Source organism: Bos indicus, chromosome 9, assembly GCF_029378745.1.
Source record: "Bos indicus isolate NIAB-ARS_2022 breed Sahiwal x Tharparkar chromosome 9, NIAB-ARS_B.indTharparkar_mat_pri_1.0, whole genome shotgun sequence".
Taxonomy (NCBI): domain Eukaryota; kingdom Metazoa; phylum Chordata; class Mammalia; order Artiodactyla; family Bovidae; genus Bos; species Bos indicus.
Window position 1 is genome coordinate 54,738,499 of NC_091768.1, and position 144,179 is coordinate 54,882,677.

Consider the following 144,179-nt stretch of genomic DNA (forward strand, 5'->3'; position numbering starts at 1 on the left):
GACCTATGGTCACCTAATCCATGATAAAGAAGGCAAGAATATACAATGGAGAAAAGACAGTCTCTTCAATAAGTGGTGCTAGGAAAACTGGACAGCTGTATGTAAACAAATGAAATCAGAACACTCTCTAATACAATACACAAAAATAAACTAAAAATGGATTAAAGACTTAAGTGTAAGGCCAGAACTATAAAGCTTAGAGGAAAACATAGGCACTACACTTTTTAACATAAATCATGGCAAGATCCTCTTTGACCCACCTACTAGACTAATGGGAAAAATAAGTAAACAAATGGGACCTAATTAAACTTAAAAGCTTTTGCACAGCAAAGGAAACAATAAACAACATAAAAAGACCATACTCAATGGAAGAAAATAATTGTAAAAGAAGCAACTGATAAAACGCTAGTCTCCAAAATATACAAACAGCTCTTGCAGCTCAATATTAAAAAACAAAACAAAACAACCCAGTGAAAAAATAGACAGAAGACCTAAATAGATATCTCTCTAAAGAAGACATACAAATATCAGAAATCACATAAAAAGATGCTTAATGTCACTAGTTATTAGAGAAATGCAATTTAAAACTACAATGAAGTATCACCTCATGCTGCTCAGAATGTGCGTGCATGCTGTCATTTCAGTCATGTCTGACTCTTCGTGACCCTATGGAGCATACACAAACCACTAGGCTTTTCTGTCTATGGGATTCTCCAGGCAAGAATACTGGAGTGGGTTGCCATACCCTTCTCTAAGGTACCTTCCTGACCTGGAGATCAAATCCATGTCTCATGTCTCCTGCACTGGCAGGCTGTTTCTTTACTGTTGCTTAGAATGCTGCTACTGCTAAGTCGCTTCAGTCGTGTCTGACTCTGTGCGACCCCAGAGACAACAGCCCACCAGGCTCCCCCATCCTTGGGGTTGCTTAGAATGGCCACCATCAAAAAGTCTACAAACAGTAAATGCTAGGGAGGATATGGAGAAAAGGGAAACCTCCTCCACTATTGGTGGGAAAGTAATCTGATGTAGCCATTATGGAGAATAGTATGGAGATTCCTTAAAAAAAAAAAAACAACCTAGAAATAAATCTACCATATAACCCAACAGTCCCACTACTGGGCATATATCCAAAGAAAACCATAATTTGAAGAGATTCATGCACCCCAATGTCACTGAAGCACTATTTACAATAGCCAAGACATAGAAGCATACTAACTGTCCATCAGCAAAAGAACGGATAAAGAAGTTGTACACACACATACATACAGACACATATATACATGATGGAATATTACTCAGACATAAAAAGAATGGAATAATGTCATTTGCCACAATATGAATGGACCTAGAGGTTATCATATTAAGTGAACTAAGTCAGACAGAGACAAATATCATGATATCACTTACATATGGAATCTGAAAAATGGTACAAATGAACTTATTTACAAAACAGAATGAGAATTACAGATGTAGAAAACAAACATGGTTAACAAAGGCAAGGGGAGAGGGGTAATTTAGGACATTGGGATTAACATATGCACCTAACATATACACACTGCTACATATATATAATAGATCACTAATAAGGACCTACTGTATAGCAGGCAACTCTACTCAAATCTCTGTAATAACCTATATAGGAAGATCATCTAGAAAAGAATGGATATATGTGTTAATATATTCATTTTGCTGTATATCTGAAACTAACACAGCACTGCAAATCAACTATGCTCCAGTTAAAAAAAGAAGAAAGGAAAATGGGGGAGATGTGGGAAACAGTGAAGTGTTAAATTTAGCTAGAACATGGGCTACAAGTTAGGAAGGATGTGATGACTGATCCAGAGGAAAAGATGTCCAGGTGACATTAAAGAGAATTTAAATAGTATCAGGATATTAAACAATGTTGATTTCTTACTAATTATGTATGAAGTAGTAACTAAATATTCTGAACTGGGGATGACTCTATTGCATTGAAATAGATTATTTCAAATTCAGCTTGCTCCTAAAGTGGTTTTTTAAGTGATGGAAATAACAGTTATAAAATATTTTAAGAACTTGTAGAATGGCTTAAGAATCAGCTGAGTAAGTGTATGTTTTAAATTTTCTTATTTGGTTGAATAAAAGACAGATTTTTTTTTCTATTAGAGCAGAAAGCTATGTGGCATCAAAAAGGCCACATATGGACACAGAAACCTGATGGGCTATAGTCCATGGAGTTGCAAAGAATCAGACACGACTCAGTACATAGCACACATAATATATATAAGCTAAATATAACAATATTTTTATAATAATCACATTTATCCTCTTTTAATTAACATTTTTACTTGGTAATTATTAAATCCTATATTTTGTGATCATTAATTCTGTGTTTTGAAAATTATATATGTTTTCCTCTGGAGTTTATACTTTACAATTCATATTGCCAGCAATCCTACAATTTCTCTCAGAAGAACAAAGGAACTATTACATATTGACACATATAATAGCATAGATGTATCAGTCTGCTTATTAAATTTTGCTTATTAATTTGGTATAATTTTTACTATCTCATACATATAGCATAAGATACCTAAGTAGTAAGATACCTAGTTTATTGTAACATAAATTATCTGAGTACCTATACTTGGAAATACATGGAGTATATAACTCAATGAATTTTTTCCAAAGAGAATACAGTTGTGTAACCACCACTCAGATCAAGATGTAGAAATTACTGAAACCCTAGTTCCTCCTTGTCCTTTCTCTTAGTCGTTAGCCTTTCTTATCCCACAAGTATAACCATTATTCTTACTTTACTGTCATGGATGGTTTTTTTTTTTTTTCTTTTTGTTTTGAACTGTATATATATGGAGAATCAGATGGAATTTAACTTTTTGATATCTCATTCAACACAAAACCCTGTAAGTTTCACCCGAGTTGTTGCATGTAGCACTAGTTCATTTTGTTTCTTTTTTGTTCTTTCTTTTTTCCTGTATGTTATGACACTGCTGGTGGGACAAACTGGGAGATTAGGAGTGACATATATACAGAAAAATGTGTAAAACAGATAGCTGATGGGAACCTTCTATATAGCACAGAGGCTCATCTCAGTATTCTATGATTACCTAGAGGGGTTGGATGGGAAGGGAGTGTGAGGAAGGTCCAAGGGGGAGAAGACATATGTATACATGAAGCTGATTCATTTCACTGTACAGCAGAAAATAACACTGCATAGCAATTAGACTCCAATAAAAAAGAAAACCAAAAGAATAATATATACTAATGTCTACTTAGTTATGATATTTTTGTCTTAAATAATGTTGCCAAATTTTTATTTTTATGCTTAAAGTTGCTAAGAGCAGTCTTGTTTGTGTCACTTCATGTATAGATGTACTCATTTGTGTTTAGTATATCAGGGAATGGAATTATTGCAACATAGGGTATGCATATATTCAGCCTTAGTTTAACTTGAATCTTTTTATCTACCCTGTCCAGGAGTCTATAGCAGATGCATCTGTCATCATTCTGGTAGAAAAAGAAAATGGCTTTTTTGCTGTTGCTCTGGCAACATCACTGGTACTGCTGTATTTAGTAATTACTTTAAGGACACTACAGAAATTTTGTATGTAAATATGGAAGTAGAGCCAGCAAAGTATAAGAATTCAATTAATGTTGTATATAAAGAAAGTAAGATATTTGGAAATTAACTCAGACTATGCAAACCCTCAAGTCATCATAAAATTCTTCTTAAAAACTGAATCAAAAGGTAAAATGTTCTAGTGGAATGAGTGCTGCTTAGGAGTCAGAGGGACTAGCTGGATTCCTAGATTTGCCACTTAGCGTCAAGAACTCCAGAGAGTCTGAGATTTTATCTTATTTGCATGATAACAATTTTGCCTGCCCAAGCAAGCTTCATGGATGCTGGTAGGAGTCAATGACAAAGGACAGTTTACTATTTATAATAATAGGATTGCCAGAGTATAGTCATTCCTAGGCATCTGTGGGGAACTGGTCCCAGGACCCCGTGGATACCAAAATCTGTGGATGCTCAAGTTCCTTATATAAGAGGGCATGTTTGCATATAGCCTATGCACACTTTCCCATTTATTTAAATAATCTTTAGATTAACTATAATACCTAATACAATGTAAATGCTATGTAAATAATCATCAGTGAGTGGCAAATTCAAGTTTGCTTTTTGGGGGCTTTCTGGAATTTTTTTCCAAATATTTTTGATTCATGGTTGGTTGAATCATCAGATGTGGAATCTGGAGATATGGAAGGCTGATTGTGTAAGAATATTTGGATTAATTTCTTCAAGCTTTGATCCCCAGAAAGTGACATGAAGAGGGCAAGATGACACCTGCATTAACAGTTGGTGTCATTTCTCTGAGTTTAAGGAACCCGTCTTTCATAAACAGTAATAAACACATCTGTTCTCAGCTGCAAGGGGACACAATCTATCTTTTCTTTCACAGCTGTAAGAAAACCTGCTTTTTGCTTTAGAGGGAGACACTATATCTTCAAAGACTGTTACCTACACAAATGTCTTAGAAAAGATGATTTGGAAAAAGTATTATCCAGTGCTTTACTCACAAGATAGGCAAAAATTCAAGAGACATAGGGAGAATTATTTTCCAATAATAATGACTATTTTTACACCATCCCAGCTTCTGACAAATGTTCCCACACACACACACATTAGTCTGTCAGCTACTCTGATTCATCTTACTGGCAGGAATTGTGACAATGTGTTAAATTTATTTTCTATTCCTTTTACTTAAGGCTATAATCAATAGGCAGCTCAGTGGTAAAGAATCTGCCTGCCAGTGCAGGAACCGCAGTTTGATCCCTGGGTCGGGAAGATCCCCTGGAGAAGGAGACAGTAACCCACTCCACTCTTGCCAGGATAATCCCATGGAGAGAGAAGCCTGGCAGGCTACAGTACATAGGGTCACAAAGAGTGACTGAGCTCACATGCAGAATCAATAGGATATCAAGCATCAGAATGAAGTCAGCTTATAGAAATTTTGTCCCCAGGATCCTTGAACCAATTCGCTATAAACCAAGCTGGCCTAGAGTGGCCATTAGGAGAAAGAAATAATCATTATGCTCAGAAATAGTCAAGGTAGAATCCCAAAGTTTCATATTAGATCTATATAATCCCCCATCCCTTCTGTCTTAATAACTACTCAGCTGGCCTCCAAGACAAGATAATCTGTTTTTGTGAAAAATCACATTTAATGATCAACTACCTTCCTAATGGTTGTGGACCAAGAAGCGATAAGAAAGATAGAGTCAGAACTATACTGTGTCTACTTTGAGGAAGCTGTCCCAAAGCTCAACAATACTAGAGCCCTGTGATACTAGGGACCATGGAAGGTCCACCGAATTCCTTGATTATCATTCCATTGTTGAATGGAGTTTACAATAAAAGGACATATTTGTTGATTCTTCAGAAGGTTGTAAAAGCTGAAAACAACACAGATAGTTTTACAGACCACAGTGGTATGGCCAGAGTCAATTGTTCCCATTGGAACAGGAGCAATGTAACTTAAGGAAATGTCAACAGTGGCTTGGGTATCACTTGATCTCCCTGTGGGCCAGGAGGTGGTCAAAGGTCCAATGCACGACATTTCCTAGAGTATGGGTGATGCAGCATGTTTAGCCAGACTCTCTCATCACTAGACAAATGGGTAAGTGTTGGCAGTATGCTGCTGCTACTGCTGCTAAGTCGCTTCAGTCGTGTCCGACTCTGTGCGACCCCACAGACAGCGGCCCACCAGGCTTCCCCGTCCCTGGGGTTCTCCAGGCAAGAACACTGGAGTGGGTTGCCATTTCCTTCTCCAAGGCATGAAGGTGAAAAGTGAAAGTGAAGTCGCTCAGTCGTGTCCAACTCTTAGCGACCCCATGGACTGCAGCCTACCAGGCTCCTCTGTCCATGGGATTTTCCAGGCAAGAGTACTGGAGTGGAGTGCCATTGTTGGCAGTATAAAATTGCATAAAAGAAAGGAAGGATGAGTTAATGTGAGCTAGATAGGTTAGAGAATGCTACAAGTGAAAAATGAAGTTGCTGAGTCATGTCTGACTCTTTGCCACCCCATGGACTATAGCCTACCAGGCTTCTCCATCCATGGGATTTTCCAGGCAAATGAAAAGTATTGTGATCTGTGAGGAGAGTAGATTGTCTATAGGAAAGCTGCTGCCATAACACTGGCCTAACTTTTGTACCCATGGGTCAGGGAGAAAATAATAGTTGATTCAGATATGAATTTAGGGAAGATTGTGGAACATATATTTAATAAATATTAAATAAAATTTCTTTATAAAATTTATTTTAGGTATGACAGTAATTATTAGAGATTTAATATTTGCACCTCCTTCCATTAAATAATTTTGCTCTAGGAAGTGATTTGCTGTTTCCCAGCACCGACCACCACACCCTTACCTCTAAATGGGGACTTGTGATTAGTTTCAGTCAATGTAAGGTAATGGGTACTGATGTGTGTTATTTTCAGACCATCAAGAAATGTGTAAGAAGTGAGTATGCTTGTATGCATTTCTCATAATTTCTTTCCATATCTATTAGTCAAACTGAGTATCTCAAAGCCCAAGAAAAAGGCAGAGACACAAGATGGAAATCTGAGTCCCTGAAGGATCATATGAAAGGACAGTGTCATAAAGAAATAAGTACTACTGGCTTAAGTCAAATGAGATTTTGGAGTTTATCTTTACTGCATTTAGTTAATACATCACTATATTTGTCTCAACTTACCAGACAATTACATTTTAAACATAATATAATTAGAGCACAATATCTTTATTCTTCTTTAGAAAGAGAAGAAGCAAAATTTAACTTAACGTGACTCAATATACAGAATTTCTTTTAATATTCCATTCTCTGAAAATCAATCTTCTAAAACAATAGAAATAACTTTTTAGAAATAAATTTATGTAGAGAAGTAAAAACTCCACAAACAAACCAAAACAATAATAAACCATATAGCCTAAGATCACCAAATACCAGCATGAGAATCTAAAGAATGGTGTGCTGGGACTTCTCTGGCTGTTCAGTGGTTAAGACTTTGCCTTCCAATGCAGGGTTGAGGGTTCAATTCCTCATCGGGCAGCTAAGATTCCACATGCCTCATGGCCAAAAAAACAAAGCATAAAACAGAAGCACATGGTCCACATCAAAAAAACAAACAAAAACAAAAAACAAAAAGATGGGGTGTTGAAACTGTATAGGTAGACAATTCAGGCGAACTTAGTAAAACATGTTTATTTCAAACTCTACTGCAAGATGATTTAGGAAGACTTCTCTTTTTATAGCTTCATTTTAGGCAGTGTCCAGCGTCTTTTAGCAGACCATTTAGCTGCTTCAGTAGATTTTACTGCTTCTTTCTAAATTTGTCAAGTTGTCCTTTGCCTATAGCTTCAACTAGAATGAATGGCAAGAAAATTGCCTCCAGTTGTGATTGCTCTGTTTCCTTATGACACCCCAAGTCCTCAGTGCTAAGGCTTTTCCCAAGTGCTGTATCCAAACTCAGATTCAAAGATTGCTCTGTTTTGTTGTTATTTGATGGTATATCACCCTTGAGCTCATCATTTCAGGCAGTTTATCCCTTCTTATATTGTCCTTATTTTCTATACTCTCAGTGCTTTATTTATATTACTAGCAAATAGAAGTGATTTCAAAATGCAGGAGTGCTTTATTTATTCCCTTTCTCTTTTTGCCACTTAACTAGTGATATGTACAACTTTTTAGTATCTGAAAAGACTTGAGTATCTTTACCTTAAACTGGCACATTAGATGGAGACTTGTAAATTTAAAATCTGCAATGTTTTCTTCAATGTGGGAGTGTAATATGTGTTTAAGACTAGATTTATGTTTTCATTAGGTACTAAAAATTAAATACTTTACAAGTGAGTGCATAAGTGTGAAAAGAAGGCCAAAAAGATATGTGACTCTTTATAGGCATCTTGTAAATACTAACCACTTAATGATTAAGAAAAACAATCTAGGCTTTGCTACACCAAATTAATCTTATGGGATCTAAAAAAAAAAAAAAAAAAAAACTGTTGAAAGACACTGTGATCTAATAAAAAACTGTTGAAAGGCCCTGTATCTTTGCTACACATCTTCTTAAATTTTAAACACATGTAGGATTTTACATTTTATTGCTTTATCTGTGTGTATATTATGACCCTTTTAACAATGATATTAAGAAACTTTTAAAAAAGACCTTTTAACAAACTTAACTAAATGGAGGTCCAAAGGGAAATGAAGATCAAAGAAAAGAAGAAAGTATTCTAACTAGGCTAACTTGAAAGTTACAAAGATGAGAGAATAAGTCATGTCTGGACACGACTGAAGCGACTTAGCAGCAGCAGTAGCAGGGCATCTACAAAGCTAAGCCAAACTCCAGCTTTTTATACCAGAAGCACCAGTCTAAGAATTAGCTCAGATTCAAGTACCCATTCTGCAGGATGGCAAGTTTGGGCAAATTATATTACTTCCTCAAGCCTCAGTTTCCTCACATGGAAAATAATGGGTTACACTAGGTCACTTTTTGAGTGTCTTCTATGTAGAAAACTGGTCACTATGTTTACTAACAGAAACTCATAACTTTCTTGGAAATGAATTCATGAGAATGCTCGATTAGAAATTCGCCAGTATTTGTTTTCCTAGCTGTTATGCTAATATCCTTATGATTCCTGCCTCACCCAACCTACCTTCAAAATGTACCAATAAATCTCAGAATATTGAAAGTTATTATGAAAAGGAGTTTTTACTGAATTCTTTTCTATGAATATAGCTTATTTGAGTAAACTTATAAAAAACAGATTTGTTTGAATTGGCAGTGGAGGCAATGAGAAATAACTCTACATCTGGTTTAAGTGAAAACACCAAGATTCTTGTGTACACTGAAGGAAATCTCATTTAATTAGTTCTTCTCCGTCAAAAATAGAGGAACCTTTGAAGCATGACATTTATTTTCCATTGTGTTAACTTTGTAGCACAGTACTCCTTGAACAAAAAAAGTTCACTTTTTAAATACATTTCTTAAAGTATGGATAAAATGCTTTTCAGACACCTTAGAAACTGTTTTTACCTACAAATTATACCAAATACAAATGATACCAGACTTATAAACAGGCTTTTCTTAAAGTACACCTTAAATAGAAACAAAGTAATTGTTTCCATATTCCTAGATATTTCATCAAAATTCTCTTTTACCTCAAATTTTTAAAAAAAGTTACTTTGATAAATTATAGTTTTGACCTTTATGAATATCTAGTCTATGAAGAAAGCTGAGTGCCAAAGAATTGATGCTTTTGAACTGTGGTATTGGAGAAGACTCTTGAGAGTCCCTTGGACTGCAAGGAGATCCAACCAGTCCATTCTGAAGGAGATCAGTCCTGGGTGTTCTTTGGAAGGACTGATGCTAAAGCTGAAACTCCAGTACTTTGGCCACCTCATGTGCGGTGTTGACTCATTGGAAAAGACTCTGATGCTGGGAGGGATTGGGGGCAGGAGGAGAAGGGGATGACAGAGGATGAGATGGCTGGATGGACGTGAGTTTGAGTAAACTCCAGGAGTTGGTGATGGACAGGGAGGCCTGGCGTGCTGCAATTCATGGGGTCGCAAAGAGTCGGACATGACTGAGTGACTGAACTGAACTGAACTGAGTCTATGTTTTCTTTTGTTAAACCATTTTAATAGTGCTGTTAGAATAATGAGAAGAATGATTTCTGTTAAGCATTGGGAGTAACCATGTGAAGCATTTATCTTTCTTGGAAATTAATAATACTCTGACTCCTTTTTTCCCATGATTTTTTTCACTGTGTATTCATTTTTTCCTCATCAAGTTATACTGATTTTCTCCCTTCCCCATGAATGATAGATTTCTCAATTTCTCTCTGAATTCTCCTCTTGATTATTAACTCCTTAGAAATTAGGTTCAAAATCTAATTCCTTGTGTCTAAAAGCAACTTGCTAGTAATATAAAGTCAAGATACTAAGACTTACTAAATTGTATACTCATTTATTCTCTTTAGTGTTTGCATCTCTTGAGAACTATAAATCACTATTTTATCATGCAGTTTGACGGTAAGACAAGACTAAAATACCTCTACTGCTTTACATACAGAGGAAAGATTCAGAACTCCCAGAATTTAAGGTGAAAGGGTGTTCTTCCAGTATTGCATTAATTGCGGGCCTCAAGAAGCATGATTTACAACTGCTGCTCTTCTGGCTTTTAAATTATGGGATACTGTAATTTTCACTTTGTCTCTCTCAACTTAGTTTGAGATTATTTAGTGAATCCTCTAATGTGTAGTGAATATATGAATTTTGACTTAACATTTTCCAATTAATAGACTTTAAGATGTGAGCACTGAAATTCAAAGATGAATTATGCATACTTATATTGAGACTAAAGCAGACATAACATATATTCCCCAATGCATTGACAGCTTCATTGGTTATCTTGTACCTATGCATTTATGTTACTTAAATAGCATACTATTTATGCTATTTAAATATATATTTAATCGTCTTTTGAAATAGTAGTTTGCATCTAACAGATATTTAATTGTGTAAAATAGTTACTATGTTCTCTAAGGACCTGTGAGACAAGGGTTGGTTGCAATAGTGTCTCAAGTGCCTCTGATCATAATAATGTAGAGAAATTTGCAAAAAGAGTTAGCACTTGTGGTCTTTCTGGGCATGAAGAGAAAATGGTTTGGCAATTTTGATTCATTTTCCTGCAGACTAGAGTATTAAGAGCAAGACAGATGGATGTAATTGAATTTTAAGGGGAAATGTTTTCCTTTATACACATATATACACCTAAATCTAATATCTAAATAAGCACCCATTCTCATATTGCCCTAATAATCTCTAATATATGTGTACTGATGTATAAACATATGTATATGCAGATATATGCATTTGTACATATATGTATATATGTACGCAATTCATATTGTCTATGTAATTGTATCACTTAGCTTTGTTCTAGTTGTAGCTTGTAGACTACAGAAAACAAGCAGTTGGTGGCAGCATTTTTTTTCAGGTTCAGACATAGTTCTGAATTGTGCAAAATTTGTATCAGTTGATTCCCCTTTGCTGGTCTGCAGTGTTTTGTTTTCTTTTGGTATTTCCTTTTAAAATATCTGAGACTGACACTTTAAAATACTATCACAGGAGAAAGTAGATTATCACACTTGCTTCCAATGAGTCACAGAGAGAGATTTATGTTATTAAATCAAAGCATAAAGACTAAGATTCTAATGACTGGATTTCAAACATTAGGAAGAAAGTAAAGGGTGAATTCACCAGCCTTCTCAAAACCTACAGTGCCTATAGTTGCTGAATATCTCCATCTACTAATGAGTCTTACTCAAAGGAGAACAGAAGCATCAAGAAAGTCAATTAATGTTTAAAAATAGCCACACTCTAAAATATTTGGGGTAGAAGGTACCTTATATGTTATGAAATTTTAAAAAAAGATGTGAATTTGATAGAATTACTTTAGCAAAACAATCCATATTTCCTCTCACTATCTGTTGTGTTCCTGAGTCTAACATTTGAAATCTGAGCATGAACAGGCAAAGTTTGTGATATGGAGAGCATTATCAGTCCACATAAACTTTACTAGGTTTACCTACCATACTTTAAAATGCAATCTCAGACTCAGAATTTCTAGATTCACTGCAGTTTTTTGATAATGTAGGCAATACATTCATCTCCTAAAGTCTGAAAAAAGCTTGATTATCATTAAGATCATCTGTTTTAGACTCTATTCTAATGGTATTGCATGGTGAATAGCAGTGTCGTGTTATATGAAATGCTTTTGAATATTAAGATGTCTGAGTAACTCTAAGAGGGAACTGCCAAAATATACAAGAATTAGTTTCATTTACACACAGTAAATTCTCAGTGCAAATTATTAAGCATAGATTGCAATTTGGTATTAGGCCATGAATTAGTTATTACTTAACATTTTGGAAAATCACTGTATCTGGATTGCTGTGCTAAAAATACTATAATTGAACTAAATAAAAACAACTTTGTGCATGTGTGTGTGTTTATGTTTGTGTGTTGTGTGTATGTGTAAGTTGTATGTGTATGTGATAAGTTCTTAATTCCTTGGGAAACTTAAATTATTTTAAGAAAACACGTGGTATGTATTTGTTATTATTATACTAGGCTTACTACTTTCAGGGGGCCTAGAGAAGATACATTATTTTTTCCTATTTGTATTTTCCTATTTTAGGCAAGCACCTAAAATTTGCCTAGTAGTCATGTTAACAAATTAATCACCTTTCCCATTTGTATATTTGTCAAATTTCAAAAGTATCTTCTTACTTCCAGTAGAGAGGCAGTTTGTTTCAATTCAGCCAGGGACCACATAATCCTTATTCCCCAAAAGGCACTTGGTTGCTTTCTGACCAAGAAAAAAATAACATTTAAAATTTAAAAAATGAGTAAGTATCAAGTAACTAAGTCTCTTACATGTATCATTTTGCTTTTGACAAATAACTTCCCCTTGACTTCTGTGAAATAAGTGCTTCATGCCTAAAGCTATAAAATCAAAAGTGATGTTACTGACAAGCCTTTCTCCTTTCACAATCTAACCAAGCAAAGCTAAAACATAATAACAATTCCTGGATTTTGCTATCAAGTTGTAAAAGAAGAAAACAAGAAATGCCATGTATCTTTATCTCTGCCCCATGAATAAGATTTCTTTAAATCAGAATGTGAGAAGGAAAAACCTATAGAGACCCTACTTTTCATTTGCAGGTGATTATTTTCCTTACACACTTAATATTTTTATTTATTTTCTTGAGAACAGGTACAGCATTGGAGGCATTCATATTTCTTACTGCAATTAAAAAACAAACAAACAAAAAAAAAACCCTATTTTCTCTTATTGACCAGGACAGTCTTCATCCATTTTATAAACTGGCAGGATCAGCCCTGCTCAGCTCAATTCTGGAGGGAGGCTCTCATTTGAACATTGCAGTAGGAACACAGAAAGGACATTTCCTTGTGTAACAGGGTGAAAGAGAATTAGTCACAGCAGGAAAGCAAAAGGGATTCAATGAAGATGCTGTGGTTCTCTTGAAGCATAATCTGAGGTGATAGCATGAACTAGGAAGCAGGTGCAATTCCTGCTACTGTCTACAATGCATGAATGCGATTGATGCAAATTTACTTTTTGTTCATAGTATCAGTTATTAAAGACACTGACTTAACTACATACACCATTGTTTCCTCTCATAAGCATTTAAAATAGTGCATTTTAAAAACTCTCACTTTTGAAACAGATTTTTAACATTACTAGATTAAGTCTACTTAACATTTAGATCGTGGACTCAATAATGTGATGGTTATTTTCTGTCTCCCTGGGAGATATATCCACATTTTTTCATACAATTTTTCGAGCATTTACTGAATCCATGCAGTATACGGACTTCAGGTTACAGACTGGTGTCTGAAATTACAAAATATGAACTTTAAGCATCAGGCAGTTAAGCTTAAGAAACTCTTATCTTGTGTAGAGTAGAAACAAAACATTTCAATAAGCCAGCGTTTTCAAAGTATGTTCTGCAGATAAATAGTTTTGCTGAATATTAAAATATTTTACACTGAACATATCTCTTGGGCTTCCCTTATGGCTCAGTAGGTAAAGAATTTGCCTGCAATGCAGGAGACACACCAGACATGGGGTAAATCCCTGGGTCAGAAAGATGCCCTGGAGAAGGAAATGGCGATCCACTCCAGTATTCTTGCCTGGGAAGTCCTATGGACAGAGGAGTCTGGGGGGCTACAGTCCATGAAGTTACAAAGAATTGCATGGGACTGAGCACATGGCACTATCTATATCCAAAATAAGCTTTTAAGAAATTCTGAGTTAAACAAAACTTAACAATTATATACAACTCTCTCTTGAACAGGGATTTCTCAAAGTTTTTAATACTCTAATCTATACTTTGATTCTCCAAGAAGGGACATAAACTGAGAGAGTTAGCAGAATATATTTGCATGTTGAACTTTTTTCTTTCATGGAGTGTTTCACTGGAATGATGTTTCCTCAAGAATTTGGGAAACATTGCAATAATCTTTTCCAAATTATTCCACAAATAGTCACTTTAGAGATGTAACTATTTTGGACAGCTCTTTTAAGTTGAATCACATTGGTTCAAGCATATTAAGGCATCTTAAAGTTCTCATAAATGAGTTTCATTGATAATTCAAATTTTAACTGGCACTGACATGCAACTTGATCAGTAGGGTATTTCTCTTATAACTCTGATCACATTGCATTTAGGAACACAAGAACCTAAAATATATGAATGTGAGGCACTTTTGAATACATTCAATAAGTAAATCCATTTAATAAGTGAAATTGGAAATTGATTTCTTAAGAAACAGATCCAATATTATGTTTAGTCTTTTGAGTGGAAAATCCCCTTATTCAGAGGATTCAGAACCAAATTCCAATCACATTCTGATTCTGACACAGAACTTAATAAAAAGCTAACTATTAATATTATTTGTGTCATAATTAGAGTCAATTCTACTTGTTTGGTTTTACTGGAGTTTCATGAACACAGAAAGACATCTAAAAATGCATCACCACTAATTCTATTCAGCATCTAAAACATCAATTGTATATATATAATTGGATCAAGACAAGTGTGTTACACTATAAGCTGATTCAACAATAAATGGACTGAGCCAATTTTGCTTAAGTATATGAGCTTCTTACATGACTTTATTTTTCTGGGCTCCAAAATCACTGCAGATGGTGATTGCAGCCCATGAATTTAAAAGACGCTTACTCCTTGGAAGGAAAGTTATGGCCAACCTAGACAGCATATTGAAAAGCAGAGACATTACTTTGTCAACAAAGGTCCATCTAGTCAAGGCTATGTTTTTTCTAGTGGTCACGTATGGATGTGAGAGTTGGACTATAAAGAAAGCTGAGCGCCAAAGAATTGATGCTTTTGAACTGCGATGTTGGAGAAGACTCTTGAGAGTTCGTTGGACTACAAGGAGATCCAACCAGTCCATCCTAAAAGAGATTAGTCCTGGGTGTTCATTGGAAGAAGTGATGTTGAAGCTGAAACTCTGATACTAAGGCCACCTGATGAGAAAAGCTGACTCATTTGAAAAGACCGTGGTGCTGGGAAAGATTGAGGGCAGGAGGAGAAGGGGACGACAGAGGATGAGATGGTTGGATGGTATCACTGATCCAATGAAAATGGGTTTGGTGGACTCTGGGAGTTGGTGATGGACAGGGAGGCCTGGCATGCTGCAGTTCATGGGGTCACAAAGAGTTGGACACAACTGAGTGACTGAACTGAACTGAACTGGACATGGAATAAGTTGTTCATGAAATAAGCAACTTAATTTATGACATTTAAATTCACCACTTCAATGACCTGATGATTGGAATGACAATTCTAAAGTATATAAACTATCTTCATTTAACAGCTAACCAGGAAAGCTTAAGCTGGAGAATATGTAAGTATTAAGAAATCTTTGAATACAACTTGTTCTTTCTCAGAGAAAGACAAATACCATATGATATCACTTAGATGTGGAATCTAAAATGCGAAACAAATGAACATATCCATGAAACAGAAACAGACTCACAGACATAGAGACAAACTCGTGGTTGCCAGGGGGTTGGAGGGTGGGAGAGGGATGGATTGGGAGTTTGAGATTAGTGGATGTAACAAAGAGAATGGATAAACAAGGTCCTACTGTATGGCACAGGGCACTGTATTCAATATCCTGTGATAAACCATAATTAAAAAGAATATGACAAAGAATGAAAATATATATATATATATATAATAATCACTTTTCTATACAGCAGAAATTAACACAATATTGTAAATCAAATATACTTCATTTTTTTTTAAGCTGCTTTTTCTCCATCCTGGTCTCTACTTCTGCCTCTGTCCCTGCTTTTATCTCTGCCACATCTGCTTCCACATCCATATCTACAGCTACATGTGTATCAGCATATAGTAGCCCTCTCTCTCAGTCAAGATCTTGGGAAATACAGTTATTTTCCTTTTAAAGAGTTTTGTCTTTTTGCAAATAACTCATTCATACTTATAAAACACATTTGTAAACAGAAATTATTTCTAAAGTTTAACTTAAAAATGTGATTTTAATATCTTTGTTTCCTTATTTCCCAAGAGATTACATTCCATCACAGATTAGGCACAAGCATATTCTATCAAGATTCATAATTAGAAATGAAATTGCTCCAGAATAGTTTTGTCTGAGGTGAATCATCTTACCTTTAGTTATGTGCTTGAACGGATGTAGCCTAATTATCAACTCTCAGCTGAAAATGAGTACCCTAAGCTCCTGCTGCTATGGAGCTGCATTTTATTTGTTTTATTTTTTCTAATCAATGAGGCAAGTGTAGCATAAATCTGCGAGACATAAAACTGAGACTGGAGATTCAACACTTTCTATGGCTAAATTAAGCAGAATGTCATAAAAGCAAACACATTGCTGTCTGCAAAGTTAAGGGAGCAGAGTTTATTAAAAAATCCAATATTCTGGTCAAGGGAGAGTCACTGTATCATGCTAGTATAAAATTATACATTTCCAAGGAATTAGAATGCCATGAAAATGACAACTCTAAATATATAACAACAAAAGCTTCTCTTTGATAAATAAATTGAATTCTCTGGGTTTTAGAGTCATTATTAATAACTGCAATCATGATAAGAATAAATACAGAGGTGTTAATAGGCATTCTAATATATTGCAAGAAAAATTAAGGTTCAATATGCTTATTTACAAACCAATACTCTGAAAAACAGTTAACTCACTTAAGGTTCATATTCCAGTATTTAAAGCTTTTCAGAATCTATGAGTTGGCTGGGAAAATATGCATGAATGTTCTCGGTTTCTACTCTCTTTCTTTAATTGGCTGATATGGGAAAGATAAATAAGGATTTATCTGCATTTGTTTGGATTGCTGTACATGGGGTTATGTCATATATTCTCTCAAAGGTTGAGGTTCTAAAATTCTAGATTTGTGAAACTGAATAAGAACTGTGCACTAAGTATTCAGAGAAAAAGGAGTATTGAGCCTAGAAATTGTGATATTTATTCATGTTTTTTCCCTCCTTGCAAGAGTCACCATGGAGTGCTTTGAGTGGGGACAACAGGAAGTCTGCCTAATCCAGCATTGTGGACTGAATTTTTCTTGTAAATGCACTTTATCTACACCAGATAACCACTTAATTTCAGTAATGCTCTGAATTGACTTAATTTGGATAACAAAGCAAGTATTTAGACAATGGTGTAGAGTTTCAGTAATACCAGTTTAATGCTTTCATAGAGCAGAAATCAAACATTAATTTTAGCTGTCTCATTTAATATGTGCTTTTCTTTATTTTTGTATGAATTATTGTAGATCCTCTCTAATAAATTTTCTTTCAGCAAGTTATCGATTAGATTTGTAACCTTTCTGGAACTGGGTTCTTATTTTAACATAATATATCTCACCTGAGCTATTTATTAATGTCATCACTGATCATCTGTAAAGTCTTCCATGGAGAATTTACTTTTATGCTAGATGTGTTGATAATTTATAGGAAAGAAAATCTATAGTATAATTATGAAACAACATGGGTGACCTATTTTTTCTCTATTGATTCCAGCTAAATGTATCATTGGTTGGTTGGTTAAACTTCAAGGTGGCTCTGTATCTGTTTCCATTGAAAATATGATAAAGAATTACCAGCATGAAATAATAAGAGAAAAACACTTCTGAATATATTTTATCCTAGAGGTTGATTTAAGCTTTGGGGTGGAATGGGGATGCTCTAATTACCTCTGTCAAGCAGAGGTAAGCTAGACTTCTGAGGATAACTTTCTTAAAACATTCATTTAGTTTTATAAACTGAACACAATTCCTAATTAAAGAGAGTAATGTTAACATAATTAAAACATAGGTTAAAAGAAAGGTGGCCATGTGTATCCATTCTTTTAATTAAAATGTATAGTGCTAGGAAGTAGGAAAGTCTCAATCACTAGAGCCCTTCATTATTCTCTGAATATTTTTAGACTGGCAGAGCCTAAGATTGCAAGAACCATTTTAAGTCAAAACTCTTTTCTTAGTTTGGATTGTAAATAAACTGGAATGAACTGGAAGCATCACGCTGCTTCAATTCAAATTGCATATTTATTTAGTACCTATAATGTGGAACAACAAATTGCTAGGTGGAAATGTGGAAAGTGAAAATGAAAGTTGCTCAGTCGTATCCGACTCTTTGTGACCCCATCGACTATACAGTCCATAGAATTCTCCAGGCCAGAATACTGGAGTTGGTAGCCTTTCCCTTCTCCAGGGGATCTTCCCAACCCAGGGATCAAACCCAGGTCTTCCGCATTGCAGGCAGATTCTTTACCAGCTGAGACAAAAGGGAAGCCCAGGTGATAGGAAAAATTTTCTTAAATTGACCCTTTTTCCTGTTAGTGAAAATTATGTATATGGATCTTTATGCCATTTTATTTTGGCTATAAAAAATAGCAACTAAAAAATTAACAGAATTGAAGCATTGGTTATAGTAGGTAAATGAGACATTTAAATGAGAGCCATTTCAGAGAACCCTGGGGGGACAGATTGAGCTGGTGGCTAAACTAGGAATGATTCTTTCCCTCAGGGTGTTCTAATTAATTGACTGTGAACTAAAATAATGTGAACAGGAAATGGAAAATGAATGGTAGGGTGTATAGGAAATGAGTAGCTCTGAAATAGGAAGACACTGTCTAGAAACTATTAAAGGAATACAGAGCACTTAGTCTTCTGATTGGCTTACATAGCCCTTAGTACAGGAAGAATGAAAGCCTTAGGTATAAAAATGCCAGGATCCACTAAAGGCTAACAGTGTGTGACAACTAATGTAAAGGACCTAAAGAAACAAACAAAAGAAAAAGTGCACAGAAGAAAAGTATGACTTACAGAGTTTAAAGCCAACTGTCTTCCCAACAGTGTGATGGAGACTGTAGTAGATTCATAGAAGGAGGACTGAAACAGAGTAGCCTCAGATCACAGAACATTCTTCTCAATAAGAGATGGGCAGAGGGAGGGGGTCATGGACCCCAGGGACTAGTAGAGAGGCCATGAAGAGACATGAGTGAGACATCTAAATATTCAGGGCAAAGCACCCTGCAGTGTAGGAATAAATTCAATAGACAGAATATTTTCTATTTAAGAAGATGAGGTAACAAACAAGATAGAAGTCAAGCCCTAAGAAAAGATTGAGAAATTGCTACTGGAAAGGGCTGATGCTCAGGTCAGATTTATTTACTTATTTTTTTTTTAAATTTTTTTATCAGGTCAGATTTAGAAATGAAAATATCTTCTCAGTTAAAGTACAAGCCATCTGATTGTTTTCCTGCTTCCTGTAATGAGCCTTCTGGATGTGAGCTGGTGAGGAAATCAGGTATTCTAGATTAAAAATTAGACCAACAAGAACTTGATAAGACTTCCAGATATACTGTAAATTCCCGACTTCCTTATTTTTGTGGGTCTCCATTTCTTCAGATTGAGGATATTCAAAATACTAAAACCAAAAAGATGGAGATGATTTGGTAGCTGGGAAGGACACTTATATGCTCTTCCCCAAAGTCAATCCATGGAGGAGAGGTATATCCCAAAACTGCAAAGATATAAATGTAAAATGGAAAGAGAAGTAGGCTGACTGCTTCAGAGTCAATATGATGAGAAAGAGGATTTCACAGGATACAAGCTTGCAACTCTCTGGTACTTAGTCTCAGACTGACATTAGTAGAAAATGTGCCCTGTGGTGGTCATTTGTCATTTACCACTGTTTCTCCAGATATCCTGCCCATTTGAGGGGACTTCTAGGGCAGCTGAGGAGAAGGCAATGGCATCCCACTCCAGTACTCTTGCCTGGAAAATCCCATGGACGGAGGAGCCTGGTAGGCTGCAGACCATGGGGTTGCGAAGAGTCGGACACGACTGAGCGATTTCACTTTCACTTTTCCCTTTCATGCATTGGAGAAGGAAATGGCAACCCACTCCAGTGTTCTTGCCTGGAGAATCCCAGGGACGGGGAAGCCTGGTAGGCTGCAGTCCATGGGGTCACGAAGAGTCAGACACGACTGAGCGAATTCACTTTCACTTTTCACCTTCATGCATTGGAGAAGGAAATGACAACCCACTCTAGTGTTCTTGCCTGGAGAATCCCAGGGACAGGGGAGCCTGGTGGGCCACTGTCTATGGGGTCGCACAGAGTCGGACACGACTGAAGCTACTTAGCAGCAGCAGCAGCAGCAGCAGCTAGGGCAGCTGAAAAGTAAGCCCCTGACTGACTCCCACAGCTGCTGGGAGCCAGAGCTTGGGCATAAGCTAAAATGCGTGATACTCCTATCGAGGGCTCTAAGTAAGGGACAAGTGATGTAAAGATGCATGACAGAGCTTAGAGTTCATTCTAGTGAGAGCAGCAGAAGTGGCATCTGGTGCAGTTGATGCTGGGAAGTGGTGTGTTCAGGTCTGGTACCTGCCACTGTGCAAATGTCAGCAGGGGCAGCAAGGCGACCTGCGCCATGTTCCTTTTGGATCCTAGTCCCTTTAGCTGTAGCTCTTGCTCTCTACACAACTTAAGCTCTTTCCAGTTTTCTGTTTCGGTTTTTATCCTTTGTGCTGATTCTGTGGAATAATGCAATCTTTCTAATAACTTCATTTCAACCTAATATTAACTAGCATGGAGTTTCTTATTTGAAACTGTAAATCCTGACTGATAATTAGTTAATCCTGACCATTTTATCAAAGAAGTTATTTGGAGAAATGTCTATTTAGTTCTTTGGCCCATTTTTCGATTGGGTCATTTATTTTTCTGGAATTGAGCTGCAGGAGTTGCCAAAGAAGACATACAGATGGCTAACAAACACATGAAAAGATGCTCAACATCACTCATTATCAGAGAAATGCAAATCAAAACCACTATGAGGTACCATTTCACGCCAATCAGAATGGCTGCGATCCAAAAGTCTACAAGCAATAAATGCTGGAGAGGATGTGGAGAAAAGGGAACCCTCTTACACTGTTGGTGGGAATGCAAACTAGTACAGCCACTATGGAGAACAGTGTGGAGATTCCTTAAAAAACTGGAAATAGAACGTTGCCATACAACCCAGCAATCCCACTGCTGGGCATACACACTGAGGAAACCAGAAGGAAAGAGACACGTGTATCCCAGTGTTCATCGCAGCACTGTTTATAATAGCCAGGACATGGAAGCAACCTAGATGTCCATCAGCAGATGAGTGGATAAGACAGCTATGGTACCTATACACAATGGAGTATTAATCAGCCATTAAAAGAATACATTTGAATCAGTTCTAATTAGGTGGATGAACTGGAGCCTATTATACAGAGTGAAGTAAGCCAGAAAGAAAAAGACCAATACAGTATACTAACGCATATATATGGAATTTAGAAAGATGGTAGCAATAACCCTGTATACGAGACAGCAAAAGAGACACAGATGTATAGAACAGTCTTTTGGACTCTGTGGGAGAGGGAGGGGGGATGATTTGGGAGAATGGCATTAAAACATGTATAATATCATATAAGAAACAAATTGCCAGTCCAGGTTTGATGCAGGATACAGGAAGCTTGGGGCTGGTGCACTGGGATGACCCAGAGGGATGGTATGGGGAGGGAAGTGGGAGGGGAGTTCAGAATGGGGAACACATGTATACCCGTGGCTGATGCATGTTGATGTATGGCAAAACTAATACAATATTGTAAAGTATAAAAATAATAATAATAATAAAATTAAAATAAATAAAATTTTTAAAAAGTTGTTGTTTGTTGCCATAGTAGTGGAGGGAAGACTCACCTCAAGAAGAAAACTATAGAAGTGTTGAGTTATGTATTAGAAATTGGAGATGTCTCAATGTGGATAAGGGTCTGGTGTGAGCTTCAGGCTTCAAATCCTATTTTCACCATTTAGTTGCCATTTGCAAATTAACCTCTTTAGACTTCTTTCTTTATGAGATAATAATACCTACCTTGCATAATCATTAAGAGGATTAATGGAATATAGGTACTGGAACACTGAAACTAGTTATTACTTAATATTTATTAAGGACTTCCCTGGTGGCTCAGATGGTAAAGCATCTGTCTACGATATGGGAGACCTGGGTTTGATCCCTGGGTCGGGAAGATTCCCTGGAGAAGGAAATGGCAACCCACTCCAGTACTCTTGCCTGGAAAATCCTATGGAAGGAGGAGCTTGGTGCATGCTACTGTCCATGGGGTCGCAAAGAGTTGGGCACGACTGAGAGACTTCATTTTCACTAATATTAATAATTATTGTCCTTTATTATTTGAAACTGTTTCATATCTTGTTACTGAATTATAATCATGCCCATGATATGTATCAGCGCTGATTGTGGCACTGCAGATAGAGTGAACATGAGAACTCAAGACCTTCGTGGAACTTACATCGTAATAAGAGCAGAGGATTTCCATACTTAGAGAAGATGAGTGGGGCAGACTCTGGAAGGTATCCAGGATGAGCAAGGAAGCATGGAACCTTCAAGGCCGTTTCATATTTAGGGAATGCAAGGGTCCTGTGTGGCTTCTCCCTCATACAGGTTTTTGGGAGACACAGAAAACTATGATGAGGCACAGAAACCTAGGAATCTGGCTGAAGATCACTGATGCATAAACATGTGGAAATCTTCCCCTCCCACTGCTGAGAGGCCTCTGACACCACACAACTTCTTATCTTCCTTCAGAAATTCTGAGGTACATCCTCCTCAGACAGGGAACAGGTGAGGTAATTTTATGATTAAAAAGTAGAAAGAAAAGTGTGAAGAAAGATTAAAAGTCTCAAATTGGAAGCTGAATTCCATGGATTTGAGATGAACAGGAGCAAAGAGGAAGCAGTAGTTCTATGAGTGTGGTGCTGGTGTATGCCCATACAGTACTGAGAATCTTACGCAACAAAGGCCTGTATTAGATGTGTAGAGTTGACTCAGTATATATGTCATACCAACCATTTGATGTAATTTGCAGTAATGTGCTTTTGGTCAGTAAAATTCGGAAAGAAGTGTTGGGGGTGTCTCCTGGTGATTCTTTCTGCTGCTTGACCCAATCTGGGAAGCTTTACTCAGGGTTTGAGAGAAGTAGCTCTCATGGGAAAACCTGGACATGCTCTGACCCTTGTTTTCTTCTTTAACCATCAATCTATCTTTTCCTGCCAAATAGACCAATAGACCATATTCAGGAAAGAGTTTTTGAGTTGTGTTTTTGTCCTGCCACATTTGAATTATTCTGAAATTACTTTTGGCTGAACAGATTATTTCTGTAGACCACCTGAAAGGCTACTCCAGGTTAAACACAAGGGCTGAGTCCTGAACAAGGTTGTGAAGTGAAGGGAGAGCCTGGTGAAGGAATATGAAATTCATTCTGTAAGAGTTCACTGAGTAAGGTGATACAAGCATGAGATTTGGGATTAGATAAATTTGTGTTCAAATATATTTCTAGCTACAGGATTGCATAAACTGCTTAGAGTCTCTACAAAATAAACACTCAGTTAGGATTAGGATCAAGTGGAATAACATATATGGAGTACACTGTAGCTGAAGAATTGATGCTTTTGAACTGTAGTTTGGAGAAGACTCTTGAGAGTCCCTTGGACTGCGAGGAGTCCAACCAGTAAGTCCTAAAGGAAATCAGTCCTGGATATTCATTGGAAGGATTGATGCTGAAGCTGAAACTCCAATACTTTGGCTACCTGATGCAAAGAACTGACTCATTGGAAAAGACCCCTATTCTAGGAAAGATTGAAAGCAGGAGGAGAAGGGAATAACAAAGGATGAGATGGTTGGACAGCATCACCAAATCAATGGACATGAATTTGAGCAAGCTCTGGGAGTTGGTGATGGACAGGGAAGCTTGGCGTGCTACAGCCCATGGGGATGCGAAGAGTTGGACATGACTGAGCAAATCAACTGAACTGAATGGAGTATGCTGTAATATCTGGCATCCAGGTGTAGTATTTATTGAGATTGGAATGTGGATCTAGAAGTGAGGAAGAAGAATTCAGAACTACAGATAAATACTTGAAGAAATGATGGTTAAATCTATGAACTAACACAGGGATCAGCCAACAGCAATAGTTCATCTCTTGTTTTTATAAATAAAATTTTGTTGGAACACAGTGACCCCCATTCCTTTAAGTATTGTTAAGGCTCTAAAATGACAGAGTTGAGTAGTGGTGACAAAGTCCATATGGCTCAGAAAATCTATAATATTCATTATTTGACCCTTTACATAAAAGGTGTTTTTTACCTCTGGACTGGAGAATAGATTGACTGAATAAGAAAACATGAAGAGAACACTGAAGAGTCCTGAGCCTGTGCATAAGGATATTATGCTTTCATTTTGAAGACATCACTATTACTACCACATTTATAGGGAGAATATAAAAGAGTCAACAAAATAGTCTATTAAAAGGATAGTAGAGATAGTGTATTAAAAAGTAAAGACATCATCTTGCCAACAAAGGTTCGTATGGTCAAAGCTATGGTCTTTTCAGTAGTCATGTATGGATATGAGAGTTAGATCATAAAGAAGGCTGAGCACTGAATTGTGGTGCTTTAGAAGACTCTTGAGAGTCCCTTGGACAGCAAGAAAATCAAACCAGTCAATCCTAAAGGAAATCAACTCTAAATACTCAATGGAAGGACTGATGGTGAAGCTCTAGTACTTTGGCCACCTTATGCGAACAGCTGATTCATTGGAAGAGACCTTGATGCTAGGAAGAGTTAAAGCATGAGGAGAAGAGAGAGACAGTTGGATAGTATCACTGATTCAATGGATATGAACTTGGGCAAACTCCAGGAGATGAGGGACAGGGAGGCCTGGCATGCTGATTCCATAGGGTCACAAAGAGTTGGACATGATTTGTGACTGAACATCAACAACAACAAGAGATAGATGAAAATGTATCCTTTTATCAAGCCTTGTTCCTTTCATATCAAGGAAATACAAGTGGGGCAGGATGCTTTTAGCATTGGCCTTTCTAAGGAAGCTGAATGTTCTCTAGGTATAGGAAGAAATTCACGTAGGCAAAATTCCCGAGATTTCCTGAAACTGAGGCTATAGCTAAATCAGTAAAGGTTTTATTTGTCAAATATCTATTTTCTTAATAAAAATATATATAAAGGGATAGGTGATACATAGTTTAACACTGTGGTATGTATCTTAAGCATCATTTACAAAGTGAAATGACAAACATCATTTTGGGTGATAATGTTTTCAATCTACTTCTTTATTTTACCCAGTTTAAACTGGGATTCAGCTTAATCATATTATCTCCAACCTGGAAGACAGAAGCTTAAACTGTGAAATAAAATTTGCAAAATTTCAAGCCATTGAACTAACTGTTCTACACATGGATGATGGATGGTCCCTCAATGACTCTATATCTAATACTGTCCTTATAACATTCCAACTAAATTAATGTGTTTGTTCTCCAGGGGACACTTTTGATGTTGGCATTTTGCCTTCAGGAGCCCACAGATTTAATGCTTGTGAACCAACTTTAGATCTCATTGGCATATCCTGACTGAGAATGTTGTCCCTGAATAATGCTTATTTATTTGGACATCTGCTCCTACACAATAGTTACTATCATTTAAGAAAATTACCAGAGCATACTTAATAAAAATTATTTTAGAGTCTAAGTGCCACATAGGAAAGTCAGTTTAAAAAAACAAAATTGCTATATGTTTGGTGATTTTTTTTACTCAGTTTGTTTCATTTCCATTTCATATTTAGTTTTTAACTGTTTTCATTTGAAAGACTTTTATTTGAAAGTCTATTGTATTTGAAAGGAAACAAGTTAATAATACTTTATACCTTTTATTGATATGGAAAATGTTGACATGACTTGAACAAGTGATTTTTTAAAATTTTCCTAAAATCTTTTGATCATAAAATCTTTAAATCATTTTCCCTAAATATTCAAGTATTATGCTTTTATATATGGGTTTCCTTGGTGGCTCAGTGATAAAGAACACACCTGCCCATACAGGAGACATAGGCTTGATCCCTGGGTTGAGAAGGTCCACTCACTCCAGTATTCTTGCCTGGGAAATCCAATGGACAGGGAAGCCTGATGGGCTATAGTCCACGGGGTCACAAGGAGTTGGACACGACTTAGTGACTGAATATACACACACCCATGCTTTTATCTATCCATTTGGATTTGTTCAACATGAATGTTTGTTTTGGTTTTTGACTACTTGCTTAAGACCACAGTTGAAAGTGAAAAAATATTATGTGTCTCTGAGAGATTTATAAGAATAAGTAAATGAAGATTTTCCTTGCAGTGCATTCTTGATTTTTTTTGAAGTCCACAGTAGATGAGTTTTCAGATGAAATTCTAGTTGAAGTTATAAAAGATATGAAAATAAAAAAACTCAATAAATCTTGTTTAAGTAGTCCAGGAAGAACATTCATCATGCCGTTCACACTCTCTAATCATCACATTCAGAATCCTTAAGCAATAATGTGAACTAACCATCTTTATTTGATTAAACAAAGATTACCTATTAACATGTCAAGACCAACTAAATGAAAGTCACATTCTCCAAAATGACTCTGTCCTAGTAATGAGTTGTATGGATTCTAAACAAAATTGATTCTGTTACATTTATAGGGGAGAATTGCTACCAATTTGAATACAAAGTGGAAACACTGGCCTCATTTCACATCTTAAACAGTGGGGAAAGCAGAATATATGAAAATATTTAAAAAACAAACAGATAGTTTCAAAAATTTATAAAGCATCTAGTTTCATAGGACACTTGCTCAGTAGTCCTCCTGCTGTTCTTCCTTTATTTATTAAAAATGGCCACAACTCTTGAATATGAAGTGCCTGAACACATAGTTGGTAAGCTAAATACACCATTTTGTGTAGTAGCAATATGATAGGAATATATTTCAGACCTTATATAAGTAGTTTAGTTTATCCTATTTTTATTTGCCTATGTACACCAGCTTCTGAAGCTTAGATTTCTCTAAGGAGAGCATGAAGTGAAAAATTTAATTTAAAAGTATAAGCTGTGAGCAGTTGAGGTTTAATTCAGGAATTTATAGACTCACCACTGGCAATAAGCTCTGAAAAGTACATCTAATATAGTGCATTATGGCAGCATCATTCAATGTACTGTAGTTAAGGGCTTGTCAGCATTTCTATTTTAAACTCCTATTTTCTGGTGTTTATGATTTGACCATTAAGAATTGCTGGGGCTTGAAAAAACAGTTTGTGAAGATTGAGTTCGGCAGCAAATTGTATCATTTTTTTTGACCAGTAGAATGAACAGCAAAGTGGTATAAAAGAGTCAAATCAGGTCAACCAATTTAGGACTTCACCTTGTAAAAAGGAGAAGAAGGAGAAATCTCCAGCTTAGGTTCTGATGTGTATTGTAAACTAGGTGCTTCAAATATGTAGTCAGAAATGAGATAATTTAACAAGAAAATGACTTTGAGATTAAGAGGAAAACAAATTGAAAATGAAGAAAATCATTTTTTTTTCAGCCTTGTTATTATATATGACACACACTTAACAAGGTATCATTTAACAGGAGAATGCTATCATGTGAAATCCAGTGTTAAGCTTTTGGAAAATGGGTTATACAAAAATGACATATTAATATCTGACATATCTAGGAATATCCTTTGTGGTGTTTGTATATAAGCTACCATCACAGTTTACACGCCCCCTGAGAGTGCTGACTCTGAACTTACGTAATTCCAGCATTAAACCAGAGAAAAACAGAGACAAAAACCTTTGTATGCCTTTACTTTCATGACTAGAGCAACAAGAGAGAAAAGTTATGTGGTGGGAGCAGAAGTGAGAGCCAACAACTAGATATCACAGTATAGAAAGAGAAAAGCAATCCCCCAGCAGTGTAACTGTACGGTTCATGATTCCCATAGTAGACTGTTCTTATCTGATTGTAGTCAGTTGGATTAACTTTCCCCCTTTTATGGAAAGTGCCAGGACATCAACTCCTTAAATATGCAGTGTATATTCAAAAACTGTCATTCTATGATCAAGCAGGACCCTATGGAGCCTTTCTGGAATAGATACCACCCCCATCTCTCCACTCGCCACTCCCACCCTCAGCTACCATATCCTTCGCCTGCCTCTTGTCTGTAGAAAAACTTTAGTCTCCCAGGCTTCTCCAAGCTTCAAAGAATAAATTTAATCAGAGAAATGAGAAAGGAAAACTGTCAAGTAAGACAAAAATAGTAATAAAATAGTAATAATACTTTAACCATTAAACTAAGTCAGGACCTTGAGATCCTCCTCAAAGACTGTAGATAATATTCCTAGCTGTATCTTTTGAGCTACTTTGCAGATACTAAAGCCCTAACTAGGTGGGAAAATTTAACTCTATGCTGCCCACAAGTAAGTAGACCCTAAGACCAGTTAAATTCAGAAGGCTGATGATTCTGACTCCCGATTATCTCACTACCAAGTAATCAGGAGAATGTCCATAGCTTGATCACAAACCCCATAATCCCCCTCCCTCACTGTGCCTTTAAAAAACTGTCCCTGAAAGCCTTTGGGGGAGTTCAGGCCTTTTAAACAGTAGCTACCTGGACTTGGGCACTCTGTAATAAGTGCTGTACTTTCCTTCACAAAACCCACTGTCAATAGATTGACTTTACTAAGCATGGGCAAGTGGACCCATGGTTTGGTAACAATTTCACTTCCCTTGGGGCTCAGATGGTAAGGAGTCTGCCTGCAATTTGGGAGACCTGTGTTTGATCCCTGGGTTGGGACGATCCCCTGGAGAAGGATATGGCAATCCATTCCAGTATTCTTGCCTGGGAAATCCCATGGATAGAGGAGCCTGGCAGGCTCCGGTCCATGGGGTCACAAAAAGTCGGACACAACTGAGCGATTTCACTTTCTTTCTTTTCACTTCATGTCATTAGTTAATTGATTCAGATTGAGCCTCAAGATTGAACTGAGTCAACTAGAATCACCTTCCCAAGGGCTTAGAATTAGGAAGAAAGCAGTCAGCATGGAGAAAAGAGAGGAATGAAGCAGACATACAGAAAGATCTAAAGCTAATAGAACAGAATCCTAATAGGTTCTTGGTTCTGGTTTGTTCCTGTGGTCCAGCTGCATATGTGCTCCTAAATTCTCTTGATGCTACAGTTACTATTAAATTAATCCTCTTCTTGTGTTAAACTTCTTAGCACCTATTATTAATACTTAAAATAGGATCCTAATGCACAAGTTAACAAAACCATATCAATATGGTAGCAGTTATTATTCCCATTCATACAATTGTAAGGCTTGATTCATTTCTCTGACTTCTCATATATTAAGCTTTTCTACTAGAGATCAAATTAATGAACCGTTCTTGATATTAAAATCTCACTCAAATAGACTCTAGATTTACTGAAGCCTATTTTTATTACAAAATTTCTCATTTTCCTCCTCTGATTTCTGATTCAGTTCAGTTCATTTCAGTCGCTCAGTCGTGTCTGACTCTTTGTGACCCCATGAATCGCAGCACGCCAGGCCTCCCTGTCCATCACCATCTTCCGGAGTTCACTCAGACTCACGTCCATCGAGTCAGTGATGCCATCCAGCCATCTCATCCTCTGTCATCCCCTTCTCCTCCTGCCCTCAATCCCTCCCAGCATCAGAGTCTTTTCCAATGCGTCAACTCTTCGCATGAGGTGGCCAAAGTACTGGAGTTTCAGCTTTAGCATCATTCCTTCCAAAGAAATCCCAGGGCTGATCTCCTTCAGAATGGACTGGTTGGATCTCCTTGCAGTCCAAGGGACTCTCAAGAGTCTTCTCCAACACCAGAGTTCAAAAGCATCAATTCTTCGGTGTTCAGCCTTCTTCACAGTCCAACTGTCATATCCATACATGACCACTGGAAAAACCATAGCCTTGACTAGACAGACCTTTGTTGGCAAAGTAATGTCTCTGCTTTTGAATATGCTGTCTATGTTGGTCATAACTTTCCTTCCAAGGAGTAAGCATCTTTTAATTTCATGGCTGCAGTCACCATCTGCAGTGATTTTGGAGCCCCCCAAAAATAAAGTCTGACACTGTTTCCACTGTTCCCCCATCTATTTCCCATGAAGTGATGGGACCAGATTCCATAATCTTAATTTTCTGAATGTTGAGCTTTAAGCCAACTTTTTCACTCTCCTCTTTCACTTTCATCAAGAGGCTTCTTAGTTCCTCTTCACTTTCTGCCATAAGGGTGGTGTCATCTGCATATCTGAGGTTATTGATATTTCTCCCGGCAATCTTGATTCCAGCTTGTGTTTCTTCCAGTCCAGCATTTCTCATGATGTACTCTGCATATAAGTTAAATAAGCAGGGTGACAATATACAGCCTTGACGAACTCCTTTTCCTATTTGGAACCGGTCTGTTGTTTCATGTCCAATTCTAACTGTTGCTTCCTGACCTGCATACAGCTTTCTCAAGAGGGAGGCCAGGTGGTCTGGTATTCCCATCTCTTTCAGAATTTTCCACAGTTTATTGTGATCCACACAGTCAAAGGCTTTGGCATAGTCAATAAAGAAGAAATAGATGTTTTTCTGGAACTCTCTTGCTTTTCCCATGATCCAGTGGATGTTGGCAATTTGATTTCTGGTTCCTGATTACTATATTATTTTTTCCTCTAAGATCTGAACCCTAGAGACTTATTATTTACCTGAGATATAAAAGCTCCAGATGATCCAAGTCCTTGGTTTTGGATTGTTTTCGTGATAAAAGACTAAAGTTAATACAAAAATAATAAACACTTCAAGTAAGATTAAATTATAAGGTATTTTTTTTTTCAAACTCAGGTGAACAATAGGTCTTATTTCTAAGAAAATGAGATCTAGTTACCTTTTTAGGGCCCCCTCTTTGGTAGTCCCTCAAAGCTCTAGTGTTTTTGAATGAGGTTGCAAAGTGACTACAATTCCACCCTTTTTACAACACATTATACCATCTCAAGAAAAACAGAGAATCTTTCCCAGTGGCTCCTCTCAAATGCATGAGATTTCTTTTAATACATTTCTCCTTACTAGATCAGGTTACCCTATGGGTGAAAGGGAATGAGATGGGCAAAGTTGGCATATACCAGTAAAGGCCCACTCTTCAGTTTTGTCAAGAGAATGCACTAGTCATAGCAAACATGGTTTTTCCAGGAGTCATGTATGGATGTGAGAAATGGACTATAAAGAAAGCTGAGCACTGAAGAACTGATGCTTTTGAACCATGGTGTTGGAGAAGATGCTTGAGAGTCTCTCGGACTGCAAGAAGATCCAACCAGTCAATCCTAAAGGAAATCAGTCCTAAATATTCATTGGAAGGACTGATGGTGTAGCTGAAACTCCAATACTTTTGCCACCTGATGCGAAGAACTGACTTATTGGAAAAGACCCTGATGCTGGGAAAGATTGAAAGTGGGAGGAGAAGGGGACAGCGAACCTTTCCTGATTTGGAACCAGTCTGTTGTTCCATGTACAGTTCTAACTGTTGCTTCTTGACCTTCATACAGATTTCTCAGGAGGCAGATCAGGTGGTCTGGTATTCTCATCTATAAGAACTTTCCACAGTTTGTTGTCATCCACATGGTCAAAGGCTTTGGTGTAGTCAGTGAAAGAATCATATAGTCAAAAACAGAAGTAGATGTTTTTCTGAAACTGTGTCACTTTTTTTATGATCCAGTGGATGTTGGCAATTTGATCTCTGGTTTCTCTGCCTTTTCTAAATCCAGCTTGAACATCTGCAAGTTCATGGTTCACATACTATTGAAGCCTGGCTTGGAGAATTTTGAACATTGCTTTGCTAGAGTATGAGATGACTGCAATTGTGCAATAGTTTGAGCATTCTTTGGCATTGTCTTTCTTTGGGATTGGAATGAAAACTGACCTTTTCCAGTCCTGTGGCCACTGCTGAGTTTTCCAAATTTGCTGGCATCTTGAGTGCATCACTTTCATAGCATCATCTTTTAGGATATGAAATACCTCAATTGGAATTCCATTGCCTCCACTAGCTTTGTTTGTAGTGATGCTTCCTAAGGCCCAGTTAACTTCACATTCCAGGATGTCTGACTCTAGGTGAGTGATCACACCATCGTGATTATCTGGGTCATGAAGATCTTTTTTGTATAGTTCTTCTGTGTATTCTTGCCACCTCTTCTTAATATCTTCTGCTTCTGTTAGGTCCATACCATTTCTGTCCTTTATTGTGCCCATCTTTGCATGAAATATTCCCTTGGTATCTCTAATTTTCTTGAAGAGATCTCTAGTCTTTCCCATTCTATTATTTTCCTCTATTTCTTTGCACTAATCATTGAGGAAGGCTTTCTTATCTCTCCTTGCTATTCTTTGGAAACCTGCATTGAAATGGGTATATCTTACCTTTTCTCTTGGCCTTTAGCTTGTCTTCTTTTCTCAGCGATTTGTAAGGCCTCCTCAGACAGCATTTTGCTTTTCTTTTTCTTGGGGATGGTCTTTATCACTGCCTCTTGTACAATGTCATGAACCTCCATCCATAGTTCTTCAGGCACTCTATCAGATCTAATCCTTTGAATCTATTTGTCACTTCCACAGTATAATTGTAAGGAATTTGATTTAGGTCATACCTGAATGGTCTAGTGGTTTTCCCCACTTTCTTCAATTTAAGTCTGAATTTGGTAATAAGGAGCTCATGATCTGAGCCACAGTCAACTACCAGTCTTGTTTTTGTTGACTGTATAGAGCCTCACCATCTTTGGCTGCAAAGAATATAATCAATCTGATTTTGGTATAGACCATATGGTGATGTCCATGTGTAGAGTCTTCTCTTGTGTTGTTGGAAGAGGTGGTTTAATATGACCAGTGCATTCTCTTCACAAAATTCTGTTAGCAAAACTCTGTCCACTCTTAAAGTCAGAGAAAAGGAGAATCCCACCCAAAATGCCCTTCTGATAATGGGAGAGAGAGAACTTCTCAGATAATAACCATAATATGACTGGTGATATAAGGAGGGAAATGATACTGGGAAGACAATCAGAATATACCTGTAGTACCACATATCTGCCTCCTTTCCCAAAAGTGAGATTGTAGATTAGATGGTATGAAATCTCCATTTGTGTGAGAATAAGTATGAATGGGGCACAGAAGAAGAAAGATGCAGTGTATGGGAGCTCCAGTGGCAACACAGGTGCTATTTATACAGGCAGATAATGGTCGAGACAGTGCAGAACCCTATAATCAAGGCAGGAGGGGCACAGAACTGGTAAAGCAGAACACAGCAGCAGCAATAAATCTGGAAGAAAGTGAGCATCCCAAATCTGGATCTGAGCTCAGATCAGATCAGGGGTACCTCAGGGTATGAAAAAAAATTGCCAAAAGAGGAGAGACTCTGAAAAGCCTTTGTTAATATATAGAATATTATAATTTACTAATAGAGAAAAGCACTATTATATACTTAAGAATGCAAGTTAAATTATACCAGATGAGTGGTGTCTTTACTCAGCTCTTCATTGACTCATTTCCCAAGTTCTTATTGTGAAATAATTTACTGTTTACCTGTCTCATTAATAGGGACAGTGGGGATGCTGAGCAAACTCTTAAGAAATTAGTAACAGGAGTTATGCATGGAGAGCTGGCCAAAGTGTTCTAGAGAGAGGGAGTAATTTTGTACACATTATGACATAAAAAAGAAAAAAAAAACAGGTCAATCATCTTCCTATTTCTCTTGCCAGGGACAGAAAAAAACAAAACAAAACTGTGCATTCAGAGCATTTTAGAAAATAAATAGATATGATCTTCCTGAGCTGGGTCTGAGAATTCATAAATATTCCACAAAGATCCTTAAGGCATCTGTGAACTACTCCTAAATGGTATCCAAAAAATGTATTTGCATAAAGGAATCTTTATTTAAACAAAAACTTTAACTCATTGATCATGTCTGCAAAGGGATTTATGACACAAAAGGAAGTTTACAATAATAGAAAACATCAAAAGAGCGGAGAATCTCTAATAGGTTTACCAGAGAAAAACAAGAGAGGATGATTAGAGATTCTAAAGAAGCCCTCTGTATCTAAAGGCCCTCCTGGAAGTTACTAGTGTGACTCACTAAGTGGTCTCCACTGTAGCTCCTTAGATGTTATCTCTTTCTTCATACTCTTTAAAAGCTTCAATTCTGCCCTTAGAACACAGCTTTCTGTAAACTGCCTGCAGGCTCCTCATCTAATTCCACAGATTGTATTATCTCTTTGGGGCTAGATTCTCCAGTGTTTTTTTTGATAGAGCGAGAAAATTACCAACATCTTTTCTTGGTTGACTTTAATTGCCATTGTAGTTCATTTTGCTCGGTCATGAAATGGAGATGGCTCCAATGTGCTGCACCGATGAGTGACTTGTTTCCCATGCAAATCTCCCAGGAGCCCTGACCAGACCAGCTACCTCTCCCCGCTGAACTCCGTGCACTGTCCTCACAATACCTCCTATGATATCTATATCTCCTTGTTTGCCCTGCAGTGTAGTCTTGGCATTTCATTTTTTCTGTCCTCTCTGGAGACATGATGGACTCACATTTCACTGGGAGCTGGGAATTTAAGAGTGAGGTCTTGATTCTCTTTCCATCTGGCAGTTTCCCATCAGACCAACTGATTCCAGTTTTCTTTTATTCTGTACTATGTGTGACACAGAAAATTTAGCAACTCTGCTGTCTAAGCAGACATCCCAATAGGGAATAAGATTCTCTGCCCTTCCCTCTTGAAGAAAATTCCAGTATCTATGATCGTTTTTTCTTCAAGTCATATTCCAATTTCTCTTTGAATAGAAAGGGACTATTTTTCTCCTGCTCCTCATCGATTAAAAAGAAACTAGTCTTTGTCCACAAACAATGGTCCGCTCACAGGGATAGAGTGGAATTGGGTGGACCTCAATTCTGGCATCTCTCAGTAGGCCCAGTGGCAGTTGCTGGGTTCAATTGCTGGTGACTCCTTTAGAGTGTGGAAAGCTTTGCTACTTTCAGTCTACTCTTCAACCTACCTTGTCTTCTCCAGTTCTCACAGCTGGACCCACTGTTTATCTTACCTGCAGATTTGGCCTCAGTCAAATTTGCTAGACAATTCAGAAGGAGAAACAAAATAGCACCTTCAGGCATGATGGAGTGGAGCATTTAATAACTAAGTCTTTCTATCATTTTGAAAGTAGATATAAATCCTTACTGTAGACCCATGTGCCTTCATTTCTGAGATGCAGATGCTTCCTGCTTGTGATAAATAAGGCTCTAAAGCAGTGGAGAAATGAAATATGATGATAGCCATATAGTACCTTGTGACATATGGGCTACAAAATCCTTATGAGCTGAGAGTGAGGGGTAGTTGGGTAGGGAACATATTACTGTGCCAAAGGATGGGAGACAAGATAGAAAACATTGAGTCTCTACTTAGCTGGCACAGTGAATTGCATGAACCACAGATCCCACAGGTCCTGGTCTATTTTCCTACTTACCTGAGGAGATTGCAAGATTTCAGGAAGCAAGCATCCTATTCAGCAACTACTTTGAGTGTAACCACCAGGTTTGTAAAACTTATGCTACTGGGTTTTTGCTTTATCCTTTCAGATATTGAAACCTTGGCTTACTCTCCGTAGTCACTCCCTGAGAGGTGATGATTTGATGGGAAATTACAGACTGCAGTTTGTAAAATAGCTTCTAAAATAGCTGTCCAGTTAATCTGTACATGACCATATTTTAAATTCTAGTGGAAAACTACCATATAGTATCTGTTCTCTATGGTCTACTCCCCATTTATCATTTCTATTGTAAGATAAATCACTTTATCACTTGGTAAATAGCAGAACTTGCAACCCATACTCAAGGCTAAAAATGATGCAGGCTCACTTTTCCCACTGTCCCTCTGAAGCCAGAGCACAATCACCCAAACTTGGCTTGGCTATTCCAATGCACCTGTCCTGAACTTTGATGGAGAAAAGCAAGGTGGTGGTGAGTGATGGTGATGGTGGTGGGTGGTGGGTGAAATTAGTGCAAAAACTGAATCCCCAGGTCTAACAGTTTCAGATTTTCCAATGGGCTTGAAATGTCTGGAGGCAATACTGGTGGGTGACCAGACATGCTCAGCATCACCCAGTCTTGAGGAGCAGTAACATCTTGTCCTCACCAGGTGAGGTACATTTTTGGTACATTTTTTTCAGTGGGCTTGGCCCCTGTTCAGTCTCCCTGGCTCCAGACCAATTTCTGAACCTGGTTCTCCAGCATTTCAGGTGATTCTGAGAACTATCCAAAATCCTGTTCTGCTTAAATCAGTCAAAGACAATTTCTGACACTTGTAACTAAGAAGATAAATTGAAATTGTTCTCTACTTAGCTTAAGAGGAAAATCATATTCTGGCTGGTGGGTGAATTTATGCTATCAACTCATACAGTTGACTTCATCTTTCAGTGATTTTCATATTTGGAGCTCTATTCTTCCAGCCTGTTTTGTTGGGGAGAAACTAAACTCAAGAAATGAGAGGAATATAAGAAATAAAATCAATATGGTGAGATTTATTAGCTGGATACTTCTTTTAAGGAAATATTTTAAAAATATGATTATACTTATGGAGATGAAGGATGTATTTTTTGTGGAGATAATCTCATAGGTATATACACATGTCAAATGTACACAAGTGGTATGTTTAATATGTGCAACCTATTATATGCCAATCATACATAAATAAAGCTGTTAATATTTTATAGCATGCAAATACTTATTTACTAGTATAATTAAAGACTAATGTTTATAAATTTTTATACTATGTAAATCACTCAAATAAAATTCTTACAAGAGTCTGAAAAGCATACCAGATAATTGAAAGTTGTTAAGTGATAATTGTGACAACATTTTTAATTGCTCAAACATATCACTTGGAGTATTAAAGAGTCTTTTTGATGAAGCAATTTTTTCTGAGAAAGAAAAAAGCAGACCTTGCCAGAAGGGACTCTTTCTGGCACTTAGAGCTGGGCTGTGATGTTTTCTTATTTAACATTAACAATTTCACAAAGAAGGTCATCATATTACCATGCTGGATCATGGTAAACACATGATCAATGTGCAACACACACACACACACACACACACACAACTCATATACCATCCAAATCATAAAAATGATGGAAGATCTCTAAGTAATGGCGAATATGAATAACTTTTGCCTCTTTTCCAGTCACAGTAAAAGCCTATTTCTTTTCTTCTCCACTCCTTCCTGACAGTATCCATTCCAGACCAAAGCCCCATTACTACCTGAACCCTCTCCCAAAGCACCTTACATGAATCCCAATACTATACCAAGTCCTACTAACACGTTTTTACTGAAATACCCCACAGCTCCCATTGTGTTTTTTCTCTGTCATTGTGAAGAGTCAATCCATACAAATTTGTTCAATTACAGGTATGTTTCTTGTGGTCTTTGGTTCAAGGTCATTAGCAGTTCTAATGTAAATTGTGCTTAGTATTAAAGTACACATTAGCTCAAAAGCATTTATCATTAATGTTTACTTTCTAGGGACTTTTTTTTTCTGCAAAGGTATTATTTCTAATGAATAACATTCTTCATAAAATTTTCTCAAAATTAGAAAACTTAATGTTATAAAAATAAATAATTATTTTTTGTTGGTCCATTAGAAATTAAGATTTAAGAAATTCCCACATTTTTCAAAGGGTTTCTTGTAATAGGCACATTTTTCTTGGCTGCCTTCTTGTTTCCCTATTAATTTCAGAACCGTAAAAGGCAATTATGCTTGTCAAGAGCCACCTGCTATCCTGTTGCTTGAATGGCATATTGCTGTTTAGATTTAACTTTAAGTGTAATTTTCAAGTTGCAAAGAAAATCCAGACTATTTTTCTTTTCTATCTAGAACTTGCCAGATGAATCTTTAGGTCTAAAGAGAATATTATTTACGGAAAAGATAAGCTCTTATTTCTATCATAGGGAATCCAAAGAAAAGAACTCTGCCAGCCTAACAAAACTGAATTTGCTAAAGATAACAATGATGTTAATATCATTTTTAGATCCTTCTGGCCCAGAATGCAAAAATATAGCAATTATTTTCTTTGATAATCTTTAAAAACAAATATTCAGGTGGGAATATATATTTTCCATTGAAGGTAAATTTTAAGCTGAAGAACTGTGCTTTCATCAATCATCTTGCCAGCAGCTATCAGCTTTGTATGAATCCTAATAAATTTTACAGGACTACAGAGTGGAAAGATTTTAACTGAAAGCAAGAAGATGGGGGTGTTGCTAGTCATTCCTCAAATAGAGTAACTTATGATGCTCAACAGGAAAAAGGACAGACCTTAGGTTATGGTTCAAAAGGAGTAAAGAGCATAATAAAGATCTGAATAATAATCCGAATTTATATTCAGGTGGCTGCCATTATTATATCAGAGTCATGAGGTCTACAGATTGATTTTCTTGGGGATGATTTTCACTCCTTTTGAACCATAACCTGAGGAATGAGTTAATAAAGGAGAAAAGATAAATAAAAATGCAAGCAATTTAATGTTTATTTTCCTTTCCACAGATATTCTTCAAGAATAGTGCCTACCACAAAGTAAAGGGTCAATAAATAGTTCTTGAATGATTAACAAATGTTAAAAAAATAAATGGTTTATCTGATTTATACTCTCATTTTTTTATATTAAATGACATTTACTGGTTAAGTATAAACAGACATGTGATATTTAAGTAACATGTAAATACTACATTGAAAAATAAAGTTCCTAGGAACCCTTCTATCCTCCCAAAAAAAGAATAGAGAGAGAGCCTTAGAATGAAGTATATCAGTTTTGCCATCTGTAACTCAACTGGTAACTACAATAGGACCAGGCTTCTCTGGTGTCTCAGAAGGTAAAGAATCTGCCTATATGCAGGAGACTCATGTTTGATCCTTGAGTTGGGAGGATGCCTTGGAGAAGAGAATAGCTACCCACTCCAGTATTCTTGCCTGGAGAATTTCATGGACAGAGGAACCTTGTGGACTACAGTCTATAATAGGACTAGAGGACTTTATTGTTAGCTCTGTGTTTCTCTTTATATCCTTGAAAAGGAATATATTATTTTAGGTATGTACTGATTTTTTTAAAAATACAAGTAATTTGTTTGTGTAAAAAGTCCCTTTAAATCTTTTAGATCTTTTCTTGAGAGTACTGCTACACTGGGTGATTGAATCAATTCTAGTGAGTCACTTTCATTTTATTTTTATCCATATCTTTTGAGAAAGAGACCTCTAATCATCACCATAAAGACTGCTAGTAAAAAGAAAAAATGTATTTTGTATTGATGAAATCATCATGAAATTTATACAGAATAATATTTTGAGCAATTATAGTTAATCAACGTAATCAGGATCAGTTTGTGTAGTCTGCTTCTAGTAAGAGAAGCTAGTAGTAATTGATTTTAAAGACTCTTGACAGTAATACATAACCAATGATCTTATCTAATTTATTCTGAAACATCTATCATTTATTAATTTGGGGGTACAGATACATTTCACTCAGAGTTTCATCAAAAACAGGTTCATTTGTGGACTGTTCAAAGCCGCTTAGGATATTATTTCATTGTTCATTGTGTTCATGTTGCTTCAGTTAATCAAAAATAATGATTATGATAAATCATACTCAATTATTTTTAAACTACTACAGCTTAATCACAGACTTTTTTTGTCTGTCTTCTCTCTCTTGTACCTTTTAGATTGACCTACAACTTGACCACTTTCTCAATTTACTAGTCTTATCTCAAGATTAAAAAGGGCAAAAACAACAGCAAGAACAGCAAAAATTTTCTGTACTTGGTGAAAACTTAGGCACTCCATCTTTTCCAATATATTAGGCACCTGAATATATGTAATACTCTGAACGAATTTATACTATGAACAAAAATGTGTTGGTGTGCCAGACTGTTTTCCTCTTATACTTCTGATGCAGTTCTTCTGATGTATCAACATTTCTGTTAAATTTCTGATATATTTCATAGCCTTACCATGAATAACAAAAATTAACTTTTTTTACATCTTGCAAAATTCCTCAAATAAAAGTTTATACATTATTTTTAAAGAATGACTAGCCTATTCATGTAGCTTATGGAAGACTGACATATCTTTTATTTATACTTTTTATGTTTCAGTGAGTAATTATTAAACTATTATAAAAGATATATGATCAAACTGTTACAATAAGAGAATCTATTCATATGTATCCAAAATGGCTAATTTCACTTACAAAAATGGAACAAAAATCTAAAAAGAGTAACAATGCTGGGTAGCATACTAATTATATCAGTAATCATCATATTGATATTGATGTTTAGTTGCTTAGTTGTGTCCAACTCTTTGAGACCCCATGCATGGTAGCCCACCAGGCTTCTCTGTCCATGGGGATTCTCCAGGCAAGAATACTGGAGTGGGTTGCCATGCCCTCCTCCGGGGGATCTTCCCAACCCAGGGATCAAACCCAGGTCTCCCACATTGCAGGTGGATTCTTTACCATATGAGCCACCAGGGAAGCCCAAAGAAAGTCACTCAGTCATGTCCAACTCTTTGTGATCTCATGGACTATACAGTCCACAGAATTCTCCAGGCCAGAATACTGGAGTGGGTAGCCATTCCCTTCTCCAGGGGATCTTTCCAACCTATGATTATCATGAAATTATCATGAAAATACAAATTTAATTCCTTTAAAAAAAAAACTATTATCAGGTATTTTATCAATGAATAGGCAGAAGTGGTCATCAGTTCAGTTCAGTTCAGTCGCTCAGTCATGTCTGACTGTTTGTGACCCCATGAATCGCAGCATACCAGGCCTCCCTATCCATCACCAACTCCCGGAGTTTACCCAAACTCATGTACATCAACTTGGTGATGCCATCCAGCCATCTCATCCTCTGTCGTCCCTTTATCCTCCTGCCCCCAATCCCTCCCAGCATCAGGGTCTTTTCCAATGAGTCAACTCTTTGCATGAGGTGGCCAAAGTATTGGAGTTTTGGCCTCAGCATCAGTCCTTCCAATGAACACCCAGGACTGGTCTAGACAATGTTAAATTTGGGGAAATAGAAGCCTGAGTCATTCTGTTTAGTTCAGCACTGGGGTTAAGCCTCATTTGGGGTAGGGATGAACCCCAGCACAGTTTTTCTCTGGTACCTACATTTGAGAATCCTCAGGTCAGATGAAAAAAGCAGGATTTTCTAGGAAATCATTAAATGTCATATGCGTCCATGTGTGCTCAGTTGTGTCCGACTCTGTAACCCCATGGATTGTAGCCTGCCAGGCTCATCTGTCCACAGGATTTTCCAGGCAAAAATACTGGAGTGGGTTGCCATGCCCTCCTCCAAGGGATCTTCCCAATTCAGAGATCAAACTTGTGTCTCCTGCATTGGCAGCCATGTATTCTTTACTACTGAGTCACCTTAAATGTCACAAAATACTTAAATTGTAAGATACATTTAAATGTTTCTTACACTGTTTGGGGATAATTATGGTAATTGAATATTTGTTTTAAAATATAATTTTCTATAGAAGCCCACTTGAGTTCTGGACACCCCCTCAAACAGATAAATTTCACACACATCACAGAGCAAGAGGAATTTGTAATGTTTACCAGTTCTGAGAAAAATTTCTTTAAAATTGGTCTTTGAAATTTAACATTACAACTAAACAAGAGTTTGGCCAGGTTTGCATTAAACCTGGCCAAACTACATTAATCATGACTGTAAATCATTATTGTCAATCATACGTCCTTCATAGAGTAATAAAAGGGCCAAGAGCACCTCCTTCCCTTGAAATGACATATGATTAAAGACAAAACAGTTGGCATTTATTTATTTATTTCCATGCTTAGGCTAGAGAAGGAAGTCATCACTAACATTTGACAAGTAATAAATACAACTGTTTTGTTATAGAAATATAAGGTTATTTTAGTAAGGTTTTAGCTTATGAAGAAAAGACCAAATTTTATAAAAGCTTCAAGAAAATTGTGATTTTATATAAAGTATTGTAATATTGTCTTTAGTAGGGAATGTAATTAAGAAGAATACCACTTGGGTTAGATTCTAGACCACATTTTGACCTGGTATATTTGCCTCATTTCTTGTTTGAAAACAAGTGATTCCTGTGCTTGGGCTAGAGAAGGAAGTCATTACTAACATTTGGCAAGTAATAAATAGAAGAGGTTGTGGGTGCCTGCTGTCAAATTAAGAGGGAACATTATAATGTATAGAATTTAATCACAGTAGGAAGGAAAGCAAGAAGGATAAGCCTGGGTATCCAAAAAAGAGATGAGGGGAAAAAAGGAGGGCAAAGAAATGTTAAGTACGATATATGGACTGGAAGTTTGGAATAGAATATTGGAAACAAGATCAAAATGCTTTTCTCATTGGACTAAAATTTGACCATTCCCTCAAGTTAGCAATCCTATATTGCATAAAAAATTGGCTGAAACACATTTCTCTTACTATCACAATAGTACACATTCAAGATTTGATGAAGCACTTGGTTATTTCAAAAGATTATAAAACTCAAATACCTAACTTCACAGTAAAATATAGCTGCTATCAATGAAAAGCTATCCCCCTGGTGAATCAGTTTTATGTATTTGTTTAGAACCTAATCTCATGAATAGAAAGAGTTTTATCTGAAATTTCTTTTATTTGTGAGTTAGCAGTCTTTCTTGAGCAACTGTGGAAGCTTATGGCCAATATTTTCATGAAGTCTAGTGGCTAAAGTGATCTCCAAGGCACATGAATGTAGACTAGAGGCATTGCATTTAGAATATAGTCTTGCTTTGCTTAGAGATGGTGCAGGGAGGAAGTTTGAATCTTGAAGCAGACTTAATTTTATTCTGGGCAGAAAGCTTGCAGACGTGTGTCTGGGAAATTAAGTACGTACTGATACTAATCAATGACATTGTTATGATGTAAACTGTTTCCCCTCTAATTCATATGATGAAGCCCTAACCATCAATGTAACTGTATTTGGATACAGAACATTAAAAGGATAATTAAGGTAAAATAATGTCAGAAGGGCAGAGGTCTAATCCAATAGGGCTATGTTCTTATAAAAATAGGATTCAGTTCAGTTCAGTTCAGTCACTCAGTCGTGTCTGACTCTTTGCGACCCAATGAACTGCACCACGCCAGGCCTCCCTGTTCATTACCAATTCCTGGAGTCCACCCAAACCCATGTCCATTGAGTTGGTGATGCCATCTAACCATCCCGTCCTCTGCCCTTCCCTTCTCCTTCTGCCCTCAATCTTTCCCAGCATCAGGGTATTTTCAAGTGAGTCAGCTCTTCACATCAGGTGGCCAAAGTATTGGAGTTTCAGCTTCAACATCAGTCCTTCCAATGAACACTCAGGATGGATCTCCTTTAGGATGGAGTAGTTTGATCTTGAAGTCCAAGGGACTCTCAAGAGTCTTCTCCAACACCACAGTTCAAAAGCATCAATTCTTCTGAGCTCAGCTTTCTTTGTAGTCCAACTCTCACATCTATACATGACCAGTGGAAAAACAATAGCCTTGACTAGATGGACCTTTGTTGACAAAGTAATGTCTCTGCTTTTTAATATGCTATCTAGGTTGGTCATAACTTTCCTTCCAAGGAGTAAGTATCTTTTAATTTCATGGCTGCAATCACCATCTGCAGTGATTTTGGAGCCCAGAAAAATAAAGTCAGCCACTGTTTCCCTATCCATTTGCCATGAAGTGATGGGACCGGGTGCCATGGTCTTGGTTTTCTGAATGTTAAGCTTTAAGCCAACTTTTTCACTCCTTTTTCACTTTCATCAAGAGAATGCTCTGTCTGAGAAAAGGGGCCTTATTAAAAACATACCAGAAATTAGCTGTCTACAAGCCAGGAATAGATGTCTCACCAGAAACCAACCCTGATAGAACCTTAATTTTGGACCAGTAGCCTTCAGAACTGTGGAAAAATTAATTCTGTTTTTAAGCTACTTAGCCTTTTTTTTTTTTTTAATGGCAACCCAAGTAGTCTAATACTGACAGTACTTCAGGAAACATAGAGTTAGAAATAACATTTGAGGTTATAGAGGGATTATAGAACAGTGGCCCATTTGAGGATGAAATTCTGGTACTTGGGCTTATTAGCACCATATTATAATTAGTAAAACCCATACTTGTTTGTTACTGTGCAATGCTCTTTATGCAAAGATATTGTTTCATTTAATCCCATTAATAATTATATGAGATACTTAATCTCAATGAACAAGGCTAAAAAAGTAAGGCAAAATAACTTGGTCAAGTTTTACTGGCAATAATTCAATGAATCTGATTTTAAATCAAGGTCTCTATAACCTGAATGATATACAACTCTAGAATCTTTGCTACATTGTTAACCAGTTATAATCTACAATCCTTTTAACACAATGTCAGTAGTTTCCAAAACCAAGTGCCTTGAAGAAAAGGCACATCTGGAGAGTTTTTTAAAATTACAATTTCTAGATCTGACAGTTGTAGATTTTTAACTCAGTAGCTCTGGAATACAGTCCCAAAAGCAATTAGGATGTTTCCTAATTCTTTTTCAATTCCCTTATTTACCAAGTGATATCAAAATATCTTTTCTTTTTCACAATTTCTCTTTAGAACTGGGATATCTAATATGGTAGCTACTGGCAACATGTGATTATTGAGCTATTAAATGTGGCTTGTCTGAACTGAGACATAAAATAAATGTAAGATAAACATTTAATTGGATATACTGTAAAGACAGTACAAAAATAATGGAAATAATAAATTCTTGTTGTTTACCTTTTGAAATAATTTTTAGATGTATTACATTAACTGAAATATACTACTAATATTAATTTCATTTGCTTACTTTAATTTTTTCCTCTTAGAAACAGTGCTTTATGATTAAATATCAGTTCAAAGCTAAGTGTTTCTTTCAGGGAGACATTTATAAGAGGGAAGTACTCTGTGAAAAGATAAGGGAAATCACAATTAGTTGTGTTTTGCAATGCCTGTTTATGGCATGTAGGCCATATATATTCAACAGCAAAAACTAGGTGAAATTTTCTCTAGTGGTACTCTACTGTATACCCTAGTATTTCTTTTTTCATGCTTGGAATTAGTGTTTCTGATGAAAATGGCTTTAGGAAAGGCTTGAAAGAAACCATTAGTCTTAAAATCAGAAATTTTTCTTTTATAACATTATCTTTTTTCTAACACTCAGTACTATTTACATAGACATTCAAAGCAAAGCAGATACAAATTTTTCTGATTCTGCTATTGCACGATAATTACATTATTTCTGACAGAGGTAAGCATTCATTGGAAAACACATATTTCTAAAGCACAGAATTTCATATAAATCTCTAAGGTCACAGATTTACTATAACACTGTACACTGACTGCAAAAAATTCTTAGTTTTATGATATTAAAGTCATATTATGTTTTTCTTAGAACTATGGTTTAGAGAGTAATAAACCCCATTATTAATAGGACTCATATCCAGTTTCCAGATCTCTCATTTTTAGCTGGGGAACATATATTATATTTGTATTTTAGGTTCTTCTTTTGCAATGAAACATTCAGATTATGTTTTTTTTATGAATTAATAAAAATAGTGTGCCCATTTTGAAAGATATTCAGCAAAGAAAAAATGCTGGTAATAAAGCTTACTCTCTTCCTCCTCTTCTTTTTCCTTATCTTCCTCATGTGCCTGCTCTGCAAACATTTTATATTTGGTTCCAAACATATGCCTCACTGCTGGGGTCCAGCCCCAGCAGGATCCAGGGATACCCTCAGGATGAACGGCATCGGCGAGAGAGAAAGTAAAGGAGAGAGAAAGAGGCTGATATTCCTTGGTTTACACAGAAAGCCAATAAAGCCCCTGACACAGGACTTTGTTCACGGAGGCCTCAGGTGCCCTCTCGATGGGGTGAAAACACAGAGCGGTTTCTCGAGAGGGTCTTAGAAGCCCGAGCAGGAAAGTGAACTCAGAGCCTCTGCGCTCCAGGGGATCAGCCTGAAAAAAGAGAGAGAAAGAAAGAAAAAAAGAATTACACGGGGAGACCAAGCTTAGGTGGAACAGGGTCTGCAGCTTTATTTTCAAAAAGATCTTTTATACTTTGAGTTACACATTTCCAGAAGTGAAAGATGTAGAGTCATGCAGAGTCAGCTCAACAATACATCTGTTTAACCCTTATCGAAACCAGGATGTTTTCTGCATACCTTTCCACTTACAAGGGTCTTGTCATTATCTTCTGGCTTGGAGGCCTGTTAACATTTTATGGCCCTTTTCTGATAAAGGTTGGTCAACCAGAAAACTTGTTTTTCCTTTAAAGTGTTTTTTCTTTATTTTTCCAATCAGTGTCACCCTCAGAAAGTACTAAATAAAGTTACTTTCTTATGGAGCAAAGGTGCAGTGGGTTACAACAAAAAAGAACTTATTAACTCAAAGGTCTTATGTTGCTAATGTCAAGGCTAGTACTTGTTTTTCTACATTCTAACTATATTAACTAATGCACTCCCAGGCACACAATGGGTAAGGGATAGGGAGACTTGGCAGCAAGCATTGGCTCAACAATGAAGCCCTTCGCCAGTATTATCTAATAATTTTTCACCCCTCAAAGGGCTCTATGCCCATCAGGACTTTTAGAATGCTTTAGGCTTCCCGTGCCTTTCATGTTTGGGAAGTTGTGAACAATCACGTGCATTAGTTGCAAAAGTATGGACAGACCTGCCAAGCAAGCTAGAATGTCTACAGAAGTTTGAATTGAAATACTCCTTTCATGCCCAGGAGACTTATTAACTAGAGCCCTAAGTTGATATTTTTCAGAGAAAGGTGGTCGGGGATAGACCCCTGTTGATGTCAGAAGAGTTGGTGAAAGGCATAATATAGTAAACAGTAGACAGACAGACTTTGGTTTCAGGGTAGATGCTCAAGCAGGTCCAGGGAGTCCCTTGAGTCCTGATCCGCCTTGCCTGTCAGGTCTGCTCCACATGACCTTGTCTGGGACCGTGCTGGCTCCCAGCACCTCACCTTCTAAAATAGTTGGGATGTTTCTATACATAGATAACAAAATCTCTACTTCAAAGAGAATATCTGTTAGCAACGAGGTAGTAAAACACTCTAGACACAATTCAAATCAAATTAACAACTACTTATTTAACTCATGAATCCACAGGCTGTGCTTAAGGATGTATACTAGTTCCTTACTGCTGTTGCAATAGTTAACCACAAATTTAGTGGCATAAAACACACAGATTGTTATTTTATAGTTTTGGTGGTCAGAAGTCCATTACGGGTCTAACAGGGCTAAAATGAAAGTGCCAGCACACCTGTCTTCCTCCTGGAAGCTCTAGGGGACCATCTGTTTCCTTCCTCTTCCAAATTCTAGATCCCATCTGCATTCTTGAAATCATGGTCACTTCTTATATCTTCAAAGCTGTGTAGTATCCTGGAAACTATCTTTTTCTTTGCTTCCCCTGCCTTCCTGCCTATCTCTTCTAAGAGCCCTTGTGATTACATTCAGTTCAGTTCAGTCGCTCAGTCGTGTCTGACTCTTTGTGACCCCATGAATTGCAGCACGCCAGGCCTCCCTGTCCATCACCAACTCCCAGAGTTCACTCAGACTCACATCCACTGAGTCAGTGATGCCATCCAGCCATCTATCCTCTGTCGTCCCCTTCTCCTCCTGCCCCCAATCCCTCCCAGCATCAGAGTCTTTTCCAATGAGTCAACTCTTCGCATGAGGTGGCCAAAGTACTGGAGTATCAGCTTTAGCATCATTCCTTCCAAAGAAATCCCAGGGCTGATCTCCTTCAGAATGGACTGGTTGGATCTCCTTGGAGTACAAAGGATTCTCAAGAGTCTTCTCCAACACCACAGTTCAATAGCATCAATTCTTCGGCGCTCAGCCTTCTTCACAGTCCAACTCTCACATCCATACATGACCACAGGAAAAACCATAGCCTTGATTTGACGGACCTTTGTTGGCAAAGTAATGTCTCTGCTTTTGAATATGCTTTCTAGGTTGGTCATAACTTTCCTTCCAAGGAGTAAGCGTCTTTTAATTTCATGGCTGCCGTCACCATCTGCAGTGATTTTGGAGCCCAAAAAAATAAAGTCTGTTGCTGTTACCACTGTTTCCCCATCTATTTCCCATGAAGTGATGAGACTGGATGCTATGATCTTCGTTTTCTGAATGTTGAGCTTTAAGCCAACTTTTTCACTCTCCACTTTCACTTTCATCAAGAGGCTTTTTAGTTTCTCTTCACTTTCTGCAATAAGGGTGGTGTCACCTGCATATCCGAAGTTATTGATATTTCTCCTGGCAATCTAGATTCCAGCTTGTGCTTCTTCCAGCCCAGAGTTTCTCATGATGTACTCTGCATAGAAGTTAAATAAGCAGAGTGACAATATACAGCCTTGACATACTCCTTTTCCTATTTGGAACCAGTCTGTTGTTCCATGTCCAGTTCTAACTGTTGCTTCCTGACCTGCATACAGCTTTCTTAAGAGGCGGGTCAGGTGGTCTGGTATCCCCATTTCTTTCAGAATTTTCCACAGTTTATTGTGATCCACACAGTCAAAGGCTTTGCCATAGTCAATAAAGCAGATATAGATGTTTTTCTGGAACTCTCTTGATTTTTCCATGATCCACCAGATGTTGGCAATTTGATCTCTGGTTCCTCTGCATTTGCTAAAACCAGCTTGAACATCAGGAAGTTCACAGTTCACATATTGCTGGAACCTGGCTTGGAGAATTTTGAGCATCACTTTAGTAGCATGTGAGATGAGTACAACTGTGCAGTAGTTTGAGCATTCTTTGGCATTGCCTTTCTTTGGGATTGGAATGAAAACTGACCTTTTCCAGTCCTGTGGCCACTGCTGAGTTTTCCAAATTTGCTGCCATATTGAGTGCAGCACTTTCAGGATTTGAAATAGCTCAATTGGAATTCCATCACCTCCACTAGCTTTGTTCATAGTGATGCTTTCTCAGGCCCACTTGACTTCATATTCCAGGATGTCTGGCTCTAGGTCAGTCAGAACATCATCGTGATTATCTGGTTGGTGAAGATCTTTTTTGTACAGTTCTTCTGTGTATTCTTGTCACCTCTTCTTAATATCTTCTGCTTCTGTTAGGTCCATAGCATTTCTGTCCTTTGTTGAGCCCATCTTTGCATGAAATGTTCCGTTGGTATCTCTAATTTTCTTGAAGAGATCTCTAGTCTTTCCCATTCTGTTGTTTTCGTCTATTTCTTTGCATTGATCACTGAGGAAGGCTTTCTTATCTCTTCTTGCTATTCTTTGGAACTTTGCATTCAGATGCTTATATCTTTCCTTTTCTCCTTTGCTTTTCGCTTCGCTTCTTTTCACAGCTATTTGTAAGGCTTCCCCAGACAGCCATTTGCTTTTTTGCATTTCTTTTCCATGGGGATGTTCTTGATCCCTGTCTCCTGTACAATGTCACGAACCTCATTCCATAATTCATCAGGCACTCTATCTATCAGATCTAGGCCCTTAAATCTATTTCTCACTTCCACTGTATAATCATAAGGGATTTGATTTAGGTCATACCTGAATGGTCTAGTGGTTTTCCCTACTTTCTTCAATTTAAGTCTGAATTTGGTATTAAGGAGTTCATGATCTGAGCCACAGTCAGCTCCCGGTCTTGTTTTTGTTGACTGTATAGAGCTTCTCCATCTTTGGCTACAAAGAACATAATCAATTTGATTTTGGTGTTGACCACATGTTGGTCTAATGTGATTACATTGGACCTACCCAGATAATCCAGAATAATCTCCCAGTTTTAAGATTCATAATCTAATCACATCTGAGCCATCTTTTGTGTCATGTAGGTGTCACTTACCTATCCCCAGCTTCTAGGAATTACAATCCTTGGGGGACCATTTTTCTCCATACCTGCTGCGCACAGCTAACCCCCTCAGGGCTCTGCACTGAAGGTCAGACAGCTCTGCTTTGGGGGCTTGTTTCTGGCTTTCCTCCAAGTATCTCACTTTATGAGTCTACCAAAAAGCTCATTCACAAAGATCAGCCTAGACGTGATCAAATGGCAATAGCCCAGTCAAACTGCCAATGACACAGACTCAAGAAGCCTGTGAACTGGGAACTTTAGTGCAATTAGTCTACCACAGTGGGTCCCCAATATTGAAGTTTAATGAGAAGATTATTTATTAATATATCTGACAATATTGAATCTGTATCTATTTCATTTATCTAGCTCAGGTAGTATAATTCCATTAAAATATTAAAAGGGACTTAAGTTTAGGTAGGCATATCTGATATATCTCAAGTTACCAAGGAGATTATACTTTCAGATTGTAACTTAAGTATACCTGGGCACTCCCTTCTCTTCAGTTTAGTCTCTCAGTTGTGTCCGACTCTTTGCGATCCATGGACTGCAGCATGCCAGGCCTCCCTGTCCATCACCAATTCTGGAGTTTACTCAAAAAAGTTAATTGAGTCAGTGATGCCATCAAACCATCTGATCCTCTGTCATCCCCTTCTCTTCCTGCCTTCTATCTTTCCCAGCATCAGGGTATTTTAAAATGAGTCAGTTCTTCACATCAGGTGGCCAAAGTATTGGAGTTTCAGCCTCAGCATCAGTCCTTCCAATGAATATTCAGGACTGATTTCCTTTAGGATGGACTGGTTGGGTCTCCTTGCTGTCCAAGTGACTCTCAACAGTCTTTTCCAACACCACAGTTCAAAAGCATCAATTCTCCGGTGCTTAGCCTTCCTTATAGTCCAACTCTCTCATCCATACATGACTACAGGAAAAAATATAGCTTTGGACAGATGGAACTTTGTTGGCAATGTAATGTTTCTGTTTTTTAATATGCTGTCTAGGTTGATCATAACTTTTCTCTCCAGGAGCAAGCGTCTTTTAATTTCATGGCTGCAGTCACCATCTGCAATGAATTCGGAGCCCCCCAAAATAGTCAGTCAGTGTTTCTGTTGTTTCCCCATCTATTTGCCATGAAGCAATGGGATCAGATGCCATGATCTTAGTTTTTGGAATGTTGAGTTTTAAGCCAATTTTTTCACTCTCTTCTTTCACTTTCATCAAGAGGCTCTTTAATTCTTCTTCACTTTCTGCCATAAGGGTGGTGTCATCTGCATATCTGAGGTTATTGATATTTCTCCCAGGAATCTTGATTCCAGCTTATGCTTCATCTAGCCCAGCGTTCCTCATGATGTACTCTGCATATAAGTTAAATAAACAGGGTGACAATATACTGCCTTGACATACCCCTTTCCTGATTTGGAACCAATCCATTGTTCCATGTCCAATTCTAACTGTTGCTTCCTTTCCTGCATACAGATTTTTCAGGAGGCAGGTCAGGTTGTAGGTATTCCCATCTCCTTAAGAATATTCCACAGTTCGTTGTGATTCACACAAAAGCTTTGGCATAGTAAATAAAGCAAAAATAGTTATTTTTCTGGAACTCTCTTGCTTTTTTGATGATCCAGTGGATGGTGGCAATTTGATCTCTGGTTCCTCTGCCTTTTCTAAAACCAGCTGGAATATCTGGAAGTTCATGGTTCATGTACTATTGAAGCCTAGCTTGGAGAATTTTGAGCATTACGTTACTACTATGTGAGATGAGTTGTGCCGTAGTTTGAGCATTCTTTGGCATTGCCTTTCTTTGGGATTGGAATGAAATCCAGTCCTGTGACCTCTGCTGAGTTTTCCAAATTTGCTGGCATAATAAGTGCAGCACTTTCACAGCATCATCTTTCAGGATTTGAAATAGCTCAACTGGAATTCCATCATCTTCACTAGCTTTGTTCATAGTGATGCTTCCTAAGACTCACTTGACTTCTGATTCTAGGATGTCTGGCTCTAGGCGAGTGATCACACCATTGTGCTTATCTGGGTCATGAAGATCTTTTCTCTATAGTTCTGTGTATTCTTGCCACCTCTTCTTAATATCTTCTGCTTCTTTAGGTCCATACCATTTTTGTCCTTTATTGTGCCCATGTTTACATGAAATATTCCCTTGGTATCTCTAATTTTCTTGAAGAGATCTCTAGTCGTTCCCATTCTATTGTTTTCCTGTGTTTCTTTGCATCCCTCTTCAGACTATACTTTAATGATTCAAGTACCTTGCATTTCTTTGTTGGTAGTTACTTGGACCTTCAACATTTATTTGAAAAAAAATAAGTCTGTCTTGAAAGGTGACTGGTATCAGTAGTAGGGTATCTAAGCCTTACCAGTCACAAACTGTGTGCCTTTTACTAAGTTATGTTATTTAAATGTTAAGTGCTCAACGCATGTGTGTGAAAGTCGCTCAGTCATGGCTGACTCTTTGCGACCCCATGGACTGTCACCTGCCAGGCTCCTCTATCCATGGAATTCTCCAGGCAAGAATACTAGAATGGGTAGCTGTTGCCTTTTCCAGGGGATCTTCCCAACTCAGGGATCAAACCTAGGTCTTCTGAATTGCAAGAAGATTCTTTACTGTCCTAGCCACCAGGGAAGACCAAGTGCTCAATAACCATTCCCAATTATCAAGTATGGTATATGCAACGTGATCATCAGTGGTCCATTTTTCCTGAGCAGCAGAACACAGGAAATAGACTAAGAAGGAACTAGAGGATATACGTTAGTCAGTTCAGTTCAGTTCAGTTGCTCAATCGTGTCCGACTCTTTGCAACCCCATAATTTGCAGCGTGCCAGACCTCCCTGTCCATCACCAACTCCCGGAGCTTACCCAAACTCATGTCCATCCAGTCGGTGATGACCTCCAGCCATCGCATCCTCTGTTGTCCTCTTCTCCTCCTGCCCTCAGTCCCTCCCAGCATAAAGGTCTTTTCCAATGAGTCAACTCTTTGCATGATATGGCCAAAGTATTGGAGTTTCAGCTTCAGCATCAGTCCTTCCAATGAAGATCCAGGACTAATCTCCTTTAGGATGGACTGGTGGATCTCCTTGCAGTCCAAGGGACTCTCAAGAGTCTTCTCCAACATCACAGTTCAAAAGCATCAATTCTTTGGTGCTCAGCTTTCTTCACAGTCCAACTTTCACATCCATACATGACCACTGGAAAAACCATAGCTTTGACTAGACAGACCTTTGTTGGCAAAGTAATGTCTCTGCTTTTTAATATGCTGTCTATCTTGGTCGTAACTTTCCTTCTGAGGAGCAAGTGTCTTTTAATTTCATGGCTGCAATCAACATCTGCAGTGATTTTGGAGCTCCAAAAAATAAAGTCTACCATTGTTTCCACTGTTCCACCATTTATTTGCCATGAAGTGATGGGACCAGATGCCATGATCTTAGTTTTTGGAATGCTGAGCTTTAAGCCAACTTTTTCACTCTCCACTTTCACTTTCATCAAGAGGCTTTTTAGTTCCTCTTCACTTTTTGTCATAAGGGTGGTGTCATCTGAATATCTGAGGTTATTGATATTTCTCCTGGCAATCTAGATTCCAGCTTGTGCTTCTTCCAGCCCAGTGTTTCTCATGATGTACTCTGCATAGAAGTTAAATAAGCAGGGTGACAATATACAGCCTTGACGAACTCCTCTTCCTATTTGGAACCAGTCTGTTGTTTCATGTCCAGTTCTAACTGTTGCTTCCTGACCTGCATACAGCTTTCTTAAGAGGCAGGTCAGGTGGTCTGGTATTCCCATCTCTTTCAGAATTTTCCATAGTTTATTGTGATCCACACAGTCAAAGGCTTTGCCATAGTCAATGGCTTTGCCATAGTCAATAAAGCAGATATAGATGTTTTTCTGGAACTCTCTTGATTTTTCCATGATCCAGCAGATGTTGGCAATTTGATCTCTGGTTCCTCTACCTTTGCTAAAACCAGCTTGAACGTCAGGAAGTTCACGGTTCACATATTGCTAAAGCCTGGCTTGGAGAATTTTGAGCATCACTTTAGTAGCATGTGAGATGAGTGCAACTGTGCGGTAGTTTGAGCATTCTTTGGCATTGCCTTTCTTTGGGATTGGAATGAAAACTGACCTTTTCCAGTCCTGTGGCCACTGCTGAGTTTTCCAAATTTGCTGGCATATTGAGTGCAGCACTTTCACAGCATCATCTTTCAGGATTTGAAATAGCTCAGTTGGAATTCCATCACCTCCACTAGCTTTGTTCATAGTGATGCTTTCTCAGGCCCACTTGACTTCATATTCCAGGATGTCTGGCTCTAGGTCAGTCAGCACATCATCGTGATTATCTGAGTCATGAAGATCTTTTTTGTACAGTTCTTCTGTGTATTCTTGTCACCTCTTCTTAATATCTTCTGCTTCTGTTAGGTCCATAGCATTTCTGTCCTTTATTGAGCCAATCTTTGCATGAAATGTTCCCTTGGTATCTAATTTTCTTGAAGAGATCTCTAGTGTTTCCCGTTCTGTTGTTTTCCTCTATTTCTTTGCACTGATTGCTGAGGAAGGCTTTCTTATCTCTCCTTGGTATTGTTTGGAACTCTGCATTCAGATGCTTATATCTTTCCTTTTCTCCTTTGCTTTTTGCTGCTCTTTCACAGCTATTTGTAAGGCCTCCCCAGACAGCCATTTTGCTTTTTTGCATTTCTTTTCCATGGGAATGTCTCCTGTCCAATGTGATGAACCTCCATCCATAGTTCATCAGGCACTCTGTCTAACATAGGTTGGCATATACACACCTTGCGCAAAGATTATTTTGACTGTCAATTCTCACTACAATGTTTTCACAGTTAAATAGAAATGTCATGCCATATATAACGCATTTTATGATGAACCCCATGAATTGTTGTTTTTCAAAGTTTTTTTTTGATGACTGAGGAACTCTGTGTCATTACAAAGATTTTTGCTTAAACCCAATTGCTAAAATTTCAGGGTGAATTTCTTCTGCTTTATTAAGGATACAGAACCAATTGAACACAAATATTAATTCAATCACTAATTGATTTGTGAACTAACCATTAGAAAACAGCATTTATTTAGTATTGAACATACTTTTATGAAGATATAGAATCACATATATCACATTTATCTAACACTGTTCCTAAAAAATCTGTTATGTCAAAAGTTTTAACATCTCTGCATTTGAGTAGCTCATTTAAGTAATATTTGTAAAATATGACTTTAGCTTAATTTACCTCTCAAAGAAAAGGAAGTTACACTGTGTCAGATTTCTACTCTCAAAACTATAATTTTAAAACACTTAAAGTGGATTACAATAAATGCAAAAGTGAGTTTCATTACAATGTAAAGCCTGCCCTCTAGTGGTACCAGTAGTTATAAATTGAGGGAAAACAATTTAATGAAAGATTTTAGTACTCAATGGCTTATCATCTATTTTCTTTCAGAAGTGGCATGCTAAAAATATAATTACTATAAACAAAATTCATCAGCTCCCTTGAAATTTACACTAGCAAAATAGCTCTCCTGCAGATGCCATTGATGATTTTTTTTTTTTAAGTTCATTGATATTTTATTGGAGGCTGAAACTTTTCATTTTAATTAGATTAATTCTCCAGGTTTACTACATTTTTTTAAATTTTATTTTATTTTTAAACTTTATATAATTGTATTACTTTTGCCAAATATCAAAATGAATCCGCCACAGGTATACATGTATTCCCCATCCTGGACCCTCCTCCCTCCTCCCTCCCCATACCATCCCTCTGGGTCGTCCCAGATGATTTTTTAAAAACAAATGTATTTTAAATGATATGGAATATGTATTAAAAGTTAAAGCACAATTTGAGTTTCACTTCTGGTTTCACTTGTAACATTTCCCACTTTATTTGTCCTAGTTTAGTAATTACTGTGATGATTGACAGTGAATAAGAAGTCATTTTTAAAGGCTCTTGTGACCTGCTGTTGGGTCAAATGGACTAAGAAACTTCTATTAATAAGCTTGAGTCTATTTCACTGACTTATTTAGGCCTAAGTCATCAGATTATTTTTTTTTAATTGCCTACATAATAATACATAGTAAGAAATGGCAACCCACTCCGCTATTCTTGCCTGGAAAATTCCATGGAGAGAGGAGCCTGGTGGCCTATAGTCCATGGGGTAGACAAGACTGAGCACATGTGTGCACACACATACTAGAAATCTAATGGATAGACAAAAATCTGGTTGAAAGATACTTGTTTATAAAAATAAAAGAACAAAGGATAAATGCTAACTTCAACATATTGGGCTCTTAACACTGCGTTAACTGCAGTGTGAGTGCTAAGTCACTTAGTCATGCCCAATTGTTTGTGACCCTTTGGACCGTAGCTGGCCAGGCTTTGTCCATGGGGTTTTTTTTTTTCAGAAAAGAATACTGGAATGTGTTGCCATTTCCTCCTCCAGGGGATCTTTCCCACTAAGGGATCGAACTCTTGTCTAGGTGAATTCTTTACCCTCTGAGCCATCAGGGATGCCCAATTAACTGCAGAGGTGAGTCTAATTAAATGATAATTCTTGAACAATTTCAGAGGGCCCCTAGGGAAGAGGGGTTCTATTTCCTTGTTAATTCCATTATAGAGATTTTAAAAATAAAGTGGTAATTTGAGGCTCCAGAATATATTAAATATATTGATCTGCTACTCAAATTTGTTTCTGTTGTACTTTATGGGTTTAGTGTATTTGAAAGATTGCTTTAGTAGCTATTTTGCAAAATTTGTATGCTCCTTTCTCTTGTTGAAATACATATAAAATTATTATTATTTTTTTTTAGGACAGAACAATCATTTTTATGACTCTGTGCTTAGAAAAGTGCTCTGTTTAAAAAGAAAGAACGAAAGAAAACCATATTCTGCTCAGAGTTACATGATCAACCTGGCAAACGATAAAGGCTTGGGATAGATATAAATGGGATTTCTAAAAGATTCTTAGAACAAAAGTGAAATAATTGTGTTTAATGTGCAGGAAATATTATGTGCAATTTTTACCTGTTTCTTTTATGTTTTCTTCTAATCAAATTTAGAGACAAATAATGGATTTATTTAAAGAGCAAAATTAGGATGTCTGTAGTGGCACAGTGGAATGGAATCCTCCTGCCAAAGCAAGGGACACAGGTACCTGGTCCCTGAAGATTCCACATGCCACAAAGCTAAACCTAACCACCGTAACTTCTGAGCCCTCCTGCTATAGGGCCTGTGTGCTGCAACTACTGAAGTCCATGTACCTAGGACCTGTGCTCCGCAACAAGAGAAGCCACCACAATGTGAAACCGTGCACTGCAACGAAAAGTGGTCCCCACCTGCTGCAACTAGAGAAAGCTGGTGCAAAGCAACGAATACCCAGTGTAGCCAAAACCAAAATTTCAAAAAAAGAAGAGAGTAAAATTACATGCTTGTTATGGATACATACACCATGAAAGCATCACCATGATTGATGTACAGCATAGTTCCATCACCTCCTCCAAATTTTATTGTGCTGATTTGCACTCTGTCCTTCTCTCTGCCCCTGCCAGGCAACTGCTGATGTGCTATTTGTCATTATAGTTTAGTTTCCATTTTCAAGAATTCTGGGGTTTCTCTTGGTTAAATATCTAGTAGTGAAATAACTAGGTCATATGTTAGGTGCAGGTGGAAACCTCCAAAGATACCACCAGCAGAGATTTTCAATGGTTCCACATTTTTGCCAACCCATTGTATTATCACATCCTTTAATTTTAGACACACACATGCATAACCTTTGCCATTATCAACATCTCTCACCAAAATGGTGTGTGTATGTATATATATATGTGTATATATATATATATATATATATATATATATATGTTTTTTTTTTAAACCAAGGATGAACCTACACTGACACAGCATAATCAAAGTCTATAATTTATTTTAGGGTTCACTTTTGGTATCATGTGTTCAATGAATTTGGACAAAACTGTGGGGCTGGAGAAGACTCTTGAGAGTCCCTTGGACTGCAAGGAGATCAATCTAATCAATCCTAAAGAAAATCAGCCTTGAATATTCATTGGAAAGACTAATGCTGAAGCTGAAACTCCAATACTTTGGCCACCTGATATAAAGAGCCAACTCATTAAAAAAGATCCTGAAATTGGGAAAGACTGAAGGCAGGAGAATGGGATGACAGAGGATGAGATGGTTGGATGGCATCACTGACTCAATGGACATGAGTTTGAGCAAATTCCAGGAGATGGTGAAGGACAGGGAAGCCTGGCATGGTGCAGTCCATGGGGTCACAAATAGTAAGACGTGACTGAGTGACTAAACAATAATAACAACAAATGATAAGAGTACATTTAATTTTGTAAAACAAATTCCCAAACTGTATTCCAAAGTGAAGACACCTTTTTGCATTCCTACAAGCAGTGAATTAGAGTTCCTATTCCTCCACACTATTTTTGGCAAAAGATGTCCATTCTCTGGATTTTGGCCATTCTGCTAGGTGTGGCATGGCATCTCATTACTGTCCTCATTTGGATTTCCCTAATGTCATTTTATGGGGAATCATCATATGCCATATTTTCTTATGCTGTTTGCCCTGACTATATCTTCTTTGTTGAGGTGTCTGTTAAGGTCTTTAGCCCATTTTTAAATAGTACTATTTGTTTCTTGTTGCTGAGCTTGAAGTATTTTGTTTCTTTTCTTCGGTATATTTTTAGATAACTATTTATTAGATGTGTCTTTTGATGAAACTTTCTCCCAGTCTATGGCTTGATATTTCCTGATATTGTGTTTTGCAGTAGAGAATTTTTAATTTTAATTTTGTCCAGTTTTACTAATAATCAATTATTTCTTCCATGGTCAGGTTTTCAATGCTGTATCTAAGAAAGCATCACCATACCAAAAGTCACCTTGGTTTTTTTCAGTATTATCTTCTAGAAGTTTCACAGTTTTGCATTTTAAACATATCTATGATCCATTTTGAATGTTTTTAATATTTAAAAATTTTGAATTCTAAATTTTCAGAATCTATTCAGTTGGAGCACATAATGTTATTCTTGGATCTGTCTCTAATTTTTCCCCTCTGGTTTTTCTGTTTCTTTTATATTTATTCCAAGCCTTTATTTTCCATTATTCTTCCTGCTTTCCTCTCCTTTTGTTCATACTCCATCACATTTTACTGTTGTGACCTATTGGCATAAATGTGTTTTACTTGGTATTTAAGTATTTTGGTGACCTATTAAAGTAATCATTTTTAAAATAAAAACTTAGAATGCTATTTATGATCATGTGAATGGCTGGAGATGAGCCACTTTCATTTATATTGGAACAATAGAGAGTGAGTAAAAGTAACTAGAAAAGAAGAAATTCATTAGAGAACATTTGTATAGCACATGGTAAACTAATGGCTATAAAATAGGAGCAATTATGAAAATTCTCTTTATTTCTATATATAATTAATAAATCTGATACTCCTGTGAGTAAAAGAAAATTTGTTCATTCCATTTGACAAAATGAGAATTTCCACTACTTTCTAAAGTATATATAAATAAAATTTGTTTTGTCATTAATTATTAGAGGAGATGAAGCACAAGCTGGAATCAAGATTGCTGGGAGAAATATCAATAACCTCAGATATGCAGATGACACCACCCTTATGGCAGAAAGTGAAGAAGAACTAAAGAGCCTCTTGATGAAAGTGAAAGAAAAGTGGAAAAGTTGGCTTAAAGCTCAACATTCAGAAAACTAAGATCATGGCATCTGGTCCCATCACTTCATGGCAAATGCATGGGTAAACAGTGGAAACAGTGTCAGACTTTATTTTTTGGGGGCTCCAAAATCACTGGAGATGGTGACTGCAGCCATGAAATTAAAAGACACTTGTTCCTTGGAAGAAAAGTTATGATTAACCTAGATAGCATATTAAAAAGCAGAGACATTACTTTGCCAACAAAGGTCCATCTAGTCAAGGCTATGGTTTTTCCAGTAGTCATGTATGGATGTGAGAGTTGGACTATAAAGAAAGGTGAGCACTGAAGAACTGATGCTTTTGAACTGTGGTGTTGGAGAAGACTCTTGAGAGTCCCTTGGACAGCAAGGAGATCCAACCAGTCCATCCTAAAGGAAATCATTCCTGAATATTCATTGGAAGGACCGATGCTGAAGCTGAAACTCCAATATTCTGGCCACCTTATACGAGGAACTAACTCATTTGAAAAGACCCTGATCTCACTATATCGCCTTGTGAGGTTCTTAACCCAACCACCCTCCTGCATACCCCCGAGGGCTCTCTCCCTTTTCACTCTTGCCTAGAAACTTTGGACCACTGGGCAAAACCCCAAGAGGGACTCTCAGAATATCCTCTGACCAATCCTGAGGAAATCTGGTACACTTATGAAAGCAGATTTGTCTTGGATGGAAAAAGAGCTGGATATCCAGTAGTCTCCAATTTTGAGAACATAGAGGCTAAAAATTTGCCACCAGATACTTCAGCCCAACTAGCTAAGCCCATAGCCCTGACTTGAGCTTTAGAGCTGGGAAAAGGAAAAAGAGTAGCCATTTACATTGACTCCAAGTATGCCTTTCTACATGCACACACTACTATTTGGAAAGAAAGAGCCACTTGACCACCTGAGGGTCCCCAACCAAATACGGTGATCAAATCCTTAGGCTCTTGGAGACAGTTCATCTGCCCACTAAGGTTTCAGTCTCCCATTGTAAAGGACACTGGAAAGGGAGCATGGAACTGGCACGAGGGAACCAAGCAGTCGATCAGGCAGCTAAGAGAGCAGCATTACAGAATAATCACCTAACAGGGATTGCCACCTTAGTTCCACAGACTAATTTGCCAGAAACTCCTTCATATGATGAAGGTGAGACTCTTAAAGCTAAGAGTGAGGGCTTTCAAGAAGATCATATGGGGTGTTTCCACAAGGAGGGGGGCGGGGGGGACTCCTTAATCTGCCTGGGAACCTCAGTGGAAATTGTTTAACTCCTTACCTGCCACCACTCCTTTAGGGGAAAAAGGCCCTCTCCAAAGATGACTAAAAATGTCCTTCAGAGGAACAGGCCTCCAAAAAACTATAAGGCAAGTGATCTCTTTTTGTCCCATTTGCCAGTTAAACAGCTCCCAAGGAGCTTGAAGACCCCAGCTGGCCCAGCCTGTCCAACAACGTGGGACCAACCAGGGGAGGACTAGCAGATGGACTTCACCCAAATACCAGTTTCTCAAGGGTATAAATACCTATTAGTCATGATAGATACATTCACAGGATGGATTGAAGGCTTTCCCACCTGGACTGAGAAGGCTGAGTAGGTGGTAAAAAAAACTGCTCCATGAAATCATTCCAAGATTTGGTCTGCCCAGGTCATTACAAAGTGACAATGGGACACCATTTACTTCTAAGGTCATCCAAGGGTCTCTAAGCATTGGGAATTACTATCTCCATTGTGCCTGGAGGCCTCAATCTTCAGAAAAAGTAGAAAAAGCCAATGAATTCTTAAAATCAGCGATAAAATACCCAGGAGACCTCCCTGGGATGGAAGGAGGCTTTACCAATAGCTCTCCTCTGTACCTGCATTGCCCCTAAGGAACAGGTTGGTCTTAGTCCTTATGAGATGCTATATGGGAGACCTTTTGTTTATGTTAATGACCTCTTCCTAGATCCAGAGGCTCAGACCCTCTGGTGTTATACCATGGCCATTGGGCAATTCCAAAAGGATATATGCTTGTGGGGTGTCCACCAGGACCCAAAAGATTCTAAAAAGTCACCACTACATACTCCAGGCACTCAAGTCCTAATTAAAGTAGGAAAGATGGGTCCCCAAAGGCTCAACTCCAGCCCACATGGAAGGGCCCCTACCCTGTAATACCTTCCACCTCAACAACAGTCAAGGTAGCAGGACACGAATCCTGGATTCACTACTTGCAAGTCAAGCTATGGAAGAAAACAGAAGAGGACACTCAATACACCTGTGAGTCCCAGGTGTATTGGGAGATCTCAGATACCTATTCAGAATTACAAATGATGCCATTCTAATAAACACCATCAAAATTAAGTTTTTTGGGGAAAAAATTTTCTCAGGATAGCTCTAAAGAGCCAACACAGCTTGGCAGGGGTTGTACTCCAGTTGACAGGAGATAGATCTCCTGATCCCTGAACAAGGAGGGACTTGAACTATCTTGAATGAGACGTGTTGTTTCTGGGTAAATACCTCCAGCTACGTTAAGGAAATGGTATGGACCTAACAGAAACAGAAGATATTAAGAAGATGTGGCAAGAATACACAGAAAACTCTATAAAAAGGATCTTCATGGCTCAGATAATCACGATGGTCTTACCACTCACCTAGAGCCAGACATCCTGGAATGGGAAGTCAAGTGGGCCTTAGGAGGCATCACTGCAAACAAAACTAGTGGAGGTGATGGAATTCCAGTTGAGCTATTTCAAATCTTAAAAGATAATGCTATGAAAATGTTTCACTCAATATGCCAGCAAATTTGGAAAACTCAGCAGTGGCCACAGGACTGGAAAAGGTCCGTTTTCATTCCAATCCCAAAGAAAGGCAATGTCAAAGAATGCTCAAATACTGCACAATTGAATGCATCTCACATGCTAGTTCAAAATACTCCAAGCCAGGCTTCAACAGTACATGAACTGTGAAATTCCAAATACTCAAGCTGAATTTAGAAAAGGAAGAGGAACCAGGGATCAAGTTGCCAACATCTGTTGGATCACCAAAAAAGCAAGAGAGTTCCAGAACAGCATCTATTTCTGCCCTATTGACTATGCCAAAGCCTTTGACTGTGTGAATCACAACAAACTGTGAAAAATTCTTGAAGAGATGGGAATACCAGACCACCTGACCTGCCTCTTGAGAAATCTGTATTGCAAGTCAGGAAGCAACAGTTAGAACTGGACATGGAACAACAGGAACGACAGACTTGTTTCAAATCAGGAAAGGAGTATGTTAACACTGTATATTGTCACTCTGCTTATTTAACTTATATCAGAGTATATCATGTGAAATTCTGGGCTGGATGAAGCACAAGCTGCAATCAAGATTGTCGGGAGAAATATCAATAACCTCAGACATGCAGATAACACCACCCTTATGGCAGAAAGTGAAAAAGAACTAAAGAGCCTCTTGATGAAAGTGAAAGAGGAGAGTGAAAGTTGTCTTAAAACACAACATTCAGAAAATGAAGATCATGGCATCTGGTCCCATCATTTCATGGCAAATAGAAGAGGAAACGATGGAAACAGTGACAGACTTTATTTTTGGGGCTCCAAAATCACTGCAGATGGTGAGTGAAGCTATTAAATTGAAAGACACTAGCTCCTTGACAGAAAAGTTATGACCAACCTAGACAGCATATTAAAAAGCAGAGACATTACTTTGCCAAAAAAGGTCTGTCTAGTGAAAGCTATGGTTTCACTTGACCCTGATTCTGGTCAAGATTGAAGGTGGGAGGAGAAGGGGATGACAGAGGATGAGATGGTTACATGGCATCACCATACATGAGTTTTGGTAAACTCTGGGAGTTGGTGATGGACAGGGAGGCCTGGCATGCTGAAGCCCATGGGGTCGCGAAGGGTTGGACACAACTGAGTGGCTGAACTGAACTGAAGTGAAGTTAAAGAAAGTCTCACAGTCCACAAGAAAAACATTCAGATCCTACAGGATCTCAAAGAATGAGCTGGAGAGTTCTTGGGGTAGTTACAGTCTCTCTTTGGTTGATGTTTCTCCTCATGAGGGGGAATTTGGAGTTGGCTAATGCCCTTACTAATCCCTGTTATCACCACATTGATGCTGCTTCTGATTGCTCCATGTATTATCAACTGTCTAACCCATTTTGTCTCTGCGCAAGTCAACAAGCTACCACATGCAGTGCCAGTTCAACAAGAAATAATAAAACTATACCCAACCATAGAAAATATCATTCAACCTTAGATGGACACCGCTATAAGGACTCTGAGGCTTGAGACTAGCACTATGCGGAGGCCCAATGTCCCTCACCATCCCAGCTCAGCAGGATGTAGCCAGAGAGACCTTGAAGCCCTTATTCCTGAAGAATTGGGCCTCCCATCTCTTGAGGGGGGAATGTTAGGCAGTTAGAATAGGAAAATGGAGTCCAAAATGGCGGTGACTAAAAGACAAAGAAGGGAAAAGCCCGTGAAAATAGAATAAAGGAAGGTCCGAGGACCAGAGTAAGGACCACAGGTAAAACAAACAACCCTCCTGGCCAGCCCAATTTACACAGGGCAGGCTCAGGGGGAGGAGAATAAACATATAAAAAGAGGAGCCAAAATTGAGCTGGGGGCTTCTCTTCTCTTGTGTCTTTTGGGACAGCCCTCTCTCATGCCTCCAGGATGTATTTTCCTTTGCTTGCCAATTAAACAGAGCTATACCAGAGGTCTGTCCATCACTTCAAATTTTCGCTGCAGCGAGACAGAACCAAGGGAATTACTAACTCCCCTGACACTACTGATCCTTTGGTTGAGTTCTCAATAATCCTAGCCAAGGTTATGTCCTCTACTTGTGCACAAGAATTCATCGTATTTTACCAACTTAATTTCATCATTCCAGCAATTTTCTCCTCTTTGTTTAAAATTATATATATATATATATATATACACACATACACACCATTCTATTGGATTCTTCACATCAATCCTTATTTCTCCAATTCTAAAAGCAAGCTTCTCTTGATTCTAGTTCCTAAGGCAATGTCAGACTGTAGTCTTCATTTATTTGACCCTTTAGTTATGTTAAATACAATTGTTTACTTTACCTTTCTTGGAGCAATCTTTCACCTGGCTTGTAGAAAGACAAACTGTTTTTTTCTTTTTTTTCCTTTTCCTTAGCTCACAGGCCTCTAGTCTAGTTATAATACATTTAAATAGATGTCTTAAAATGAACAAGTTCTAAACCAAACTCCTTTTCACTTCTAAACTTGCTCTTCCCTCAATTTTTCCCATCTAAACTGTGGCAGATTTATTCACTGCACCAGATTCATTTGTCCAATTATCTAAGTAAGACTTAATATTATCCTTGAAACAGAGACCATACACATAGAGAATAAACATACGAATACGGAAGAGAGCTGTGTGTGTGGGGGGGGGATGGATTGGGAGATTGGGATTAACATATACACTGCTGCTGCTGCTGCTAAGTCACTTCAGTCATGTCCGACTCTGCAACCCCAGAGACGGCAGCCCACCAGGCTCTCCCATCCCTGGGATTCCATGTGTTAAACAGACAACTAATAAGAACAGATGGTATAGCACAGGAAATTCTACTCAATGCTCTCTTGTGACCTAAATAGGAAGGAAATCCAGGGAAAAGGGGATATAGGTATACATGTGGTTGATTCACTTTGCTGTACAGCACAAACTAGCACAACATTGTAAAGAAGCAACTATATCCCAATAAAAAAATAAAACAACAGGGACCTACTGTATAGCACAGTAACTATATTAATTAACTTATAATAATAATATATAATAGAAAAGAATAAGAAAAATATATATATATACACACACATGTATGTGTGTGTACATGTATAACTAAATAATTTTGCTATACACCAGAAAACATATACCACATAATTGCACTCATGTCACACGCTAGCAAAGTAATGCTCAAAATTCTCTAAGCCAGGTTTCAACAGTACGTGAACTGTGAACTTCCAGATGTTCAAGCTGCTAAAGCCTTTGACTAGGTAGGTCACAACAAAATGGAAACATTTTAAAGAGATGGGAATACCTGAACACCTGACCTGCCTCCTGAGAAATCATATGCAGGCCAGGAAGCAACAGTTAGAATTGGACATGGAACAACAGACTGGTTCCAAATCAGGAAAGGAGTACATCAAAGCTGTATATTGTCACACTGCTTATTTAACTTATACGCAGAGTACCTCTAGAGAAATGCCAGGCTGGATGAAGCACAAGCTGGAATCAAGATTATCAGGAGAAATATCAATAATCTCAGCAAGGCAGAAGACACCACCCTTATGGCAGAAAGTGAAAAGAAACTAAAGAGCCTCTTGAGGAAAGTAAAAGAGGAGAAGGAAAAAGCTGGCTTAAAACTCAACATTAAGAAAACTAAGATCATGGCATTTGGTCCCATCAGTTCACAGCAAATAGACGAGGAAACAGTGGAAACAGTGACAGACTTAAATTTGGGGGGCTCCAAAATCACTGCAGATGGTGACTGTAGCCATGAAATTAGAAGGCTCTTGCTCCTTGGCAGAAAAGTTATGACCAACCTCGATAGCATATTAAAAAGCAGAGACATAACTTTGCCAACAAATGTCCGTCTAGTCAAAGCTATGGTTTTTCTTGTAGTCATGTATGGATGTGAGGGTTGGACTACAAAGAAAGCTGTGCTAAAGAATTGATGTTTTTGAACTGTGGTGTTGGAAAAAACTCTCGAGAGTCCTTTGGACAGCAAGGAGAACCAACCAGTCCATCCTAAAGAAAATCAGTCCTGAATATTCATTGGAAGGACTGATGCTGAAGCTGAAACTCCAATACTTTGGCCACTTGCTGCGAAGAACTAACTCATTTGAAAAGACCCTGATGCTGGGAAAGATTGAAGGCGAGAGGAGAAGGGGATGACAGAGGATGAGATGGTTGGATGGCATCACGAACTCAATGTACATGAGTTTGAGTAAACTCCAGGAGTTAGTGATGGTCAGGGAGGCCTGGCATGTTGCTTTCCATGGGGCCACAAAGAGTCAGAAACAACTGAGAGATTGAACTGAACTGAACTGATACACCAGAAACTAATAGAACATTTTTAATCAATTATACTTCAATAAATTGTAAAATAAACGAAATATTATCCTTGATTCTTCTTTCTCTCAAATGCTGTATTTAATCCCTCAACAAGTTCTGTTGCCTCCACCTTCAAACTATATGTAGAATGTGACTGTAGTATCAATACCATCTCCCTAGAAAAAGACGCACATTCCCTAATCACTGCACAGATTTTCTAATTTTTGTACTTCCTCATCTGTTAAATGGATATGAGTTTGAGTAAACTCTGGGAGATAGTGAAGGACAGGGAAACCTAGAGTACTGCAGTCCATGAGGTTGCAAAGAGTTGGACATGATTTAGTGACTGAACAATATCAACATTCTCAGTACAGAAGTTGGCTACAAATCTCCATAGGATTGTATAAGATTATATTTCACTGACTTTCTAATTTGTACTCTAACTTGGCTTCCTAGTGGTCTACATGACCCTCCATGATCTGGTCACCCATTCCTCTCTGCTCACATTTCTTATTGCTTTTCTAGTCACTCATTTTGTCTGAGTCTTATAGGTCTCTTTGCTTCTTTCTTGATAACACTATGCAGGAAACTGACTAAGCAATTGCTCCTTTGCTGTTCTCTTCATGTGGAAAACTCTTATCCATTTTCAAAGATATAGCTCTCTTCCTTGACATTTTCAATGTTTGTTTAAATATCACTATCTAAGACTCTCTCTAGCCAATCTTTTAAAATTTGCAAACACCCTAGACTTCCAAAACTACCTATCCCTCTTCCTTTTAAAAAATTCATCACCAGCATTTAATACCTAGTCACATACTGAGTATTTTGGTTATTTGTTTTCTCATGTTCACCAAATTCAGGAACGTGAGATCCATAAGGAAATGTTTTCTTTCACCTTCTCTTTCTCTCCCTCCCACCTCCCCTTCCTTCTTTTTCTTCTTCAAATGAACTCATTTAATCTTCATATCTGCCTCCTGGAAGATACTCATCTTCTCCATTTTTGGATAAGAAACTGAAGCACAGTGAGGTTAACTCAATTACTCCAGACCGCAGATCTTATAAGGTATGGAACTGAGATTCAAGCCTGAGAAGACTGCAACCAAAGTCCATGCTCTTAATTTCTACTTAATTCTGTTCACTGATGCAGTGACAGGACAAGTGTTCAGATATTTGTTGAGTGGATTAACCTGCATCATCTGGGTGGCATGTCCTGGGCTGTCTGCAGGTGTAAGTTGTTCTTATATTGTCTTCCTCTGTGATAATGTACAATTCCCCACTTGAACTCTACAAATAGGGGTGTCTCTACTCTAGTGAACTCTACAAAGTAGTGGTCATTAGAAAGAGAAAACCACTGAACTCTAGGCATTTCAGAAGTCTTTCACTGAATTCAGAAGATCTAGACCTATACGACAATACAGAAGCCATTAACATGTAGCCACTGAGGTCTTGAAATGTAGCTGATTTGACTTGAGGTATAGATAAATGTAAACAACACACTGGATTTCAAAACTTAGCATTAAAAATTAAATTATCTCATTAATGCATTCCAATGATAATATTGGGCATTCACTGGGTCAAATAAACATATATGATTAAAATTCAGTTTACCTATTTCTTTTACTTTTTTTACTTAAAAATTATATATGTTGCTCACATTATATTTCATTTGGACAATGACAATCTAGACAATAGCTGGGAGGCAAAAGCTGCCTGTATAGGCAGTGGTGTGATCTATCAATGCTTAGTCTGTCAGCAAAGATGATGACTGCGTTTTTACAGAAAGACAAAGGTGATTAGTTCATTCTTAATGACATTTTTAAGATAAGAATTCTTCCAGTTAACGTCTATCCTTTACTCAGATGTCCTAAAAAGCATTGCTTTGCTATTTATACTGTTGCTATCTAAGCAAATGAAGTTTAAGGAAACTGTTAATATATCATTGAAACAAATCTCTAGTAATATAGTGCACTTTGGTATTGCTGTTTCATCAAGCATAAAAACTGAATTGTGGTATCTGACTAAATTTTAGTAAAGTTGATATTTAAATTGTTAATGACTCATAGCTCAGTTGGTAAAGAATCTGCCTGCAATGCAGGAGACCTCAGTTTGATCCCTGGGTTGAGAAGATCCCCTGGAGAAGGGAAAGGCTACCCACTCCAATATTATGGCCTGGAGAATTCCATGGACTGTATAGTCCATGTGGTCGCAAAGAGTTGGAAGGACTGAGCAACTTTCACTTTCACTTTCTACAGAGAGGATACAGGGACCTGATATCTGGACTGTAAATAAACTAATTCTGGCCTGTATGTGTTTTCAGTGAAGTATATAGCGATTGCTTCACATAATCTCTCTTCAGCATCACAGAGGGAATACTGACATCACATTTACCAAAGTAGATTGAGAATTTCTGCCAGGCCAAGTTTAGTGTGTTTCTAGAAACATAGGATCTGGGACAAGAATTAATATCTAATTGATTTACAAAAAAACAAAAGAAACTTTTAGAAGCGGAGATTTTTCTTTTCTGAACTTTAATATATGTCTGTTGTCTGGCCAACACCTATGTTATATTATTTCAAATGAATTGCTTAGTTTCTTTGTATAATGTGAGCAACATCAGATTTGTTTTCTGTGGCATCTTTAAAACTGTAGACTACATATTATTTCCTCACTGAAAAATCTCAAATGCCATTAGACTATCTAATGCGCAGAAGTGTTATACTGAGATTGTGACAATAGAGGACAGTAAAGCACTAGGCTTTGTAATTTTTCAAGAAGAAAGCATCTCGATAGTGGGAAGAAAAAAACCCAGCATTGCAAATGTCTATACCTTATTCAACTATAGTTATGCATCAAAATACTTTATTTTCATATAGAAGAGAAAATTAAAGAGTTTTTCAGGAATGGAAGAGTTGGCACAAAACCTGAAGATCACTTGTGAACTTTAAGCACATGGTTAACATTTAAACCTTCTGTTATTAGTGAAAATTTTTGCTGTTTTATAATAGAGACTTGGGGATATATGCATTTTTCAATTTATCTCCAATTTTTTTTTTGTTACGACATTAAACACTAATAATAAAGAATCTCGTCGTCTCCCATCAATCCCTTTCAGAGAAATACAATGAAATATGTGTAGTTCATTTGTTGTACATATTTTATGAGCTTGAGTGTAATGAATTAAAAGGAGGAGCATATTCTGAGTTCATGAACAATTCTTTTTTCTAGTTCACAGATCTGCCTCTCAAAGTAAAATTTTAATTGCATTTTGTAACATCTTTTTGAAGGGTGAAGAGTGGATTTTAAAAACTATTAGCTTGTTATAGACTTTTTTCAATATAATTCATAGTAGCATAATATAGGCTTATTTACTTTTGCCAAGGTAAATGCTGGCAAAAAAATATTGAATCCTGGCTAATTAGATTAGCTTTTAAAAATATGAGTCTATTTTCATCTCAAAAGCTTTAGACAGGTCAATGAAACAATCTTCAAAGTATAACAGTTGACAAAAAGATTTTTAGGTAAAAGCATAAAAATCTGTTCAACACATGGCAGAGCTAACTGCACGGGTAGTAAGTTTTTTTTTTTTTTTTTTTGGAATTTTTATATGCTTTCCCAAGTTCAATAGTAATATAGTTTGGAATCACAAATGTTAGAGAATTTAAGTTCTCTATCTTTCTGCCAAATCTAATAGAGTAGTTATTTTAGTTAACTTTACTCAGATAGGTTATTTCATATTGGAATAGGAATTAGGGAATGACCTTACTCACAGATTCATAGTAAACTGTATGATACTTTTAAGTGTTTGCAATAACTAGCTGTGACGTTTTCATAACATCACAACTTACTTTTGCTTATATATATGAAGCATTAAGACCTTATTTCATTTAAACTCTTTGCTCTTAAATCATAGTCAACAGAAGAGACTGTGTAGAAGCATGAGTGTACATTTATGTTAGAATGGAGATAAAGCAAAATTCAGTTGATTTCAGTATGAATGAATTTTTAACCAATTGACTGAATAATACATGATTCAGAGTATTTTATCAAATATCAGTTTGCCTCAGTATAGTAAAATACTCGGCCCCGTGACTACCTTACTCACATAACATAAATGTTGTTATGGTGTATATTTTTACTTTGTGCTCATTGTAAATTATTTCATGTTATCTATATTTAGTCCATTTGCTCTTGATCCTCTTACTTTTCATGAAGTCAGAAAATGATAAAACTAGAAATAAAACATTTAAATAATCACCCATTCTACTGACTTTATGTTAGAGATTTCAGGCATTTTCTGGGAAATAGAATATTGTATGCTTCTTGTGGCCCTCAATAGTGCAAGCCTCAGGTGTGCAAGACAGCATTAGTACCATTAAGATATATTTGAATCAGAGCCAGGTGAATTTGCATATCATGCAGCCCAATAATTAGCATGAAGTGATTGTTCACAAATTAGCATGACTTCATTTCAATCACTTGAAAAATATATATATACATATTTCATGACAGAACTACGATTTAAATAGGGCTTTACTGACACTAGAATACAAATCATTCAAGATCTCTAGATCAAAACCTGAGAGACAATTCAAAAAGTCATTTATTTTGAATTGAACTAGTCTTACAGTAGTAAATTAGGATCTAGAGCTTTTACACAGTAAATTTTGTATTCATTGCATTTTTTATTTTTGAGATTTCCTCTGTATGTCTGTGTATATATTTTAAATATTATAAAACAGACACATGAAGAGTAGCATATCATGATACAGAAAATAGTAGTATTTTTAAAAAATGAGTAAGAAGTTTAAATAAGGGATCTTAAATCTTTGTAGGCCAATTTTGCTATTTCTCCAGGCTACCTGGAGCTTAAGAATAAGGACATGTGAACAGGGAATGAGCTTATTCACCTGAAAATGCCAGCAAGGTGAATAGTTCAAGAAAACTATAATACAGCATTTTGATGTATTTGGAACCAAGATCAATAAAGAACTTTTTAAGTGTTTCACTAGAGGCATTAATGAGACTGTTATCATTGAGTAGTTTCTCTTGCTAAGTCCCAAAGTGCTAATAACATAATAATATAGAATGAAATCCTAATAGAACAATAATTTCAGTCAGCATCCCAGAATAGAAACTAATTTTATTATATGTGCTGTGGGGTCAATTGTGTAAATGTTCCCAAAAATCAAGCAGTTGTTTGCATTAGTGTTACTAGAATTCCAGGAGCCTTCAAAGGAAAGCAAATGCCAATTCATTAAAACAGCTCCAGCCATAATTCCACTTGACTGACCCCTTCACCTTTCTCAAAGCTTTGCTCAAACTTCATCCTTTCATTGAGGCCCATATGACAAATATATACTACTATGTCCCCTACACTTCCAGTCACATAACCCCTTATATTCTGATACTCATTTTCTTGCTCTACTATCCACCCCACACCCATATCACTCTAAGACTGAGCTTTTCAGAAAATGACTTCTCTTAACTGTTGAGTCTTTCAGCGTATTAACTGTGGTACTAGAACATATTAATGAGATGACTGTTTTTACAGGCTAGTGAGAGAGTCTGCAAGGAGATCCAACCAGTCCATTCTGAAGGAGATCAGCCCTGGGATTTCTTTGGAAGGGATGATGCTAAGGCTGAAACTCCAGTACTTTGGCCACCTCATGTGAAGAGTTGACTCATTGGAAAAGACTGATGCTGGGAGGGAATGGGGGCAGGAGAAGGGGATGACAGAGGATGAGATGGCTGGATGGCATCACTGACTCGATGGATGTGAGTCTGAGTGAACTCCGGGAGTTGGTGATGAACAGAGAAGCCTGGCGTGCTGCGATTCATGGGGTCACAGAGTCGGACATGACTGAGCAACTGAACTGAACTGAACTGAGAGAGTTTATTCTTAGGTGCATTGATATGGAGACCAAGGCCCTCAAGGAGGAGAAAGGGACATTTTTTTCCCCCTATATTCTTTCATCTTAGTCATCTAAGGCATTTTTATTTTCTTAAGCTCTGAGTTGTTATGGTAGGAATCTATTTCACCTAAGACTAACTTTCACTAAGCCCAAAGCTAATGATTACACCAGGGCTTCTCTGGTGGACCAGATGATAAAGAATCCGCCTGCCATGTAGGAGACCATGGTTCAATCGCTGGGTGGGGAAGATCCCCTGGAGAACGGAATGGTGACACACTCTAGAGTTCCTGCCTATAGAATCCCATGGACAAAGGGCCCTGGCAGGCAAGGTCCATGGTGTCACAAAGAATCAGACACCACTGACCGACTAACACAAAATGATTACAGAACAAAACAACTCATCTTTCTCAAGGGTATGTTTTTCTTTAAGCTCTGTATTGATGATTATATAACAACAAGGTACCTTGCTCCAGGATATGTTTCTCCTTAATAGGAACTTTCTGACTAACACTGCTATCTTAAGATGTAAGTTGTGGGAGTGAATCTGGTAAGACCTTTTTATTTTCAGTAACGAATTGAAAAAGTACATAAGGCCTTGATAAGAAGAGCAAGTGGGGCACTCTCTGCCCCCTTCTGACATCTAATTTCAGAAGCTTTTTCTATCCATTTTTAACTGTAATAAAACATTTATCGCATGAAGCTCTGAGAGTTACTGAAGCCGAATCTCTGGTCCAGAAGCAAAATTCTCTCCTTCAGAGATCAACAATCCATCGCTGTTTATTGCAAGCTATCATTTCAATTCAGTGCAGTCGCTTAGTTGTGTCTGATTCTTTGGGACCCCATGGACTGCAGAACATCAGGCCTTCCTGTCCATCACCAACCCTTGGAGTTTACTCAGACTCATGTACATTGAGTCAGTGATGCCATCCAACCATCACATGCTCTGTCATCCCCTTCTCCTCCTGCCCTCTATCTCCCAGCATCAGGGTTATTCAAATGAGTCAGTTTTCGCATCAGGTGGCCAAAGTATTGGAGTTTTAGCTTCAGCACTGGTCCTTCCAATGAATATTCAGGACTGATTTCCTTCAGGATGGACTGGTTGGATCTCCTTACTGTCCAAGGGACTCTCAAGAGTCTTCTCCAACACCACAGTTCAAAAGCATCCATTCTTCCGCGCTCAGCTTTCTTCACCGTCCAACTCTCACATCCATACATGACTACTGGAAAAACCATGGCTTTGACTAGATGGACCTTTGTTGGCAAAGTAATGTCTCTGCTTTTTAATATGCTGTCTAGGTTGGTCATAACTTTTCTTCCAAGGAGTAAGTGTCTTTTAATTTCATGGCTGTAGTCACCATCTGCAGTGATTTTGGAGCCCAAAAAATAAAGTCTGATGCTGTTACCACTGTTTCCCCATCTATTTCCCATGAAGTGATGGGACCGGATGCCATGATCTTCATTTTCTGAATGTTGAGCTTTAAGTCAACTTTTTCACTCTCCTCTTTCACTTTCATCAAGAGGCTTTTTAGTTCCTCTTCACTTTCTGCCATAAGGATGGTTTCATCTGCATATCTGAGGTTATTGACATTTCCCCTGGCCATCTTGATTCCAGCTTGTGCTTCAACCAGCCCAGCATTTCTCATGATGTACTCTGCATAAAAGTTAAATAAGCAGGGTGACAATACACAGCCTTGACATACTCCTTTCCTGATTTGGAGCCAGTCTGTTGTTCCATATCTAGTTCTAATTGTTGGTTCCTGATCTGCATACAGATTTCTCAGGAGGCAGGTCAGGTGGTCCAGTATTCCCATTTCTTTCAGAATTTTCCACAGTTTGTTGTAATCCACACAGTCAAAGGCTTTGGTGTAGTCAATAAGCAGAAGTAGATGTTTTTCTGGAACTCTCTTGCTTTTTCTATGATACAGAGGATGTTGGTAATTTGATCTCTGGTTCCCCTGCCTTTTCTAAATCTGCTTGAACATCTGCAAGTTCATGGTTCACATACTGTTGAAGCCTGACTTGGAGAATTTTAAGTATTACTTTGCTAGCATGTGAGATGAGTGCAACTGTTGGTAGTTTGAGCATTCTTTGGCATTGCCTTTCTTTGGGATTAGAATAAAAACTGACCTTTTCCAGTCCTATAGCTACTTGTCAGCTGTCCAAATTTGCTGACATTGAGTTCAGCACCTTCACAGCATCATCTTTTAGGATTTGAAATAGCTCAACTGGAATTCCATCACCTCCACTGTTTTGTTGGTAGTGATTCTTCCTAAGGTCCACTTGACTTCACATTCCAGGATGTCTGGCTCTAGGTGAGTGATCACATTATTGTGATTATCTGCGTCGTGAAGATCTTTTTTGTGTAGTTTTTCTGTGTATTCTTGCCACCTCTTCTCAATATCTTCTACTTCTGTTAGGTCCATACCATTTCTGTCCTTTATTCTGCTCATCTTTGCATGATAATGTCCCTTGGCATCTCTAATTTTCTTGAAGAGATTTCTAGTCTTTCCCATTCTATTGTTTTCCTATACTTCTTTGAATTGAACATTGAGGAATGCTTTCTTATCTTTCCTTGCTATTTAAGATACATGGGTCATGGTGGAAAGTTCTGACAAAATATGGTCAACTGGACAAGGGAATGGCAGACCACTTAAGTATTCTTGCCTTGAGAACCTCATGAACAGTATGAAAAGGCAAAAAGATAGGACACTGAAAGATGAACTCCCCAGGTCAGTAGGTACACAAAATGTTACTGGAGATCAGTGGAGAAATAGATCCAGAAAGAATGAAGAGACGGAGCCAAAGCAAAAACAATTACACCCAGTTGTGGATGTATGGGTGATGGAAGCAAGGTCTGATGCTGTAAATAGCAATATTGCATAGGAACCTGGAATGTTAGGTCCATGAATCAAGGCAAATTGGAAGTGGTCAATTAGGAGATGGCAAGAGTGAACATCAACATTCTAGGAATCAGCAAACTAAAATGGACTGGAATGGGTGAATTTAATTCAGGTGACAATTATATCTACTACTGTGGGCAAGAATGCCTTAGAAGTATGGAGTAGCCATCGTTGTCAACAAAAGAGTCTGAAATGCAGTATTTGGAATCAAGCTCAAAAATGACAGTGTTCTTTGTTTGTTTCCAAGACAAACCATTCAATGTCACAGTAATCCAAGTCTATGCCCTGACCAATAATGCTGAAGAAGCTGGAGTTGAATGATTCTATGAAGACCTACAAGACCTTCTAGAACTAATACCCAAAACAGATGTCCTTTTCATTACAGGGGACTGGGATGCAAAAGTAGAAAGTCAAGAAACAACTGGAGAAACAGGCAAATTTGGCCTTGGAGTACAGAATAAAGCGGGACAAAGGCTATTAGAGTTATGCCAAAAGAATGCACTGGTCATAGCAAACACCCTCTTCCAAAAACACAAGAGAAGACTCTACACATGGTCATCATCAGATGGTCAATACCAAAATCAGATTGGTTATCTACTTTGCAGCTGAAGATGGAGAAGCTCTATAGAGTCAGCAAAAATAAGACCAGGAACTGACTGTGGCTCAGATCATGAACTCCTTATTGCCAAATTCAGACTTAAATTGAAGAAAGAAGGGAAAACTACTGGATCATTCAGTTTTTATCTAAATCAAATCCCTTACGACTATACAGTGGAAGTAACAAATAGATTCAAGGGATTAGATCTGATAGACAGAGTGCCTGAAGAACTATAGATGAAGGTTTGTGACATTGTACAGCAGGCAGTGATCAAGACCATTCCCAAGAAAAAGAAATGCAAAAAGGCAAAATGGTTGTCTGAGGAGGGTTTACAAACAGTTATGAAAAGAAGAGAAGTGAATGGCAAAGGGGAAAAGGAAAGATATACCCATTTGAAGCTATCACTAGGACCAAGATATCTCTAACAAGTTCTTCACCTAATTCAGTCTTCTCCTACTGAAACTTTAACATGGTCTTCTAACACCATTAGTGACTTCCATGATTATAACATATCTAAGAAGCTAGTTTCATTTTAGATGCCACATTGAGAAACATTAATTGCAAAATGTATACTTATTAAAAAATTTCTAAATATAGGAAAAAACTTACTAGCAGAGAAAACACAACTTCCCTGTTTTGTGACCCAGAGTCATTTATTATAAACATCTTCTGTGTCCCCTTGTACTAGCTCTTTGGTTCCAGTTATCCTCTGATAGCTGATTTTATATTGTGATTTTTTAACATAACATTATAGCACAAATACTTCCTAAACTGTCATGATGGTTTTCAACATTTTCATTTTTGATGGCAGCATATTTTTGCATGAAATAAAAATGCTCTACTTTTCTCCCCCATTTTCTTATTTTGGTTTGTAGTTTGCCTGGAGTGGTCTAGGTCTGCAATCACTTTTTGTTCTATTCCTAGGGTTATAACTATATTTCTGATAATTTTTGTAACTTCCAAGGGTCAGTCAAGGGAGAAAAAGTGTTTATGTTTATTCCTTGCCCTTTGGGCAAATCTATGTTTTAATTTCTTGCCAAAGTCTATAAAAGTGTCATTTATCTTATCCTCTTGCTGTAGATGTGTTTTTGAAAAATTTCAATATTTTTGACAGAAATTCAGATAAAGAATATTCTACTCTGTCCTCTTACTGTATTTTAAAGATAATAAATTACTTTTAGATATTCTAAAAATATTTTTATATTATTATTCATAATTGCTTTCTCTTTCTCTACAGTGCAAATTAACATTGTCTCATGCCATGCTTGTTGAAATATATCCCATAATTGTTACAATCCCCAGTGATCTTTCAAACACCTTTCTATATAGCTACTGATTTACATGAAATCTTTCATTAATTTGTTATATGACTACAACTCAGTTTATTATTTAGGTATTATGTCTCATGTTTTAGTATAAAACTATGAATGTGACAGGGTTAAATATTTTATAGGATTCAAGACAGCCTGTTTAAAGACAGCAAACCTTCCTCAATCTCCTTTTAGTTTTGTAGGATAATTGGCCCTATATTTTTAGTGTAATTACAAATTTACAAAACTCATCATACTTTCCCTCAGAGTGCTGGTAACAAGAAACATACAGATAAAACTACCCAGAAGATGCTTCCATAGAAATGCTTAACATGGCCCAGTTAAGAAGGATCCATTCCATTTGTATATGACCTGTTTATTCAACAGTGTCATATTAACAGTGCAATTACATTGGCTTGGATGATTCATGGACAAATTAAAGCACTGAATAAAGCATTATTGTAGTCATTACACTTCATTGTAAGTGAACATTTTCACAGCATTATATAAGTGTTATGCAACATAAAGTTAATAGGGAAATGGTATTAACCATGCTCGCGCTTTGTTACTATTTACATATACAGGTTTCCATTGGTGTTTTGAGTGGTGAAATGAGTATAATGTATTATGGAAACCATTACTACAGAGTAATAATTTCTCATCCTGTGTTCAGGATTCCTGCCCAAACCCCCAGTTCACTAATGTAGAATGAATTTTATTTCTGGCACTTTCCAACTCTAGTCTGTCCAGTCATTTTAGAAAAAAGATTACAGTTCAGTTCAGTTGCTCAGTCGTGTCCGACTCTTTGCGACCCCATGGACTACAGCATGCCAAGCTTCCCTGTCCATCAACAACTCCTGGAGCTTGCTCAAACTCATGTCCATTGATTCAGTGATGCCATCCACCCATCACGTCATCTGTCGTCCCCTTCTCCTCTTGCCTTCAATCTTTCCCAGCATCAGGGTCTTTTCCAAGGAGTCAATTCTTTGCATCAGGTGGCCAAAGTATTGGAGTTTCAGCTTCAGCATCAGTCCTTCCAATGAATATTCAAAACTGATTTCCTTTATGATGGACTGGTTGGATGTCTTTGCTGTCCAAGGGACTCTCAAGAGTTTTTTTCCAACACCACAGTTCAGAAGCATCAATTCTTTGGTGCTCAGCTTTCTTTATAGTCCAACTCTCACATCCATACATGACCACTGGAAAAATCATAGCTTTGACTAGATGGACCTTTTCTGGCAAAGTAATGTCTCTGCTTTTTAACATGCTGTCTAGGTTGGTCATAGCTTTTCTTCCAAGGAGCAAGCATCTTTTAATTTCATGGCTGCAGTCACCATCTGCAGTGATTTTGGAGCCCAAGAAAATAAAGTCTGTCACTGTTTCCATTGTTTTCCCATCTATTTGCCATGAAGTGATGGAACTGGATGCCATGATCTTTGTCTTTTGAACGTTGAGTTTTAAGCCAGCTTTTTCCTTCTCCTCTTTCACTTTCATCAAGAGGCTCTTTAGTTCTTTGCTTTCTGCCATAGGGTGATATCATCTGCATATCTGAGGTTATTTATATTTCTCCCAGCAATCTTGATTCCAGCTTGTGCTTCATCCAGCCCAGCATTTTGCAAGATGAACTCTGCATATATGCCAGAGGTAAAGTTTTGATCAAATTTATGTTATTATCAGAATTGCTCTTAATTAACAGACAATGTATACCTATGGTATATATATGTCTACATGACAGACATCCTGCTTACTTCCTATTTAGTGTCCACTTACTGACCACTACAGCTCTGACATTCTTTGGTTATACCTTGAGTGACCTAGATTAAGGACGCTTGGTAGCAATAATATATTAGGCTGACAAGAACAGCATACAATGACATTTATTAGTTTTAAGATATTACACATTTCCAATTTTCTGAACCGTGGTTAAATATCTGTTATCAGTAATAATTTTACTAAAGCTATCTTAAGATGTATTAAAACTTTAATAAACATATATATATATTCAGAAAAATTACATATTTCTTTAGTTATCTAGGTAAGAAATTGCTGAAGATGCTAATATATAAAGAGCAATGGCCAACCACATAGAGAAGCTCTCATTTTAATCAACTAGTGCTTTTCATTAACTGATAGTATGTATTATCTTGTTTTTAGTTTCCTAAAATGAACATAAATTCTAATAGAAATCAGGATGCCTGGTCAATTAATATTCTTTTAGCATAAGAAGAAATATGCCATACTTTCTTGCTTTTTAAGACCAGAACATGAAGATTCAGGATAGCCAAGTTGAAGACTTGCTTTTTAATTTTTTAAAGCTGTTTTTCCTTACCAATAGCCCACTCCAGTATTTTTGTTTGGAGAATTCCATGGACAGAGGAGCCTGGTGGGCTACAGTCCATGGGGTTGCAAACAGCCAGACATGACTGAATGACTAACACATTCACTTTTCAAATATGTAGAGTTAAATCCAAGAATGGTTGGAAAGAGCATAAGGTTACTAGACAAATGCATTTGTGGTAAGATGTAGTGCTTTTTTCAAATACTGATGTTTAATCTTTATATATGCAATTATAATTGTATTTAGTATATATCTATGTGATACAGTCAAAAATAAAATTTATGGGATGCAAAATTTTACATTTTTCTTTTTTTTGGTTTGATTTGGTTTTTAATCTCACAGAAGCAATCTGTAACTCCTTGAGAGATAGGCCAAGTGGCTGTGAGCTATATCAGATGGTAATTCTCAGAAAACTACTAGACAAAAGTGGCATTCATTTCCTCTCTCCTCCTCAAGAATTTAAAGTGTCAGTTTTTAAACACAAATATATAGCCATATCTTACTTTACTGTGTTTCACAGATACTGTGGTTTTTTTTTTTGTTTGTTTGTTTGTTTGTTTTTAACAAATTGAAGTTTTGTAGCAACTCTGAGCTGATCAAGTCTGTTGGCATCATTTTTCCAACAGCATTTGCTCACTTCCTGTCTCTGTGTCACATTTTGGTAATTCCTGCAATACTTCAAACTTTCTCATTTTGTTATATTTATTATTACCTTAGACCAAAACACAATCTAGAGCCACGCCCTAACTCTCTTCAATTCTGTGAAGATAAGAGAGGTGAAGTAACTGCAGAAGAAAATTCTGAAGCTCACAGAAACTCACTCATGACGTTTAAGGAAAGAAGGTGTCTCCAAAACATCAAAATGCAAGGTAAAGCAGCAAATGCTGGCATAGACTCTGCAGCAAGTTATCCAGAGATTCATGCAGGTATCTAACCCAAGAATATAATGGTATCACTGTTTCCATCATTTACTCATCTATTTGCCATGAAATGATGGGATGGGATGCCATGACCTTAGTTTTTTGAGTGTTGAGTTTTAGACCAGCTTTTTCACTATCCTCTTTCACTTTCATCAAGAGGCTCTTTAGTTCCTCTTCTCCTTTTGTCATAAGGGTGGTGTCATCTGCATATCTGAGGTCATTGATATTTCTCCCAGCAATCTTGATTCCAGCTTGTGCTTCATACAGCCTAGGATTTCCCATGATGTACTCTGCTTATAAGTTAAGTAAGCAGGGTGACAATATACAGCCTTGACATACTCCTTTCCCAATTTGGAACCAGTCTGCAGACGCATGTCCCCTTCTAACTGTTGCTTCTTGGCCTGCATACAGGTTTCTAGGAGGCACTTAAGGTGGTCTGGTATTGCCATCTCTTTAAAAATTTTCCAAAATTTGTTGTGATCCACACAGTCAAGGGCTTTATCATAGTCAATGAAGCAGAAATAGATGTTTTTCTGTAATACTTTTGCTTTTCCTATGATCCAACGGATGTTGGCAATTTGAGCTCTGGTTCCTCTGCTTTTTCTAAATTCAGCTTGAACATCTGGCAGTTCATAATTCATATACTGTTGAAGTCTACCTTGGAGAATTTTGAGCATTACTTTACTAGCATGTGAGAGGAGTACTATTTTGCAGTAGTTTGAACATTTTTGGAATTCCCCTTCTTTGGGACTGGAATGAAAACTGATTTTTTCCAGTCCTGTGGCCAGTGCTGAGCTTTCCAAATTTTCTGGCATATTGAGTGCAGCACTTGCATGGCATCATCTTTTAGGATTTGAAATACCTCAACTGGAATTCCAGCACCTACTAGCTTTGTTTGTAGTGATGCTTCCTAAGGCCCAGTATCTTGCACTCCGGGATTTCTGGCTCTAGGTGAGTGATCACACCATCGTGGTTATCTGGGTCATTAAGATCTTTTTTGTAGCATTCTTCTGAGTATTCTTGCCACTTCTTCTTAATATCTTCTGCTTCTGTTAGGTCCATACTGTTTCTGTCCTTTCTTGTGGCCATTCTTGCATGAACTTTTCCTGTGATACCACTAATTTTCTTGAAGATATCTCTAGTCTTTCCCATTCTATTGTTTTCCTCTATTTCTGTCCATTGTTCACTTAGGAAGTCTTTCTTATCTCTACTTGTTATTCTTTGGAACTCTGCATCAAATGGGTATATCTTTCCTTTTCTCCTTTGCCTTTCACTTCTTTTCTCAGCTCTTTGTAAGGCCTTATCAAACAACCATTTTGCCTTTTTGCATTTGTTTTTCTTGGGGATAGTTTTGATCACTACCTCCTGTACAATGTTACAAAGCTCCATCCATAGTTCTTAAGACACTGTATATGAGATCTAATCCTTATAGGCTATAGTTGCCACAGGTAGTAATTCCTTTGATATATCTGGGCGATATTAATGGAAAACTTCTTGGAAAGAATTCACCATTTTAGATGCTAGTAAAAACATTCCTGATTCATGGGAACAGGTCAAAATAAGAATATTAACAGGAGTTTGGAAAAAAGTGATTTCAACTCTCCTAGATGACTTTGAGGGGTTCTAGACTTCAATTGAGAAAGTAACTGAAGCTGTGGGAGAGATAGTAAAAGAGCTAGAAGTAGAATAGGAACCTGAAGATATTTCTGAATTGCTACAATCTCAAGTTTTACTTGAATATGAATGAAGATTTTCTTCTTATGAGTGAGAAAAAAAAAAGTGGTTTCTTGAGATGACTCTGCTCCTGGTAAAGATGCTGTGATGATTGTTGAAATGACAAGAAATAATTTAGAATATTACATAAACCTAGTTGACAAGGCCATGGCAGGGGTTGAGTGGATGACTCCTTCTCTGAAATACATTCTAGTGTGGGTAAAATGCTATCAAATAGCACTTCAAGCTACAGAGAAGTCCTTCATGAAAGGAAAAGGTGATCACTGTGGCAAACTTCATTGCTGTCTTAGTTTAAGAAATTGCCACACCACTCCAACCTTCAGCAACCGCCATGATCATTCAGCAGCCATCAACATTGAGGCAAGACCTAGACCTTCCACCGACAAAAATACCACTACTTACTGAAGGCTCATGTGATGGTTAGCATTTTTTAGCAATAGAGTATTTTCAAATTATGGTCTGTACATTTTTTTAGACACAATGCTGTTGCACACTTAACAGACCACAGTCTAGTGTACACATAACTTTTACCCACATAGGGAAACTTAAAAAATTGTGGGAAACTTAATGAAAAGGTTTATCACTATATTTGCTTTATTGTAGTGGTTGAGAGTTGGACCTGCAATCTCTCTGAGGTACACCTATAATGATCATTACATTTTAGATAATATCCTGGATTTATTCTTATTTTGAAGTAAATTGTACTTGTAATATGTTATCCATTCAGATAACTGTATAGCCCTGTTATAATGGCTGTTTTCAAAAGGACAATAGTTATCACATGTTGGCATGAATGTACAATAAAGGGAACACTTATACATGGTTGATGGGAATAACACAGTATGCTGGTCCTTCAAAAAATTAAAAATTGAATTACAATGTAATAAAGTTGTCCAACTCTTGGATATATTTAGCTAAAGATAATGAAATCAGTATCTTGAAGAGAAGTCTGCATATCCATGCTCATTGCAGCATTATTCACAATAGCTAAAATACAGAAACACCTTAAATGTCCTTCGATTGATGGATGGATAAAGAAACTGATACACATACACGATTGTGCATGCACGAGCACACACACACACACACACACACACACACACACACACACAGGAATATTCCTCAATCACAAAAAGAAGGGAATCCTGTCATCTGCAACAACGTGGGTAGGCCCAAAGGGCATTATATTAATTGAAATAAGCTAGACAGAGAAAAAACAAATGCTATATGGTACCATTTATATGTAGAATCTGAAAAAAGAAACAAATGATTTTATAGAAACAGATAATACAATGGTGGCTGCAAGGGCCTGGGGGGAGAGACCAAATATAACACACTTTAAGTTATAAAGTTAATTATTTCTGAAGATCTTATATTCATATCATGACTATAGTTAATAATACAGTATTATACAGCCTTTGGTTTTTCCAGTGGTCATGTATGGATGTGAGAGTTGGACTGTGAAGAAAGCTGAGCGCTGAAGAATTGATGCTTTTGAACTGTGGTGTTGGAGAAGACTCCTGAAAGTCTCTTGGACTGCAAGGAGATCCAGCCAGTCCATTCTGAAGGAGATCAGCCCTGGGTGTTCTTTGGAAGGAATGATGTTAAGCTGAAACTCCAGTACTTTGGCTACCTCATGCAAAGAGTTGACTCATTGGAAAAGACTCTGATGCTGGGAGGGATTGAGGCAAGAGGAGAAGGGGACAACAGAGGATGAGATGGCTGGATGGCATTACCGACTTGATGGACATGAGTTTGAGTGAACTCCGGGAGTTGGTGATGGACAGGGAGGCCTGACGTGCTGTGATTCATGGGGTCGCAAAGAGTCAGACACGACTGAGCGACTGAACTGAACTGAACTGAACTGATACAGCCTTGTCTAACTCACTGAAACTAAGCCATGCCGTGTGGGGCCAGCCAAGATGGCTGGGTCATGGTGGAGAGGACTGACAGAATGTGGTCCACTGGAGAAGGGAATGGCAAGCCACTTCAGTACTCTTGCCATAAGAACCCCATGAACCAGGCAAACAAGGCAACGAGGTCTGAAAATGCAAAAAGATAGGACACTGAAAGATGAACTCCCCAGGTTGGTAGGTGCCCAATATGCAACTGGAGATCAGTGGAGAAATAACTCCAGAAAGAATGAAGGGATGGAGTCAAAGTAAAAACAACACCCAGTTGTGGATGTGACTGATGATAGAAGCAACATCCAATGCTGTAAAGAGCAATATTGCATAGGAACCTGGAATGTTAAGTCCATGAATCAAGGCAAATTGGAAGTGGTCAAACAGGAGATGGCAAGAGTGAACATCAACATTCTAGGAATCAGTGAACTAAAATGGACTGGAATACATGAATTTAATTCATAGATGACCATTATATCTACTACTCTAGGCAGAAATCCCTTAGAAGAAATGGAGTAGCCATCATAGTCAACAAAAGAGTCTGAAATGCAGTACTTGGATGCAATCTCCATAATGACAGAATGATCTCTGTTCATTTCCAAGGCAAACCATTCAATATCACGGTAATCCAAGTCTATGCCCTGCCCAGTAGCACTGAAGAAGCTGAAGTTGAATGGTTCTATGAAGACCTACAAGACCTTTTAGAACTAACACCCAAATAGATGTCCTTTTCATTATAGAGGACTGGAATGCAAAAGTAGGAAGTCAAGAAACACCTGGAGTAACAGGCAAATTTGGCCTTGGAGTACGGAATGAAGCAGGGCGAAGGCTAATAGAGTTTTGCCAAGAGAATGCACTGGTCATAACAAACACCCTCTTCCAACAACACAAGAGAAGACTACACATGGACATTACTAGATGGCCAACACTGAAATCAGACTGATTATATTCTTTGGGCCAAAGATGGAGAAGCTCTATACAGTCAGGAAAATCAAGACCAGGAGCTGACTGTGGCTCAGATCATGAACTCCTTATTGCCAAATTTAGACTTAAATTGAAGAAAGTGGGGAAAACCATTAGACCATTCAGGTATGAACTAAATCAAATCACTTATGATTATACAGAGGAAGTGAGAAATAGATTTATGGGACTAGAACTGATAGACAGAGTGCCTGATGAACTATGGATGGAGGTTCATGACATTGTACAGGAGACAGGGAGCAAGACCATTTCCAAGAAAAAGAAATGCAAAAAAGCAAAATGGCTGTCTGAGGAGGTCTTACAAATAGCTGTGAAAAGAAGAGAAGTGAAAAGCAAAGGAGAAAATGAAAGATATACCCATTTGGATGCAGAGTTCTAGAGAATAGCTAGGAGAGATAAGAAAGCCTTTCTCCATGATCAATGCAAAGAAATAGAGGAAAACAATAGAATGGGAAAGACTAGAGATCTCCTCAAGAAAATTAGAGATACCAAGGGAATATTTCATGCAAATGTGGGCATAATAAAGGACAGAAATGATATGGACCTAATAGAAGCAGAAGATATTAAGAAAAGGTGGCAAGAATACACAGAACTGTACAAAAAAGATCTTCACAATCCAGATAATCATGTTGGTATGATCACTCATTGAAAGCCAGACACCCTAGAACGCAAAGTCAAGTAGGCCTTCAGTTCAGTTCAGTTCAGTCACTCAGTCATGTCCAACTCTGTGACCCCATGAGTCGCAGCACGCCAGGCCTCCCTGTCCATCACCAACTCCCGGAGTTCACTCAGACTCACGTCCATCGAGTCAGTGATGCCATCCAGCCATCTCATCCTCTCATCCCCTTCTCCTCCTGCCCCCTCCTGCCTCCTCCCTCCTAGCATGAGTCTTTTACAGTGAGTCAACTCTTCACATGAGGTGGCCAAAGTACTGGAGTTTCAGCTTTAGCATCATTCCTTCCAAAGAAATCCCAGGGCTGATCTCCTTCAGAATAGACTGGCTGGATCTCCTTGCAGTCCAAGGGACTTTCAGGAGTCTTCTCCAACGCCACAGTTCAAAAGCATCAATTCTTCAGCGCTCAGCTTTCTTCACAGTCCAACTCTCACATCCATACATGACCACTGGAAAAACCATAGCCTTGACTAGACGGACCTTTGTTGGCAAAGTAATGTCTCTGCTTTTGAATATGCTATCTAGGTTGGTCATAACTTTCCTTCCAAGGAGTAAGCATCTTTTAATATCTTGGTTGCAGTCACCATCTTAGGAAGCATCAATATGAACAAAGCTAGTGGAGGTGATGGAATTCCAGTTGAGCTATTTCAAAACCTAAAAGATGATGCTGTGAAAGTGCTGCACTCAATATGCCAGCAAATTTGGAAAACTCAGCAGTGGCCACAGGACTGGCCATTGGACTTTCATTCCAATCCCAAAGAAAGGTAATGCCAAAGAATGCTCAAACTACCACACAATTGCACTCATCTCAAATGCTAGCAAAGTAATGTTCAAAATTCTCCAAGCCAGGCTTCAGCAATACATGAACTGTGAACTTCCACACATTCAAGCTGGCTTTAGAAAAGGCAGAGGAACCAGAGATCAAATTGCTAACATCCTTTGGATCATCGAAAAGGCAAGAGAGTTCCAGAAAAACATCTATTTCTGCTCTATTTACTATGCCAAAGCGTTTGACTGTGTGGATCACAATAAACAGGAAAATTCTGAAAGAGATGGGAATGCCAGACCAGCTGACATGCCTCTTGAGAAACCTGTATGCAGGTCAGGAAGCAACAGTTAGAACTTACATGGAACAACAGGCTGTTTCCAAATAGGAAAAGGAGTACATCAATGCTGTATATTGTCACCCTGCTTATTTAACTTATATACAGAATACATCATGAGTAATGCTGGGCTGGATGAAGCACAAGCTGGAATCAAGATTCCCGGGAGAAATATCAACAACCTCAGACATGTGGATGAAACCATCCTTTTGGCAGAAAGTGAAGAAGAACTAAAGAGCCTCTTGATGAAAGTGAGAGGAGAGTGAAAAAGTTGGTTTAAAGCTCAACATTGAGAAAACTAAGATCATGGCATCCAGCGCCATCACTTCATGGCAAATAGGTGGGGAAATGGTGGCTGACTTTATTTTTTGGGGCTCCAAAATCACTGCAGATGGTGATTTCAGCCATGAAATTAAAAGACACGTACTCATTGGAAGGAAAGTTATGGCCAACCTAGATAGCATATTAAAAAGCAGAGACATTACTTTGTCAACAAAGGTCCATCTAGTCAAGGCTATGGTTTTCCAGTAGTCATGTGTGGTTGTGAGATTTGGACTATAAAGAAAGCTGAGCACCAAAGAACTGATGCTTTTGAACTGTGGTGTTGGAGAAGATTCTTGTGGGTTCCTTGGACTGAAAGGAGATCCAACCAGTCCATCCTAAAGGAGATCAGTCCTGGGTGTTTATCAGAAGGACTGATGTTGAAGCTGAAACTCCAATACTTTGGCCACCTGATGTGAAGAGCTGACTTATGTGGAAAGACCCTGATGCTGGGAAAGATGAGGGCAGAAAGAGAAGGGGATGACAGAGGATGAAATGGTTGGATGGCATCACTGACTCAATGGACATGAGTTTGGGTAAACTCCGGGAGTTGGTGATGGGCAGGGAGGCCTGGCATTCTGCGGTTCATGGGGTCATAAAGAGTTGGATACGACGAGCGACTGAACTGAACTGAACTGAAAAGTATCATATACTTGACATTTACTTAGAGTAGATGTTAAGCATTCTCCCTACAAAAGAAAAAGAATTAACTTTATGAGGGGTAATTGCACTAATTATCTTGATCTGGTAATCATCCCACTATGTATATACAGATATGAATTTGAGCAAACTCTGGGAGATATTGAAAAACAGGGAGTCCTGGTGTGCTGTAATCCACGAAGTCTCAAATTTGGACACGATCCAGCGTCGTCATCGTCTTAAAGAATCCCTTAAGGGAATTCCCTGGTGATTCAGTAGTTAGAACTTGGCTCTTTCACTGCAGAGGGCCCTGGTTGGATCCCACTAACCGTGGGGAGCAGCCAGGGGGAAAAAAAGAGAGAGAGAGGCAGTCTCTTTCACTTTAAGATTCCACTCTCTAGTGAGCCAGTGCTAGCCATAAAGGAAGTGGTTTGGAGAGTCGCCTGTGGAGAGGACATCCCTGGCATTCCTCAGATTCTCTTGTCCCCCCAATTTTAGAAGCTTGGCTCTACTCGATGTCTTTTCCCTTATCAAGGGTTCACCCCATCATATAGCCTAGTGGTTATAAATGGTGGACTCTTGAGTCCCCCAACCTTTAGCAGCTTCCTGGTGCCCCCACCTCTCTGTGCCTCAGTTTCTTCATCTGTAAAATGGGGGTGTTAATACCTACATTACCCACTCTATAGGGTTGCTGTGGGGATTAAGTAAAGTAAGAACAACACTGTATGTATATAAAATCATTATATTGTATACTTTAATATGTAAAATTATATTTGTAAGTTATTTCTCAATAAAGTTGGAAAATAGGTACATATATACAATAAATGCATATTTATTTACAATATAAGTATTTATTTAGAGATATATAATCATATAAATTTTGTGTATATATGTACTTTATTATATGTGCTTCTGTACATATATGATAGATGGGATATATGCTTATGTGTATTTATACCATATATACAAAATGTACATAAGCACACATAATGTACATAATATATTCTTCAGAAAAAGGATCGAGTTTTTCACAGGAAATCGGATAGGACCTACAGAAGCACAGGTTTCTGCCATGAATCCTTTCAGATGTGTGAAAGGTAGTAGCTATTTTGGGCTCCTTCTTAGGGGTAGTCAGAAAGAAGGAATGGTTGAAGTCTGGGGTGTCAGAAATGTCCTGAATCATACTTTGTTTTGGCTCTTTTCTTTTTTCATTCAGAAATTCTTTCCTTGGAACTTTCCGTTAGTGTCTGCTTTGAAACAATGATAGCTACACTCAGGGAGAAGTTGCTGTAATGTCTTTTGCTGAAGTTGGAACATGTTTGTGTTCACCTTCCGTTAACAAGATCCTCCTGTAGGCACTACTGTATCAGCACCAAAGCATCAGGGTAACTTCATCATCTTGGTTTCACTTTTACAGACCTGGGACACAGCACTTGCTTATGAATGAAGATATACATTTAGAAGGCCATTTTTCCTTTTATGTCAACGATTTGATGCTTTGTTTTACATATATTAAAAATATTTATACAGTCCTGATGAACTTTTAAAAATAGATACAAATATAGGAAAATTCTGTGTTCTCCTAAATTAAGAAGCTATAGGGTTTATGTTACTTAACAAAATTCTGATATAAAATGTATTTTCTATAAAATAATAGCATTTCTTTACTTGACTGTTTTTAATAAAAACGAATAAGGCTTATAAAAGTCTTTCAAATTAGTGTAACAAATTCTTCTGACTTCTAGTTTTGAGATGCCAATTGTTTTATTTCTTTACTTCCCGTGATTATTCAAATCCTATTGAAATGAAAAAGGGAATGCTAAAACATTTTTAAAAATTATTAATGTCCATTGTTTGTAAAGATGTGAGTATATGCTGCCTTGAAAAATGTTAGTGGATACGTAAATGTAAATTATGTCCACTAAAAAAAAAATTTAAAAATATGTGTAAAAATTAAAGGATAATCAAAATATGGAAATATGTTTTTCCAAGATGTTTACTTATAATTACTTACAATAATTTAAAAAATTATATGCAGATGAGAATGCTCAGATTGATCAAATAATCTATACCTTAAATGTGCATTAATTTGCTTTAACAATACACAAATGAAGATGATAATAAACATCAGCCATTTAAATATTTTAAGTGTATGCATTCAGTTAAATAAGAACTTAAATGTATGTGCTGCGTGTCCATGTGTGTTTCTATGTCTGAAGATACATGCCAGAATTAAGTTGTTTTAGCAGTTTGAGGGACAAATTATAGAGTAGGCTTATAAGAAATTTTAAACTTTCTAAACCTATTTTCAACAAATAAACCTATATTACTTTTATGAGAAGCTAATTGTTTCCATTTTAAAATATAGATATATAAATCATTTAGTATTAGTTATTATGCATTTACTCATTTAATTTATTCATATTTATTACAGATTTCCCTTGCCTGTTTGAGGCCTTACCACAGAAGGTCATAGGATCAAGAAGTGAGACAGTGATAAGGATATATTCAAAGACTAAGGGTTAGGTGAGGTCATTGTGCAAGGGAGATTTGTAGAGATTAGTTGTGGTCAAAAAGGGCAAAGATGGAGCTTATTGCTTTCCATAAATAGTTTTTAGAAGTTATTTTATTGATTTATTCTTTAGTCTTCTGTGAATTCTTTAGCCGTATCAGAAGTACTTAAATTCAGTGCTGAAATAGACTGAAGGCTTGGGTCATTCACAGGGTTGCAGGGTTCTGACCTACCAAGTAAGAGAGTGCAGAAGGGCAGAGAAGGTTCATTTTCTTGTTAGTTTCCCTGGAGTGCAGCTGCTCTGAAGTCTTTGGTTTCTAGATCTTTAGGATGAATTCCTTAATGGCTCTCTGGGTACCAAACAGCCCTCCCTAGTGTATATCAAACCAATTCTCTAATGGCTCTAATAAGGTATTTTTGTAACTACATAACACATGACAACTCAGGGCTATCCTTTCCACTAAATTTTTCTGGCAGGACAATTAAAAGGCCAGCTGACCTTGTTATCTGACATCTTATCATCTGGGATGGTGAAAAATGCAACTCTTAACAGGCAATCTGAATTTGAACATGATTCCATCACTTTCTTGTTCTGAAACCTTGAGCAGATCATCACTTTTTTGAGCCTTATGTGTCTTCTCGATAAAATGAAGATAACAATAGTATTACCTCAATGAAGTATTTTGGAGATTAAAATGAGATAGTATATGTAGAAAACTTAGTACACATTCAATAAATGGTCAATGGCCTATGTTCTCTAAAAGGCTACAAAAATCAAAGTAAATATTTAAACTTAAATTTTCATATATTTTCAATAGTATAGTTTAATATCAAAACAATAATTGTATTCTTAAATTTATATAGTCTCTCTATGAAAATTCTCTTATGGCAGCTACTCTATGGGGTAATTTGTCCAAATAAATTTCCATGATCAATACCATGAAGGTGTGATTTTTAATGAACAATGATAGAACATCCTTAATTGTTTATTTTTTGTTTTCAATTGTATAACACTATTATACAGGTTATTATTTATACTGCATAAGAAAGTATAATTATCTTATATGAAGTCATTATATTACTATCAGGAAGTGTTTTAATTGTGTAATTAAACTAAATTTGCTAAAACATCTACAGTATATTAGACAGTCCTGCCATTAGAGAAATATTGCCTGAGAAATACAGTGGATTAATACATTAAGAAACTGACCTGTTGCCATTAAGATGTATTAGAAAAACACATCCAAATGAATCACACAGAATTATTCCAAATAAAAACTAAACAGACAATATCATCCTTCCTCAGTCCTAAATGTGCTTCATAGTGTTGGCCACAATTCTGTATTTTTTGTTCTTTATGACACTATATATTTGTTCTTTTTATTTTTACAATCCTTCTTTTTCACTCATTCTTTTTCCTTCTCCTCCCTTTGCACATTGTGTTTTCCTCAATTCTAGCCCCTTGTAACTTTGTTCTTTTATTTCTACTTGCTTTCTTTGCAAGATGATTCTGTCTTTGAGATGCTATGTTTATGTTTCCCTAATTATTCTCTCCTCTAACTTTGAATCCCAATTTCTATAACTTTCTTGACCATATATTAGTACTAGCTACCATGTTACCCCAAACTCATTGTCTGAATCCACATTTTTCACCCACTCCCACAAATTAGTTCCTATCTTCTGTGAAGGTCTCTAATTTTGCCAATGATATTTTCTAGTAAATTCTAGCCCATGCACTAGTAACTCCTTAGGAACCACTGAGGCTTAAGCTGTAAATAATGACACCTCTTACAGGAATTTACTCAGACTGTGCTCCTGCTCTTCCACTTGGCCATTTATTGTCTCCTATCATCTCTTTTTTCCTTTATGTAAGTACTATATTGGTGGTGGTTTTCAGACTTACTTTAATTTGGTAAATGTTATAAATAATATACTTGATACATAATAAGGGCTCAAAAAATGTCAGATGCTTAGAATTTTATTGTAGCTCTTCTCTTGTGTACTAGTTCTCACTTCACCTCTTACTCACCTCTCCCGACTTCTGCATTTGCATATTTTATGTGTTCCCTACATCTAAAACTCTAGTCCGTGTTCAGTATTCCCACCAACTTTGCCTTGGTGTAATATAAGTTGCATTGTTTGGACTAGCAATAAAGAGATACCTTGACTGTTCCAAGTTCCTAATCTCGAAAACGTGTAGAACATTTTAACTTTGTCTAGTAAGTTACTGCTAAATATGTATTTACACTTAAGTTTATCATCTTTGCATAAAATTTGAAGGAATTATTTTTTAAAGATAGAAATTATGTCAACAGTATAATTGCTGTTGATGGACATAAAGAGTACTGCATACTTTAGGAACAGAGTGTGAAATTGGAATTGCTGTGAGTGCATGTGTGATAAAGACGACATGGGCACTCTCACAACTTCTCAAGTGATGAGGCCCCAGTGGTTACTTCAGTTCAGTTCAGTTGCTCAGTCATGTCCAATTCTTTGCAATCCCATAGACTGCAGCAGGCCAGGCCTCCCTGTCCATCACCAACTCTCAGAATTTTCTCAAACTCATGTCCATTGAGTCAGTGATGCCATCCAATCATCTCATCCTCTGTCATTCCCTTCTCCTCCCACCTTCAATTTTTCCCAGCATCAGGGTCTTTTCCAGAGAGTCAGTTCTTCACAGCAGGTGGCCAAAGTATTGGAGTTTCAGCTTCAACATCAAGCCCTCCAATGAATATTCAGGACTGATTCTCTTCAGGATGGACTGGTTGGATCTCCTGACAGTCCAAGGGACTCTCAAGAGTCTTCTCCAACACCACAGTTCAAAACCATCAATTCTTCAGTGCTCAGCTTTCTTTATAGTCCAACTCTCACATCCATACATGACCACTGGAAAAACCATAGCTTTGACTAGATGGATATTTGTTGGCAAAGTCTCTGCTTTTTAATATGCTGTCTAGGTTGGTCATAACTTCTTCCAAGGAGCAAGCATCTTTCAATTTCATGATTGCAATCACTATATTCAGTGATTTTTGGAGCCCAGAGAAAAACAAAGTCTGTCACTGTTTCCATTGTTTCCTCATCTATTTGCCATGAAATGATGGGGCTGGATGCCACGATCTTAGTTTTCTGAATGTTGAGCTTTAAGCCAACTTTCTCACTCTCCTCTTTCACTTTCATCAAGAGGCTCTTTAATTCTTCTTCATTTTCTGCCATAAGGGTGGTGTCATTTGCATATCTGAGGTTATTGATATTTCTCCCAGCAATTTTGATTCCAGCTTGTGCTTCATCCAGCCCAGAGTGTCTCATGATGTACTCTGCATATAAGTTAAATAAGCAGGATGACAATATACAGCCTTGACGTACTCCTTTCCCGATTTGGAACCAGTCTGTTATTCCATGTCCAGTTCTAATTGTTGCTTCCTGACCTGGATATAGGTTTCTCAAGAGGCAGGTCAGGTGGTCAGGTATTCCCATCTCTTTCAGAATTTTCCACGGTTTGTTGTTGTCCACACAATCAAAGGCTTTGACATAGTCAATAAAGCGAAGTAGATATTTTTCTGGAACTCTCTTGCTTTTTTGATGATCCAGTGAATGTTGGCAATTTGATCTCTGGTTCCTCTGCCTTTTCTAAATCCAGCTTAAACATCTGGAAGTTCACAGTTCACGTACTTTTGAAGTCTGGCTTGGAAGATTTTGAGCACTACTTTACTAGCATGTGAGATGAGTGCAATTGTGCTGTAGTTCAAGCATTCTTTGGCATTGCCTTTCTTTGGGGTTGTAATGAAAACGGACCTTTTCCAGTCCTGTGACCTCTGCTGAGTTTTCCAAATTTGCTGGCACATTGAGTGCAGCACTTTCACAGCATCATCTTTTAGGATTTGAAATAGCTCAACTGGAATTTCATCACCTCCACTAGCTTTGTTCGTAGTGATGCTTCCTAAGGCCCACTTGACTTCCCTTGGCAGGATGTCTGACTCTAGGTGAGTGATCATATCATAAAAGTGATTATCTGGGTTGTGAAGATCTTTTTTTGTATAGTTCTTCTGTGTATTCATGCCACCTCTTCTTAATATCTTCTGTCTCTTTTAGGTCCATACCATTTCTGTCCTTTATTGTGCCCATCTTTGCATGAAATATTCCCTTGGTATCTCTAATTTTCTTGAAGAGAACTCTAGTCTCTCCCATTCTATTGTTTTCCTCTATTCGTTGCACTGATCACTGAGGAGGGTTTTTTATCTCTCCTCACTTACTCCTTGGAAGGAAAGTTATGACCAACATAGATAGCATATTAAAAAGCAGAGACATTACTTTGTCAACAAAGGTCAATCTAGTCAAGGCTATGGTTTTTCCAGTGGTCATGTATCCATGTGAGATTTGGACTATAACAAAGCTGATCACCGAAGAACTGATGCTTTTGAACTGTGGTGTTGGAGAAGACTCTTGAGAGTCCCTTGGACTGCAAAGAGATCCATCCAGTCCATCCTAAAGGAGATGAGTCCTGGATGTTCATTGGAAGGACTGATGTTGAAGCTGAAACTCCAATACTTTGGCCACCTGATGTGAAGAGCTGATTCATTTGAAAGGACCCCGATTCTGGGAAAGATTGAGGGCAGGAGGAGAAGGGAACAACAGAGGATGAGATGGTGGGATGGCATCACCGACTCAATGAACATTGTTTGGTGGACTTCAGGAGTTGGTGACGGACAGGGAGGCCTGGCATGCTGCCATTCATCGGGTCGCAAAGAGTCGGATATGACTGAGCAACTGAAGTGAACTGAACTGAACTTGCTATTCTTTGGAACTCTGCATTCAATTGGGTATATCTTTCCTTTTCTCCTTTGCCTTTTGCCTCTCTTCTATTCACTGCTATTTGTAAGTCTACTTTGGCTTTCTTTTATTGCCAACTGGGCTAATTCTACACTTGATGGGTAGAGTTAAAAGATTAATTATATGGGGAACATGGATGAATTACATAGAATTCTGCCCCAGGACTTATCACTGATTTTTAACAAAATACATTTTAGGTTGGATACCTTGTTGATCATATATATGTATTTATATTAAGTTGAAAAGAAATTGATATAAACTAGAAACATATTGGTTTTCACTTGTGGAAATGGTTTATGGGATTATTTGTGGAAGTCAATTATATATTTCAGGGCCTAGTATTCACACACTTGTGCAGTCCCTTCCCATTATATTTCATTTAGCTCCTGACCTGCTTTATCTGAGAGAAGGCAGAAGAATTGAAGGTGTACCTGTCAAAGACTAAAGCCTTAAGAAGGCAGAGCAGGCTATATTTTGTGCTCTGGGTTACACTGGACAACATGTAAAAAGTCTGACTGCCATGAGGCTACCTTACAACATACTGGGAGGAGGTCATTCTGCTCAACTGGAGAAACCATGAATAACCAAGAATAACCAAAGACCCTGGACAGCAGCCTCAGTTGAGTTCCCAGTTGGCAGCCTGTGCTAACTCTCCAGAAATGTGAGAGAGGCCATCAAAGAAGTGGATTATTCAGCTCCAGGAAAGCCACCCTGCTGATGCCATATGGAACACAGATGAGCTGTCATGCTCAAATTGCAGAATTGAGAGCAAATAAAGGTTGTTGTCTTAGTCACGAAGTTTTGAGGAAACCTGTCACACAGCCATATATTAACAGAAATATATTTTTCTACATATTGAGGTATTTAAATTTATTAAGCTATGACTGCTAGAATTAATGTGATTTCTTTTGAAATATATTTTAAAAGTGTATTTGTGAAGTTTTCAAGTAGTGAGGCAAATTATATTTTGTTATTATACCTTGCTGTGAGATTTATGCCTAATCACAATTCTAGATGTATGGAGCAATTTATAGTTGTATGAATAGGACACTGAAGTAAGAGCTTGCCTATTTAACTATTAGTTTGATATACAGCATAATTAACTAAATGGGAGCAATAAAATTACCTAGCCATGTAATAATTTATTTTGTGTTCATGCACTGTGTCCAATTTTTTCTATGTTAACCTTTCACCTGCATATTATCACTCACATTATGAACCTGTACCAACAGATGCTCATTTTATTTTATTTTTTAATTACCTAAGGGATCTGGTTGATTATTTATGCAACTATATTAATAAGATATAGCTTCAGACTACTCTTATCAAAAAAGAACAAAATAGCCACTCAAAAATTTAATATAACAAAGATTTATACTTTAAAATGAAGATGCTAAAATAATGAATCAATTATAGCAGTATTTAAAAGTTAATCATAAACTATATGCACATGAAGAATTGAAAATAAAGGAATAGGATGGGGCAGATAACCGTTTATAAGGTTTATACAACCTTGAAAGTAATCATTTTTGCACAGGATTGTGCAAGAGATGGTGTTATCAGCCAGTGTTCCATAAGGATCAAACTGTTATTTTTGAATGTGAATGTAGTGATGGGTAGATGACCAGATTATGTCAATGATCTGCTTCCTTTAGAATTCAAAGAACAGAGGTGATAAAAGTTTTCTGAAGAATATGTTGAACCAAAAATATTATTTTTCTGATCTTTAGTACATCCTTTTTCATTCATGTCTATTCATTAATAGTTAAGTAAAATGTAAGGAGCTGGGACAAAATTAAAATAAAATAAGGCTGCCTTATTTTAATCTTTGTATACATACATACACATATATATATTTCCACTCTGTATTCTAGAATAAGTGACTTTTTCTTCATTCAAATAGGCCAACAGGTTAGCACTTAGTAGGCTGCATCTTCTTCTCTTGAAAATGATCCAATTCTTTATGCAAAATAAATAACTGATTTAGTAATCCAGAAATTTTGTTTCAATATTTAGATGAGTGCACACTTATGTAAACAGATATATTTGTATAAACCACCTAACTTTTCCTTTAATTTGTTTTATTTTTACTTAAAGAATATTTCTGAAACATAAACAAGGCAGAGCTAGCTGGGGTAATAGTGTAAATCATGTAAATCAGATTTGTACATTCTCACTGTATTAATGTTCTTTCATTTTCCCCAAAGTTAAAAAGTATTTGCTTTATTATATATTTTGTCTCTTCCAATAACTTTTTAACTTACAGTCCTTAGTACTTTATTGGAAGAAACTAGAACTAATAATAGTTTTGATTCATAATATAATAACTTTCTAGTGATTATAATTAAGAAACTACCCTGATTCTTACTTGACATAGCTCTATAGAGATTTTGTTGATTGTGGCAAAAATAACCTTTTTTTTCAATTTCCTTAATTTCTTGTGGCTTCTATTTAGAGAATAAGACTCTTAAAAACTGCCACTAAGGCTCTATTATGGTTCTGCTGGGGGTTTAACTTATTAGATTTGGACCTAACCTTATCAAACGAGCTTCTAACTAATGATTATACTCTGAAGACCACTTTTACACTAATTGGCTTTCCCTGTTTAATTGTTTTACAAAATTGATAATTTAGTAGAAATATAATAAGCCTTTAATATTTTAGATAATTTGGCCCCTTTGTGGTCTTTAGAGGGTTCTCACTTAATAGAAAATTGGAATGCACATTGTGAAATTTAGGTCTTGCTTTCAGCATATGATTTGTAAAGGCTACAGTACAGTATAGAGAAGGTTTTATAATACTATGCTACTGTCACAGATGTTGAATAGTTATAAAGAATATTATACATTTTATTTTAAATTTTGAACTGTATAAAATGCTTATACAAAAGCATTTGGAGGGAATTTTAAGCAATAATGCAATTTTCAGATGGAATTTTTATAAATTCCTTTTTTTTCAATATGGCAAAAATCAATCTTTCTGTTTTACCTAGGTATATTTTAGTGTCATTTTTATCCAATTTTGCTTAGTGTAACTATTAGAGAAACTGTTTTCTGATTTTCAGAATAATACATTCTACTGGGCCATATTAAAAGAAATACTTGAAGATTTTTGAGTTACCTTTAAGTATTTGTTGATACTATTCATTTCTGAGCCTAAGATGAACAGTTGCCCTAAAGGCTCTAATGCTTGTTGAAGAAGTTGTAATATCTGCTAGAAAAGTACTCACTGCTTGTTTTTCAATGGTTTTTGTGTCCTTACCCACATTAGAACATGAGCTCTAGAAGGACAAAGCCCATACTAGTTTAGCAGGAAATGCCCAGGGACTCTTAGAATGGGAAACTGAAAACAGATAAAGTCAACAATACGAAGTATGGTAAATATGCCATGATTATATTTCTCTTGAGAGTATAAAAGAAAGAGAACTTTTTATTAGGATAGAAAATAAAAACAAAGAACGATCATCATACCATTCTTATGAAAATTATGTTTTTTTTCATGAAAAAAACTGTTTGCTAAATTGGTAATGGAATAAAAGAACTTAGGATGTTCATTCTTTTCTGTTTTCTTTGGTCTGGGAAAATATTTCAGGGGTAGGAGACGGGAGGTTGCTAGATTGACTTTTCTTATATATGCACATGAGGCTAAATTTTAATGACAAATTAAATAGCTCTTACAACCATACTTTTATTTTAAGCATCTATTAACAGTAAAACATACTGCAACCTTCTAAAACTATAGCCATACTTCAAAAAAACCAAATCAGTGATTAAATGCAATGACAGTTTTAAAAAGGAAATTGTTGTGCTATGTTCTTCTTAAGGTCAATTTTTGTTCCTTGTAGAGTTGTACTGTAATTTAGACACATGTTTTATTCATTTAGACACTAAATCTATGTACATGTGCTATTCTGAGCAACAAACTTGGTCTCCAAATACTTTAAAATAGCCCCAAGTTTCATAAAATTGCTACCTAGAGTTGTGAGGAACACATCCATAGATATGATTTAGATGTAGTTTAGAATACTGTACAGCATGATCCACGGGGTACATTCCCCCAGATACACCATCTAATCTCAGTACCCAGCAAATGCCATCAATAAAGTAGGAAGTGAAGTTAATTACAGGCTCCCATTCAGCATCCCTCTGCCACCGGTGGCCCATTATAATGAATCATTCTTCAAATTGAGAAGAGATTGACAGAAATTTTATAAACTTTTCACTCCCCATGTCTTCCCAGTGTAATAAGTGCTTGCTATACACTGGGAAAGTGATTAAATATCAATTTCATGGAAACCTGGGAATAACGTTTAAAAGACTAATGAGACACTGTTTTTACTGCTTAGATACTATGACTCCCCCATAGTCAGAAGAATGCCTGTCATTCTAATTAGTCTTCATTTGGCCAGGGTTTTGTTTTTTTTTTTTTTCCTCTCTCTCTTAAAGGTCCCTAATTAGGTTATTTAAGAACTTTAAAGTTAGTTCCTCAGTGAGAGGAATGTTCTTATAAGGTCAATATGATTACTTTGTTATAATTCTTTTGATTGTTTACCTCAAAAGCAAGCACAATTTTATTTGAAAAATATCATTTGCAATCAATCCATTTCCAACTGACCTTATTGCCAACATGAAAACTTGTTTTCTTAAAAATTAGATTTTTAAAAATATCTGAAAATGGTTTCTAGTACCAAAATTATGATTATACATTTATATTTGATATGCATTAAAATGATTATTCCAATTACTCTGTCTACTTGAGTAAAAGGAGCACAAGGCATCTTCTATAGTAGAACCAATTTCTATAAAAGTAAAAGCAGACATATTCTTTCTCCAACATTAAAATGAACTTGCAATAGAGGAAGAGTTAATATCAGGAGAATTTGAAGAACTATTTTTTTTCCAAGTAGGGTTATACTGTGATCATCCTGGAGAGAGGGATCAAAGAGTAATCTTTTCATATAAAATATTTCAATAAATCTTTTTCATTCACTCTGATGCTCAAGAAGCTAGAAAAAGTTTTACTTACAACTGCTTTCCAAACAATTCCCAAATATATATAGTATAATAAGTATCTGATTATTTAATTTCAGAGGTAGAAGAAACCTTCTCTGATTGCCTCACAATTTTAGAACAGCATTTCCCTAATCCTTTTGGCTTTTCAATGGAGTTTGGAACAAAGAAGGAATTGACATTGGGGCCTCCCAGGTACTTCAGTGGTAAAGAATCCACTGCCGAGCAGGAGATATGGGTTCCTCCCCTGGATTGGAAAGATCCCCTGGAGAAGAAAATGGAAACCCACTCCAGTATTCTTGCCTGGGAAACCCCAGGAACAGAGGAGCCTGGTGGGCTACAGTCCATGGGGTTGTAAAGAGTTCAATACGACTTAATGACTAAACCACCACCACCAGGAATTAACATTTATCTTTACAAAATTTCTTTTTATTAGGTATGAACCATCAACTGAATTTGTAAAAAATATATATATGTATTTTGCATTCAATTATGCTCTCTGAATATCAGCTGTGACCTCCAGGTTTGTACCAACCTGAACACATATAAGCATGCCAGTGGTGTCACTAACAAGTCTTGGATAAAATTTTTGAAAAGGATAGTGATAAGATTTCTCTTCAAAATGACACTGAGACATTCATATGGCAGGATTTTCATTCAATTATTAATCTACTTAAGAGTATTTTCAGGACATCCCTGGTGGGCCAGTGGTTAAGACTGTGCTGCCAATGTAGGGGGCATGGGTTTGATTCCAGTTGGGGAAATAAGACTCCACATGCCCAGAGGTGTGGTCAAATAATTTAAATAAATAATTGAATATGAGGAGGAAAGCTTTCAAAAAAAAAATAACTATAAAAAGGGAGTATTTTCTTCTAGCTCCCATACTCCACTTTCTTCACATTTATTCTAAAAGGCTTTGAAAAATATTTAGCCAAAAAATCTAGATATGCTTGTGAATGGCTTCTTATAATATAATAACCCCATTAAAAGACAAATAAGAAGAAGAGGAGAAGGCAATGGCACCCCACTCCAGTACTCTTGCCTGGAAAATCCCATGGATGGAGGAGCCTGGTGGGCTACACTCCAGGGGTTGCTAAGAGTCAGACACGACTGAAGCGACTTAGCAACTTAGCAACCAGCAAAAGACAAATAAGACTGACTGGACATTAGTGATTTTTTTTTTTTTTAAATCAGGACTTTTTTTTGTTTTTGTTTCCAGAATTCTGGCTTCTTTCCCATTCTTCATGTATACTCAACATAGACATAGGCAACAGAATTATCTCTATTTTTCTCTGTATCCTTATATGAATCATTCAGGAAAAGGGACATTAATTCATTCAAAGGAATCTCTTGCAGTTACCTTAGAACTAAAAATTTCCCAAATGTTACTTCTTTTTGAAGTTAAATTTTGAAGTTAGTTTTATCCAAGACTTGTTTGTGCTCAGAAAATAAGTGAATCAAGTTTTCCTTTTTATACAATATAAAACTAAATACTCTTTGAAAGTAATATAATAAAGAACCCCCCCCCAATAGTAAAGCTAAATTTAAAATATGCAGAATTCCACTTATTTCTACATATTTAAAATTTTCAGGTTTTCAGAGTTTTAATATTTCAAGTAGAGCTATAAATAATTGATATGTTAAGAATATATTAAGAAATAATTGATATAATAAGAATGATAGGAAAAGACCAGGTCTGTTTGAAAAATTAAATTATGCATATCCTAGACACAGTAAATAGACTGGATTATATATTAGGGATCTTGACAATTGTGCTCTGTATTATAGAACATCAATCCTGTTACAATTCTTACACCCTAATGAAGATATTACACTAGACATGATAATCTATTTTGGATTTTTCCCTCTTGGTTGCTGCTAATTACTGAAATATTATTCTCTGAATTGGACCATTTGGGGAAATGTACGCAAACCACACACATTTTTACCAACTCACATGATTTTGTGCAGCTGTTATTCTGTTTTAAATTTATTTCACGAGAATCATCAGTTTAAATAAGATGTTTCATAGCATAATATTATTTTTTACTATATCTTTGTTTTCGTATCATTTATGTGCTGTAATAATCTACTAAGCTATTCTGAATGTTGACACATAAGACTGGATTTCACCAACCAAATCTCTTCTTCCCTTGAGCAATTGGATATTACAATTATATAAAAGCTAGACAAATGTTTTACACACCTAAGATGGTCAGAACTATTGAAAGACCTTCTGTTTTCTCAGTCTGAGAAGCTAAAATATAGCATATTTTTCACAAACTTATTTCCCAGCTGTGCTTTATAATGATTCTGGTCCCTAAGTATGTGAGCATCATTTTAAACAAAAATCTTGAAAACTCATTTCCAGCCCTTAGTTTTAGTGAAATATCATGCTCTTCGTCTGAATTAAACTCAAAATGAATGTATGAAACACATTTTCAAAGATAATATGGCAAATCAAACAATAATGACCTAAGCATGATTATGGTACTTGGAAAAAATGATCTTGTTATCTCTCCTGTACCTATAATTTTAACCATCTTTTCTTTACAAAAGGAAACCATGTTATAAACTTTTCATAATATTAGGATTTTACAGATATACCTTACATATAGACACAATTAATTGAATCAAATTTGCTTAATCAGTTACTGCCTAAGGGAAGAATTGCATTCCTATTGTTTTGAATCTGCATTACTGATAATTTAGAGAGTTTAATAAAGGGGCTATGTCTCAGTAGTTCAAAACTTTATTTGCAAATAATGTACATTGACTTGATTGCTTTTCATGTTCATTATAGTGCTTGTTTGGAGATTTCTCAATAGAATATATGAATTTTTAATGCAGTATTTATAGACAAAAGGTCAATGGTTAGGAAAAAGTCAGAAAGAATTTGGTAAATGACCAGATATAAACTAATGGATGAAGAGGAATATTTAAATGGAAGATCAATTTCACAAAGCAATCAATTCCATATGCCCTATAAGGTTACACTAATTATATTCATTACTTCATAATTTCAATAGTATAGAAAAACAATTCAGACAAAATGACCAAGAAAATTAAAACGCTTAAAAGGGTAGAAATGTTTTTGTATACGTGAAAGTTATTCTTGTGTATATCCTCATCATTGGTTGTTCATTCCTTTCAGGGATGAAGTCACATGCTTTTCATTAAGTAATAGGTGAATTATATTTTTGTGAAAAATTTTAACATGTGATAAAAGAGAAGAGTAGGGAAACAAGGTGGTAGATATTTGGATGGTGGCTGAATATTGAATCCTTGCCTGCTCAGTGCTCCAAATGACATCTCCTTTTGTCTGTGTACTATTGGAAAACACAACAAAGATGTTCTAATTGCCTTAGCATTCTTAGGTTTACAAGCAAGTGCACAATATATTAGGAACAGATGTTCAGCCTAGCAGGAAGTCTCACTAAAGACCTGAAATCCTGATCCTTTCCAGAAAATGTATAGCATCTGGCATGTTTGAAATAGAACTGCTATCATTTATTCATCTATGGAATGATACTCCTGTGTGTTTAGATACTATGACTCACTTTTCTAGGGATGACTTAACTCAATTTTTCTCATGAGAAATAACTTAGGAAAACTGTCAGGAAAAATACATGAAATAAGAAAACAGCATCATGTGCTAAGACCATGGTTGGCAACAGTATTCCCCCATTTTGATTTTGAGTTGACCACCCAAAATCAAATAATATCATTTTATCAGGATGCTATATTTTAGTTTGGACTTGTTCAACACATAGGCCATGTAACAACGTGAATTTCAAAGAATTGCTCTTTTACTGAGGAGAAGGCAATGGCACCCCGCTCCAGTACTCTTGCCTGGTAAATCCCATGGATGGAGGAGCCTGGTAGGCTGCAGTCCATGGGGCCGCTAAGAGTCAGACACGACTGAACGACTTCACTTTCACTTTTCACTTTCATGCATTGGAGAAGGAACTGGCAACCCACTCCAGTGTTCTTGCCTGGAGAATCCCAGGGACAGGGGGAGCCTGGTGGGCTGCCATCTATGAGGTCGTACAGAGTCAGACAGGACTGAGTGACTTAGCAGCAGCAGTAGCAGCTCTTTTACTGATAAGTTTATCTCTCCTAGATTCTCCTTCTTTATAGTCCACTAAAACTGCTTTTTCTTTTTAAAATGTCACTAAGTTACATATTGGAGAAGGCAATGACACCCCACTCCAATACTTTTGCCTGGAATATCCCATGGACGGAGGAGCCTGGTGGGCTGCAGTCCTTGGGGTCTCTGAAGGTCAGACACGACTGAGCGACTTCACTTTCAGTTTTCACTTTCAGTTTTCACTTTCATGCATTGGAGAAGGAAATGACAACCCACTCAGTGTTCTTGCCTGGAGAATCCCAGGGATGGGGGAGCCCGGTGGGCTGCTCTCTATGGGGTCACACAGAGTCGGACACGACTGAAGTGACTTAGCAGCAACTTACATACCCATAGAACTGTGTGTTTTATAATTCTGTTTTCTTTCTAAACCAACCTCAAATATTTAAAAATTTTCAAGACTCTGCTGCAACAGCCTGCTACTACTTATACTTTTTACCCCTTTGGCCTGTGATTCAGTTGTATAGGATTAGTCAATTATTTTATGTAACATATCAGCCAATATTAGGTAATTATTAAAGAAATCATAAGATTTTCTATTTTTAGAAGTAGCATCACTAGGATTTGTAAAAGTAAAATAGGAATGTTTTTTAAAAAGCACTCCCAATGTCTATGATAGCCACTTAAAATATTTTAGACATACAAATTATTCTTCTTTCAGATGTCCAGTATATTCAATTTGGGGAGAAAATGAATTAGGAGAGCAAGGTACACAGAAAGATGGAGACAAAGAATTATAGTGTCACAGTCAAGAGCTGGGAATCAATTCAGCAAAACTGATTGAAGGTGTTGAGATGTGATGGGTCTTTTTGTCAAATGAAAAAACAAAATAAAACCCTCTAACTCTAATGGAACAATGTCTACAGAATCAAAGAAATATAAAGGTAGCTCAAGGAAAGTAGAAATAAATAAATAGAATAAAAGTAAAAAGACAAGGACGAAAACAATTGACATGCGATGTGAATTAAATAACTTGATTAGAAATACCTCAGAAAGTAGAGGAACATCCATAGGAAAGTAGCAGTGAGAGTTGACTGAGAAGTCATCAGTGAGGAAGGGAGTAAAAAAGGATTAGAAAGTATCTACTGTCATCAAATAAAATACCCCAGCAGTTTTCAGAGCATTTCCAAGTTCAGATTTTCCTATAATGTTGCCAGTTACCAAACAAAAGTGTTTATCTGCTCTCTTTATGTTCACTTCCTAAGAAGTAGTAGAGCTATCTGAAGGATAGGACACATTCCAAACCACATGCTTAGGATTAAGTGAATCTGTCAGTGAAAGAAGTTCTGGTTTAACCAAGATTAAAATTTATTTCCCCTCACATAGATGGCCACATTGGCATTCCAGCACTGATACGATCTGTACTAATAATATCAATTGGTATTTTTATCTACCTTTTTCTCTAATATACTCCATGCTTGGATTTTGAGTGGCTTTCAGTTCCAATCAACATGTCTGTAATTGCAACTAACAGGAAGAAAAGAAGTGAAAGGAATCAGATACAACTCTTCTTTTTTGAGGTGTTTCCTAGAAGTGGCATATATCATTTGTTTTCACAACCCACTGGCAGAAGCTTGATTGCTTACACACCCCATAGCTTCAATGAGGATTGGACATCATAGCATTATTCTCAAGGTATTCACATTCCTACCTAACAATAAGGAGATGTTACCAAAGAAAAAGAGACTAGCACTTGGAAGACAAATAGCAGCATCTACCACACATGCATTTCATAAATATTTGCCAATAATGAGCAAAAAAGAACTTAGGGAAAAACAAAATAGTCATCAGCTTTAAGAGTGCTATAGGAGATAATCACACATGGACTGAAATCTGTGAAAGTAAGATTATTAAGGATTATTGTATTAATTTTTCCATAAGTGCAAATTTAGAATATAAAAAGCATCTTCTTAAAAATTCTGAAGCACTGAAAATTGCCAATTGCCAATGAAAGTTATACTCTGTGTATGATTCATTTGGAACACTTTTATAAAACTAGTTTTAAGGAGATTAGAAATTGGCACATCTCTGTCCCAATCTTAATTGGAATTTTCAAATATTTTTATGAGCAAATGAGATTGAATAAGCCATGATTTTTTTCTCAAGTACAATTTTGTCACGTTAAACACAGACAATATAGAAAGCTACTATAATCCATCAAAAAGATGAATAAACCATGGGGCTGCAATATAATTTCGTGCCCTTTTCAGAAACCTCATTTCTGAATGCAGTCCAGATCCTGAATAGTTTTACAATGCTAGTGAGATTGGTTTATTTATGATACTTATGATATTCTAGCTTAGTATTTGTTCATGAATTGTCTTCCTAATTTTTAAGGGAATAAATTCAGTTTGACTACTCTTATATGCAGTATTCCATCAGACAAAATCTTGAGTTTTGCAAATGCAAATAGTCTTAAGGGTAGTCATTCTCAGTAGTGAGACAAAAAGGCACACCTCTATTTGAACCATCTGAAGAGGGTATTTAAACTTCATATTTTCTCTCTCGATCCAGATTCCAATAAATCTCCCACCAAGAGGTCTGTCTGTGTGTGCGTGCACATGCGTGTTATCATCTATCCATCTATTGTCCTTCTATCATCTGCATTCATATCTTTTTCTTTCTGTCCCAAACTAGTTATCTGCTTCTACTTTCTCCAGTAATCTCTTGCTTGCATTTTCCTCAAATAAACCTCACTCTTACTCAACTTCACTCTTACTCAAGTAGAATATCATCACACCAGGCAATCAATGTACTCCTTATCATATCCTTACCCTCCGTCTCTCAGATAATCTAGTTTGGAAGACCAAAGTCACTGTCCCTTGGCCTAATGCTGCATCTGCCCCTTCATCTGATGAAGGGTTCTCATACTTGGGTACTAGGTTCTGTGTCTTCTGGTTCTCCATCACTTTCTATCTATAATTCACAGAACTGGGCTGCAGTGAGTTTAAAATGTATAGCAGAATGAGGTGAAAATTAATAGTGGGCAGATGGCAAGAGTCAGTTGGAAAAAGAGACAGAAAACTGAAGCCAAATTATCAGAGACAGAATACAGTGTTAAATTAATTTAAGGAAAAAGCTATATGAGGGAAGGGAGAGTTTATTATTTTTCTCTCATTATCTTTGTTTTTCTATCACTCTTTCTCACACACAATTTTTTTTTATTTAAAGTTCAGGAAAATTGCTAAGAAAAACAAAATAAAAACTCATGTATATGCTAACAAAAATTAACGTAGCAATGTTTTTCATATTTGGATCATATTTTTCTTCTTAAAAACATTGCAGAGTTAAAGAACATTGTTTAACTAAAGTAGTCACAGTCCAGATTTTGTTACTGTTGTATATTCAGAGAAATTTATTCTTTTTAATGTATTCACTAAATATAACATATTATTTCATATATTTTATAGCTTTTAATCTTTTTGTATTCTATCTGAAGTTAAAAATTAAGAATTGCTACTTGCTACTAAGTTTGTAGAATTTTCGGGGCATAATGATGCCAAGGGACAATTTTCATCTTTTGAAATAAAAAAGAAAGGTTTACAATGTGAAGTATAGAGAAGAGTGTGTGTTTAGTCATAGATACTGTACTGGTAGGCCTTCCCTAGTGGCTCAGCTGGTAAAGAATCTGCCTGCAATGCTGGACACCTGGGTTAGATCCTTGGGTTGAGAAGATCCCCTGGAGAATGGAATGGCTACCCACTCCAGTATTATGGGCCAGAGAATTCCATAGACTGTATAGTCCATTGGGTCGCAAAGAGTTGGACACAACTGAGTTGTACACTTTCACTGTACTGGTAAGGAACCCTGCCTGCCAACGCAGAAGATACAGAAGACATGGGTTCGATCCCTAGGTCAGGAAGATCCCCTGGAGTATGAAATGACACCCCACTCCAGTATTCTTGCCTGGAAAATTCCATGGATGGAAGAGCCTGGCAGGCCACAGTCCATGAGGTTACAAAGAGTCGGACACATCTGAGTGCACATGCATGCACACAAATTGTACTGGAAGTTAAGACAGTGTGTTGTGGCACAAAACAGTGGTGTGTAACTTAGAAGGACAAGGATTCTGGGTAAGGCAGATGACTATGTCAGGGGAATTCAGACGTAAGAGAATCCTCAGCATAGACAAACTTAAAAAAAGAACTTCAGATACCCTTTCCCAGTAGGTTCTACTTACCTTGTTCTATTCTGCGAACCTGAACTGAGGTTCTGATCCTAATCTCAATCTTTAAACCAGCTTCTAGTTTTCCTAATCTTTCCATTTGTCTGGATACTCTATCTTATCATGAAAATAATTTTGGTAGCTTAATTCTGGTGTCCTGTATCCTAAAAGCTCTACTGACAGCTCTCCATCTCTTTGTCACCATCAGTACCTGATAACTTGACCCATCTGCCTGATTATCTCCACAGTGGATTGTTTGACATACCTGATCCTGCCACTCTGATTAACCCTGCCATTGGGATCAGTTCAGCAGAAAGGGTCTCATCCCCTCCCATTGACATTGTGCTAGTGAGGCAGAAATAATGGATAATGTTTTAAATGTTGCTGACAAGGCAAAGGACATTGATAATGAGAGTAGAGAAGTTAACTTTCTGAAGAGCAAGAAAATTACTTGGAAGAAGGCTGATTCAGCCTTTGAGTCACTAATTAATTTTTGAAAAAGACAGAAGTGTCACAGAGCCCAGGAGGTCATACAACTGAACATTCTTCATTTTAGTTCAATAAGAAAGAGGTAAATGGAAACAAAAACTTGATATTAGAGACTTTTTCAGTAAAGTAAGCTCTGCTTATCTCCTGGAGCTAGTATTTAGTGAGCAGTAAGTTCAATATAAAAATAGCTAGTGTCATAGAACAAAAATTGGTATGTATTACTATGCCCCTTGGCCACAGTATGTCATGTTTACTAAGGTATGCAAGTTGATATAATATCTTTGAATTATATTTTCTCTCAAGAAAAGTTTTTGCATTAACACTGCATAAAGATTCAATCCCTTCAGTTATTTCTTATTATCCTTTTAGAATAACCCTTAAGGTTGATACAAAATATTTACCAATGTTTAAGTCAAAGGCATTTTAATATACACTTTTCAAAAAATCTCCACAGAATGAATAATTATTTGCTTAAATTTTACATGTCAGTTATTACCATGGTTATTAGAAATGTATAATATATGCATTTTATTAATATGTATAAAATCAAATTTTCATTTATAAATTATTTTAAAATTTAATTATTGAATATTATCTAAAATTTCCTGTTTTTATATTTTATTTTTATATATGTTACTCACATGTTACAAGGTTATTAAAATTATACTTTCAATTTTTTAGTTAAATGATTTAAGTATTCTTAACTCAGTCTTCAAAAGTTTCAGTAAGAATTTCATATTGTGACCAATAAAGTCTACTGTTTTCTTTTCTTATCTGATGGTTCATTGTTATTTGACAATAAACTTTTTGCTTTAGTTTTTAGTGGAAGTCGTTTTCAACCTGATTTTAGAATAGTAGCTAAAATATCATTAAAAACACAGACACATTTTTGTCATAGTTAATGCTTAAAAAGAAAGATAAGTTTATATTCAAATAGAGTTTATTAAACTGTTTTGGGGAAAAGAATGCAGAACAAAATAAGTAAATTGTAGTGGTCATTGTATTGGGAAAACTTGGTATTGATAAGTATAAAAATGAAGTTTTATTATTGTCCTTATAAAGTCACTGTTACTTTTTAAAATGGTAAATCCATATAATTGACTACTGTGAAAAAAAAACAAGGCCCAGTAAAAGTTTCAAGAGAAATATGCAATCTGCGTATATTTGAAATTTTTGTTAAAATTCATTGTTGTTTCTCTTCAGTCGCCAAGTCATGTCTGACTCTTCATGACCCCATGGACTGCAGCATGCCAGGCTTCACTGTTCCTCATATTCCACATAAATATGTTAAAATTCATATTCGTGTGGAATAAATACAAACAAAAACAAAGTTCAAGCAACAGAAAGCCAATATTGCTCACTCCTATTACCACACACAGGAGAAATTGCTGAAGGCAAGTCCTAGACCCAGGATATCTGATAGATACTGACTGGGGGTTGGCATGCCCTGAGAGAGACCTCACATTCCAAGCTGAATATATAAGTAAAACTGAGGCAGACATTTTTTTCAAGGCATTTTAGAAAGAAGAAAAGTTCTTAGACTTTTAGCAAATTTAAATAAGTCACTCGCTCAGTCATGTCTGACTCTTTGGGACCCCGTGGACTGTAGCCCACCAGACTCCTCCATCCATGGGATTCTCCAGGCAAGAATACTGGAGTGGGTTGCCATTTCCTTCTCCAGGGGATCTTTCCGACCCAGGGATCGAACCCAGGTCTCCCTCATCGCAGGCAGACACTTTAACCTCCGAGCCACCAGGGAAACCCTAAATTTAAGATAAGTAAAATTAAAAATCACTGCAGATGGTGACTGCAGCCATGAAATTAAAAGATGCTTACTCCTTGGAAGAAAAGTTATGACCAACCTAGATAGCATATTGAAAAGCAGAGACATTACTTTGCCAACAAAGGTCCATCTAGTCAAGGCTATGGTTTTTCCTGTGGTCATGTATGGATGTGAGAGTTGGACTGTGAAGAAGGCTGAGTGCCGAAGAATTGATGCTTTTGAACTGTGGTGTTGGAGAAGACTCTTGAGAGTCCCTTGGACTGCAAGGAGATCCAACCAGTCCATTCTGAAGGAGATCAGCCCTGGGATTTCTTTGGAAGGAATGATGCTCAAGCTGAAACTCCAGTACTTTGGCCACCTCATGTGAAGAGTTGACTCATTGGAAAAGACTCTGATGCTGGGAGGGATTGGGGGCAGGAAGAGAAGGGGAAGACAGAGGATGAGATGGCTGGATGGCATCACTGACTCGATGGACGTGAGTCTGGGTGAATTCTGGGAGTTGGTGATGGACAGGGAGGCCTGGCGTGTTGCAATTCATGGGGTCGCAAAGAGTTGGGCATGACTGAGCGACTGAACTAAACTGAACTGAACTGAAATTAAAAAGGGAGGAGGACTGCCTTGTGTGCATACAGTTCAAAATTCACTATAGGAGTCAGACATTGGGGGCAGGAGGAGAAGTGGACAACAGAGGATGAGATGGTTGGATGGCATCACTGACTCAACGGACATGGGTTTGTGTGAACTCCGGGAGTTGGTGATGGACAGGCAGACCTGGCGTGCTGCGGTTCACGGGGTCGCAAAGAGTCGGACACGACTGAGTGACTGAACTGAACTGAACTGATAGGACTCAGAAGGTTAGAAAAATCCAGAAAAAGACAAATTCAGTTTGTACCTACATAGACAAGGTTCCAGGTAACAGCATTTGGAATGTATTGAATGCTGATTAATCTAGACCATCTATTAATGTCTGTATTATCTGATCAATTGCTCACTGCATTTCTATGAAGAGGTTGGTTTTCTCTGCTGCTGCTGCTGCTGCTAAGTCGCTTCAGTCGTGTCCAACTCTGTGGGACCCCACAGATGGAAACCCACCAGGCTCCCCTGTCCCTGGGATTCTCCAGGCAAGAACACTGCAGTGGGTTGCCATTTCCTTCTCCAATGCATGAAAGTGAAAAGTGAAAGTGAAGTCGCTCAGTCCTGTCTGACTCTTAGCGACCCCATGGACTGCAGCCTACCAGGCTCCTCCATCCATGGGATTTTCCAGGCAAGAGTATTGGAATGGGGTGCCATTGCCTTCTCCTGGTTTTCTCTACATCTTATAAATTAGGAAACTGAGAGTTTGAGATGGTAAATAACATACCCAAGGAGCTTAGTGATAATTCTTAACAGAGAAAGGACAAATCTCTATTCTTTTTTCTATTTCGAAGCTTCTGTTTTTAATTCATGTAATAAAGAACTTCAGCTATGCTGGACTGCCACCTCAGATTAGGGTTTCTGCACTTAGTGAAGAAGCATTAATGGACTGCATATATATTGTTGAATGTCAATATGCCCAAGTTAACTGAATTATAAAGTACAAATAATTATTATACAATAGAAGTTCAACTATTTTCAATTAGTGTTTTCATTGTCTTTATAAACTCTTAAATTAGAACACCCTTCTAGGTGTTGCTATGTATGGAATATCTTGCCTGAATCTAACTCAACATAAAAGTCAAGATCCTGATTCTACAATAAGCAGACTTGGAAATACATGACTCTAACAAAATGTTACTTGAATAAGGACTATTTTTTTAAGCCTAAATTAAATTACCTGAACTTTATTTAGTCATGGAGTGACTTTCTATAGACTATTTTTCTGAAGATAATCTACTTTACTAGAGAATCAAAGTTGAGAATGATACCGAAAAGAAAAATAGTAATAAATGAAGCCTATAGGCAAGTCTAGAAAAGGCATGGAAATGCTATTTACCAAAGAGTTTGGAAGCTTAAGAAAAAACTGTATTATGAAAAGATAACAAAAGTATATAGTTGTTATAAAAAAATCCAGGCTCTCTTCACAATTGGGTAGCCTGGGGAAAAAGAATGAATGACTACCAGATTCCAAAGGCCATCTCTGATGATTAAAGTACAAGATGATTGGCAAAAATAAAAAGAAGATTCAAGACTGCAGGATGATTTTTTTTCCCCCTTGAGTTTACTTTGAAAATGAGGAAAATCTCTATTAGAACTAATCAAATCATATTTAAAGACTTGTGTTTCACTAGAGGAATATTTATATAAGAGTATTATCTTTTATTTAATACTTGTAAGCTTAAGCATTCCCTTTATAGATACGATTTTTATGTGTAAGATACAGTTATGCATAAAATTTATATTCATTATTCACTAAACATTTCAGATTTATAAATGCATTGATAATAACTGCATTTGCTTTTATAATGCCCTTATGCAATATGTAAGAGATGAACTAATCTAAGTGTTGCCCTGCTCTGGTCACTGCTACAATCACCACCACCAACACGTCCATAGTGTGATGACCTTGCCACTATTTACAGACTGCTCCTTCCTAACTACAATTACCAGCATATTTACTAGAGTTAAGATGGAGGCATCTATATAGTAAACACTGGAATTTAAACTGATTTTTAACAGAAATAGATGAGAAAGCCATTTTCTCAATTTAATGTATCTTCATTTATTTCACTATGATAATTAGGGTAAACTAACTGGAGAAGGCAATGGCACCCCACTCCAATACTCTTGCCTGGAAAATCCCATGGACAGAGGAGCCTGGTAGGCTGCAGACCATGGGGTCATGAAGAGTCGGATACGAATGAGCGACTTCACTTCCACTTTTCCCTTTCATGCATTGGAGAAGGAAATGGCAACCCACTCCAGTGTTCTTGCCTGGAGAATCCCAGGGAAGGGGAAGCCTGGTGGGCCGCCGTCTATGGGGTCGCACAGAGTTGGACACGACTGAAGCAACTTAGCAGCAGCAGCAGCAGCAACATTAGTAGGTAAATCAGTAAACAGCCACATAAATCCAAAATTTGCAATTATTAAACCTATGATAATGGATAACATATGACTTAGTGACTAAACAACAATATATTGACAAATAGTTTGTCTCAGGAATTCCTCATAGTCACCCTGAGAAGATTGTCATTCCTACTTTGTAGATGTGGAAATTGAGGCTTAGAGATATAAAATAATCTACCTAATTCATACAGCCAAAAGGTGGGGGAACCAGGATTGAAGGCTTGGCTGAGTTTAGCCTCCAGATTTTTGTGCAGGTATCACCTATGCCTATACATCATGAGAGCTTAGCACTGGCATTTGATGGAACAAATGGGAGTATGTAAGTTTAACAATTTGCATTTTAATTTTAATAATAATGTTTTAAAAGAGTTTCTTGATTTTCATTGAAATAAAAGTATAAGCAGTGTCATGTGGTAGCTGAGATTTCAAATTCTAGCGCTAAACTACCTGGATTCCAATCCTGGCTCAACAAGTTACCTTATTAATTGTATTGTTTAACCCCTGTGCCTTAGTTTCCTCTTCTAAAAGTGGTGATTAAACAGTACCTATCTTACAGAGTTGTTATAAGGATTAAAGGAATAGTTCACATAAGTGGGGTAGACAGTCAAATATTTTCCTAAAGGGATTCAAAGTAAGGAATTTAAGGGTAGAATCACATGAATTTAAGCCTAGTACTTTAACTTTCTAGAATCAATGAATATTCAAATGGAAAGGACATGCAGTGAAATGATAAATAGAATGACAAAAAATAATGTTATATTTAGAAATTTACAAATAAAATTTTTAAAGAAACACACACTTATATTTAATGTAGTTTTTTACAGAGAGTCAATTGTTTAGAGCTCTTTGTAATCTGAATCTATTCCTATCTGTATCATTATAAATTTTTTTATTTGAAATAGAGTTAGTGAATAGATATGCTTTGCTTGTATGGCCTCTATTATCTATCAAATTAAGGGCCTTAAGGCACAAAATTACAAAGTAAAAATGATTATTTGCAGACTAGCTTCTCCCTAGAATATAATCATTCACAACTATTCAGGTTTACTTCCTTTTCATAAAGGATCATTGCACATTTATAAAAGTGTTCTGATGATGCCTTATATTTAGAACAAAACTAGAATCAAGCTTTATGTAGTATAAAGCGGTTCTTGGCAATAATCTAGGACAATTTTCTTCCTGATATGGAGCATCAAATCACCCTTGGATTAGATTTAAATCCCTAGACTCTACTAATGATGAACCTATTTTCCTTTTGATAACTCACAAAACTTCTAAAAGGATCAAGAGTCCAGAATAAAATCTTTAACCTCATCACAGGGTACACTAGATGGATAAAGTACATGTTCCATGTTTAATTTTTTTTAATTAAAATAGGGATATCTAACTGAGTGTAATAATCACACATTTTCCCTTGTGGTCCTAAAGTTAAACTCAAATTTCTTTTATACCTTACAAACAAATAATTATATTTTTCCTAGAAGTTCCTACTTATTTATACATTATTAAATATTGTTTAATACTACACTTCTTATTGTACCTTCATATTTTATAGGTTCTTGAGATCACTGAGCTTTTGTTATTGAAAAGTTTGAATAAGAAGCAGCAGCACATAATTAACTCAGTGATAAACTAATGTGGTGCTCAAAATACAGTTCAGAAGTTTGAGTCTAAACTCTTAATCAAAATTAGTTCAAGAATTTAAGGAGAAAAAGTCTCAAAGATGCCTCACTTACCTCTCATTTATGTTCAAGGGAAGATTACAGCCGTTTTTCATTGTGCAGAGCTTTACAGTTTCCAATTGCATCCATGCACATCCTCCTAATTTTTCAAAGGTAGGGAGACTAAGAGCCAGCAGTGACATACCTTGTATATAGGAGATGTGGGCTGCATCCTCCAGGCTGGCAGAATGATGTCACTGCAGGCTGGTGGGCTGCTAGCTGCTCAGGGATGGTCTTGCTCAGGCCCATGGATACAGGATGATGCTAGGCTGAAGCTACTCCTTCAAAGTAAAGATACAGGTGCCTTAGGTCATTAGAAAACAGAAGTGGAGGTCTGAAAGCAAAGTAGCAGTTAAGTTTAAGCCCAAATGCTTGATTCCTACCTAATGCAAGGAAGCACTGAAAGCATTCATAAGGGGCTGCTCTGGGATCCAAGTGCTACATTACCTGTCTCATAGCTCAATACTAACCAGCCTGGGGTCCACTTAAAGTGATGTCCAAACTTATTTTCTGCCCTCTGATCCCAACATGCTTCTATGCATTATTCTTTCTGTGGTCATTATTGGCTATTTTCATCCCCTAAGTACTCTGCTGTTTCCCGCTTATTGTCCTTGCTTACATGTCTTCTCTCTGGCAAGAATTCTATTTCCCCAGCCCTCTTGTTGTTTTCATGGTGTTAAAATCTGTATATGGAGAAATCGTACTTTCCTTTTCAAGAGGTTAATATTCCTTTGCCCTGAACAGCCACAATTCAGTGGCTATTTAGGTATACAATTACTATATTCCAAATCTTTGGTTAAAAACTACATCTTAAAGACATACTTCTCACACCCTTTATTATAGCCCACAATATATAGTAGCCCACAGCATATAGTAAATGCAGTATTTATGGAAAGAAGCTTTCTAGAAGCATGCAGTTTCAAGTTCAAATCCAGATACTGTCACATTCTAGCTACATGACCTTAAGTATTAAAACTTTGACTAAAATACACTTTCTCTTAAAATTGTGAATCAAAATACCTATCTTGCAAGGCTGTTGAAAACTGTGTAACAATGTTTGAAAAAAAATATAAAATTATTGAAAACAGAGTCTTTTCATTTATTCTCTATGTTTATTCTTTCCTTATTTTTTTGTAAATCAAATAATTATGCGCACAATTAGCTTTGGCTTATCAAAGGTAATGTACCAACTGCTGTCTTGATCTATAAGAAATTGCTTGAAATAGCATTAACATCCTATAAACAGTAAGCCATTTTAGTTATCCTAATTAGAGTAAAAACATTGTCCATATCTTCCAAGAAGAAAACTAAAGTTGATTTTCCATCTGGAGCTATTTAATTTTTAAATTGATAGATTTCAGGTTGATTTTGATTTATCCATGATTTCTGTACCTACAACTCATATGTAAGTCGCAGAAATGTACTGAGAGTGGTTGGAAAGCTTGAATAAAATTTACATGAAAACTTTGCTCCAGTTTACCTAGTAAAGAACCTGACTGAAAACAAATCTTCAGGCACTCATTCTAAGGTGTGCCTGCGCTGGATAGTCTCTGCCCTTGGTTTTGTTTAGCAATATAATCAGAAGGTTATGGAATGTCTGGAATGTGCTTTCTAAGTCTACACAGCCTAAATAATGGTCACACTTACAGTTGTCTGGCATTTAAATATATTGTTTCTCAAGGAGTATGGTTTCACTTTGGGGAATGTTCAATTATCACAATCGAACTTCATTACTATCTAAGTATCACAATATACTGAAGCATCTTAGGGAGTTATTTTCAAGTACTCCTACACAACACACTGGTGAAAAAATAGTCAAAGAAGCTTGCATTTAATGTCTCTCCACCTCAATCCTTACCCTTATTAGGTCACAAGAGTAATGTCTAACAGCAATAGAGACTGGAAGACTGAAGCTTTCAAGACTAATGGAGAGACTTGATGGTAAATATTTTAAGTTTAAATTTGATGAAAGCCTTTTTAACTAAAGCTCCCATAAATATTGCTTTCCTATACCCAAGTTAATAGCCCAGATACATTTATTCATTCAAGATAAAATTAATGTGGTAACTGAATAATACTCATAAGTATCTATTTTAATAGTAATTTTAAAATAAGAATTTGTACAATCATACCACCTCCTCACCAATTTATGTTTGGGGCCATGAAATATGAATTCCTGTATCATCGTAACCAAGAGAAAAATGGAAAATGTGAAAAAGGAAAAGCAAGGGAGGGTGCTAACCTTATGCTACTGCTCTTTATTTGCTTCTCCACCTAAGGTTAGAAAAGTTATCCTATAATGAAGTGCTTTTCCCTTACTGGGGATGAGGAAGCCTCATCTAGCCAATATACATTAGTGTTCAATATATCACAGGCATTATGTATACAAACATGAACATGTGTCCCCGCTCTCACATTCTAGCGGGGAAGACAGATGTGTAAACACATTATTACAATTCAGCTGGTTTAAAAAGTCCAAGAGAAGTAGGAATCTAGTATGTCAGGGCACCATAATTCTTAAAATTAAGGCAAACTCAGCCTAGGATAAAACCTTGCAACTTGTAAACATGCAACTGTAATGGATAAATTTATGTAGTAACAGTTACATAGAAAATCAACAGGAAATTGCTGGGTCACATGGTAATTCTATTTTTAGTTTTTTGAGAAACCACTCTTCTGTTTTGCACAGTGACTGCACCGATTTATGTTTCCATCAACATTGTACTACTGCTGCTGCTGCTAAATAGCTTCAGTCATGTCCGACTCTGTGAGACCCCAAAGACAGCAGCCCACCAGGCTCCACCATCCCTGGGATTCTCCAGGCAAGAACACTGGAGTGGGTTGCCATTTCCTTCTCCAATGCATGAAAGTGAAAAGTGAAAGTGAAGTCGCTCAGTGGTGTCCGACTCTTAGCGACCCCATCGACTGCAACCTACCAGGCTCCTCTGTCCATGGGATTTTCAAGGCAAAAGTACTGGAGTGGGGTGCCATTGCCTTCTCCACAACATTGTACGAGGATTCTCTTTACTCCACATCCTAGCCAGTATTTGTTATTTGTGTTCTTTTTGGTAATAGCTATTATGACAGGTGTGATGTGTTGTCTTATTGTGGTTTGATTTGCATTTCCCTGATAATTAGCAATGTTGAGCATCTTTTCACATGCCTGTTGACCATCCATTTTTCCTCTTTGGAAAAATGTCTATTCAGTTCTACCTATTTAAAATCAGGCTGTTTGCTTTTTTGATGTTGAATTGTATGCATTATTTATATATGTTGGATATGAACCCCTTATTGGTCATATCATTTGCAATATTTTCTCCTGTTCAGTAGGTTATCTCTTCATTTTGTTGATGGTTTCCTTTGCTGTGCAAAAACTTTTAAGTTTAATTTGCTGCTGCTGCTAAGTCACTTCAGTCGTGTCTGACTCTGTGTGACCCCATAGATGGCAGCCCACCAGGTCCTGCCATCCCTGGGATTCTCCAGGCAAGAACACTGGAGTGGGTTGCCATTTCCTCCTCCAATGCATGAAAGTGAAAAGTGAAAGTGAAGTCACTCAGTCGTGTCCGACTCTTAGTGACCTCATGGACTGCAGCCTACCAGGCTCCTCCATCCATGCATTTTCTGGGCAAGAGTACTGGAGTGGGGTGCCATTGCCTTCTCCCCTTTTTTTTTTTTTTTGCTTTTATTTCTTTTGCTTTAGGGACAGATTCAAAAATATAGTCCTATGATTTCTGTCAAAGAGTCTTCTGCCTGTTTTCCTCTAGGAGTGCTATGGTTCCCAATCTTACATTTAGGTCTTTAATTCATTTAGAGTGTATTTTTGTACATAGTATTAGAAAAACAATGTTCTAGTATATGATCCAGCAATCCCACTCATGAGTATATATCTGAAAATCACAAAACACTAATTTGAAAAGATACATTCACCTCAATATTCATAGCATTTTGTACAATGGTCAAAATATGGACACAATCTTAATTACCTAGATGAATAGACAAAGAAGATGTGAGATATATACATAGATATACACACATATACATATGCACACAAGGAATATTACTCAGTTATAAAAGGAATGGAATTTTGCCATTTGCAGCAACATGGAAGGACCTTGAGAGAATGATACTAAGTGAAATAAGTGAAATAGAGAAAGACAAATAGCATATGATATCATGCTAATGGTAGAATGTGGAATCTAAAAAATACAACAGACTAGTGAATATAAAAAAAGCAGCAGACTCACAGATATAGAGAACAAAGTTGTGGCTACCTGTTGCGGGGGCAGAAGGGAGAGACAACATAGGGGTAGGAGGTACCAACTACTGTGTATAAAATAAGGTACAAGGACATATTGTGCAACATGGGGATATAGTCAATATTTTATAGTAACTATGAATGGAATATAACCTTTACAACTGTGAATCACTACATTGTACACCTATAACATATAATATTATATATCAAATATACTTCAATTTAAAAAATTTAAAAAGGAACAAAGTGAAGCAAATTTCTTTCTTAATAATTAAACAGCGTCAGTATTCTGCTTCTATGTAGATCCAACTATTTTATTTTTAGTTGCATAAATTTTACTTAGTTCAAATATAAAAGGAGATATTGAAATGTCTACTGTAAAATCTATGAATTTGATATTAAAAAATTAGAGTTTAATTGTTAGTTAATAAACTGACAGTTTTCTGCAAACCATTGTGTCAAATACTGAGTTTTAAAGGTCTGTAGAACAAAATGCCCTGGCCTAAAAGAGCTCAATTAACATAAATTTCAATGTAATTTGTTATATTTACTCACCATAGGAAATCAAATGAATGTGAAAGCACAGCAGCTTATGAAATTTAGAAAACATTTGTTTTGGGGATATTCAAATATAGTGTATTTATGTATTTACTGACCTATTATAGACGTCTGGTAAAGAATCTGCCTGCAATGCAGGAGACCCTGGTTCAATTCCTGGGTCAGGAAGATTCACTGGAGAAGGGATAAGCTACCTACTCAAGTATTCTTGGGCTTCCCTGGTAGTTCAGCTGGTAAAGAATCCACCTGCAATGCGGGAGACCTGGGTTTGATCCCTTGGAGGAGGGAAAGGCTATCCACTCCATTATTCTGGCCTGGAGAATTTCATAGACTGTATAGTCCATGGGATCGCAAAGAATCAGACACGACTGAATGACTCTCACTTTCACTATTCATAGACATCTGGGAATCTAACCAGATTTCTTCAGTTACTCGTTATGATGGTCCCCTGACTGTCTCCCTTGGAATTACCTATGATCTTACTGGAAACAAAGTATTCTCGCATCACTTTAGAAGATAATATTGTCTTCCTTGAGTATTTTTGTAATAAAAATACTTTAAAAATAAAGTCTCTATATGGAATTTTATTAGTATGTGATACTTCTTTTGAGTTTCCAGTTTATATTTCTGTTATACTCAACTTCTATTGGACTAAAGAGTCATTTGGTAGAATAGTTTCCTTCCTGTCAAAAGCAACATTTATGATTATATTAAATATTCATATGTCTTTCAAAGTGTGCCTAGGTGTTCCCTTGAATGTCTAATGTTAAACTAGTGATGTTTCTTTTGTGCGCATAAGTTACTTTATAAATTTTGTTAATGAATCTTCTAAAGAGAATAATCTTCTGTACTACTTAAAGTTTTAGATTTTGCCACCTGTTCATATGAAATGATGCCATTATACATAAACAAAATAATGTTTAAGATGAGTATATTCTGCACTCTTGAATGTATGTAAGATGTTGAGTGGCAGGAGAGGGAAGAGTTTATGAAATTACATCTAATGTCACACTTTTAAATTGCTCATTATAGAAAAATAATTGATGCATGAGTATATATTATTTCTAAACCCCAAAAATTTACAAAAAGAAAGAGAAAAAGGAGCAAAAGAGACATTTAATCTAGCAAAAGTCAGACAAGTCAAAAGCATTGAAAAGGGAATAATAATTGAATCTGATAGTAGAAATAACACACAATAGTGTTGGTAGTTATAATAAAGATAATTATGTAAATTTCCCTACTAACAGAAAAAATTCTAAGAGTAAAAAGGCAATTTAATCTGAATGTTACACATAAAGAAGTTGAACACAGACCCAACATTATTTAAAATAAATATTTGTGCAAAAGTATATTGTATAAGTGTACATAAAATTAGTTCAGTTTGCCAATACTTATATGAGCCAAAATAAGTTTCTAAATTTCAAGATGAGAACAAAAATTGGACAAAGAGGCTTTTATGCAATGACAGAAGTGACAATTCATGAAAATATATAATACTTCTGACCTTTTATCAAGCACCTTCTCATCAAGCACCATAACATTGAATTATATACAAAAGTGTTAAATACATGAACTAGACAAAACCACATTGAAATGGAGATCAATCACACTTTGTTTAGAATTTGACAATTGTATTAGCAACACTATACATTAGATTATAGAGAAAATATATAAATACTAGATAGTAAGATTTATTTTATGTACATGGTTAATGTGACAGAGAAAATGATGGAGAGATGGAGAGACAGAAACAATTATACTTACAAGATTTGTGTGTGTATATATATATATATATATATATGTATACGAAGAGAGGGAGTACACACTGAATATTCTGAATTTGAGATATCATCAAGTAACTTCAAAGGTTAAATTTAAAAAAATTATAGATAATTTCAAAATTTACAGTCGTGAGAACTAATAGAAAAGTAGGCTTTCAGGATCTGCAGAATTTAAGGCAGATTTAACTTTAGAATTCAGGGCCACCTTTATCCAAATCTCTAAAAAGCAGAAAAGGATGAGTTATTATCTAGACTGCATATGTTCCTAAAACAAAACAGATACAGATTTCCTAAATTAAGTTTCCAGAATATTAACGATGTTAGAAGTCTGAGTTCAGTCAGTGAAACAAAATTCATGCTACGTAGCTTGTTAAAGAGTTATTAGTTTGGGGAGCTATTTACATACTGAAACTTTAAAAATTCAAATAGAATATGGTGAGGCAATTTACATGGAAGATCGGATGTTATCAGGGCTTGGGACCATGGAAAGGGCTGAGACAGGAGGTAGTGGGACCACAGAAGGGAAACTGCTCAGCAGAAATTGACAGTAGCCCCTTTACACTGCCGGTCAGGGAAAGAGGGGAAAACAACCTGGTCACCCACTTCTCACTCTCTAGTCTCCCACCATCATCTCATTGGCCAACTCTAATCTGCAACCATTTAGTGTGTGAGCCCAGGACACTTAGTTTGCTGGGTTAGTCCCCTATGATTTGGAATAGGGTGGGAAGTACAGGGACTGTATTGTGTAAACAGACAAGTGACAAGCATACATTACCTCTTTATTGGAGAAGTTTAGAGGTTTATTTTCATTCTCTACTGCCTTCACAAAAAAATGGATAACACAAGTGTTTTTATTATTAAACAAAGTGACTGAAAACTTATCACTAAGCATTCTTATGGGAAAAGAAACCAAGTTATTTTAGTTTGGAAGAAAACATTATATGTAAGAAGTCAGAATGGTGTGCTGTGCTGAACAAGCAAGATTTATGACATAATCTTAATACATTTATCCCCTGCCCTTGTAGACTTTATTGCACAGGGATAATCCTATCTTGAATGAGACCAAAGATATATTTCACACTTTGCTTCTCAGATGGTTAAATGAAAGTTCTATATCTACACTTAAATAAACAACCTCATGCCTCAATTCAGGAATTTAAATATCCAATTTCATGAAGTAATGAAAACTTCAAATTTGACCCAGAATGAATTCTTCTATCCTCTCCCAGCTCTGACCTTGTTCAGGCTAAGAAGTTGCCTGGGGCCTCCCTCTTCTGCTCATTCCCTTCCCCCAATTCACTTCAACCCCTACCAGCTAGTGATTTTTCACTGCTCCAAAAAATAGAAGGAAAGTAGTTGGAAGAAAACAGAGGATGAACCTGGTCAGTTCTGATTTAGCTGGGTTGCTTATTGTCTCTAAGCCTTACAGATCCTGAAATCTGTTTCTTTTCTTTTGTCAACTATTCAGTTTCCTCTACAAATCCATATCTCCTCCATTATTCTTGACCTGGACAAGTACTTTTTTACTCCCAAGTAACATATATGTGACTCTTTCTTCAACTTCTGGGCACAAAGATGACTTCAGATTCTTCCTGCTAGGGGCTTCTCTCTCTCAAGGACCTATGATGACCAGAAGCAGGCACTATTTTTCAGGCACACACCTTATGTTCACAAGAGACCTGGAGTGCATGGAAACCCAAATCAGGAAAATGATTTAAAAAATTGCTAACTGTAGCATCAAGGAACTAAAGAACTAAGCTTGAGAATCAGGTAGCTGATCAGTTCTCTTAAGAGAACTCAAGAATGTCACCCAGGTTGCATAGTGAAAAAAAAATGGATTATAACTATTTCTCTATCCCTTGAGTCATCTGGTTCAAATTCATAATCCTTAGAAAGAGGTTATTTGTTAAATTTAGGTTTTATGCCTACCTTTTGTCTTTACCCAATTTCAGAGAATTAGGTAAAAGAATATTTCAGGAATCCTTCCATTTATATAAGCATTTAAGTTTACTATCCAACAAAAACTGTACATAATGTGGACCTTTATATATGGTGGTGAAAGAGAAAGCCCCACTGTGTAAGCACTTATCAAGCTTCTGCTTAAATCCTGTCCCCTAATATTGAATTAGGAAAAGCAGATCAGTGAGCCAAACACAGATTTAAGGCATTGAGAAAGAGACCCCAACTCTTGCTTAGAGAAGCTGTGAAACACAAAGGAAAGGAGAAATGAATAATATGTGATCTTCTTTTGACATGCCAGTGATAGTTCACAAAAAAATTTGCTCCATGGCCCATATTCAGTCTTCCATTAGAAGTTTCCAAACACTTTTTAAATATTAAATACTATGTTGGAGATTTAATTATAAATATGGGAAAATGCTTACTCATAAGAACTATTTACTTTGAGGAGATAGGGGCCAAATTGAGTGACTGATATACTATATGCTATGTGCTATGGTAAGAACATGCACAGTGCTGCAATAACAGTGAGAATAACATTGAAGGAGTGAACCCAACTTTAGTAGAAGAGTAAACAAAAGTTACAGTCTCTGGAAAAGATAATATAAAGGTTTGAGTTAGAAGAAAATCAGGACCTATTATTATCCTACTGACATTTTTAGCCAATTTAAAAAGAAGGAAAAAAATGGCATCAAAACTAACAATGAAAATGGAGAGCCATTATGATTTTCAGATGATGAAATTGTATTTGTAGAAAATCCAAGAAGACCTACCAATAAAATTAAAATTGACATTTGAACTGAAAACATTCATGAACACAAATTTATTATACAGAATTCAGTTGAGTTTTTATACTAGCAAGAATAATTTGGAGATTAACATTTTGAAGAAATACCATTTAAAATCATATCAGAGGAAATCAAACATCTAGGTATAAATCTGATGAAAGATGTGTAAGAATTCAACACTAAAACCTGCATACATCGATAACAACCTAATGATGCATTAAGAGATGAGAGAGAGAGACTGAATGAATAACTTGTCTAGGCATGAAAAAAAAAATCATAGTTGGTTATTTAAAAAAAGGTATGTCTGTTATCCAAGAGCTTTCTCTTGTCCAGAACACCTTCTCACCTTTCTTTCCACTGTAGCCTCTCCATCATAGCCCTAGTTCAGACACTCATCAATTCTTCTATAAACTACTATATAGTTGCCTTTTAAGTTCAGATTTCACACATGTCAATACAATCCTATTTGAATATGCAACTGTTCTCAGTCAAAATGTGTTGATGGGTTTCTATTACTACTTTACCAAAATCTGAGCTCCTTAGCACAGCATGAGTTAACCTCAGCTCCAACCATGCATTGTCCTCCTATAGCTGGTGTTTTGTGTATTGTTTCTCTTCCCTTCTCTTTTCCTTCTTTTCCTTACAATCTCTTGATAACAGAAAATTCTTGCGAATCTTTGAAATCACATTTGAATTCTCCTTTCTGAATTTTCTTCCATCCTGCCTCTTAACCTATTATAGTAAACTCTTGTATTACTTTATTCTGTTCTTCAAATATGCTTTGCATTTTTTTTTTTACAGACTGATAATATTTCTTCACTGGATTGTGTCTATTTCTTCACTGCATTGTGAGCCACTTAAATGAAAATCCTAAGCCTCTACAGTGCCTGGTATTAGGGAGAGGATTAAAAATGTGAAAAATATTTTTATATAGAATACTTTAATTATTTAAGGCAGGGAAATAAAAGCACAAAATCTGACAATTTGTAAAGTTTATTCTAACTAAATCATAGATGAAAGTTTCTATTCCACAATCAGAAACTAGTATTTACTTTTAGCTGACTAAATGTTTTTTTTTTAATTCATATTATTTATCTTTTAAAGATAGAATTATGATTTGTATATTACAAACTATTCTCTCTGGCCCACATGGGATTTGACTTTAATGTTCTTTCAGATATTAGACCTATTACACAGAGATACCTTCTATTAAGATTTTGAACTACCATGTGGTTTCTGTCACAAAAAGGCTATAGAAATAAATCAAATATGAAATTATGATTTTATTTAAAAGAGCCATTTTGTATAAACTATTCCAAACTATGTCTAGACTAAAGCATATTCTAAAAAAAATCTTATTCCATTTTTTATACAAAAATGATAACAAAATGAAAAGTCCATTAATATACATTAAAGATAAAACAAATGTAAATATTTCCAAGCAATGCAAAACTTCCAAAATAAATTGATCTTATTTATTATTTAAGTTATAATATAAAAGAATAAGGTGAAACTTTACATTTGTAGTTAAAATGTTTATGCCTCAGGCTTCTGTAGCAATATACCTGCAGTTAATGGAAAACATTTTTAACTCAGGGATGTTAAGCACAATTTGTTTTTGTAGCTGAATTTAATTATAGAATTTTATTTTGAAAATGAGATAAATTATAGAACTTAATTCTTTCTTCATATGCACTACTTTTTTGAAGTACAAAGTGGAAGAAACTTTCTACTTGTAAACTATATCTGCCCATGTCTATAAAAATCTGTATATGGATTTTGGTGCTACGCTTTTAACCACTAATGCATTTACATTTTTATGTTACTTAAAATCTAACTTTGGAATACTTAATATTACAAATCTATATTTTTTTCTAATTTTATATTTACGTTTATGTCTTAGAATCTCGAAGGCATAGTATATACATCAATTTTAAGATTAGTAGATATTGGATCTGGGATGATATTTGATTAGGCTAAGAAATAAAGCATTCTGGCCAACACACACTTCCTATTAAAAAGATAATAAGGAAGGGGGGGGGGCAGGGATGGTTAAGGAGTTTGGAATTGACATGTACACCCTGCTGTGCTTGAAACGGATAACCACCAAGGTCCTACTGTATAGCACAGGGAACTCTGCTTAGTGTCATGTGGCAGCCTGGATGGGAGGGGAGCTTGGGGAGAATGGATGGATATATACGTATGGCTGAGTCCCTTTGCTGTCCACTTGAAACTATCACAACATTGCTAATTGGCTATTCTCCAATATAATATAAAATGTTTTCTAAAATTTAAAAAATACAAAAGGAATAATCACAAATGAAAATAACATCTACTTGTTAGCTCTATCTGACTTCTGTGGGAAAACCAATACTGAAATCAACTGAATTAGATGGGAGTTTGGCCTGAAACAGAGATTGAAGCAAGAAAATTAACCTATATCTGAATCTCAAAGTGAGAACTTTCGTCTTCATCTAAAGAAACCAGAAGTGACATGACAGAAATAGCCATTAGATTTTAGAATGCATCATACTTTGAAAATACTTAACAACAATGTTTTGAAAATAAAGAAGCTTCTGCTCTAAATAATGACCTAGGTGAGAAGATTACTGGTTGCTATTTGCCTGAAAACAACTTCAGTGAAAGCAGGATTTAGAGTCCTAATAAAAGCCTAAACTGGAAATAAATATTATAAAACATTTTATCACTTTTATTTATCTTTATTTACTAGGGACATTTTAATATACTGTCAAAGAAATTTTATCAAAAGAATGTAATTTATACATCTGGTCAAATCTAAGTGGTTTTCCATAATTATCAGTTTTAGTTTTCCTCATTATCTTGTCATATTTCTACATCAGGGTGTTTTAGGCCTTTTGCTCTTACTGGTAGTCCATTTGGGCATAAAGTAATGTAAGTGTAAGAAGGAAAAAAAAGCCTTTAAAACTATTTAATGATGATGACTATGACAGTGATTAGTGAAACTGAGTTGATAACCTAGTTGACAAATTGATTGTGCCAGGAATTGTCCATCACAAACCTAAAGCTATAACTCAATATAAACTAAAATAAATTCTTGAAACATTTCATTTTAAATACAAAAATTATTATTAAATAATTAATTACTATGTATGAGCTAAGAAAAAGAAATAGAACCACATTATTTTTTATGTGGTAATGATGATGTGAAATCCCTTGAACAAAGCTCTCAAAACCCGACAATGCAAATACGGAAATATACAAAATGTACCTTCAACAAAAAACTAGGATAGCTTTTCTAGCAGGAACATCCATCTAACAAACAAGATTCTCACCTAAGTTGTTATGCTGCACTGGTTCACTAAGAAAGCAATAGAGGCAAGATAGGAACCAATCTACACCGCACTCATTTAAGAATGATTCTTACCCTATTTCTCATGTCATTGTTAGTAAGAAAACATTATTCTGAGAAAGCACTATAGTATATATGCAATCATCTGTACATGTGGAACATGTAATAAACTATAATTTAGTAACATATTGATATATAAATATCAACAGAAGGCTAGACAACTTTCTACCTCAATATTGGCTAAAATACAAATATAATGACTGACAGCCAAGTACATGTGGGAAAGTCTTCACATATAGACTTAACAAAGGAAATGAAAAAAATGGGTGTCGTTATTTGTAAGGCATTTATACAAAGTCTTAGTTACAAAAATAGATATGAGCAATGAGTAAAGAGAATTTGGGAAGTATTTTTGGAGACAGCTGTCTGAGATACGACTTTCTAAGGAGAAGGGGCTCTATACGCTTTTACTCAGGTTGACAGTGCAATGGGACCACTCAGATTTCTGAAATATGCTTCCTGAAGTTTTGAAACACAGAAGCCAAGTACCTGACTTCCAAAGAGATCTGGAGAATAAATGACGGACTAACTTACTCCAGTATTCTTGCCTGGAGAATCCTTATGGACAGGGGAGCCTGGTGGGCTACAGTCCACAGGGTCATAAAGAGTTGGACATGACTGAAGCAGTTTAACACACACACAACTTACTACTATGAAAGTGGAGACAGCAGGTCTTTGGGGATCAATTTGAGACAGCCAGTGTATTGACTGAGGTTTGTAATCCTAGACTCAGCCTTTTGCAAGATAAGGGCTATATGAACATAAAGTCTTTGCTGTGTAGTAGGGTGTGTGGGGGAAAGGACAAGCATGGTTCCTATCAGCTTCTACTTAATAGCACCACCGAGTGGAGGAGTGACAACAGCAAGAAGCTGAAGGTGAACACCAGATCCCTAGTGGTTAAAGGAAGAGTTCAAAGTCATGACCTCAAAAGGATTCATAGTCCCAGGTCAAAAGATCTGTAAGATAATATTCCCAGCAAATGACTCTCTAAAGATCCCACAAGAGAAAGAATCATCAGACACACACACGAGTGTAGTCAGCTTATCATGCAACAAATTCAAGTAAGGTCTTCCCTACTTTTAACTTCTACTCATCTTGCCTCATTCACTTGTAAGCTTGCCTTTCACATCCACCCTTGGTCTTAGTCAGAAACTGGTTTAAAAAAAAAGACAACTAGAAGTCAGGCTTGCCCTTTCTTAAGCATTCAGGTGAAAGTAGGCTCAAACTAATGAAAAGGAAATTAAAATGTTTTAATCAAATTTGCATTGAGTACATTTTGTACCAGACATCCAAACGTCTTAGTCAAGTTTGTGCTTGTAAGTGAAAGGGACCAAAGCATCATGTATTAATTAAGACTGGGCAGAAAAGCCTTTGCAGCTATAGAGTAATGATAATTGAATCATCCTCCAAGCCAGAGTCCTCAGCCTGCATCATATAAAAAGCATGCTATCTATTTCATAAGTGTGTCATAAAAATTAAATATATGAATACTTGTAAGGAGCTTGGAAATAAGCTTGGCATACTGTATATCCTCAAAAATATTAGTTGTTTTTATCATGCAATAACCTGCTGAATTAATTTCATATAGAACAAATCTTCCTCCTGATAAAAATGATCAAATAGTAATTTTCATATGACAAAATTGGCTTATCTGCAAATGTTTATAAATATTGGCTTCTTGCACAATAGTGAAATGTGAAAACATGCAGAATTATTTACTATATATCTTAAAAAGTAGGTAGTGCCCTAGAAACAGATTCAATTATTGCCTCAATAACAATACCTCAGATATCATCCTGAAAAACTTTAATTTTCATTTAAATTACAATATTATGGGTGGTTTTATCTCTGTTATTTAAGATATATTTCTATGTCTTCTGCTTGATTATAATATAGACTAGTCATTCCTTTAACTTTGAATATTATTATAGCTAGCATTTTTGTTTTCCTTTATTTAAACTTCTAATGTTCTATAAAAATGGTTTCAGTAGATTTTGTTATTCTTTAAGCTATTAGATGCAGGTCATTGGATATAAAATACATATTCTGGTTAGATTTGCCTAAATCTTAATTTTTCTCAGTTGATTCACAGTGATATATTTTAAACTATTCTAATTTCTGTCATTATAGCATACTCAGTATGCGGTAGAGACTTAATATCATCAGACCCTTGAATACTGAAGAGACACAAATATAATTTTTCTTTGGATTCTGAGGTGAATATTTTAAGCTTCATTACCTATATTAGTTTAAATACTCACCTATCCAATTAGCAGAAAGACTCTTAACTTACCGAATTGGAAATGAGGAGCACCATTTGCACTTGATTTTAGAATGTATGCCAAAAATAATTAACTTCTGTAACAGAGAATGACTCTGAATTTATTGTCAGACATGACTATAGCATAGAAAAGTATTGCCAAAGGAAAAGAATTCTAATGTTTCAAGGACATAAAGTTTTGATTCAGCTCTCAAAAATAAAGTCAGGATATGCTTTAGATTTTGAGTTTACCACTGGCGATTTAATATGGTCTTAGACATTCCATAGTATGGAAGTCAAACAGAAAATTCAACCAGTGATCCTATCACCTTTCAGATGTGGGAGAAATCAGGGACATCAAAGTTTGAATGAGATGTAACGGTAGCTTTTTGTTTTCTTTTGAGGCACTTGATCTCTGGACCTATCTATTCTTCACTATTTCTATGTTACTCTTCACTGATGTTCTTACTTTTGGGGGCTATCCATTGCCATATATCACTCAACTTCACATTTATTGCCTGCTCCTGAAATGAATTTTCTTCATTAATTTATGTGGTCATTAATTAAGGGGTAAGGAAACTTACCCCTTCATAGATCACAGCCTCGTCATGGTGAAGGGGTTTGCATAACTCCATGAAGCCAAGAGCCATGATGTACAGGGCCACTTGAGATAATGGTCATAGTGGAGAGTTGTGACAAAATGTGGTCCCCCAGAGGAGGGAGTGGCAAACCACTCCAGGATTCTCACTGCTAGAACCCCATGGAGAGTATGAAAAGGCAAAAAGATATGATACTGCAAGATGAGCCCCCAGGTCAGAAGATGTCCAGTGTGCTATTGGGGAAGAGAGGAAGGCAAATACAAATAGCTCCAGAAAGCATGAAGCAGCTGAGCCAAAGCAAAAACAATGTTCAATTTTTCTGCTGAGTCCTAGCAAACACCCTTTCCCAACAGCACAAGAGATGATGTGTCTAGTGGTGAAAGTCCAATGGTGCAAAGAACACTATTGCATAGACTGTTAGGTCCATGAATCAAGGTGAATTGGATGTGGCCAAGTGGGAAATGGCAAGAGTAAGCATCATCTTAAGAATCAGTGAACTAAAATGGACAGGAGGGGAAAATTTAAGTCAAATGACCATTATATCTACTACTTCTCCCTTAGAAGAAGTAGAGTAGCTCTCACAGGCAAGAAGAGAGTCCAGAATGCAGTACTTGGGAGCAATCTGAAAAATGACAGAATAATATGTTTGTTTCCAAGACAGACCATTCAACATCTCAGTAATCCAAGCCTATGCCACAACCACTGATGCCAAAGAAGCTGAACTCACTGGTTCTATAAAGAGTTACAACACCTTCTAGAACTAACACAGAAAAAGACATTCTTTTCATCATAGGGGATTGGAAAGCAAAAGTAAGGAAGTCAAGAGACACCTGGAGTAAGAGGCAAGTTTGGCCTTGGAATACTAGATGAAGCTGGGCAAAGGCTAACAGCATTTTGTGGAGAGAATACATTGGTCACAGCAAACACCCTTTTCTCAAACACAAGAGATTACTCTAAACATGGAAAACACCAAATGGTTAATAATGAAATCAGATTGGTTATATTCTTTACAGTGGAGGATGGAGAAGCTCTATACAGTCAGTAAAAACAAGACCTGGAGCTGACTGTGGCTCAGATCATCAGCTCTTTACTGCAAAATTCAGGTGAAGAAAGTAGGGAAAGCCACTAGACCACTCAGGTATAACCTAAATCAAATCCCTTGTGATTCTACAGTGGAGGTGACTGTATAATCACACAAGGGTATAGATCTGGTAGAGAGAGAGCCTGAATAACTATGGACAGTGATTTGTAACATTGTATAGGAGGCAGTGACCAAAATCATCCCAAAGAAAAAGAAATACAAGAAGGCAAATGGTTATCTGAGGGGCCTTTACAAATGTCTAAGGAAAGAAGAGAAGTGAAAAGCAAGGGAGAAAGGGAAATATATACCCATATGAATGCAGAATACCTGAGAATATCAAGAAGAGATAAGAAGGCCTTCCTCAATGAACAATGAAAAGAAGTAGAGGTAAACAATAGAATGGGAAAGACTAGAGATCTCTTCAAGAAAATTGGGGATACCAAGGGAACATGTAAGGATGTTCATGTAAGGATGGACATGATAAAGGACAGAAACAGTAAGGACCTAACAGAGGCAGAAGAGATTAAGAAGAGGTGGTAAGAATAAAAAGAACTGTATAATAAAGATATTAATGACTTGGATAATCATGATGGTGTGGTCACTCAACTAGAGCCAGACATCCTGGAGTGTCCAAGTGGGCCTTGGGAAGCATTACTAAAAACAAAGCAAGTGGAGGTGATGCAATTCCAGCTGAGCTATTTAAAATCCTAAAAGAAGATGTTAAGGTGCTACACTCAATATGCCAGCAAATTTGGAAAACTCAGAAGTGGCCACAGGACTGACTGGAAAGAGTCAGTTTTCATTCCATTCCCAAAGAAAGGCAATGCCAAGAATATTTAAGTTACTGGACAATTGCACTCATTTCCCATGCTAGTAGGCTTATGCTCAAAATCTTTCAAGCTAGGCTTGTAAGTTGAGAACTTCCAAATGTACAAGCTGGGTTTAGAAAAGGCAGAAGAACTGGAGATCAAATTGCCAACATTCATTGAATTTTAGAGAAAGCAAGGGAATTCCATAAAAAACATCTACTTCTGCTTTATTAACTACGCTAAAGCCTTTAACTGTGTGGATCACAACAAACTCTGGAAAATTCTTAAAGAGAAGGGAGTTATCAGACCACCTAACCTGCCTCCTAAGAAATCTGTATGTGGGTCAAGAAACAACAGTTAGAACTGGACATGGCACAGCTGACTAGTTCGAAATTGGGAAAGGAGTATAACAGGGCTGTATATTGTGACCCTGTTTATTTAACTTATATACAGAGTACATCATGTGAAATTCTGGGCTGACTGAATCACAAGCTGGAATCAAGATTGCCCTGTCGACAATGTCAAATATGCAGATGATACCACTCTGATGCAGAAAGAGAAGAGGAACTAAAGAGATTTAATGACAGTGAAAAGGAAGAATGAAAAAAGCTGGCTTAAAACTTAACATTCAAAAAACTAAGATCATGGTATCTGGTCCCATCACTTTTTGGCAAATAGAAGGGGAAAAAGTAGAAGCTGTGACAGATTTTATTTGCTTGGGTTCCAAAATCACTGTGAATGGTGACTGCCACCATGAAATTAAAAGACACTTGTTCCTTGGAAAGAAACCTATGACAAACCTAGACAGTATATTAAAAAACATAGATACCACATTGCTGACGTTTGACTGTCTGCACAGTCAAAGCTATGTTCTTTCATATACAGATGTGAGTTTTGACCATAAAAAAGGCTGAGCACCAAAGAATTGATGCTTTTGAATTGTGGTGTTAGAGAAGACTCTTGAGAATTCCTTGGACTGCAAGGAAATCCAACCAGTCCATCCTAAAGGAAATCAGTCCTGAATATTCATTGGAAGGACTGATGCTGAAACTGAAGCTCCAATACTTTGGCCACCTGAAGCAAAGTGGTGACTCATTGGGGAAAAACAAACAAACAAAACAGATGCTGGGAAATAATGAAGGCAAAGGAGAAGAGGGTGGTAGAAGATGAGATGATTAGATAGCTTCACTGATTCAATGGACATTAATTTGAGCAAACTCTGGGAGCTAGTGAAGGACAGGGTAGCCTGGCATGCTGCAGTGCATGGTGTCACAAAAAGTCAGACACCACTTAGTTACCGAACAGTAACAGCCAGGAAACTTATGGCTTCCCAGGTAACTCAGTAGTATAAACTTGCAATGCAGGAGACAGAAGATGAGAACTTGATCCCTGGGTTAGGAAGATCTCTTGAAGGAAGAAATAACAACACACTTCAGTATTCTTGCCTGGATGATCCCATCAACAGAGGAGCCTGGTGTGTTACAGTCCATGGTGTCACAAAGAGGTGGGCACGACTGAGTATGCACACAAGGAAACTTACTGAAATGTGCATATGCCTCCAAGAAACTCAGAGAGTCTCTTGTAAAATGATACCTATTTACCAGGGTACTAAACCAGGGGAAGAAATATTTCAAAAATATGCGATATACTCTCCTATGAAGAGGTAGGAACACTGAATATATGAGTTCTAGATCAAATGGGCATAGTTCACCTTCTAGGACATTCAAGATGGTTCTATTATCATTCAGGGTATCCAGGGTTCTCAAGCAGCAGCCACTCAGAACCTGAGTTGACCAACCCTTTGTCTGTACTCTTCAGGTTCAGATGTGGGTAGGATGGGTTCCATCTAAGGGATGTGAGAAACAACCTGTCCATGCCTATTGCCTGCCTCCAAGTGGTATCCTGGCAATCTACGGCCTTTCTTGACTTATACAATTATCATTCTAATTTCTGTCTTCACCTTCACACAGCATTCTCCTTTGTCTATGTCCAAATTTCTCTTTTTAAAGGAAAAACAGTCGTATTGAATCCTAAGACTTTGGTATGACCCCACTTTAACTAAGTGTATCTGTAACATTCTTATTCCCAAATTCACATCCTGAGGCACTGGATGCTGGGACTTGCACTTATGAATTTGGAGGGAGACATAATTCAGTCCATAACACATATAAAAAGATACTTGAAATACTAAACGCACAGACCTGGAATGACCTGAATGGATATGATGGATTGGCCTCAGCAAAGAGATCTTCAGGATTGAGAGAAAAGAGAACGCTGTGTGTAGGGCTTTTGGAAATCCTTAGAGTGGAAGGTCTGGCAGGCATTCAGAGAAGTGACCAGATTTCTTCAGAAGTGTCAGAGGTTAGGGTCAGATGAGGATAATCCAAATGAGAATGATACAGAGCCACAGAATCACAGAAGGAGAGTGTTGTGTCTGAGGGGAATGCTTCCTGAACAAAGAAGTAATAAGTGCCAATGGTTGCAGCTGCCCTGAGGCTCTTAGCCAGGTTTGCATTCAGGATTCTCTTTGTATAATGAGAACATTCTCCTACAGAGAACAATAGCTTGCCCGACATCTTTAATGAGCTACTGTCAGAGTGGGGATTGGCAATGAGAGCTCACAAGTCAGAAATAAGCCAAATTCCTGGCTGTCTAGTCTATAGATACCACCTGTCTGTTTTCACTGGGAGAAAGAGTGAGAGAACACACATTTGTCTCTATAGGATTTTAACTTGGGAAATGTTTTGGATTGCTTATTCAATCTTTCTGTTATATTTTAGGGCCAAAAAGTTTTCTGGATCTATTTCACAGCAAATCAGGATCTACAAATTCCTGTGGTATGATCCTGCTACGAGACCAGTGTCTAGGGAAGTAGTGTGACACGTGAAAAGCCTGCCCGGCTGGATGTATCACAGCCTCCGATTCTCACCCCAAGTGTATGAACTTGAACAGCCATCAGGCCCTCTGAATTTCAATCTCTTAGTGTATAGAACTCATCTTACAGTAGAAAAATGCTTAAGATATAAGACCATCCTTGCTATAATCTCCTCTCCTTATATTTCCTAAATTAAGTCAACGTGGACTGAAAGGGTCTATGTAAAAGAGGCTCTATCCTAGGTATTCTCACACACATTATTTGTTTAATTTGGTTTAGTTGTAAGAGAGGATCTTCTACAATGTACATTCGTGGAGCACAATTTAAAATTGATAGACTGCTGTGCACTCTAATAAAAATATTTTTCTGAGTTATCCCATCACGAGTCATGAAAGCAGAATGCACAATAAGAACAGAGAGAAGCAAACCTTATTAATCCAGTATTCAGGGAGAGATAAGACCTGCATAACTTTTCCCCCACACTTGGCACTAGAAATCTACTACAGATACTGCAGATTTTTTTAAATAGCAACACTTGGAAGGATTGTCTACCTAGGTACTTGAAGCAAATGTCCAAAGAATCTGTGAAAGTTAATTGTAACTATACTCTTAAATGGGAAATATATACATAAGGAATTTAATGCATATTGATTTAAGATATACATGTGTTTATATATACTCATTGTATACGTGAATGTGTACATTTTTAATATTTTTATGAAAATATAACATCTGTAAATGCTATGAAATAGGTTTTTATGTAAACATTTGTGACAGGACAATTAAGTTAATCAAATATTAATTTTTATTTTGGAAAGTCTAATTTACTTTAAGAAAAATATAATTCATAAGAATAATCTGTACTGAAACTTTAATATCTGGTCATTTCAAATAATTTATAACAAATAATTGCATTAACTTTTAAGCAGTATAAAACTGGGCTCCCTTGATAGCTCAGTTGGTAAAGAATCCTCCTGCAATGCAGGAGACCCCAGTTGGATTCCTGGGTGGGTCGGAAAGATCAGCTGGAGGAGGGATAGGCTACCCACTCCAGTATTCTTGGGCTTCCCTTGTGGCTCAGCTAGTAAAGAACCTGCCTGCAATGCGAGAGACCTGAGTTCAATCCTGGGTTGGGAAGATCTCCTGAAGAAGGAAAAGGCTACCCACCCCAGTATTCTTGTCTGGAGAATTCCATGGGCTGTATAGTTCATGGGGTCACAAAGAGTCAGATGGGACTCACTTTTCAAGAAGTATAATCTGATTTTTATCAGCTCTTGCCCTAAAAACAGAAAATGTTGGTATCACAGAGTGGAAGGAGAGTAGATGAACATGTTTGAAGAAACAAAGATAGAGGCATATTCCTAGAGCCTAGGAAGGGGACAAAAGCTCATGCGTCATAACACAAGAGGCACTGAGTTCTGCTCCCTGGCAGTACCCAGGGGTATAGCCAACCTCAAGGGAAATGGCTTTATAAAGATACATGCAAAGTATTGGGTACTGGGGGTCGTAGCTACTACAAATATGTTTATGTCCTAGAAACAGGACAAGAACAACTAATTCCTCAATCACAGGGACTGTGAAGACTGTGATATTGAGTATCTAAATATAAATAGTGCATACTGAGGACTAACGGCTGAAATAGGAAGACTGAACTCAAGTCTGCTTAAATAAGAGGGAGGCAAATTTTGAAATGCTGGGGCAAGTTGATGGAAGAGTACTGGAAGACATTAGTGGTAGGTGAGTTAATGTGATGAAGCCATCTAACAAAATTTTAATAAAATGTGCAAGGACATATACAGAGTTATTGTTATTTAGTCACTCAGTCATGTCTGACTGTTTTGCAACCCCATGGACTATAGCCCACCAGGTTCCTCTGTCCATGGAATTCCCCAGGCAAGGATACTGGAGTGGGTAGCCATTTCCTTCTCCAGGGGATCTTCCTGACTCAGAGATCAAAACCGCATCTCCCGCACTGCAGGCAGATTCTTTACCACTGAATCACCAACAAGTAGAGAAACAAAAATTAAATAACAATCTTGTCTTTCCTTTATATTAGGAAAAAAGAGAATATGATCCAATATTAAGCATTTTACAAGCTCTTCTTTTTTATCTTTTTATATCTGTTCTTTAGAACAGATAAGACCCATTGCATTTGAAAAAATGAAATTCTGAAAACACCAGACTTTTGCAGATACCAGTTCTTCACAGTTTGTTTTTTTTTTTTTTTCCTAGGTGGGGGGAATTACACATGTAGGAATTGAAAACAGGTGCATATATAAAACAAAGGGAAAAAAACCTATTGGAAATGTAAAACACTACACATTTTGGCATCAATTTCTATGTAACACTTGGAAAGAATGTCAGTAAAAATTTAAGAGGCATTCTTTGAGTCTTGTATGCTGCTAAGTCGCTTCAGTCATGTCCGACTCAGTGCGACCCCATAGACGGCAGCCCACCAGGCTCCCCCGTCCTTGGGATTCTCCAGGCAAGAACACTGGAGTGGGTTGCCATTTCCTTCTCCAATGCATGAAAGTGAAAAGTGAAAGTGAAGTCACTCAGTCGTGCCCAACTCTTATCGACCCCATGGACTGCAGCCCACCAGGCTCCTCTGTCTATGGGATTTTCCAGGCAAGAGTACTATTAGGGTCCAATTCCTTTCAATTTATTACAGGAGAGTTAATGCTATTGTTCATAATTCCTTTACCAAATCTAGAAAAAAGAAACTTCGGTGCTCAAGCAGATAAACAGCCCAGCCAGGCAAAGGACTATTTTAAAAAGAGGCAGCCAGGTCTATAAAGATACAAGATATCCTCCTGAAGTCTCTGAGCAATTTGAAGCTCTGACACTTGTAGAAGTATAAATGCTACAAACTTATAAAACATCACCCAAGAGTCTACTTGAATTTCCTCCGAACTCATCAAGTTCTGTAAATCTTAAACATCAACTTCAATTTTTTGTTTCAGCCCATTGTTTGCCATCTTCAAGAGGGGCTGAAACAAAAAATTAAAACCAAAAGCCCAGCATCCAAGATCCACAAAATTAAATGAGTCCAGAAAAAATTCAAGCAAACTCCCAAGCGATGTCCTGTGTCTATAGCATTTATACTTCTGCGGCAGTGTCCCAGAGTGTCCAAGTACACTGTATTAAAGCCTAAAACTGCACCAAGACTTTTGGGACACCCTCTATTTCACTATCTGCTTATTCCTGGACTAACAGGTTGGCTGGAATTATGAAAATATCCTTTAATACAAGTATTTAACAAAGAGAAAAATCATCAGAAAATGAGAAGCACCATTAGAGTTAAAAAGAAATGCAGCACAGACCCAATAGAAGTAGGTAACAACATACTTTCTCTGCTTATGATCCCAAACATGCTAATATGCTAATAAGTAGTGCTTGCAAAAAATCTGAATGACAAGTCTTGTATAGTATCTCTTTAATAAGCATTTACCACACTCAATTCTTAGTTATTTTAAAGTGGAGACTATTTTAACATTATTTCAGTAGAACCATTTTTCCACTGGTAAGGATATCAGTAAAAACTTAGGGGACTTTTTTTAATAATTGTGTTCAGTTCAGTTCAGTTCAGTTCAGTCGCTCAGTTGTGTCCAATTCTTTGCAACCCCATGAATTGCAGCACACCAGGCCTCCCTGTCCATCACCAACTCCGGGAGTTCACTCAGACTCATGTCCATCAAGTCAGTGATGCCATCCAGCCATCTCATCCTCTGTCATCCCCTTCTCCTCCTGCCCCCAATCCCTCCCATCATCAGAGTCTTTTCCAATGAGTCAACTCTTCGCATGAGGTGGCCAAAGTACTGGAGTTTTACTGCCTCCATAAAAAGAATTTACTTTGGTCAACATTTTAATTATTTAAAAATAGAAAATATTTTTGTTATTATTTTAATACTCTCATATTTTATCATTAAATAATATATAGGTATAATTTATCTTTGATTATGTATGTCTTTCAAAATAATTTGAGTGCCTTTTATATGTCAAGTATTTTCCTAGGTATTGATACATAGTGGATAAAGCCCCTGTTCTTTTGAGACAAAAAAACAAAACCAAGTAAAGCAGAAGATAAGTAAGTACAAAACAAAATATGCAGTAGAGGGAGGGTGAAGGCTATTTTAGAATGGGTAGGCAAATCTATAGAGACCAAAAGTACACTACTGGTTGCCTAGGGCTGGGATAGATGGGAGGATAGATGGGAGGATGGGAATGGTTGCTAATGGGAATGAGGTTTCTTTTAAGGAGGCTATGATGTTCCAAAATTGACTGTGGTGATGGTTGCAAAACTCTGTGAACGGACTAAACACCAATGAATTGTACACTTTAAATGGATGAACTGTATGTGAATTATATAATTATCTCAATAAAATCGTTATTTAAAAAAAAAAAAAAAAATAGAATGGGTGTCTGAAAACACCCTGCTAAGGACGTAACAGTTAAGCTAAGAACTGTAGGGTGATAAATAATCGAAGGAACATGTGTGAAATGTGTATTCCAAGCAGATGAACTAATGGAAATGGACTTGGGGGAAATAAAAAAAAAAAGACAAGAGTGTTTAAGGAATAGAATAGAATAGAGCCTGTGTCAGGGAACTGAGACCCAGAATGTTTGAAGGTAAGTTCAAAGTGGCTGATTTATTATGGCTGTTTACCAGGATGCTGAGAGTTTAGCTAAGGGACTCCATGATATTGCTGCCTTAACACACACATTATGTGTCTAGGCAGCCTGCAGGGTCTTTGAACTGTCACTAGTCCCCTGTTTAGAACTCATGCCTTAGATCACAGCCTGCAGAGTCACAAGTAAATTCCTGATATGACTTCCCCAATAACCTGTGAAAAGCAACCTTCTCAGCCATCCAGCGGAGAAGGCAATGGCAACGCACTCCATTACTCTTGCCTGGAGAATCCCAGGGATGGGGGAGCCTGGTGGGCTGCCATCTATGGGGTCACACAGAGTCGGACACAACTGAAGTGACGCAGCAGCAGTAGCAGCAGCCATACAGAGCCTTTCTCCCATGTAAACCTTAGGAAAAAATCTTCGATCAAAGTTTATCAAAGACCCCACCACCTTGGACCTTAACAAAGGCATATGCCCCAGGTCCTGTCCTGGTCTCTCTACCTGGACCCTGCCTTGTCCTCCCGCTGTGGTCCCTGGAAGTGCTTTGTATCTCCTTCGGACCTGTAAGTAATAAATTTCTCTATTTCAGTTTAGTAATAAACTTCTGTTTCACTTTCCTTTGAGATCTGATCTTTTTGTTGAACTGTGGTTAACCATCCACACCTTGGGGATCTACTAAACAAATGTGAATTTAAGAAAGTCACCACAAATGGGGTTTTGGGGAGAGTCCTAGGGATGTCACTGGGACTGTAGGCTCCAATAAACAATGCTATTTAAACCTAAAGGCATAGAGTTATGCTATGTCACCTGATGAGTGTGGTTTTCAAGGTGAATATACAAGATCAAAGCCTAACCCAATGCTATACATTGGCAACTTTGATGATGATCTCTTCACTCCCTGTTTCAGTGTTAGGAAAACCTGAGAAATAAAGTGTTAACTGTGGAGAAAAACCTTGCAACTGTTTGAATGTTTACCTGCATGCTTAGTTGCTTAGTCATGTTTGAATCTTTGTGACCCCATGGACTGTAGCCCTCCAGGCTCCTCTGTTCATGGGATTCTCCAGGCAAGAAGCCATTCCCTTCTCCAGGAGATCTTCCTGACCCAGCGACTGAATCTGGGTCTTCTGCATTCCAGATAGATTCTTTACCGTCTGAGCCACCAGTGTGTCTCTCAAAAATTCCAAAATTCCTGTTTAAACCCTATTCTCATTGTGATGGTGCTTTGAGATGAAGCCTTTCAGAGGTGATTAGGTCATGAGGGTGGAGTCGTCATAAATGAGACTGCTAAGTCACTTCAGTCGTGTCCGACTCTGTGCGACCCTGGAGATGGCAGCCTACCAGGCTCCTCTGTCCCTGGGATTCTCCAGGCAAGAACACTGGAGTGGGTTGCTATTTCCTTCTCCAATACATAAGAGTGAAAGTGAAAGTGAAAGTGAAGTTGCTCAGTCATGTCCAACTCTTTGAAATCCCATGGACTGCAGCCCACCAGGCTCCTCCATCCATGGGATTTTCCAAGCAAGAGTACTGGAGTGGGGTGCCATTCCCTTCTCCGTGAATGAGACTAGTGCTTTTATTAAAAGAGGCCAGAGATAATTAACTAATTTGTGATGGACATGTACACACTGCTATATTTTAAATGGATAACCAACAGGCACCTACTGTATAGCACAGGAAACTCAGCTCAATGCCATATGGCAGCCTGGATGGCAGGAGAGTTTGGGGGAGAATGGATACATGTATATGTGTGGCGGAGCCACTTTGCTGTTCACCTGAAACTATCACAACATTGTTAACTGGCTATACTCCAATATAAATAAAAAGTTAAAAACAAAAGAGAGTCCAGAGAGCTATCTAGCCCTCTTTCTGTCATATGAAAATACAAGAAGTCAGCACTCTGCAACCAGGAAGAGGACTCGCACCAGAGCCTGACTCATCTGACACCATGATCTTATGCTTCAGCTTCCAGAAAAGTGTTTGTCGCTCAGTCATATCTGTTTGTGACCCCATTGACTGTAGCCCACCAGACTCCTCTGTCCATGGGATTTTCCAGGCCAGAATACTGGGGTGCATTGCCATTTCCTTCTCCAGGGGATCTTCCCGAACCAGGGATTGAACCCAGGTCTCCAACATTACAGGTGGATTTTTTTTTTCAATGCCTAATTACCACTTATTGATTGGTATATTCCTTTTAAGCACAAATGGGCTGAATAGTGGTACTGGTGTCACAATTCCTTTTATAGGACCTGCAGCACTTCAAGAAAACTGAGCAACTCAGGAAAAAATGAAAATACCAGCCTGTGTGAATGAATCTGAGTAGATTTTTATTGCAAGAACACTTGTCAGCCTTACTATAAAAGAATTTTGATTAACATATGTAAAATAGAAGAAAACCTTGTCTTAGCTCAGGTTGCTATAACAAATTACCATAGATGGGATGGCTTAATCAACAAGCCTCTGAGGCTTCCCTGGTGGCTCAGATGGTAAATAATCCACCTGCAATGCGGGAAACCTGGGTTTGATCCTTGGGTTGGGAAGACCCCTGGAGAAGGGAAAGGCTACCTACTCCAGTATTCTGGCCAGGAGAATTTCATAGACTGTGCAGTCCACAGGATCACAAAGAGTCGGACACGACTGAGTGACTTTCACTTCACTATGTAAGACCTTCTATTAGAAGCAAAACAAAATGACACAGTCCCTATTCTGCAATAAATTATCTTCTACATGGGGAGACGTGACATAGGCCATCAGAATATATAATAAACAATATGAGTCAATATCATTATAATTATTATCCACTTCATAATAATAACAAAGACGTTTATTGAGCACTTACAATATTTAGACATGCTTCTAAGTGTTTCTAAGCACACACCCTGTCATCTAAGTTTCCAAGTGAATTCCAAGAGGTTCATTGCTGTCATTATATCATTTTTACGAGCAAGTAAATAGAGAGAAAGACCAAGGAAATTGCAAAACCAACAATGATAAGTGTAATTATTAAGGAAGGAATTTGCAGTGGAGAGAGCCCTTTTAACTTGGGGACAGGTGGAAGAAAGTCTAATCTGGGGCTGAAGGTATAGGTAGGTTTCTGAAAGTGGGTAGGGGAGGGAAAGGACAGAGGCACGAAAGAGGAGTACATTCTAACCTGAAGAAGTAGCGGGAAGATGTAAAAAAAAAAAAAAAAACTCAAGGTGATTTCAGGGTTACTGAGTGTACCTGAATAACTAGACAGAAGGGATCTTGTAGGGCAGTATGTTGAGAGACACTCGGTGTTCATCTTTGCAATTTATTTTATGAGGCTGTGTTGGAGAGTTAAAGAGTTAGGAAATTATTATGGTGGTTTAGATGTGGGTTGATAAGTACGGAATTAGTATGGAGATACCAGGTCTGGAAATGAGGCAGCAGATGTGAGGGAGCTTTGCAGGGAATA

At 37.0% G+C, this 144,179-nt stretch overlaps 1 long non-coding RNA gene across 4 annotated transcripts; it reads left to right on the plus strand.

The window, feature by feature from the left end:
* Positions 1-72,965: 72,965 nt before the first annotated feature.
* LOC139184830 (uncharacterized) lies at positions 72,966-96,709 on the plus strand. 4 transcript variants are annotated; one of them, XR_011568346.1, is made up of 4 exons: positions 72,968-73,058; positions 79,027-79,097; positions 80,509-80,660; positions 95,764-96,709. It is a non-coding gene; the product is annotated as an uncharacterized lncRNA (long non-coding RNA). The 4 variants fall into 4 exon arrangements; XR_011568347.1 differs by having other exon boundaries at positions 95,789-96,709; XR_011568344.1 differs by lacking the exon at positions 95,764-96,709 and adding an exon at positions 82,742-82,933.
* Positions 96,710-144,179: the final 47,470 nt, after the last annotated feature.